The following is a 121,896-nucleotide window of genomic DNA, read 5'->3' on the forward strand; positions in this document are numbered from 1 at the left end:
TGAACATATTTTGGTGTTAAACAGAAATATACTGAAATTGAGTAAGCTATATAATCACATGGTCAGTGAATGAAGTGGTATTCAGTTTAAAATTAATGATAGATAATGGAGCATTACAACATATTATTCTAAGAGTATACAGGTAGACTTTGAGAGCTCTATTTGACCTGTTTTGAAGTTATCTGAGAATTCACCTCCCACAAATAAGAGCACTGAAGCACAGACACACCTAATGGCCTTTTGATGATTCACGCATGGGCCTGTGAGATGGCTCAGAGGCTAAAGACACCTGCCACCAAGCTTGGTGACCATCTGACCTTAACCTTAAATCACAGGGCAAAAGGAAATAACTAACCTCACAGATGCAGGAGATCAGATTCCAGAGCCTAAGCTTTAGGCCTCCACCCCTGACTAAGTGGGGAACTGTGGATGCAGTCTTCAACTTCCTCTTTTCAGAAATGCTTCCTCAGAACAACAACCAACTGATGTGCTGCCTTGAATAAATCTTAATCTCTCTGAAAAGGTCTAGTCCTTTACCTTTAATTTCAAATTACTGTACATAACTACTTAGTTATTTTTTAACCATATAGAAGTATTGATGTTCTGAGGACATTGATACTAAATGAGTTTCTTTTTAGAGAAATCTAGTCAGTCCTCTCTGTAACCAAATTTTACCCACCTATTGTACAGACTACTGAAATGACATCCTTTTTTCTCTGAAAGTTATTCATTTCTTCACATAAAACGCATCAGCTGACCACAGTAATATTTTCCATACAACTCCACATTTTCAAGTTTAATATTCTATACTATGCAAAGATGTGGCATGCTCATTAGGGTAACATAATCATTGAACTCTGTAAGGAGAATTTTTTTCTCCCACTGCTGGTCTTGTCCCGCCTCCGCGGCAGCCCCAAATAATGTACAGAGACTCTGTATTTGATATCATGCTGTTGGCCAGGTACTAGTTTCTTATCAGCTAGCTCTGTCTTAAGTATTAACCCATTTCTGTTAATCTACATATTTCCACGTGCTTTCATCTTACTGGGGAATGGGCTGGCGTTGTGCTCTCCCAGGTCTCTCCATCTTGACTCCTCCTTACTACTTCCTCTTTCTTCCTTGTCTCGTAGTCCCGCCTATCTTGCTTTCCCATTGGCCAACAGTGCTTTATTCATTAAGCAGTATAAGAAACATATTTACAGAATGACATCTCCCATCATCTCCTCTTTTTTGTCTAAAATAAAAAGAAGGGTTTTAATCTTAACCTAGCAAACTATATAACACAACAGTTATCAAGTAAGAATCACAGTTAACAATATTTAGTTCATTAACATTTAGTAAGATTTAAGAAAACATTCCATCATCTATCCTATCTTTGTGTGTCTAAAGTCTATGTAACTTATCTTTAATCCTAACTAAGGAAAACTAGAACCATAACTATTTGTCTTCAACTCCCTCAAAGACCACAGAAGGATAAAATATAAACTCTAGAAATGACAGAGACAACTTGCCTGGTCAGTCACCTGAAGTTCTTCTGTAATCTTCCATCTTCAGCCCATAGGCCATAGTGTGTCTGGCAGACTCCTCAGCAAAGCAGGAAACTTTAAACTGTCTTCTTGTATTAGCAGTTTGTCAGTTACTTTTCTCTATGTCCTGTAGACTGTCTGGCAGGCTCTTCCATGAAGTAGGAAATCTGTAGCATTGTCCATCTTGAATCAGCAGTCACTTTTTTGTGGGTCCTGCATGTCCAGTTTATACAGCATAAAGTCAAACAGTCCAAACAAGAGCAGTATCTTGTCCAAATGGCTAGTCTTGCCATATTGGAAGTAAATTCCATAATGAGTTTCTTCAATGTCCATCTTCCTTTCTGACGCAGGTGGTGTTGCCAGGAGCATTTATGTTTCACTGTCAAGAAAAACCCTAAACCATTTTCAATGCCATATTCTGTAGGTCTTTGAAAGGTTTGAAGAATGTCTATCAATCTCAAAAAAAAATCTCTATATATCTAGAAAACCTAACTAACATTATAAATTTTGAATATTATGGGTAACTATCTATAATCTGTACTAAATTATACATTTCTAAATGAGCTATATAAACACAAAACGTAAACAAAAGGATAAATTTACATATCACAAAACTGACCTTAAATTGTATCAATGAATGAAATTCCATTCCAAAACAAAGTATTCATATCTATACCATAATCCCCTTTTTACCTTTAAAAAGAGATTGGTTGTGGTCATTAACCATTTATAACCAACCCCATTTAAATGAAAACAAACATTTATGAACAATATCTGGGAATTTGGGCGTCGTTCTTTCCAAACTACTTCCTGCTGGTAGGGGGCGCTGTCGTGGGGGAATCCTAAGAAGATGAAATCCTGACTGTAGTCTGTAAGGCTGCCTTGTTCAAGCTGTTTTGAATGTTGGATCACCAGGAACTCTGTTTCAGGGGATCTGGCTTGAGCAAACCACATTAGTCTGGAAGGAATCCACAGCTTTTCATTTTCTATAGAAACAAAAATAGAAATCCTTTTCCCCAGTAACTTGTCCTTAGACTTAAATTTTGAAGTCAAATCATTTTTAAAATATATAAATTGAATTAATCCAGTAGCATTTCTTTTATCAGTTGTTGTTATTTCCTCAGCAGTCAAACAATTTAAAGACAACAGAATAGCGTATAGTATCCACAGTTTTTCTGTGCTTTTCCATCTTTACGTGGCTTTTTTATTACTGTTTTTTTTTTAACTTTCTATTTTTTCATTTTTTGAGACAGGTTTTCTCTGTGTAACTCTTATCTGTCCTGGAATTTACTGTGCATACCAGGTTTACTTTGAAATCATAGAGATCTGCTTGCCTCTGTCTCCCAAGTGCTGTAATTAAAGGTGTGTGCCACCACACCCAGTTGTTCTTTGTCTTTTTATTATTTTTTAAACCATTTTATCTTTTTCTTTTTCTCTTCCAAGCCTACGTATATTTTAGAACACACTGTAAACCTTTAGTGGTTTTTGTTAATGTGGATCTGTCTTTACTGTAAATCTTTATCTTTGTCTGGCCACAAGTCTTTATCTGTTAAACAACAACATTGCCAAAATGAAAGTCATAGCTGTGTTAGCGGAGATCTATCCAAGCTGGCGGCAGCTATTTGACTGCCAGCACTGAGAGATTTGGTCACCGCCTTGGTCTACGTTGCACCCAGCAGCATGTTGCCGGCTTGGAGATGTGGTCACTGCCATTGCCAGCTCTGATACACACCAATGAATTGTTAGCAGAGTTTCTTAAAAGCCTTGCAGTTTTTTGCCGCTTATGCTGATTCAGGAAACCTCCCTTAAAGGAGATGTGCAAATATCTGCTTGTCTCTCGCAAAGCAGAGTCCAACCAAGAAAAAAAATGCTTCTACCAAGAAACCTTGCTTGTCTCTGTTCTTTTGTTTATAAAACCCTTTCTTAAGCTTTTGTTAAATTTTAAGTGGAAGTTGTTATTAGCCACGTGGGCACCATATGTAAGGACTAAGGTTTTTGCCCACCACCGGTCTTGTCCCACCACTGCGCCAGCCCCAAATAATGCACAGAGACTCTGTATTTGATATAATGCTGTTGGCCAGGTACTAGTTTCTTATCAGCTAGCTCTGTCTTAAGTATTAACCCATTTCTGTTAATCTATGTATTTCCATGTGCTTTCATCTTACTGGGGAATGGGCTGGCATTGTGTTCTCCCTGGTCTCTCCATCTTGACTCCTCCTTACTACTTCCTCTTTCCTCCTTGTCTCCTAGCCCCACCTATCTTGCTTTCCCATTGGCCAACAGTGCTTTATTCATTAAGCAGTATGAGAAACATATTTACAGAATGACATCTCTACATTTTAGGGGTTTTTCATGTGTTATGAGTGTTTTGCCTGAATATATGTGCACTGTGTGCATGCCTAGTGCACTGAGAGGTCAGCAGAGGGTGATTGTTGCCCAAGAACTGGGACTGGAGTTACAGATGATTATGAGACACCATTTGAATGCTGGGAACAGAACCCCCTGAAAGAGTAGCCAGTGCTCTTAGCTGATGAGCCTTATCTCCAGCCTCAGGTCATCTGATTTTTGAGCTATTAGTTTCAGTCGAGAGCCCACTGACAGGACTTTCCTATATTTATGACCATTGCGTCTTTGTCAGAAAACAAAACTATGCTTTCTGTTCTATACACACATATTTTTATGGCATCTGCTTGCTATGCTTGTGTGCCAATTTTAGGAATCAAAAGTATACTTCATATCTGTGGTGTGATAAAATCAATGTATATAAAATCTTCCATTCTCAGATTTATTTAGAGATCAATATTCTCTTTAGCCAGATATGTGAAAGTTTTTATCTATTTAAGTTCAATACAGATGATAAAGAGAATTTCCATAGAACTAAAGCAGGATTTACTCAAATTTAAATTGAAGGTGGTAGACTAAGATAATGGAGCATTTGAAAAGGAGCATTGCACATTGCAGACAATGCACATTGCAGACAAGCCACAATGAACTCAGTTGGGGCATTCTCTCCACATTATTTAAAAAATACAGATGAAAGGAGATTTTAGTGAATTGAGAAATATGTTCCCTTATAAGATGAAATATCCCATTAGTGCAAATGTGATCCTGGATTCTCACATGAAGGCAGACCTGGGGTCAAAAGGAATGGTTTTTTTGGGGCAGAATTAACCCACAATTGAGCTAATATTGGACAGTTAAAAGTTCCCATGGGTTCAACAGTATCTTGCCATCCCATCTAGGTACTGAAGACCAGTTTTGACATAATTTCAGTTAAAAAATAATACAAGGGAAGTCCAGCAACAACAGGTATTTGGTTGCTGTCTTGAGGCTCTCTTTCAGTTGCATGAATATTCCACAGAGAAAGTACCGTTCCTTTGATGTAATGAGCAGTCTCCTCACTTCCCTTCCAGATCACTTTCCATCTGTGTTATGTCTCGGGAGGTTAACAGATCACAGGACAGGCTCTCCTGATCCCCTGGAGTTTGCTCTTGGTCAGTGGGAGACAGGGGAGTACAGTAAAGTTGCCTCAAGATTGTTATGCTCTTCCATGTTGAGTGATCGTCTTCAAAGCATTTTTTTGCTTCCCAGTTTCCAACACCTTATCTCCACTCTTCTCGGTGGCTCTGCTATGATCACGCTCTCTCTATTATCACCTGCCTCCCTGCTACCCTTCCTCTTCTCTCCCACAATGGATGTCTATATTCCTTGGCAGCTTTCATATGGCCTCTATGAAACACTCTAACTGGCACATGGGTTAATGTGCCACCAGAATTGTTGTAAGGCTGAAAGATACTCAGTCCTGTCATAATTTAGACAGACAAAGTAAATTCCTAGAAGAGATGATAGTGTACAAAGTAAAACCAACATAAGGGTGCCAGAAAGACAATGTTACTGATCACACCTCTAATCTCAAAACTGGCAAGATGAGGCAGGGGGATTGGGAGTTCAGAGCCAGTCTACACTGCATGTTGAGTCTGCCTCCTAAAAATTAAAGTGTCACAAATTAATTGTGTGCATGTGTGTGTGTGTAATTTTTCTTATTTTATAGATTGATCCCAGTTCCCTTTCCTCCCTCCCATGCCCCCAGAACTCCTCCCATCCCACTTCCTCCCCCACTCCACAAGGAGGGTGATGCCTTCCAGGAAAGATCATCAAAATCTGTCAAGTCATTTGGAGTAGGGTCTAGGCCCTCCCTCCTTCCTCTAGGCTAAGGGAGTATCCCTCCATGGGGAATGTGCTCCCAAAGTCCTTTAGTGTACCAGGAATACATCCTGGTTCCACTGTCAGAGGTCCCTTAAACTACCCATGTTCAGGGGGTCTGAGTTGGTCCTATGGTGGTTTCCCAGCTATCAGTCTGGGGTCCATGAGCTCCCACTTGTTCAGGTCAGCTGTCTCTGTGGGTTTCTGTAGCCTGGTCTTGACCCCTTTTCTCATCACTTCTCCCTCTGCAATTGGATTCCAGTTCGGCTCAGTATTTAGCTGTGGTTGTCTGCTTCTGTTTCCATCAGCTACTAGATGACATATAAGTTAGTTATCAATCTCATTATCAGGGGGCATTTATGGTAGCCTCTCCACTGTTGCTATATTGTTAGTTGGGGTCATCCTTGTATGTCACTGGACATTTCTCTAGAGTCAATTTTCTCTTCAAACCTATAATGGCTCCCTATTTTCCCTATAATGGTATCTCTTTTCTTGCTCTCATCTATTTTTCCCCTGACTCAATCTTCCTAGTTCCACATGTTTTCCTCTCCTCTCCTTCTCTTCCTCCTAACTCCCTCTCCACTCACGGTCTCCACACTCCCACTATAATCAGGAGATCTTATTCCTTTCTCCTTCTTGAGGGACCTTATATGAATTAGATTCTGCCTTGTATCCTGGTTTCTCTGGCGGTGTGAATTATAGACTGGTGATCTTTTGCTCTATGTCTAAAATCCATTTATGAGTGAGTACATACCATGTCCCTCATTTTGTGACTGGGTTCAGGATGGTTTCTTCAATTTCCATCCATTTGCCTGTTTTATCCATTATTTTATCTGCTGAGTAGTATTCCATTCTGTAAATGTACCATATCTTCTTTATCCATTCTTCAGTTGAGGGGCATCTAGGTTGCTTCCAGGTTCTGGCTATTAAAAATCATGCTGCTATGAACATAGTAAAACAGATGTCTTTGTTGCATGGATGTGGATCATTTAGGTTTATGCCTAAGAATGGAATTGCCGGGTCCTGTGATAGACTGATTCCCATTTTCCTGGGGAACCACCATACTGATCTCCAAAATGGCTGTACAAGTTTGCACTCCACCAGCAGTGGAGGAGTGTTCCACATCCTCTCCAGCATAATCTGTCATTGGTGTTTCTAATTTTAACCATCCTAACAGGAGTATGATGGTATCTCAGAGTTGTTTGATTTGCTTTTCCCTTATGGCTAAGGATGTTGAGCACTTTCTTAAGTGTCTTTCTGTTATGAGTAAGGTCCCCCCTCCCCGCCGGCCTGGACCCACTGCGGCGCCAGCCCCAATTAACACACTGAGACTCTGTATTTGATATAATGCTGTTGGCTAGTTATTTGTTTCTTATCGGCTAGCTCTGTCTTAATTATTAACCCATTTCTATTAATCTAAGTATTTCTGTGTGGTCTCATCTTACTGGAGAGTGTGGCCAGTATCTGCTCTCCCCAATCTCTACATGCTGACTCCTCCTTACTGCTTCCTCTTTCCTCCTTGTCTCCTAGTCCCTCCTATCTTGCTTTCCTATTGGCCAACAGTGCTTTATTCATTAACCAGTATGATAAACATATTTACAGAATGACATCTCCCCATCATCTTTTAGAAACTTTGGATTCCTCTATTGACAATTCTCTATTCAGTTCTGTACCCCACTTTTTAATAGGGTTATTTGGTGTTCTGGTGACTAGTTTCTTTAGTTCTTTGTATATTTTGGAGATGAGCCCTCTGTCAGATGTGGGGTTGGTGAAGACCTTTTCCCAGTATGTGGGCTGCCGTTTGTTCTTTGCCTTACAGAAGCTTCTCAGTTTCAGGAGGTCCCATTTATTAATTGTCAATCTCAGTGTCTGTGCTACTGGTGTTATGTTCAGAAAGCAGTCTCCTATACCAATTTGTTCAAGGATACCTCCCACTTTCTCTTCTAAGAGGTTCAGTGTGGCTGGCTTTATGTTGAGGTCTTTGATCCATTTGGACTTAAGTTTTGTGCATGGTAATAGACATGGGCCTATCTGCAGTCTTCTACACACCATTATCCCGTTGGACCAGCACCATTTATTGAAGATGCTTTCCTCCTTCCATTGTATACCTTTAGCTGTTTTGTTAAAAATCAGGTGTTTATCTTATACAAAAAGTAAGAAATACCTTTTGTTTAGTTGGATGATGCATATAGAGTACTTTAAATTATTAAAATCAGTTCAGGTGCTGCAAGCCAGAAGGGCTCCATCTCCACCTGAGAATTTATTATCACCCAGCCATCTGTGACCAATAATCCCTACAGAATTGTTCCAAATTTATTCTTACAAGTTAAATCTACAAAAGAAGAAACCTGGCACATTTCCAACAGGTGAACATCTGGGTTCATTCTGAACAGGTAAAAACCAGATACCTGATATTTTAAATATTTAATGACCACAAGGAATAATGTTGAAATACATTATCCTATTGTAATAAAGTACAACGAATTAGTTTCATAAATTGAAAGAACATGGAAAGTGGTTGGAAGGCCCAAAGGTCTACAAAACCACACGTTTAAGAAAAATGTAGCAGCCTTGGTGGAAGAATTTTGGATCACAGTTCTTAATTTTTGTTTACATTGAAATTTAATTCATTTAAAATTACTTTCTTAAAAGTGCACATTTAACTATCTTTCAATTAGATAATTAATATACACAAGATACAGTTAAGAAATGGGTAGGATGGACCTTATTCTCTGAGAGCAGAATATATCTATTTCAAAAACTGGTAAATCAGATGGTGGTGGTGCATGCCTTTAATCCCAGCACTCAGGAGGCAGAGGCTGGCAAGCTCTGTCAGTCTGAGGCCAGCCCAATCTACAGAGGGAGCTTCAGGACAGCCAGGGCTGTTACACAGAGAAACCCTGTCTCAACAAACAAAGAAACAACAACACCACCTGAGGCGATTAACCTCCTCAGCCCATCAAAGTAGGAGGAGAAGATGATCAGAAGGACTATGTTGACTATTGTTTGTAGCATCACTGAAGCCGGGAGGCCCACTTTATCATGGGCCTTTTGTTCTTTCACGGGACCCACCACAGAGGTCGAAATAGACAGACTCTACTAGTAACCTCATCTACCTCAGCTCTTACTTGAAAAACAAGGTGGAGGATAGGAGTCTGTCTTGCCAGGCCATACAGTAAGTACAAGTTTTCTCCACAGAGAACTATGGGCCTATGAGACCATTTGCAGAGGAGGGAAGGGTATGGTGAAAGAGACAGGTTTCAACCAGCTAAAACTGTCACTGAAGTATTTTCTAGAAAGGATGTGCCAGTTGTCAGTGAAGAAACACCAACATCAAATAAATACCTTACAGTTTCAAAATTCTTACCTAATGGGGGGGCACCCTACATATTGGTGCAAATTGTATTTCTTTGTCAACAGTAAGATCAAATGGTCTTTCAATTAGAGTCATTTACAATTTTATGTGTCTGTTGCCCACTGTAGGCTGTTGTTCTTCCATTTGTATTTATTTGTTTTAATTTAAAAAATAGTATGGGGGGGGAGGCACGTATGAGTATAGGTCCTACAGAGGCAAGAAGAGAGCATGAAATTCCCCAGATCTGGAGTTACATGCAGTTTTGAACCATGTCAAGTGGCCTGAGAACCAGACATAGGTACTTTGGAACAGCAAGTCATTCTTAACCACCGAGCCATCTCTGAAGCCCCATTATTTAAATTCAACTGTATTGGTATATTTTCATCTCTCTCAATACCAACATCATGTCAGGCTGATGCCAAAGGGAAGTTTTGGAGATGGTGTAGAGTTCACATATTGTTATGGGAAAATTATGAATTGTAGCTGAATATTTTTTCCTAGATAAATAAATTAAGAAGCTTAAAGAATTTGTGCAAACAGCTAAAGACATAGCTTAGTGACTTTGATGGCTTAGGTGAGAATGTCCCCCATACGTATGTTTGCATGTTTCGTTCCTGTTGATGAGCTGTTTGGGAAGAATAAAGAGCTGTGGTCTTGGAGTAAAGCTGTGCCCTTATTGGCGGTGTGTCTCTGGGAGTAGACTGAGGTTTCAACAGCCCACCGAGGGTCCAGTCTCTCTCTCTTTCTCGCCCTTTCTCTGTTTCTGTGTCTCTGTTTCTGTCTTTCTCTCCTCCAATAACCCCCACCCCCACCTACTATCTCCAGATCAGGATATAATACTCTTAGTTACTTCTTCAGCACCAGGCCTGACTGCATGCTGATCACTCCCATGGTAACAGACTAACCCTCTGAAACTATAAACAAGCCCCCAATTAAATGCTTTCTCTCATTTTCTTTTTTAAGAGCTGCTTTGGCCATGTCTCCTCATAGCAATAAAAGAGTAGCTAAGACAGTGATACAGCACTTGCCTTGCTATCTCGGGATCCTGGGCTCATTCCCTAGTCCTGCAAATAAAAATCAAGAACTCTGGCATTGTCTTACAGTAACTGGACTAACAGATATTTAAAATTAAGTATATGGGATGTGTTTATTCAAACAAGGCAGTACTTTGGCAATAATTTTCTACTTGTGGCAAAGTAAAAGAAAAAAACTGATTCTTAATCAGATGGTAGCATTTTATAATTTTTAACATTTCATACATGACATATTTTTGTAAAACATACATTTTTTCTTGTAGAGGATTTATAATCATTTTGTAAGAGAATTTTTTTAACCTGCATAATGTTTCTTAACAAGTCAAAGAGATATTTTAAGGCACTTAAATTATCTTTTGATGTTCCCTCCTTTTTATATTTAAAACCTTAAATTTCTAGTTAGTACACAGTGCTTTCTTTCTTACAACAATTTTCTCTTTTAGAATGAATAAAATTCACTATCAACATATTAATGCAATAATAATGTCAATGATTCAAAAGAAGATATTGCATTCAAAAGTAACTTAGTCCCATGTCACAGTTTGACCCTTTGACTTATTGAACAACCACAATGAACTGATAAATCAGGCAATGATAATGAATATGAACAAGACAAGACTCTGCAGTCACTGTGCTTATAATCCGTTATCAGGTTTACCCCAGATGCAAATGTCTAGTTAAACTTGAATTCTAAGTAAACAAATGTTCACTTAAACATGTCTCGAAGATTTCAAGGTATATACCTGTACTAAGAAAAGAATAGCTCATTTGGAATTTCTGTATTTCATCTGGAAGTTCCAGATGAAATATCTAATAAAGTATTGAAATCCATTTTTTTTTCTTTCTAATCTATATAAGATAGCAGTAGCATTGAGCAGTGAAGTTAAGCATGCTGTGTAGAAAGTGAGATGACCATAGGGTATCAAGCAAACAAGGAGGATAACATTCAGACAGATGGTAGTCACGGGTGGTGGCAGAGAAGTGGACAGGACAAGCAAAGGCAGAGGACAGGAAAGGGCCATACATAACCTGTAATGCAATCTATTGAACTAGCAAAGTAACTCTAACTCACATGAGGAAGTTTCGAACAAAGCATAGCATAGACCGTTTATTAATCCTCAAGTTTAAATTATGAAAGAAAAATATACAACAGTACATTCCCTGGGTATTAATTACACGTTCAAGGGTATGATGGTGTTAGATGTGACTATATTTCTCTTGGAAGAGCTATTTTATAATAAGAGTTATTGCTCCCTCTACTGGTAATAAGTAGGAAATGCCTCCATTGGTAAGAAAGATGGTAATAAAAACATTTCATTATTTAAAAATCCCTTATTATTCAAAAATTTCTTGGAATACATTATCTTAATCTGTATAAGCATTCATATTTTTAGAGATTACAATTCAGAAATTAATTAGTGAACACAAATATACAATCACTTGGAGGATACAGTTAAAGCCATCACATGTTACCTGTCAAGTTGCCTAAATGAAGCTCATTAGAGCCCTGAATTTCCTCACCAAGGCTGGATTTCCACCCCGCATCATCCAGCTGAAACTCCCCAGAGAGAAACTGCAAAATCTGTTATTGTGTACATTTTCTAACTATCTGGAATAGAGCTATGTGTACATAAATAAGACCCATTCTGTGAGCTTGGAAAAAAAAAAATGTTTCTGATCTCAAACCAAGAAAACATGAGCACCACAAGAAGGGCGTAGTGCTCTTCCCTTTTAGTAGTTGCCCCCTAGTGACTGTTATCAAGCCCACTGGCAAGCACTTCTCCAATTTAAGTGCTGCTTAATAAATTAAAACTTAGCTGCAGACTTGTTACTGAGCAGTTGATTGACTCCTAAGTACCTGCAATTCATTAACACCACCTGTTTGACAAATGGAAACTGTTCCCTGTTGCCTATTAGATCAACTCTAAAACCTCTCTCGGTTGGAATTTTATTCTCTCCACCAGCTGGGCTTTTCTCACATCCCTACACAGGGTTCTGATTTCAGAGATGCAACCCTCTCATTGGCCCTCTCTCTGTCACGAGTCGCCTTGCAGAAGGGTGATTTCATCTTTTCCAAGGCGTGCCTTGTGTTTCAACATCTACCATACTAACTTCTCTGACTGACCATGGCCTTAACTTGCTATATCCTGCGTGTTCTTTGTGGTTTGGGCGTGTTCCTATAATCTTACTTGGTTCTTGTGAGTTTATAAACTGATGTGTTCACATACATGGAGGGCTTTCCCTTCTAATCATACTGGTTTACTCTTACTTCAACACATATGGATAAGACAGATTGACAAAGTGCAAAGGAAACAGAAGGACCCCAGAGCTCAGTCACTAGTTCACAAGTCCCAAAACTTTCCTACTTCATTCCCAGGATGCCATTCCTACAATGTGGCATGTCCTGTAAAGAGTCCTTTTTCCTTTTGGGACCAAGAAACTACATAAAATGATTCATTGTAGCCATACAACATGCACACCCTTAGGAATGTTGTAGTAAAAGTTTCTTCTTGGTCTTGCCTTTTGATTGATGTTTAACTCAACCTATACCTGATGACAGCACAGTTGTCCATCTAGCCTACTCCATTGTCACCTCTCCACGTATTAGGACATCATAGTTGTCACATAGAATCCATATGTAGTCTAACCTTCAATATATCCCTGACTCTCACAAGTGGCTGTTCAACAAGGCTCTTGATGAGCACTTACTGCGTTCATCATCATCACAAACAGCCACTGTCACAGCTTACCTGTAAACCTAGTTTGTGGAATATTAGTTAAAGATGTGTTACATTGTTTATACTGTGGAACATTTGTTTAATGATGCAAAGATGTGTTGCATTCTTTTATGCATTTGTTTAACTCTGTGAAACTGTGTTACTTTGCCTGTCTAAAACATCAGACTGGTCTTAAAAAGAGTGGAACATCCAGTACCAAGGCAGGAGAAAAGATAGGCACGTCTGGCTGGCAGAGAGAATAAATAGGAGAAATCTGGGAGGGAGATCGAGGCACAAGAAAAGGGGCCAGGCACATAGCCATACAGCCAGACACGGAATAAGAAGGAAAGAAAAGATAAGAAAGAGCTTTAAAGAAACAAGCCAAGCTAAGGATGGGCATTCGCAAGTAATAATAACCCTCCATGTATTTATTTGAGAGATGGATGGCAAAAGGGTAAGAAAACAATCAACACTAGTTCAGAGGTTTTAGAAGTACTATAGGCTCAGCATTTTAATTACACTGTATTTCAGTCATCTAGATACTGGTATTTAATCTCTTTTAAAACATATCAATACTTCAATAAAAACATGCCTTATTAATATTTTCTTAAAAGTTCAGATGCTACAGAATTCATATTAGTTACAATTCTAATCTTATGATTAGCTAGTTAACCTAATAACAGCAGCATATGAACATTATAAAAGATAAATAAAAGTTAACCATGTAAAAAATTCCTTTGAATATAAAAATAGAATTTGTATGCACAGAAAGAAACATTCCAAAAGTTTTAAAAATTTGAAATGTGAGACATACTTAACAAAGAATGAAACAGAATATTAATTTAGAATGCACAGATTTTTCCCCTACAACTTTGGGCATTTCAACTTTAAGGCTATCGTGTTCACCTTTATCATCTCTGTCTCTATGACCCTGTTATTATAAGACACACTGAGGACTGAGAGTCAGCTTGGGGCCCAGCAAAGAGCCTGAGACATGGACTATAAACAGTAACAACTTATGGTTTGATCTGAAATGACTAAATGCATTAATCTGGATAGCAAGCATCAATGTGACTTAGCAACAATTATAAACTAAATAGACAAGTAAATCATCAAAAGGAGAGCAAGCCATGTTCACGGAATTTGTTTAATGCAATTGCAGAACAACTGTAGAAATTGTCCATTGTTGTAAAGCAAGTTACTACAAATTTAGCAGCTTTAAACACTTTAAATGCTCATTTGTTTTGTCACAGATTGCTGGATCCAAAGTCTGGGGTGACAAAGCTGAGGTGTTTCGCATCTCCGAAAAACTGAAATCAAGGTGTCAGCAGCTCTGCTTAGTACTTGGAGGATCCATGCCCAAACTATACAGGTGAGTGAAAACCCCACTCAAGAAGTTAGCAAGTTTTCCCTGATTGTCAGGAACAGTCTTGACTCTGACAGCATCCTTACCATGCAGAAAAACATCAGAGGAGCATCTACTCCCAGCTCTTCAACTTTTCTTCTCTCTTTCTTATCAGCTAAACTTAGCTTGCACAATGCTCCTATACAAGATCATGCCCACCTAGGCAATTTTCCCAGCTAATATAAAATAATCTATGGTTATTTGTTTACCCATAAAATGGGGGTGACATTGAATCCCATGTAGAGACTTCCCTGTACTCAAAGATAAGCAGGTGGCATAAAGGTAAAAGGCAATGTAATCTTTCATAGAATTTTGTATGTTGCACATGTCAAGCAGATTATTTAGTTGGCATTTATGGTTTATTTTAAAGGCAGAGCATATATTTATTAATTTAACAACTCCAACTAAGTACCCATACTGCTTTTGGAAACAGTGGCACAACATAGTCACTCAGGTGGTGAATGGTGTAATACTGATGTATAAACACAATAATGGCATAAGATATGTGTTTGAGTCAACACAGGAGCAAGGTGAGCAGAAACAAGAGAAAGTGGGAGTCAAATGGTAGCGGCCTTGCATGCCATGCTGAGTTTTTACTTTATTCTGTAATTGATCACACAGTGATTTTCATTATTCAGCAAGAAAAAACACACAAGATTTCTGCAAACATCAAAAAGCTAGATTTAGCATCATCAGAACCAACAAACAGTGCAATGCCACCTATAGCATCTTCAGACTGTTAGTGGTCCTGTCTGGGGAGGTGAGAATTTGATAAACCTAGTGGCCAAACATGTTAATACAATTTTACCATCCCATAGGCACTAGAAAATCTGACTCAGCCTGGCAACTCTTCCATCAGCCGTCTGTGACAAATTTCTAATTTATCATAATCTACTGTGTCACACTTCCAAAAGTTTGAGCTTCCCACCCACCCTCTGCCAGACTTTTCAACTACTCACAAAGAATTTCCTTTATAGAGCAGAGTTGAAGCTTGGCACACATAAAAAAATAAAAAATAAAAACCCTGCACCTTTTATGCCTGCTGTTGCTTCCTGAGAAAAGGTTACAGGAATCGCAAGTAAATTTTAATGAGTGAGTTTCTAAGGTCTCAGAACTGATTTATGTGGAGAAGTGTTTGAGATTTTGTAGTAAGTGCATGGTCGACATGAATTACCATGTAGATATACACCAGTCCACATACATAGGCCGCTTGCTTTAAAGAGTAGCTCAGAATAATTTTTAAATGTCAGTACTGGATCTCTGATAACTACAAAGTGCTAAACATTTAGAAAATCAAGTCTGTGTCTCCTAGAAGTGACTTGTCATGAAGCCACCTCTTATCAGGGGCATACATTGTTTTAAAGTGTGAATATGTGCAGGAAGAACTGTTTCCCAATAAAGGTGAGAAGAAGATGAAGTGACACCCCAGTCCTTTCCCTACTTTGTCTATCCATCCTGCTCCTTCTGCTCCCAGACACATGCGTGACTCATGAGATTCCATTTGAAGTTTTACCTCAACTAATCTCCTGTCAAAATCCATGAGAGAGTAAAAGAAGTCCGACTGCTGAGAAGACAAGCCAATTTTTATATATAGGACGGAACTGTGATCAAAATATGGTTAATAACTTAAAGGTACAGTTTCACCTCTCTACATGACATTACAAGATAGTGGAAAATTTTAGACCTATCAATTAATTCACAGAACATCTGAGTTTCTCAAAAAAAAATTTTGTTTTGAGTGGCTACTATGTGCATAAACTGTAGTGGACCTGGGTGGTAAGATGGCAAGAAAGGTACCTTCGTAGACTCCACTTCAACCACTGAGAATCCAAACCTTTAATCTTGAAATACAAGGCCAGTCACCAGATGAGAACTTCAGTAATTTTCCCTACCAGATATTATGATGTCTTATGGAGAATAATCAATTTTTTTTGTCTCTTTTGAACCCACTTGATCATTGTTCTTTACATTCAAATTACTTAAGGCAGTTGTCCTTTTCTGTCACCACTGTTGTCCTGACACTCTTTGCTATACCCTAACATTCCAACTTTATGAACTCTAAAGCCTTCAAGATAAAGACTGTTCCTGCAGCCAGATTTTAGTGCACACATGTTTCCACATTTGTAAAAGGGTGCTTCTTAATACAAAATGTTCCTGTCAATTGCATTTGACAGTTTGTACATAGTAAGATACAGTGAAGACCCCAAGTGCATTATGTGGAGGAAGAGGCAAGCTACCTAGGCACTATGCTCTCACACTCATATTCTTGTGGTCTTGTAGAGTCATGTGTGAATCTACTACTTCTCCATTTCCAAAATTGCCCAAAAACATAAAGCCCATTTAATTGTGTAAAAACAAAATGCTGTTTTTCTGATTTAATATTATAAAATGGATTTTCTGCAATTTAAGGTCTGGCTTACTTGTTCCAAGAATTCCTCTCAGTCAGTTGGCATTCACAAATGCCAAGCCAATTTCTTTGCAATAAAACCCCGTGTGAAATTTTGCAAGTTGAAAATCTGAGTCCTTCTTATCTTAAAAATACAGTTGTGGACAGAATAAGGACGTCCATGAATGTCAGAATAAAAGAATATCAAATATTTATTTGGGGAATACTCACACAATTAAGGTAAAGAGCCGCCACTGTCTTCTGCCAGGAGGCACAGGATGCTATGACCAGATCCATGACCACCCAAGAAAAAGAATGAGAGAGACCCTTCCTCTTCCTTATAAGGGATCACATCTGCACACAGAAGCCACACACTAAAACTGGTACCTCAAAATAATTGGCAGAACAAATTCCCACTACACTTCCCCTAATGTCTAAATAAGAGGGTTCTAAATCTGATATCAAGCATTGTCCAGGAGAAAAAAAAGGTAAAAACACACACAATTTTAGAGCTATAACCAGAAAGAGCAACATCAAGCAAGAGACACATACTAAATGTCCAGGCTATAGGTAATTGGAAAAAATATAGAGATTATACTAACAGCTGCCCTACCCTGAGGAGTCTGAATCTTGAAACTAAAATGTCTTAGCTAAGATATGAGGGGATATAACTGTGACTATCTAGTCTTCAACCTCATTAAAGACATGAGAAGGAAAATACTATTACCTGGGTAATCAGGAAGTGCAAGCAGGAGATTTCCTAAAGGTATACGAAATGATGGAACAACTGGCTACCACCCAAGGTCTCACAGTAACTTTGGGACAACCAATTTTAGGTAAGGCCTAGAATATCCAGTAGAGCATTTTCAGAAGCAGGAAAAATTGAAAGATTGTCCTACCTTGTCTTGGCAAGTTTCAGCTGTCACTTATCTTTGTAACTTGCTTGTCCAATTTGGACAGCTGCTTACGGTCAGTAGTTGAGGCAAGGGCAGTCTTTTGCCCAATAGGCCAGTTTTGCCAAGAAGAAAACAAACTCCAAATGGAATGCCTCTAGTTTCAACATTCCCTGGGAAATAGCTTGGTGCTACCAGGAGTGGTCGTGTTTCATGTCAACAAAGTATATTTAAAAATTTAAATACCATATTCTGTAGGTCTTTGAAGTGTTTGAAGATCAATTATCTATGTTAGTATATCTCTGTGCATCTAGAGAACCTTACTAACATAGTAGGTTTGAAAATCATTCACTTAGTCCCCCAGAGCACAGGGGAAGTGAGGGGGGCAGCAAATGGAGAGAGAAATAGGAATAAACGAGGGGGAGGAAAGGAAAACACATGCGACTAGGAAGATTGAGCCCAGTTAGGAATAGAAGACAGGAGACACACACACACAGAGAGAGACAGAGAGAGAGAGAGAGAGAGAGAGAGAGAGAACATAAAACAGGGAGCCAATATTGGTTTGAAGATAAAATTGAACACAAGAAAGGTCTAGAGAACTATAAGACTGCCGCCAACTAACAATTTGAGCATCCATAGAAAGGCTACCATAAATGCCCTTCCCGGATAGTGAGATCAACAACTAACTTATCACGGAGCCCTCATCTAATTCCTGTTGGAAACAGGAGCAAACACCCATACATAAACACTGAGTCGAACTAGAACCCAGATGCAGATGGAGAGGACAAGACCATGCTGCAGAAACACATCGGGACAGCTTACCTGAACAAGGAGGAGCTAACGCCCCCCCCCCAGACTGATAGCTGGGAAGCCAGCATGGGACTGACTCAGGCCCCCCTGAATATGGGTCTCAGCCAGAAGGACTGAGCAGTCCAAGGAACTTCAGACAATTGGAGCCAGGATGTATCCCTGGTGCACAAAAGGACTTTGCAAACACATCCCCCTGGAGGGATAACTGCCTTAACCTAGAGACAGGAGAGAAGCCCTAGTCCCTACATGACACCAACTGGATGGCATTCCCCTACATATGGAATTGGGATCGGGGGATGGGAGGGGAGGGTGGTTAGAGTGCATGTGAGAGGGTAGAGAGGGTAAAAGGGAGGGAGGGAGGGAGGGTGGGAGGGAGGGAGGGAGGGAGAGGGAACTGGGATCAACATGTAAAATAATGAATTAAATTTAAAAAAAAAATGCTTTGACTCCAAAATTTAAGTTCAAGGACAAGTTACTGGGGAAAAGGATTTCTATTTTTGTTTCCACAGAAAATGAAAAGATGTGGATTCCTTCTAGACTAATGGGGTTTGATCAAGCCAGACCACCTGAAACAGAGTACCAGGTGATCCTACATTCAAAACAACTGGACAAAGCAGCCTTGCAGACTACAGCCAGGATTTCTGCATCTTCTTTGAATCCCCCATGACAGCGCCCCTTACCAGCAGGAAGTAGTTTGGAAAGAACGACGCCCAAATTCCCAAATATTGTCTATAAATGTTTGTTTTCATTTAAATGGACTTGGTTATAAAAAAGAAAAGAAAAGCATTCACTTACTGAATGAAGCTTCACATATAAAAATAAACAATCTTAAAACAGATGTACAGCATGAGGATAAGGACCTCAAAATTGTACTGTATACATACATATAAATATCTTGATCAAGGGTACAACTGTATAGTGCAATATGATAAAATATCCTTAATTTGTAACAACATATGAAATATCTTAAACTTATGTAGAAACATACATACATACAATATGACAAAAATAATTTTACATTACTGTGTAAAACATTTTAAACAGAAAGAGGAACATACACAATATGGCAAATATAAATTCAAGTTTGCAACAATATACAAATTATCTAAGGAATACAAAATAATGTTACATAAATATCAACATATAGGATTTTATATTAATATAAATGGTCTATAGCTAATAGTTGTTAGAATAGTTCATAAGTAGATACACTAATCTACCTATTATCTCATCCCATCCATTGGGCCAGTTATGAAAACTCTACCTCCATCCCAACAGCACCAAGCTAAGATCTAAGTCTTTGACAAATGTGCTTTTGGGGGTGATTTCAAGTACAATATAACAACAAGCAAGAATTCACTAAAGCTTTTATTTCAAAACTTTTGTCACTCTAGATTTGTGTATCCTATACGCACATATGTACTGTTTATATATGTATGTGTGTTTATATGTACATGTATTCACAGGCATGGATATATACACTTAAATAAGCTCAAATATGTGTGTGTGTGTGTGTGTGTGTGTGTGTGTGTGTGTGTGTGTGGTGCAAAATATACCATAGTTCATTATATAATAACATAGTAAATTTTGTTAAACTCTTATTCAACTCATATTGACTGCTAGAATTCTATGTAATGATGGAATTACTTCCTGGATGAAATTTCATGGACTAGAAACAGATCAGTGATTAAGAGTACATAGTACTCTTATAGAGGACCTGGGTTCAGTTACCAGCACCCACATTGGGTGGCTCACCAACACCTATCACTTCAGCTACAGAGGAAAATTAGATGCCTCTGACTTCCATGGGCACCTGCACTCATGTGCATATACCTGTCCCTCCCACCAACACACACACACACACACACACACACACACACACACACACACACACCTGATATTTTTAATTAATGATAAAAGGAACCGATTTCCTTTATTGGCTACACTAGGCTTTTTTATAATAGAAAGAAATATTTAGCCTTGGTTATATGATCATTGCAGGCCTTTCTGGCTTAGTTTTCAAGTAAACCACAGTGTTGACTTTTGTTTTATGTATTCATATGTTTTTCTTGTTCTTTTAAACATAATTATTTATAAACCACTACTGTATGTATGTAAAGTGCTTCAAGGCATCATTGAAAAGGAAGTTGTATTTTAGAGGTTTTAATGTACTTAGGATGAAATAATATGTTATCAATATTAATAAGAATGATTTTTCACAGGAAAAGTATGTTTGTTCCCTATATCGCATGTACTTTTTATTTAATAATACATACATACTTATTTAAATATAGAATAAATAATCTCTAGTGAGGAATTTTACAGTAGTGTGCCAATAGATAATCCTTCAAAAACTGGAAGAAATTATTCTGAGTAATTTTTTTCCATAAATATTTTTTAACACGAGCAGATAGACATACTACCCTCACATTGAAATATCACACAGGCTGAAAAAAAAAAAACAAAAACCAAAGTGGCGTGATATGTATGTATGAAGTATTACAACACAATCCACTTTATTTTATCCAAACAAATAATGTTAATAATGAAAAGAAAAAACATGGTACCTAGAAATGTGTACAATTTTATGTCACTTAAGAAATAAGTAATTAATATGAAATTTTCAAAAAGATTGATGAGAAAACAAAAACTAGGAAAAACAAATGAGAAAATATAGCCAGTTTTAAAATGCCCCATAAGGGCTGGAGAGATGGCTCAGCCATTAAAGGTTAGATTCACAATCAAAAATATAAAATGCCTCATAATTTCACCTCCTTTGATAAGCAACATTAAAGTTTTGTTTTATATCTTTTCACCATTTTTCCACATAGGTGTATGTGAATCATACCTGGTTTGAACAAATACAACAAATGTAACTCTGTGTCTGTCTGCAGAATGTCTTGGTGCTTACTGTACTGTTATTTTAAAACATGGAGGTCAAGGACAAAAATAGCTTGAATGATTTTCATGGGAAGGGACAATAAAAATAATAAAATAGATCTGGGATATAAAGTAAAAACAGAAAACTGTGAAGTATAGATTATCTAGAGCAGTGGTTCTCAACCTATGGATCTATGGGTCATGATCCCACTGGGCATTATGTATCAGATGCCCTGGATAGCAGATATTTTCATTATGATCCATAGCCGTAGCAAAATGACAGTTATGAAGTAGCAACAAATTAATTTTATGTTTGTGGGTCACCACAATATGAGGAGATATATAAAAAGTTCACAGCATTAAGAAGGTTGAGAACCACTGATGATATGAGGGACTATGGCCTGTGGCCATGTCTGTGAGAGACTGTCTTAATGAGGTTTGTTATGGGAGATCCCAGTCCACTGTGGCTGGCACCATTTCTAAACAGTTGAGCCTGGGCTGTATAAAATAGCTAGCTGAGCATGAGCCTAAGAGTGAGCCAGCATGCAGCCCTTTTCTCTTCTTTCTATATCCAGATTCTGACCTTTGTTTCCTTCTTCTACTTGTCTTCCTGATGGACTGTGAGCAGGAAGTGGAAACCAAACAAACCCTTTCAGCCACAAGTTGCTCTTGGTCAATGTTTTATCACAGTAAGGAATGAAACTAGGAGAGAGGGAGAGAGGGAGAGAGAGAGAGAGAGAGAGAGAGAGAGAGAGAGAGAGAGAGAGAGAGAGAGAGAGAGAGAAAGAGGAGACAGAACACTTTCTATAAGTTTTCAGCATGTTGACATATGACTTCAGTCCCAGCAGTTGAAGTCTAAGACAGGAGGATTGCAAGGACAGTTATGTGAATAGTCTTTATTCAACCTGATACAAGCTTACATCATCTAGGAAGAGGTGACCTCAATTGGCCTGTATGCAAGTGTGGGTCATTTTCTTGATTAATGATTGATGTGGCAGGGCCAGCACCAGGTAGTCCTGGACTGTATAAGAAAGGAGCCTGAGTGAGCCCATGAACAGCAAGACAGTAAGCAGCTTTCATCTATGGTCTGTTTCAGTTCCTGATACCACGTTTCTGCCTGGATTTCTTGCTTTGGTTTCTATTGAGGATGGACTACATCCTGTAAACCAAATGAACTCTTTCCTTCCAAACTGCTTAGGTCTTAGAGTTTATCACAGTCTTTGAAAATGAACTGGGACTCCAGGTAATTTACAAAGTGTGTTCCCTGACCATCCTGAACTACTAACCCCAGGAAATAAAATGTTAAGGAAACATGTCAAATACACCAAATAAAGATTTCAATGTCATGCTTCATGAATGAAGACTAGCAGCCAGTGTGACTGTACATTAATATGTTTACATGTGGGAGTTGTGTCTCACCATGCTCATTCTCCTTTTGATTAGTAACAGGATGAATTTCCCAAATCTAGTGGTTATCTAACAGTCACGTTTGCAATGGCAGAACACTATTCCTGAAGCTCTCACTTGAGACCTTAAGGACAGGCATATATTTGTGTGTCCTCAGCCCAAGTCTCTCCAGGAATTTAAGACTATAATTTATAGAATGCCAAGTGTTTTCTAGATATAGCTCACTGTAATATATGAAGCTGGAGTTCGGGTGTCAGCATAATCTACCACATGGATCATGGAATTAAACAGAGAAAGCAATGAAAGGTGAATAATGATAATTCTTTAATATCATGGTTTAGTCTTAAAATAAAAAAAAACATTTTTATGTAGTGTTGGAATCCTTGAGGTATCTCTTGATTTTTATAACAAATACCTGTTTGTTTGGTTGGTTGGTTTACTGGCTGGCTTTTGTTTTTGTTTTTCTTGGTTTACCTCATCATTTACAAACCTATACAAACATATACGCAGTCTTTGTCTCTGCCTCTGTCTCTGTCTCTCTTTCTCTCTCACACACACGCACACATACACACTCAAGCATGCACGCACACAAGCATTCATGGGAGGCAAGCATTCACATGTTTAGTAAACTGCATTTTTCTTATTCTGCAATATATCAGAAATATTTTATAGTAATAAATATATCCATATCACATACATTAATTATTCTAATAATTTGTTCTACATTGATAAAAGTTCCATAATTTACTTAAAGAATCATTCTTTTGAGTACTTTCTACTCTCATAAACAATTTTTGCATATATATCTGCATACATATTTGTAATTTTTATTCAGGATAAATTTATAGCATCCCATATGCTGAACCAAAGAGTATTCACATTTTTAAGACTATTGAGATATATTGCAAATTTATCCCAAAGTATGCAGCAATTTATCAAAAATAACCACATATATTTAATAGCCCGATATAAGTACAGATAAAAGCTGTGGATTCCTTCCAGACTAATATGGTTTGATCAAGCCAGACCGCCTGAAACAGAGTACCAGGTGATCCTACATTCAAAACAGCTGGACAAAGCAGCCTTACAGACTACAGTCAGGATTTCTGCATCTTTTTAGAATCCCCCATGACAGCGCCCCTTAACAGCAGGAAGTAGGAAAGAATGACACCCAAATTCCCAAATATTGTCTATAAATGTTTGTTTTCATTTAAATGGACTTGGTTATATAAAATAAATAAATTTAAAAAAAGATTCAGTATTTTAGTCACTAAAGCAGGACAATATTTATTCACACATGAGTTACTTCATTTCTTTCATAGTTGTAATTGAACATTTATATTCTGAACTTATTTTTTATGAAGATACAGTTTTCATCATTATTGTAAATGTTATCCTAAATATAAAAATGTCACTTGCTTGCTTAGCTTAGGTGTTGCACATCACATATAATTCCTAGTATGTCATTTGATGTTCAGTTTTTAATTGGTTAATTTAGTGATATTTGTTTTAAATTTTGTGTTGGTGTAAAGGGACAATCTTTCCTTCTACATATCTCTATCTGTTCATAGAATTAGAAATTCATCTTGGCTAGAGAAATAGCTCAGTCCATAAAGGATTTTCCATGTAAATTCGAGGACACAAGATTATCCACAGAATCCATTTTAAAAGCTAGATACCAATACCATAGCCTACTCTATAATCCCAATCCTGAGGATGCAGAAATGGAAGGTACCCATGATTTGCTGGCCAGCCAGAGTAGCCAAATCAGCAAGTACTTGGTCCTACTGAGAGATTCTGTCTCCAAGAACAAAGTGAACTCTTCCTGAGGAATGATACCTGTTTGACCTCTGGCCTCAACACACATTCACACATGCATGTGCATGCATCTACACACACACACACACACACACACACACACATTCTCTCTCCTTTTTCTCTCTCCTCCCTCCTTCCCTCCTCTCCCTCTCTCTCTGTTGTGGCACGCCCAGCCCAACCCGCAGGACAGACGGCAACCACACGAGGATTCTTCTCAGATCACACTTTATTGGAGTACTTCTTGGTTGAAGGGAGAGCTGAAGGTGAGGGGCCCCGGGGAGGAAAAAGCAGCTGCTTATATATGCTACTAGGCAACGGGTCGCAATCTCATAGGCTCAGAGGACCTCGCCACAGCATTGGAGCCACGGGATTGACTAGGGAACGAGCAAACGCACCGGAGTACTACCATCAGGCAGGCATATGCCCAAATAAGGTAAGGCACCCAGGGTGCAAGAAGGAAGAAGTTCGCCATCTTGTAATGGCGTTCTGCTGGCGGCTGCCCACACTCAGTCTCTCAAATTCCTCTTGAGTCACAACAGTATACCACAATTCAGTAAATTCTCTTAGTCTGCTTAGGAAGATATTGTCTGACAGTTGGACCATACTGTTTATAACAACAAAGAGACTATTCTGCCTACAGTAATTTAATGTAGAGTGGAAGACTGAACTTTTCTTTAGTATCCCCAATACACAATGTCCACATTGTGTCTCTACCCAGAGATGGTAGAAGCTTCAAGATGAGGGCCCTAGTAGTTAACTTTGGGTTAGGGTTAGCCCTCCAAGTGGAGAGTGGGAACCCATCACCATCTCTCTGTTTTCTTCTCATCTCTGAGTTGAGTGGGTTTGATCTAGCTAAAGGCCTCTGATGTGCTGTCTCACTATGGGCCCCAAAGCAGCAGGGCCATTCTACTATAGACCCAAGAACTGCAAGCCCAACTCTATCTTTGCCTTTTTCAAGTACACCCTTACTCAACTGCCTCTCGGCATCTCTAGAGTACTGTTTTGTTTTGCTTTTCTTCTGGGACCTACTGATGATGTAAATGTTATTAATTGATTTTCTGGCACTGCATCATTGTCAAAATACAGTGTTAAGTCTAATATTTATCATTTTAAAAATCATTAAGATCTGTATTATAAATGATTTTGTGCTACAATTTATAGTTTGCTATGACTGTTTTTCAGGCTTATGGACCTGCTAGCTACATGGAAAGAAGTCACACATATAATTTTCTATATCTAATAACATGAGTGGAAATCTGTTCTACTAGTCATCCAATCTCTAGTAACAGGAAATGCCTCTCATGTATTCTTAACATTGTCATTTTTTCTTTATAGTGGGTAGGGTTCTTTTCACTTAAAAATCTGAGTTTTACTTTTCCAAACTGAAAATTTTCAAATACACAGAAAAGTTGAGTGAATTCTAAATACCTGGAACCTCTAATTTAGTTGAAACTTCAAAAATGATCACCCCCTTTATTGAAAATAGATTCTCTTTTCATACAGTATATTCTGATTACAATAACCTCCTCCTGCTCTCAGATCCTCCTCTCCTCCCCACCCATGCAGACTCACTCCTTTTCTGTCTCTCATTAGAAAGAACAGTCTTCTAACAAAACATAACAAAATAAAATATAATAAAAATAAAACCCCTCACATCCAAGTTGGGCAAGACAAACCAACAAAAGGAAAAGAACCCCAAGAGCAGGCACAAGAGTCAGAAACCCACTCATTCTCACACTCTGGAATCCCATAGAAAAGCTGTAATTATATATGCAGAGGATCTGGTGTAGAGCCTACACACCCTGTGCTTGCTGCTTCAGTCTCTGTGGGCTCATATGTGCCTTGCTCAGTTGTTAGAGGGCCTTGTTTTCCTAGTGCCCTCCAATCCCTCTGGCTCCTACTCCTCTTCTATGGGGTTCCCTGAGATCTGGGACGAGGGATTTGATGGAGACATCCAACTTCTAGCTGAGTGTTCCAAGTTAGTGTGTGTGTGTGTGTGTGTGTGTGTGTGTGTCTGTCTGTCTGTCTGTCTGTCTGTCTGTCTGTCTGTCACTGCCCCCTGGGGTGTGTGTGGGGGTGGTCTGGCTGTGGGTTTCTTCATTTGTTCCCATATGCTGTGAGTGGAAGCTTCTTTGATGATAGTTGAATAAGGAACTGATCTGTGAGCATAGGAAATATCATTAAGAGTCATTTTTCAATACTGTTTTTCAAATCCAGTGATGTTTGGTTTTACTCTAGTTCTATGAGTTATTTAGTCTCTGGTTCTTGGTCACTAAGGCAGTATCTGGTCCGTCTTACCTAGTGTGCCTTAAATCAGATGTTGGTTGGTTACTACCACAAGCATGGGGCTTACAACATTGTAGATCCAAGGTTTTGTAGTTCTTTATACAATCTAATTTTCAATGTATCACCTCTCTTTTTGCTGATTTATTTTAGAGAAAATTAAATGCCATGTATGTCATTTAATTGTGACTTTATTTTAGGAAACACCTCTAAATAATTCAATAAGATGTAGGTATGATATTTGTGCTTATAAAGTTCCTTCAAGAAGAGTGCACACCACCACCCTGAATGCACACAATTGTATTGTGTTGATGAGCATGGGCCTGTCTGTGCTTAGAACACTTGGAAGAACTTGTTCATACATTGTTTAGTAAAATGCATCTGAGAAGACTACTCCAACAGTCTTTCTCTATTTTCCTTTTGGTCACCAATCTGTTAGAGTTCTTACCACATGTTTGATAGTTCCTTCAAAACAAATCAACTTTTCTACTCAGAATATGGGCCACATGACTGGCCCCCTTTCTTTAAATGGATATAAGAATATGTACTCAGTTGAGGGCTCCATGGATAAGTTAGTTGTTGATCTCACTCTCCGGGAAGGGCATTTATGATAGCCTTTCCACAGAAGCTCAAATTGTTAGTTGGCAGCAGTCTTGTAATTCTCTAGACCTTTCTTTGTGTTCAATTTTATCTTCAAACCAATATTGGCTCCCTCTTTTATGTTCTCTCTCTCTCTCTCTCCCTCTCCCTCTCCCCCCCCCCTCTCTCTTTCCTGTCTTCTATTCCTAACCAGATTCAATCTTCCTGGTCACACATGTTTTCCTTTCCTCCCCCTCATTTTCTCCTACTTCTCTCTCCATTCGCCCCCCACCCACTTCCCCTGAGCTCTGGGGGACTTGTCCCTTCCTAGTTCTGTGAGGGACTTTATATGAATCTCTTAGAATTGTGAGGGACTTTATATGAATCTCTTAGAACACCCATACATAAACACTGAGTCGAAGTAGAACCCAGATGCAGATGGAGAGGACAAGACCAGGCGGCAGAAACACATAGAGACAGCTGACCTGAACAAAGAGGAGCTAATGGGCCACCAGACTGATAGCTGGGAAGCCAGCATGGGACTGACTCAGGCCCCCCTGAATATGGGTCTCAGCCAGAAGGACTGAGCAGTCTAAGGGACCTCAGACAGTGGAGCCAGGATGTATCCCTGGTGCACAAAGGACTTTGCGAACACATCCCCCATGGAGGGATAACTGCCTTAATCTAGAGACAGGAGAGAAGCCCTAGTCCCTACTTCACATGACCTGTCAGATCTACATGACCCCAACTGGATGGCATTGCCCTACATATGGAATTGGGGTGGGGGGATGGGAGGGGAGGGTGGTTAGAGTGCATGTGAGAGGGTAGAGAGGGTAAAAGGGAGGGAGGGAGGGAGGGAGGGAGGGAGGGAGGGAGGGAGGGAGGGAGGGAGGGAGAGGGAACTGGGATCAACATGTAAAATAATGAATTAAATTTAAAAAAAAAATGCTTTGACTCCAAAATTTAAGTTGAAGGACAAGTTACTGGGGAAAAGGATTTCTATTTTTGTTTCCACAGAAAATGAAAAGATGTGGATTCCTTACAGACTAATGGGGTTTGATCAAGCCAGATCAGCTGAAACAAGAGTAGGAGGTGATCCTACATTCAAAACAGCTGGACAAAGCAGCCTTACAGACTACAGCCAGGATTTCTGCATCTTCTTCGAATCCCCCATGACAGCGCCCCTTACCAGCAGGAAGTATTTTGGAAAGAACGACACCCAAATTCCCAAATATTGTCTATAAATGTTTGTTTTCATTTAAATGGACTTGGTTATATAAAATAAATAAAAAAAATGAAAATGCCAAAAAAAATGAGGCAATGGCATAAAAAGAAGCTTAAAAAAAAAAAAAAAGAATATGTACTCAGGCTCTCATGTTTCCACACCAAACACCCATCTTTCCAGACAATACAGGACGTATTTTTTTTTTTTATTGTTCAATTTTATTTATTTATTTATTTATTTATTTTTATTTAATTTTATATAACTAGGACCTCTCTCCTATCTCTAGAATAAGGCAGTTATCCCTCCATGGGGGATATGTTTGCAAAGTTACAGGACGTATTTTTAATTAAGGCACAAAGTAGAGATTAATAACAATCTGTTAATATAAACTAACTACTTAAAATACTTTTTCTATAACTTCTAAGTTCATTGCTTTCCACTTTTATATCTATCCTTTTCCCCCATAGCTCTTGGGTATATTTAATTATGTGATTTTATTAGGACTTCTTCTTGAATGTTGTTTTTAGTTGGCTTCTGCTTGTACCTTTTCATTTAATAATAAACACCAAAGTCAATATTCTAAGTAGTGGCCCATATTCTGAGTGCTGGGGAGGCAGAGACAGGGGACCCCCAGAGCAAACTGGCTATACCACAAAGACACATGCAAAAAAAGTAAGAGAGAGAAAGGAATGAATGAAGAAAGAAAGAAAACAGAAAGAAAGGAAGAAACAAAGAGAAAGGAAAGAAGGAATGAAGGAAGGGAAGAAGGAAGGAAAAGAAGAAGAAAGGAAAGGAGGAAGGGGGAAGGAAGGAAGGAAGGAAGGAAGGAAGGAAGGAAAGAAAGAAAGAAGAAAGAAGGAAAGAAAAGAAAAGAAAGCCCTACATTCTAAACTTGGTATCAAAATCTGCTTCCCAGATAACAACTCAAAACATGATATCAGAACTGGTGTCTGAAATAAGCAGGTAAGGATTGAGGAGCAGGTACTTGCCTTTGACTAGCATTAAGGACCTCCTCACCAGTGGCAAGAACACAGGAAATTTCACTAATGGAAAGGATAGATGGCTTATCCACATTGTGGCTTACAGCCACCTCTAACTCCAGTAATGTATACATACACACACACACACACACACACACACACACACACACACACACAGAGAGAGAGAGAGAGAGAGTTAGTGAATCAATTAGTTAATTTTAAAATTGAAGCTGGGGTCTGAGAGAGTTGCTGTGTGTCACACAGTCTCACAGACAATCAGATAAGCAGTTGTGGAGGTTGGTGGGAAAAGTGTATAATTGGTATCACCTTTCTCTTGAGTGTATACAAATCTTCAGAAGAGTATCTAAAATTCTGTCCTTGTAAAGTAAAAGTCTGCTCGTTATAAAAGTTCTGGAAAAAAATGAATACACCTCAACATAAGACTATTTATTATAGACTTATGCCAACTTTTAAAAATACCAAGTCCTTAGAATATTAGTTGCCTGAAAACTGTACTTCATGACCTGTGTCAGAACAGTGATTGTCTTCTCAAAACCCTGTCATTCTGTAGTAGCACCATGTTTGAATCAACTTTCCTGGGCTTCCAGGTAGTTCTCATTTATACACCTCAGTTGTCACAATCACAGATCTCTTTTTACATAATGGTCTTAGCCTCAAGCCTACACCGATCACAGCATAGTTAAGGCTGGATTTATAAACTAAATTATCCAAATTAAAAGGAAGAATATTTGTTCCCAAGCTGAGGGGGTGGTGTTCTCTTCACCACACTGGGTATGAAGGAGGAAATGTCCATCATTCTAGATAAATAGCTATGGAAGCATATGCTGTGTACACCAGATCACAGAGTAGTAGAATAGAGCTCAAAGCATGGGAGCTCATGTCTGAAATCTCAGCACTCAGGAGTCCTGAAGAAGGAGGGTTGCCAGGAGAGTGGGGCCTTGGCTACATTGTGCATTTCCAGCCGTTCTCAGATTCAGTATCTGAAAATGCCTTAGATTCAGTGTCTGAAAATGCTTACCTCTGGGGCTGGAGGGATTGCCCCGATGGTTAAGAACACTTGCTGCTTTTATGCTTGATTCAGGTTTGATTACCAACACCAACACAGCATCGCATAATCACTGATGACTACAGTTCTAGGGGGAGCTAATGGTCACCATTGGCCGTCTCTCCAGTCCTAGATGGATGATTATCTAGTCTATCACTCCATGCAGAATGGACTAGATAATGCAAATTAAGAATGCAGTGAGACATTAAAAACTGAATGTTAAGTTTTCTGGAATTTTCTTTCATTCTCTTTATGTCAAGCAAAAGTGTATTTCCCACCACTTACAAACCAATTCAATTTGAAAAAAATTCCTGATCTGCTCCTGTATTACACTCCAGTGAAGACAGAAAATTACTGTGGCATGTGGCATGGTTCATAGAAAGCAAAATATAATCTATTGTCACTGTCATAATCAAAATGACATTTGAATCCAGGCAGGTATGGTAGTACACACCTTTAATCCCAGCACTTGGGAGTCAGAGGTAGGCATATCTGTGAGTTTGAAGCCAGTCTGGTCTACAAAGCAAGTTCCAGGACAGCCAGGGCTGTTACACAGAGAATCCCCGTCTCAAAAAAGAAAAAAAGAAAAAGAAAAAGAAAAGAAAAGAAAAGAAAAGAAAAAACAAACAAAAAACTTACTATGTCAGAAACTAAGCATAGTGAGTAGTTAAAATTTAATCTTCCAATGCTCATTGTGTAACAAGAAGTACTGGATACTGCAATGTTTTCTTTGAGGGTAACAGGGTAACATCTGAAAGCTCAATTGTGAAATGATTATTTTCCAAGATTTCGGTAATAAGAAAATTTGAAAATAAATTCTAACATAGCAAAGTTGAAGACAGTGATTTTAAGAATACCACACATTTTATTAATAAAATATGTCCAGTGTGTTCATAAATGTATTATTGAATGTATGGCTCATAACTTGGATTTCTGATCCTAAATATATTTTTCATCTGTTGGATACTGAACTTTTCATATGCTTACCTGTTCATCTAATTGATCCAAATGCTTCTAAGGTCATTTGGGTCCCTGTCTTGGCATTTGTACTGTTGACAGTTCTGGACTCATTAATGAACTGTATTGTTTTCAGTGACTGTTTTTCAGATAATCAAAATCAACAACACAGTACTAATTAGTTTGGAAAAGCTAGTGGTTTCTGGAATTCCCAAGAATAATAATCACAAGAAGCTTTAAGATAATCTTCCTTCTGGTGACTTGTACCAACTCCTTACAACCTTCTGTGATGACACTGTGGCTTTGAAAACCATCCTTAAACAAACATCATCTCCAATTTGCATAGGGGTAGAGCACAGAGCTCTGAGCAGGATAGAGCTGGTGTGCTTTTCTCTGTGTTTTCTTTGTGACAGGGCAATGAGGTCAGCAGTCCCAAGATGTTCCTGTGTGACTTACAGCAACATGAAAGCCATCTCCACAGTGTTATTCTGGGAACACGTGGCTGCAAAGAATTGTCTGGCAAACCTAAGATCAATATTATACTTGGTAACATTTGTAAAAGAAGAAATGTAAATATTCATTGGATAGATCTTTGTTTCCTTAGAATGGAAAAAAAACACAGACTTTTTTTTTCTAACACACAGCAATATTTTAAAAATCATAAGAAAAATGAGAATTATCATGACCTAAAATATTAAAATAAATATCATATGATTTAGTAGCTTACTAAAATATGTTTGGAGCCCATTAATTTCCTTTAGACAAAATAACATGCATGTGTCCTATGGTTTCTAGAATTATGTATTGGAAGAATACAATTGTTTCATGATAGAATTTAACCACATACATTTTCAAAACTCTAAAATCAAATCCTGTCACACACCAAAGGCAGTAACTGAATCCTCTTTAAAAGGTGATGGGCTTACAGAGCCAACTGCTCCATTCTTTTCCCCTTTCACAAAATTCTAATTATAATCCAATGGCACCACCTGTTGTTGGGATGGCAGAATTGACCTAAATGACAAAATCACATGTTACTGAAATTAAAAGTCTAAAGACAGAGCATAGGCCTTTGACAGCTGGGCAGATGACATTCTGAGGCAGGTACACTGTGATGAATTTACTCAGATGTCACTCTGACACTGGCCTTCTGTAGAACTGCACGAGATGTGTTGATGACTCATCATCATATGAGCATAAGAGGATATGTAATTAAGATTAGTCACTCCTCCTGTTTTTTTTTAATGTAAGCCATAGAAGAAATTTATTGGTGACATTAATTTGTGTTTGTATGTGTGTATTCAAGTGTGTGTGTGTGTGTGTGTGTGTGTGTTGGCGTGTGTGTGTGTGTGTGTGTGTGTGTGTGTGTGTGTGTGTGTGTGTGTGTAGAAGCCAGGGGTCAATATCAGGAGTTATCCTCTATTACTCTCCACCTTATCTTTTGAGACAAAGTCCAGCAGCAAACTCTGGAATCCCTGTTTCCTCCCCTCACGCACTGTGCTGGGGTTACAGAAATCTGTTTCCTCTCCCTATGCACTGTGCAATGGTTATAGCCCCCCCCCCCCCACTGCACTGTACTGGGTGCTGTTCTGGAGAGCTGGCTCAGGTTCTCATAGTTTTATGACAAGCACTTTAATGACTATTTCCTCAACATCAATATTGATTTGTTTTTAGAACAACATACAATAAGATTGCATTGAACATTAAAGTTCTGCAGACCACATTTTTGGAAGCATATATTTGTTTGTTTATTGGAAACATGATGGACTGAATAAATAACCAGTAAACATTTTTAAATATTTTTTATAAAATAATGAATATACTCTTGTACACTTATACTTTAAAAACACCGATGATAGCTTATACTGGAGAGGATGTGCTCCTTCATTGATGGTGAGAGTGCAAACTTGAACAGCCACTTTGGAAATCAGTACGGTGGTTTCTCAGAAAAGTGGAAATCAATCTATCTCATGACCCACTTTTAGGCACATATCCAAAGAATGCACACTCATACCAAAAGGACATTTGTCCAACTGTGTTCATATAGACATTATTCATAATAGCTAGAACCTGGAAACAACTTAGATGCCTCTCAACTGAAGAATTGATAAAGAAAATGTGGTACATTTACACAATGAACTATTACTCAGAAGTAAAAATAAACAATGACATCTTGAAATTTGCAGGCAAATGCATGGAACTAGAAAAAAAAATCCTGAGTGAGGTAACCCAGACACTCATAAATGGATATTAGACGTAAAACAAAGGATAGCCAACCTATAGTCCATGACCCCAGAAAAGCTAGGTAACAAGGAGAACCCTAAGTAAAAATATACAAGGATTCCCCTCAGAAGGGGAGACAAGATCTCCTGAGAAAATTGGGAGCTTCGGGGTGGGGGAGGATGAAGGAAGGGGGAAGGAAAACACGAGGAACAGGATGGTAGAGATGGGGAAGAGGAACAGGATGGTAGAGATGGGGAAGAACAGATATAATTAATAAAAAAAATGTATAAAAGTTAAAAACATACCTAAAGAGCATCCTCATAGGCAAAGTTGCTGAAGGACTTCAGATGCAGAACAATACGGCTGGAGAGGTAAATCAGTCCTGGCAGTGCTTGGCACTCCAGTCTGAGGACCCAAGTTTGACCCAAGCTGGGGATTGTGACACAGTCTTGTGACCCAGCACCGAGTAGACACAAACAGGATGATTTCTATCTTGGCCAGATAACCTTGTTGAATTGGTGACCCTAGGTTCCAGGTTGGTGTTTCAGAAAACAAGGGTGATTGGTCTCACAGAGAAAAAACTGTCCTGGGAACTTACAGGATGTTTCCACTTGAAACTGAACTATTGTAGGCCAAACAGTAATGACAGAATCCTGAAGAAAGTTCCACTGAAGAGGAGGTTCTATCTAAAAATATTGTTCATCACAAGTAAGTGAGGAAACCTAAATTCTCAGGCACAGTCAGAAAACAATTATATAAAACTTGTATCATCTAAAAATGTATAGAGATTTGCAATCCTGTGCATTAGTTGAAAGTGTGAATAAAAGAACTAAGCAGAAACTTAAAGACCATACAAAAACAAAAATAAAGAAATATAAAATATGAATGAAATTAACACTCGAAAGATGAAATAAACACAATAAATAATCTTATTTCTAAAATAAAAGTTAATAGTATTATTGAGGGAAAATATTAACATTGGAATGGATTATTTTCCCCCTGAATTGATAAAAATCAATGAAAATGTAAAAATGTCCCCCTCTCCTTCCTCACCTCTCCCTCTTCCTCTCCTCCCTCCCTTCTTTCTCCTCCCTTTCCTCTCCTCCCTCCTCCCGTTACAGCCTCCTCCCTCTTTCTTTGTTTGCTTTCTGCTTCTATGAGGTAAGCAGCTCTGCCCTACTGTGTGTTCCCACTATGGCATTCTGCCTCACTACAGGCCTCAAACAATGCAGCTAAGTGATCCTGGATGGATGCTTCAAAACTGGGAAATGTAAATCTTCCCCATTTTTAACTTGTTTACTTCACAGATTTCATCAGGGTGGTATACCTGATGAAGATCTAGCAAAAATAACATATTTCCAACATAAAAACTTGGAAGGACAGCAGAAGCCTTTGTGCCTTAATATTGCTGGCTTAAGATGACACTAATATGAGCCAGGCTTAAGTCCATCTGTCCAGGCTCCAAACTCAACTAAAGGTTTTTCATAATACTGCAGAATGTATGACAGAGAAAGTCCAAGTACAGAGGGCATTCATCCTTTGGAAAACATGACATTCTTTGAACAATGATCATGGTGTTGACCATGACCTCCACTGAACCAGGGAGTTAATGATCACATACCTCTTCCTCTAGTGAATATTGTATTTTAGAAGTCAAAGACCTAGTTTCTCAGTCTTGTTTCCACACAGGGAACTTCCATCCCCATTTATGTTCCAAGTACACTTCTGTCAACAGAGGTGCTGATCATATGTTTAGTCAGAGTTATGTCTCAACTTGTCAATTAATACAGTTCTAACTCAAAGATTTTTCTCTTGGCCCACTACAGCTACTTCCTAACTGGTTTGGCAATTTCCAGACTCCCTTCTCTTGATTGAGTGTCCACTCTCCTCCATGCAAGGTAAATATGATCTTGCCTGTTGCTCTTCTCAAGCTCCTGTTACTTTTTAAATAAAGTTTGCATTAAGAACTAAGCAGTATTAAGCAAGAAGATTAAGAGGATAGGCTCTGAGATCAAACATCTGTCTTAAAATGTTTCATAGTAGGTCCTGGGTTTATATTCTGATTTTTTTTTTCATTTGTTGCATGACCCAGGACAAAGTACTTATCCTTGTGAGAAATCTAGTAACCTACATCACAGGGTGTGATAGTTATGTATTGTAATATACATAAGGGCTTAGTACTGACCTGCATCACCCTAAGGCAATAAATATTAGCTACTGCTATTCTTATTTAAGACAGTGTCCTATATTTTTTAAGATTCTAACCCTTGTAGTGATCTGCTAGTGATGCCCTAATGAAATATTTCAGACTAGATGGCTTAGGCAGACATTATTTTCTTTTTACACTTCTGGAAGCCAGATTTCTAACATTAAACAGCTCTAAGAATTGGGTTTGTAGCAGTGGTTCTCAACCTATCTGATGCTGAAACCCTTTAATACAGTTATTACTCATGTTGTGGCAACCCCCAACCATAAAATTACTTTTGTTACTACTTTATAACTGCAATTTTTCTACTTTTATGAAACATAATGTAAATATCTATATTTTCTGGTGATCTCAGGTGACCCCCATAAATGGGTCATTTGACCCCCCCCCAAAGAAGACACAACTCAAAGGTTGAGGACCACAGGCTGACAGTGAAACTTCCCTTTGGGATCATTGGTGGCTGACTGTACCATGCACTTACATGGCTTTCTCTCTGAATGGAGAAAGTGGAGAGGGAAATAAAGAGGAAGGAGAGAGAAAGAATAAGTAAAAGAATATATGTATCCTGGTGTTTACATACAACAAATAGGATGCTTGTCCTATTGAATAAACACCCAACCCTATGACCTCATTGATCATGAATTATCTACTAAACTGTCTTATCTCCCAGTGCCTTTGTGGTTAGGCTTTAGACATGTAGAATTCACAGTTACTGGCTTGTATCTTTCTAGTTACAAAAAAAAAAAACATAATTTTTCCCATAATAATATCTCAAACCTAAAAACCATATATACTCTCCTTATAGATATATGTGTATGTATATGCATATATATATAGCTTTGCCTGTAAAATATTATTGTACACATACATGATGTGTATAGAGTAGAGGTGTGCATGCTACAATGTATACGTCGAGTCAGTTTTCTCCTTTATATGAGGCCCAGGGTTGATCATGGTTGGAGGCAAGCATCTTTCTTGCAGGGTCATCTTGGGAGATTCTCTCCAGCTTGAATTTTTCGGGTTTTCCTCTGATTTAAATAAAGGGATAATTCTTATTTCAACTTTGCTCCTTTATGTTGTTTTTTTCTAAATCAATAGGTTGTATAAGAAGGGTATTTTCACTGTTTCTATTTTTACACCCAATGTTCACTACTACATATCACAACAATTTACCCCACATTATTTCTCAACAGTATTTTTTCATATTCTTTCAATTGAAGATGAACAATTTTTAGAATAATGTAAGTTATAAGATCTTTTTATTTTATTTTATTCATATTTTACATATCTTGATTGAGTGGATGAGAACTTGAAAAATTATCTAAGTGAAATACTGAATTTACAGAGGAAGAAAGCAAGGGACAGTGAATTGACATAACCAGGACCACAGCTGGTAGATTTAGATTTTCTACTTCTAATCTAAAGTTTAGTCTGTTATTTCACTCATTCCCTGACAGTCTTTTTCAGAACACAAACTGTTGGAGAAAGACAGTGACTCAAATATGTCATACAAGTAATGACAAGTTATGCTGAGCATACTTGCCATTCCTGAAACATTGCAATTAAACAATGTTCTTAAATTCATTGGTTAGCAGCTAATAGCAACATTCTTTTCCTATTATATAGTCATGTCTGTAGGAAGTGCAGGCATAATAATGCCACACTTAAATGCGACCATGGAGGATTTGAAAGAAGTCTCTTGTACTCATTATAAACATCAAGGTGAGCAGAAGTTGATAATGCAAAGTAGAATTCATTCACTTTGTTAAGATTTCTGGTTTTACTGGAAGTCAGAGAATATATCAGTAAGCTTCATTAACGACATGTGGATGATACCTGTATAGGATTTATTATTTTATTGCATGGTAGGGTTTTGAAATTTTTTATTTTATTTTAGTGTAATGAAATGCACTAACTTAGGAGATAAGAACTCCCATTGGAAAGTTGTTCTTCTCATGGTCATTAGGAACAGACAGCGAAACTGTGCTTCTTACATTTGAAAGAAACTTGGGAGAAAAAGACAAGGAAAGCAATTAAACAGGGTTAGGGAATTATGATGAGCAATTCCCTTGCCATGAGATAGTACATATTTATTATTATAAAATTATTGAATAAGAAAATTTTGAAGAAATAAAAACTTGTATTTCTATTGAAAAGGAAGTACACAATTAAATGTTGTAGTTAAAGAATAAGTAAGCCAATAAATAATTTAACATTAATTCAATATCATTTGCTAAAATATGCACCGATAATTAAAATATAAAACACAAGAAATAATAGATACAGTGTAAAAGAAGTGACAAGGATATTAGTTGGTATCTTCTTTAGATCTGCTTCCTTCAGTATAGATGAAAATTCAAAAAAGTCACAGTTCAAGATATTTGCCTTTTCTCAAAACACACCTTTTACACTAAAACTGCCAGAGGAAAAACTAGGCAGTGCTTTACAAGATATAGGAGTGCATGTATGTGTCTGCATGTGTGTGCCACTCAGAGTGATCATGCTCATCTCGAGAGCCATAGATTACCTAATAAAACCCCCAATGCCACAATACTGGGTTTACCTCCTGAAAGACTCTACTGCTGAAAACACCACAAACTTCAGATGCTGAACTGAGAAGAACCAAACTGGAACTGACCTGGAAGCCTCCTCCCTGAAGACTAGCTCTCATAGTAGCAGAAGGTGCTATGCAAGTTTCCAAGGAAGAGAAGCAACCAATAGTCCTATAAATAATCCTGTACATCCTACAAATCATAACGATGACTAAACAGCCAGACAAGATATCGCTAATGGCGCAATAGCAGCACTTTCATCTTGAGGTTAAGCAACAGATGAAGAATTAGATTTAAGGACATCTAAATAGGAGGGAATTCATGCCTGGGACTGTAACCATATCTAACTAACTGTGGTTGGAGAGGTCTTAGACTTGAGAAGGGAATCTGTTACTGCCATTTTACTAAAATAATTTCTATATTTTAAATACTCATCCTTATACCCATAGGTAGGTGTAGCTCTTGCCTCTCATCAAAGAAGTCTTTTTGTTAGTTTGCAACAGATGGAAATTATTACACAGACCCTCATTAGTCAAAACACAGGCTAAATGACCATACAGTGCTCAACTACAATAGATACAATAGTACAGGCAACCAGGCCTGTACTCCTCACAGGGAAAATCACAGAAGGAGGGGCACAAGATTGTAAGAGTCAGAAGATAAGGCTGCCTGGTGCTGGGTGGGATTTTATAGACAATGGGGAAGCTGCAGCCATGACATCACAGCAATATGGTTGCCTGCATCATGAACTGCTGACACGCTAATGGGGACCAAGAACATTTCACATGGTCCCACTCCTACATGGAGTGCTATAGACAAATCAATGACTCTTGAGAGAGGTAGAATCGGTTTTCTCTGAGGACAACTTATTCAATCCCAAGAAATCAATTCTAAACATATGTATATAAGTACAACACTAAATAGACTCATTAGGGTGTAGTATATAGTAAAGACGTCATGACTTTGAGAGGTCAAGAGGCCATGGGAGGAGCTTGAAGGGTAGACAGAGTGGTGGGAATTATTTAAATGTAGTGTTTGGTTCATATGAGAATGCCTCCCATAGAGTGGGAGTTTAAGTACTTAGTACTCATTAGTGAAAATATTTGGGAAGGATTAGGAAGTATGGCCTTGTTGGAAGAAGTGTATTATAGGGGGAGGCCTTCAAAGTTTCAAAACACAAATGTCCTACCAGGTGTGCCCTCTGCTTCCTGCTTGCAGTGTGAGATGTGATCATTCAGCTGTCTCTGTTCCCATTCCTTCATTCCACCACCATAGACTCTAACCCTCTGGATGTGCAAGTCCAATTAAACACATTAATTTATAAGCTGCCTTGGTCATGATGTTTTATCGCAGTAATAGAAAAGCAAAAGCAACTAAAATATCCAATATTCATGTATGAAATTAAATATATATATATTTAAATTTAAAAACGTGTTTTTAAAATATAGCCTTTTCTCTCTGTATTGGTACATAAGTGACCAACTCTATAATAACCATATCTATGTTATTGGAAAACACAAATATGGTATTGAATTATATATTATATATTAAAACATATGGTTTTAAAGAGAAATTTGGATTTAATTCCCTTTGAGATATGTATGTGTTTAGATTTGGTAAATTTAGAATGTTAGGAAATAAATTTAAGACCTAACTTCCAGTATAAAAATGTTTCATTTTGATTAATACATATTATAAGACTTCATACATCTATATTTTAAGAAAAAATAAATAATCCTCTTTGATTGTAAGGATAATAATAGTGGTCATAGGGAATCACAGATGAAGTACTTAAAAATTTCACAAGTTATTGTTGGCTTAGATTGTGATGACCAAAGAAATCTTTATACAAAATAATGAACATATTTTACTTTACAAAATAGCTAAGATTCAATATATAAAAATAGGGTAAAGAAAGCTCTACAGCCAACAAGAGAGCACAGAGGACTAATGAGTTTGCTGTCAAGCCTGACCTGAAACCTTTAAATGGCTTTTTTAAACTTCTCATGGCTGAATGAGAGAACCTACTACTACACATTTTCCTCTTATATGTCATGATGTGCACCAACCCATGCATTCAAGTGTGTGTTCATGAACACACACAAGTAAATGAATGTAATTTTTAAAGAAGAGTATAAAAGGAATTCAAAGACTATTTTCAACAAATCATGAAGAAGGTCATGGCCATGACAGGCATTTTAGCAATCCCCTGGCACTACAGAGAAGAATGTAAGGAAACAAGGATATATAGTTTTCAAACTGGGTGATTTTTAAATATGAATTTTTTTAATCTTAACTAGCTAACTACATTATTTTGAAATTAATGAACTATGCATCTTGACTTTATCATTAAGGAGCAAATTGCCTAAAATTTGAGTCAGAAAGTACGAAAACATTAGTGTTGGATCAATTCTCACAAAAAGTTTTGAGTAATAAAACATCCCTTGTTTTCTGGCATATTCCATGTGCCAGTTGTAACTCAATTCTTTGCACACATGTTTCTTTCATACCTTATAGTATATGAAGTGTGGTAATTCCTAGTTTAGGAACAATAAGCTAAAGTGTAGTGGAGCTAATTTGATAATCATCACAGAAGAGTCTCGGGTTTTCATGACTCCAAATCCCACCTCAAAATAACTGTGAAATACTTCATCCCAGAAACAAGGAGACAAAATAGAACCCAAACCCTACAAACTTTGAAAATTAACCATTTACCCTTTCCATTTAAATGTCAAAGTCAACCAATGAAAATTCTCTTTTTTAAACGTCACAAGTAATTAATACTAAATTTAACTGAATGCTAATCATTTAATAAAACCCTGGTCTTTAATCTCAAGGGCTGCCAACATAATGTGTCTTGTGCCCAGATTTCAGGGATCTCCCCCTTCCCCAAACACCACTACGGAGACAGAGTCTGTATGCAAAAGCAAAGAGCATGGGTTGAAAGAAGAGAGTGCCCAGCACAGGCAGGGTAGGTTTGGTTTTTTGTTTTTGTTTTTTCATAGTAGAGGTTGGGGGTGAGGGGATTTTTCAGCGTTCAACCCTGTTTGGCTAACATCTGTCTATGGGTGTCTTGGCAAGAGGGGAGTAAGTGCAAGGTGAGCTCAAGATATCTGGTGATCTCAGCTAATAGCTGGGATGTTTGGAATATCAGGTACTCCCTCTTAGATGCTGGCCCTCCTTGGGTGGTGTCAATTTATGGCTTTTCCTGGAACCTGGTACTGCCTGCAAGTAAACTGAAACTCAGGCCTTTTTCAGCTTGTTTTTATTAAGCCTGCCATAGCAGCCAGCAGGCAGCAGTGAGCCCAAGCTGTTCTGGGTCCCACATGTCTCAAAACATGAAAGGTGAAATCTGTGCCATTTACAAACAGGTTGCTTTAGGTTAGTGTAGCTCCAGTTTAGCTCTGTAATGTGTTGCACCTTTAGTTACTTTTAATACAGATGTAACCAGGTAATGCATTGGTTGGATTTTACATAGTTTATCAAGGGAGAGTGGAAGGCAACTTCCAACTCAAGGGCATAGCTATCATCTTATAATTCTAGTTTTGTGTATTATTCTAGATTTTAGGACCAGGTGTGTGAGGGTCTCAAAGCCTGCAACGAAAAATAGAGCAGAGTCCAGGAAAGGAGGGGCTGTCTCAGTCCCATGTCAGGGGAGGGCAAAAGCCAAGAGTCCAACCACCACAATCAGTACTGTGGCCAGACACTCCCAGCTCTCCCGAAGCTCTACCCACTTCTGCTTCCGGGGAAGAGATTCGTCGGTGCTCCGCGGGGGCGGGGCTAAAGGAAGTCGGAAGTCCGGCCACTTCCGGCACGGGAAACTCCAGCTGGGGCTTCGCCGGGCTTGACAGGCGCGGACTCTGCCGGCTGCGTGTTCCCCTCACCTCGCTCGGCCTCCGGGTAGCGCCGGCCGCCGCCGTTCCGCCCTCCCTTTCTCGAACCTCCCGTTCCCTATGTTCCGGGGCCGGAGTCCGGGAAGCAGAGACCCTTTTGCTCAGTCCCCATCATGTCCGAAGTGACCAAAGAGCTGTTGGAGCTGGTGTGGGGCACCAAGAGCAGCCCGGAGCTGTCGGACACCATCTTCTGCCGCTGGACGCAAGGTACCGGGACAGGGCTCGCCGTTCCAGCCGCTCGCAGGGCTCTTGGTGGCGGCCGGGACGCCCCGCTCGGTTCCAGGACCCCCGCTGCACCACCACCGCCTCGGGCGCTTGGTCCCAGTGTCCTTCTCTACCAGTCCCTGCGCTTGGTCCCAGTAGCCCCGCTTTAGGCACCTGGGCACCCGAGTTCTGTCCCAGCAGCCCCGCTTGGTCTCAGCTCCAGCCTCTGGTACTGTTCCCTGTGCTCGGGCTTGGTACCAGCTGCAGTCCCTCTAGCGTCCTCGCTCTTGCCCATTGCCAGCCCTTGCTCCCAGTACTCCAGCTCTGGCCCCCAGCTTCTCGCACTTTCCCTGTACCGGCGTTTGGTCCTAGTAACACTGCCCCAGTCCCTGGGGCACGCGCACTCTCCCTGCGTCAGGGTTTGATCCTTGTACCCCTGCTCTGGCCCCCTCGGGACTCCGCACTCTGCGCTCGGTTCTAGTACCCGGACTTGGACTTGGTTACGGTAATGCCGCTCCTGCACCTCTGCTTCTTCGCGGTAGGCTCCGTAGCCTAAGCTCTGGCCGGTCGGATACCCCGAGCTCGGTTCTGGTACCCATGGTTCTCAACCTTCCTAATGAGCAACCCTTTATGATTTTGGTGGTCCCCAATCATAAAATTATTTCGTTGCTAATTCATAACTAGTTTTGCTACTGTTATGAATCGAATGTAAATAAGTGCTATGTGGAATATATGATGTGAGACCCCCCCTCCCTTCTGGGGGTCAAGAACCGCTGCTGTAAATGGATTTAAGAGGAAGAACTTGGATAGGAGAGTATTTACCAAAGAATCTAAGCGCCTCTGTCAATCAGGGCTGATTTGCTGCAGGGGTGAAGGGGTGAGGGGCCCTGATGGACTGCAATGTATGATGCCTAAAGAGTGCCACCTGTCAGGATCTTTACACCTCCAGTCTCCAAGTGAGTTGTCAGTGGGTTTTTGTTTTGTTTAGTTTTTGCGGAAGAGGGGTGGAATGGAGTGAGGTGAAGTAGTGATCCAAGTGACTAATGCCAGAAAGCAGTTTTATGTTGTAATTTTGTGGTTAGGTGTGGTGTTCCGAAAGGAAACACGGTATTGGTCACTACAGCTTGTTCACTTTGGCTTCAAGTATCCCTGGTTGTGAGATGTTGTCTGCTATTGTTTGTTGTATTTTAAAAAGGATGTGGATCACAGCACTTCCTCTGCCAGTCTAATGGTGCTCAGAATTACTTACTCTTAGAGGCCATTGCTAAATGTTGCTGTGGTGGTCACTGGGGATTATGGGAGTAGGCACAGGGCACTGACTTGCTGCATTAGTAAGGTGGCTTGATTTTTGTGGTCGATAACTGCATTGAATTGCAACCTCAGTCTTCTGAAAATAAGATGCAAATGTAAAATGGTTACTGTAAAACAAAGTTACACCTAGAGAGATTCCATTTATGATGTTATGTCATTAGTCAAGTTACTTTTCTTTGCTTGTTAAAATAAGGCAGTAGAGTAGCACAAAATTCATTTTTCATTCATATGACAGTTAATTCTTTGGAAATCCCTTTCACTTAACGTTTTGGGTTATTTTTTAACAATCCTTATATAACAGTTTATTTGATTTTCTTTTTTACTTAAAAAATATGTGTGTGTGAATGCCTTGCTTCCATGTATGCAAGTGCACCACATGCATGCCTTGTGCCCACAGAGGCCAGAAGAGAGCATTGGATTCTCCAGAACTGAAGATGAGCCTGCATATGGATGCTGGGAATTGAACCCAGGTCTACTTCACAAGCAATCAATGGTTTTAGCTACTGTGCCATCTTTTCAGTTTTGTTTAAAAGAAATAGCCTTTTAATAAAAAGTAATTTAATTTTGTTTTTTAAACAAGGTCTCACCATGTAGCTTGATTTAGCTTCGATCTCACTGAGATCCACCTGCCTTGCCTTCTGGGTGCTGGGATAAAAGACATGCCATATCTTGCCAGTCCAAGCTGGCTGTTTTTAGTTTGACAGTTTGCTTTCCATTTTGGTTTTCTCCTGTTTATTTGCTCACCTTTTAAAATCATTTTTTTCCTCACATTTTTAGTTCATTAGCACCACTTACTTTTTTCTTTCTATGAACCACACTGGTGTCCCTGGCTCTTGCAGCTGAAGCCTGGGATAGGAGAGCAAGCATCAAGAGCCTGCTATGGTTATTAGGTGAGGGGACAGAGAGTTCTGGAAATACTTGGGAGTCCTTGGAGCCAGTCGTGCAGGCATCTGAATAAAGTGTTCCAAGCTGAGAGCACTATAGCTGTAAAAGTCTCAGTGCCAACTGTTCTCAGACAGTTAATCGAGGAACAGGAAGGAGCTCATTGTGGCTGGAGAGGGGGAGTTCGAAGGGGAGGGGAGTACAAGGCTTCCTAGTCATTACAAGGACATAGGCCCTCATTCTGAATGAAGCAGGAGTCACTGGAAGTTTTTGGAGCAAAGAGACACAAGTTCTGTTTTTAGAAGGTGGATTTGATTGCTGTGGCTGAGGATAGACAATGGGGAGACAGTGACTAAGATCAGATGGTCCCTGTAGACCAGAAGGAGAGGTGGTGCTGACCAGGATAGTAGCATTGAGAGAGCAGGAAGCCGGCAGATAGACCATGTCCCAGCAGAACCCAAATTGGCACCTTCTGTGCCTTACAGAAGTAATATTGATTATGGCAACTTCTGACAAACTAGTAGTTCGATTTTCAGTGTGGATTTTGTAACCCAGTGTTTGGCAGACTACCTGCAAAGGGCCAGTGCCTCTTCTCCTCCTCAGTGTTCCTCATGGATAGTGTAGGCACAGCTTCCAAAGCATCTCCTGTGAAGCATCTGGGGACTGTGTTTTCCCTGACCTCAGTTTAGATTTCAGGAGCGTAGGAACCACTCTGTCCCTTCCTCCACACTTCACTTTATTTTATTGTTTCCCCTGAAAGTGTGTTTGAAAAAGAGGTACTCACTATGTGGATTTTATCTTTTTGTGATGTGGCAGGGCTGTATTTGATTAAAATTAGATTTTGGGGGTTTTCAGGAATAAGGGACAGTCTTTATTAAATGATAAGGAAAAATGAGACTTTTAACTTATGAAAAGTAAGAGATCATTTAAAAAAATATAATGGGCCAACAAGATAGCTCAGTGAGAAAAGGTACATGCCACCAAGCGTGACTACCTGAATTTGATCCTCAGAACCTATATGCTTGAAGGAGAAAGTCAACTTCTGCAAGTTGTCCTCTCACAGCTACACACACACACACACAGAGAGAGAGAGAGAGAGAGAGAGAGAGAGAGAGAGAGAGAGAGAGAGAGAGAGAAATAATTCATTACCAGATCATTTGGGTCAAAGTTTGAACTTAGGTTTTCCTGGGCTGGAGACATGACACAACCAAAAATATAAGGTGTTCCTTTGTGTACATAACTATTCACCTTATAGGCAATTTAAAAATCACAACTTGCAAACACATGAGGTTAATTACTTGGCATCTAAGTATAATGTAGTTTCTTTAATTCAAAGACTTGAAATATCTATGCTGTGGTGTTATGTTTTTCAGGTTTTTGAAATCTTATTTAAGATAGCAGAGGATAAACATCTCTCTTCCAACATTCAGAAAATAGGTTCCATTCAGATATTTAACTTAGCCTAGACCATCCTGGCTTATAGAAATCTAACCAAGTCTATACCCTTGATTTTACACTGGTTAATTAGACTTTAGAGAACTTGCTTATCCAGTTGGGTGGAAGGATGTGTATATGTACAGACGAGACTTGAGGATAAAATTATGCAAATTTTCAAAAATGTTCATGGCTCACATTATATTAGGTGCTATAAAACATGAAACTGAGTATGTTTTTATTGTGAAATAAACTGTATATATCTAATCAATTATTAGATGAGTACTTTTTTATTTTATTATTTTATTTTATATAACAAAGTCCAATTAAATGAAAACAAACATTTATACACAATATTTGGGTAGATGAGTACTTTTAGGTTTAATCAGAAAAATTGTCCTTTTGTGATGAACAGATTTCCTTTAAATTTAGAAAATAATTTGAATGAAAACACTCGACTATAAAAGTAGCTGTATATTAACAAACTGATATTCAAGGAAGGAAGTAAAATCAGTTCACTGTGGTGAGATTGTAACTGTAAGCATTGCCCATGGGTCTTGATAGGATTTTTAATAATGTTTTTACTTTGAATATTGGTGGAATTTTAAGGGAGGCTAGAATCCATTCCCAATTCATTATTAATTACATGATCTGGAAGATTGGTAGAACCTTATTGCTTCTCTGCACTCACATGCTGTATAAAGAGCTCCTTCCTTCCTTATTCTCCTTGGAAGAACAGTGAAGGTCTCTTGTCACCTCTCTTATCCAAGTACTGACAAGGCCTGACCCTGCTTAGCAGAAGAGAAGGTGTGTGAACTGGTGGGTTCTGGATGGTATGGCCACTGACTCTTGGCACAGACTCTTGGCTTCACGTTTGATCCAGAAATTTGGTTGTCTTAATGTGATAATCTACACTCTAGTTTCCAGTTTTCTTGCTAAGTTTTTTTTTTTTTTTCCATCCATCTTAACTACTTCCAGATCTTCATTTATTGTTATCAGGAACTCCGGTGTGTTGTGTGTGGGATAAACCTGTGTCTGGCATCGGCACAGACATAATCACACTGTAGCTGAGTCCTCACAGCTTCTACTCTTCATGCCCATCAGCTGTCTTTGTGCTTTTCAGTTAGCATCCAGAGAGCTACTCGGTTCTCACCTTTCTTCACTCCCTTGACTCCAGTTAGTGGCTTCACTTCTGTTTGCTTTTGTTTAGAAATCTCTTGTGAGCTCAGGATCCTATTATACTCTTAAAATTAAGGAACTCAGCATGAAAGCATACAACATTAGCAGGGCTATTATATCAGGAAGGACTGGGAAAACTATTGTAACTTCAGGCGGGTGTCTTGCCCCAGTCTCTAGTACTGTAAAAAGAGCCTGAGAACCTCTGTCTGGTTGGCAGTCACTATTGCCATGCTGTACTTTCTCAATTCTCTTATAAGACTTACAGGTCTTAGATTTCTTTTTTCCCATACCAGTCATTGACTCAGCCCATTTATTTATTTAGTTAGTAAGTTATTAGTCAGTCAGTTAGTTAGTTAGTTGTTTGCTTGTTTGTTTTGAGACAAACTATGTATCCCTGGCTGCCTGGAACTCACTGAGTAGACCCAGGTTAGGCTCAAACTTAGAGTTCACCTGTCTCTGCCTCCTAAGTACTGGGACTAAAGCATGTGCTATCTTTTAGTTCATGCCATTTATTCTTTTAGATAACATTGTGTCAAAGTAATTCTTCATGCCACCATCTTTTTTTCCTTCTGTGGTACTTTGTGCAACAAACAGTTTGCTTTTGCTGTTTCTCCTTCTGTCATTTAAAGTCTGGCTCTCTTGCTAGCTCCGTCTTCTTTTTGTAGTACTTGCAGTGGCATGCTTGATCCAGCATTTTATGTTTAGCATTTGTCACAGCTGACTACTCTTGTATCTAATTGTTCTTTTCTAGAACCTCAGCTACTATATTTCTGTCTTGCCTGTTTTTCTAAGCTGTTATCCTGCATTGCTGACACAGCCTCTACCCATTTTTTTTTTTTAATGTTCTCAGATTTATTATCTTTGCAGTGCTGTTGGGATTCACTTTTCCTGACCTGTTTCAGATGATTGCAGTTGCTATCTAGAGTCCCAAATCTTGCCCTGAGGTTCAGTATCTCCCACTTCTAGTTGGTAGTAATGGCTGTTTTACATTTGAAACTGAACTGTTTTGCATCTTTACAGACACCCCTTATTGTCTTCCCTTTCAGAAATTTAACAAGCATTAATAAGCAGTGACTATACAGCATATGATGAAAAACAGCTATCAATGAAAGGCATGATACCTGTATAATAAATTAACATAAAAGTAGATTATGATAAATGTCAGTTCTGCTGAGGGATGGTAGACAATTTAGGTTTGCCAGGAAGTCTCTTAAGAGTTAACATCTAAATTGAATTCTGAAAAATATGAAGGGCAGAATAGAAGGAAGCATTTCCTTTGGAGAGAAGAGAAAGCATTAATAAGGATTTAGTAGCTAAGCAAAGTAAAAGTAAAATGGAATTGGTCAGTTCTCCCATATCTTTAGACCAGAAAAAGGAGTTGAGGTTTTATTTTTCTTGCAGTGAGAGATCATAGAAAAAATTTTAACCAGGTTGTGACCAAGCCTTGTTTCTATTTCAGACACACTTTCCAGGCAATGCTGATGAATAGGAGGAGTTAAAGAGACTAGAGCTGGAAGATGTGGTTGAAACTTTCATCAGTATGCTAAGTGAAGGGGTAGCAGTTTGAACTATAAGGCAGACCAGATATGGTATATAAATGGTCACAATGAAGATGTTTTGGAACCTTGAGCCAAAAGGAAAGGAAAGGAAAGGAAAGGAAAGGAAAGGAAAGGAAAGGAAAGAAAAAGAAAAAGGAAAGGAAAGGAAAGGAAAGGAAAGGAAAGGAAAGGAAAGGAAAGGAAAGGAAAGGAAAGGAAAGGAAAGGAAAGGAAAGGAAAGGCATGTGTTTCAGACAGAAGGAGCATTATGCACAAAGGCATGGTGGGAGAGGTGGAGGCAGGGATGTTTGAAGAACTGGAAGAATCTCAACAGTGAGACAGAAATCCACTGTGCAGGACCACATAAGGACTTCAGATTCTGTGTGTCTGGTTCATATTTGGGGTCTACTTGGTTATAATCAGTAATGGAAATTGAGAGAGTAGATGAAATTGTTAGAGGTAGATAAAATCTTGCATATTACCAGAGGAGAATACATGGAAAGAAAAATGCATGGTCCCAAGGCCAGGCCTTTGGAGATGTCAGCATTTAAGAGGTGCTGCAGTGAGACTGGGAATAAACCGGTGAAAATGTACAAAAGAGGGACCGAATTTCTTCAGCATTTATGCTCATGATTTTAGGCGAGTCTGTGCACCATCAGATGAGTCTCTTAAGAGCAAGAGTGAGCTAGGTGCAGCCAGGGATTGAAAGTGAACACACTGTGAGCTGAGGACACTGAGGTGAAAAAGGTAGGCTGTTGCACAATGATGTCTGGGTGGGGCTGAGAGCTCAAGAACCAGAGGGCATGGGATGGATTTCTTGGTGGAATCACTTAATTTTTAATAAAATATGTGAAATACACATTAATTGCTGTTTGGTAGAGAGGCTAAAGGAGAGGTTGGTGAAGAAGCTCCAGATCCTCAGCTTTTATTTTTAGTTATTCATTTACCTGTAGAAACTTCAGAGATGACTCATTTCTCTGTATCTATATCTATTCTTTGTATCAAGCATGCTCCATTAAAGTAATCAAACTTTAATGTCATTTGAGAAATACCATTTGAAAATAGCTCTTCTCCATAGGTAGCTTTTATTAGGTCAGATCTATCTCTGCTGGGCTCTTGAAATAACTTTTCTTTTTTAATCCATTAAAAATGAAGAAAACTGTATAGTCCTGCAAGGGCCAGAGCTTCCTCCGGCTCCTGCAGGTCTTTGTACTGTGCTCCCCCTCTGCCTGTTTGTCACTTCTTTCTGCCTGTAACCCGCCCCTCAGCTGCATTAAATTTCCCCTTGAACTGTCAACTTTTCCTGCCCTTACAGCCCTTTTTCCTTTTAATACTGATATTTGCTTTGCCTGCACATCGTTTGCCTATCCTTGCTCCTAGGCAAATCCCTGCCATGATCAACCTCAAATTCATCTGTTAAGGTGTGACTCAGGCAAAGTTGTTCCATTTGCACCCAGGACACCCAGAGTGTCCTTCATTCTTCTGATACAGTCACATCATCTTTTAGTATTACCCATTTACATGTCTCTTTAGCTGGATTATCAGCTCCTTTTAGACCAGAGGTCATAGCAGTCTTGCATGTACTCTGAATCGTAGGTATAAAATATGGTGTTTGCTGGGTTGCTGAATTTAGCCATTAGTAAAATTCACTAGATCCCTAGCACACTGAAGTTGAAAGTGAATATTTTCAAAATAAGACCACTGAGGCTCAAGGAGATAAAATGATCTTTCCAGAGTTTCTAGTGGATTCTCCTGACTTCTGTCCCAGGGCCCTCTGCATAATTTTAGCTGCTATCAGTTAATGCTGATTAGAAATATTTGAAGTAAGGTAGAGCTAGTGTATGAACACTTACTACCTATCATGACATTTAGTTTTTAAATTACAGACTGTGACTCAAAGATGGAAACGAAGTAGGCAAATAGGCAAATAATCTGGCTACTGCCTAGCCCACTGCCCCTTACAGTGTTTCACTAAGTTATTTTTAACAAAAATAAGAAAGATTGAAATGAACAACAACAAAAGTACTGTCTGGAAAAGAGTGGATTTCTACTCTTCCGTCAAGCAAATTTAATTATCTAAAAGTAAGATTTGGGGGTTGGAGGTGTAGCTTAGTGATGAGTATGTGCTTGGCATGCATGAGCTAATTTCAGTAATCAGACCAAGATTTAATGTCCTTCCATTCCAGTCTACTTTGCCTTTGTAGAGTGGTCCTGGGTGTGTGTGTGTGTGTGTGTGTGTGTGTGTGTGTGAGAGAGAGAGAGAGAGAGAGAGAGAGAGAGAGAGAGAGAGAGAGAGAGAGAGACTCTCCTCCTGGTCTCCTAAAAGAAGAGTTGTTCTCTCCAATAACTACATATTTTACTGTTGTAAAACATAATGCTTGCAAAGTACTTGAACAATTCTTTTATAGATGTTACTGGAATTATTTTTAATCCTTACTACTTGCTTTCATTTTTAGGGTTTGTGTTTAGTGAATCAGAGGGATCTGCATTAGAACAGTTTGAAGGTGGCCCCTGTGCTGTTATTGCACCTGTTCAGGTAACATAGACTGCTTTACCAACTCCTTAGATAAGGGACTTGTTTTCTTATGTCTGTATTCCACAGAATAACCAGATATGGCCGTCTAACAACTCTTACACATGGAGTTATAACTATCCAAAATAAAAATTAATTCGGAGCATGAACTTTTACAGCAGTAGCATTTTGACTGTTTTCAAGGGAAAGTAAGAGGTATACCCATTTTCAGAAGACTAAGATGGAGGCCCATTTTGTAATATTAAATCTTAATGTTTTTGAATTTCACAACAAACTAGTGCTGTAATCTGTTAAATTTGTGGGATTAACAGCTCTAGTTTACTGTTATATGTATGACTGTCAGTGTTTATATTGCTATTCATACTTTAAAATGTTTATTGAATAAAAAAATGATGCAGGTTGCCCACTGGACATGAAGGAGACATTTCTAAACTCTTGGTTACATAATACATTAGTCTCCAACTTTATCCTCCATATGCTAATATCACTCAATTCAAAATGTGTTTCTCTAAAAGAAAAGCCATTTTAGGAATGAAGAGATAGTTCAGCAGTTTAGAACACTGGTTGCTCTTGCTGAGGACCCAAGCACACACATGGTACACATACAAAACTGCAGGCATAACATTCATATACATAAAATAAAATCAAGCTAAAACTATTTAAAAAGTAAAAAGCAGTCTCCTCTGAGTTATTCCAACATACATCTTTATAGACCATCTTGTTTTTATTTCTTCAAAGAATGAAGCTCCTTTTTTCATATTGGTAAAATTATTAAGGGAAGTTTGAGTATCTGAATCTCGTTTCAGAATTGTTGAGTATATATAGCGGAAAATTAAGTACAAAATAACCATAGTATGTTTATCTATTCTGTGTGGTTACATATCCTATTTATATAATATACTACTAGTAGTTATTATATTTATTTTCCTAAGTAGCTGAGGCAAATTTTCAGGTAGCAATTTGAATCTTGCCCTTCATGTATGTTAGAGTTAGAGATCTAGAGACTCAGTAATAGTACTGTAAGATTGAAGATCTGTGAATATATTTAAACAGAAAGTAGACTATAGACATTTAAAACTCAGTGTGTATAAATAATAAACAAGGGATAGCTTTAACAGTAAAACCCTGACCACCTTATTACAGACCCTTGAGGCATTGGTTTAATTTGAGAAACATACCGATATTTTTCAATCAGTACAATTATTTATATTAATGTTTTGGTTTAAACATCAAAATTAAATCATTTAGAGTAGTGAGAGAACCAAATAAGCCAAAATATTAACAGTAACCTTTTTAAATTATTAAATTTAGAACATGGCACTTCAGAAAACGTACATAGGAATATAACTAAAAGATAAGTCATTTATTAAATGAGAATTTACCAAGACTTTATCACTTACTGTGATAAAGGAACTGTCATAGGTGGTGAAATAAAATGAAATTTCATAAATACCATCAATATGGCAATTTAGGGGACAAATGACTATGTCATCTTCTACCATATGCCAAATATGTCCTTGAACCATAAGAAACCCAAATATTAATGTACTAATGCTCTAAGAAAAAGGATTACATTAAGCTCAGGAAAAAAAAATAGTTCCAGTAAACATTATTAGCAAAGATGTTGTCTGTCTTAAATGAGGGAATTAGTACAAATTGGGTAAGAAAAGCACTGTCTCCCAGGGGTAAGATGGGCATCACAGAGTAGTTGTTAACAGATAGAGTGATGCTAAACTATAAAATACTTGCTGAGTGTGGGCTAGTAAAAATTAACTAGAGCTTGATTCTATTTCTTTTTTTAAAAACTCTGTAGATATAAAATTGTCAAGCCATATGCGGGTGAGATGTATTGGCACTCTTGAATATTGCTGTCTAGTACAGATTTAACTAAGTTCTGTGAAGGTGTTTAGACTATATCCAGAGCAATGATAATATAGAAGCTCAACGCAATAATGTAGTTCTGTGAGTCTCTCTTTAAAAATAATCTTTCTTATGGGAAAAAAGTTTTCCTCATGAAGAAACTGATTTATAGTAGCAAAAGTTGCAACCAACCTAATATATTGTAATAAAAATTAAATGAGGAAATAACAGGTAAATCTTGGGATTCTTATAGAACTAGTGATTATGGCTATTGATTTCTGTGAAAACCAGAATGTGCACATCTTAATATAAACATATTTCTTTTTCTAAAACCAGTCATGAGAAACAAATGAAGGAAATATTATATGCCAACAGCAGTAATATACCTGCAAAGTTTGTGCTGTAGATAATTACACAAGATAATTAATTTATGTTGATTTTTGGATGATAGTATATACTTTATGATAGTGTTCACTTTATTTCTATATGAGTACCATAGAACTTTACTGTTGGGGGCGGTAAAATTCTTTGAATAATAGCTTGTTAGGTGCCAGGTAGTATGCTGAGTGCATTGCATACATTTTCTTCTATACTCCTTACTGAAATCTTCCACAGTTTGTCCTAGCATTTTTGATTAATATGGTAGTTAATAAAGACTTAAGCTTAGGTCCTTCTGACTAAAAGCAATCTCCATCCTACTTTCTTATAGCATGTGAAAAGTGCTGTAATACCCTGCCTTAGACCTGCCCTGAGCAGATTCATAATCAACAGGATGAGGCCAAGAACCTGCATTTAAACAAGTCAACTGCACTGTACCTGAAGGAGGCACTGCCCTGTAGCCCATAGCTTTTTATGACATAGCCAATAAAAGATTAGGGATCAATTTGCTTTTCTTTTGAATCATATAACTTGATGCCTCAAATTATGAAGCTATGAGTTCTTGTGAAAAGTGATTGCTCTAATAGTTGGATTATTCCTTTCCTCCCACACTCTTTCTTTCCATAGTCCTGGGCATCCAACCCATAATCTTACCATGATACACGAGTGTTCTACTACTGAGCCTCATCCACAGTGCTTTTTTATTTTCGCCTGAGGCAGGTCTTGCTAATTTCCCAAGATGACCAGTAGTGGTATTCTTTGTATAACAGATCACAGCTAACAAAGAAGAACCATTGTTGTATTTAAATGTCTCCTTCCCCAGAAATCCAAGAGAAATGTAGACATGTTCCTGTAAACCTTCCCTACATGAACAGTACACTAACTTGCTGTAATTTCTAGTTACCTCTTTATAATGTGTATTCTCTACTTATTAGAAAGTATGTATCTGAGGTGGGTATTCTGACTCTGGGATAAAGTTTATATTAGTATATTCTAAATAAATAACCATATACACTGACTTTTGAATATGGGGGGAAACTATTTGAGATTTTAATAATAGAATAGAAAAGTGGTATTAATTTCTTCCATTTTTAAAAGTAAGCGAGCTACATGAGATGTGATTACAATGTATTCTAACCATTGCTTTAATTGTGTAAAGGCATTTCTTTTGAAGAAGCTTCTGTTTTCCTCTGAGAAGTCGTCCTGGCGGGATTGCTCAGGTATGATAGATGGCTTTCAAGTTTTTACTTCATATTCTCTTTTAAACCTGGTCTACATAGCATTTGTTGTTAGTAATTCAATTAAAAGAAAGAAAGAAAAAAAGGAAGAAAGTCTGTGTTCAGTAGGAAACAATTGGTGGGATAGTATTTCTGAATGTTTCAAGAAGTTTAAGTTTCATAAACAGTTACTTTGTTTTAAATTGTGCACTTTCAGATTTATAATAGAAGAAGACAGAGTGTTGTAAGGGAAAACACTTGGCCTCTTGCTAAAACAGCTGTTTCTCTTTTAGGTGATAATATGCTCTGTTTGTGCGACAGGATCTTGCTATATAATAAGTCTAGCCCGGAACTTGCTGTGTAGGCCAGGCTTTCTTCAGACTCAAGATCCTTCTATTTTAACTCTTATTGCTAGGATTACTCTTGCTCTACCATGCCTGTGTGTTGTTATTAGTCTCCCTCTCTGTCTCTACTATTTATTTTTTTTATTTTATTTTTTGCCTTATTGAGCTCTGATCAGGAACTCTGCGTTCTCTTTTTACTCCTTTATCTTTCATTATAGTAGAAACACTGAAAATAATTATATTGTAATGGAGCTGTCAGAGTGTCAGAGTTAGACACTCTAGTTAGACAGATACAGGATACTGCCTGATAAAAACCGTTTTCATTCTTCTTGGCAATTTACAAAGATCTTTCCTTAGTTACAGAATTTCATGTGAGCCTCATAGTCACTTCTAGAAGAAGGCAGAATATTACAGTGCCAATATTGTTTATAAGAACATATAGCTTTCATCCTGATCCATGATCAGAGAATCTCCTCATGATTTTGAACTGAAGAGTTAAAGGTGTCCTAGTCATGTATATTTAGTGTTAATATGAAATGGAAATGCACAAGTTCAGTAAAGAAACTTTCAGAGAGAGTCATTTATTAACTTGATTTTAATTGCAGAAAACATTTCATCCTCAAAAGTACAGTCACTTTGACAGATTTGGAAAGCACTGCCATAATGTCATGAAGGCTGTGATACAAAGTGCATGGATGCGTTACTGACTGTAAAGAACTTTCCATTAGAAAAGACAGAATCCTCCTTTATCATAACATGTGATATAGGATGATAATAGGATTTTGTTATAGAGTCTACATTTGGAAGTTTGAGTGTGATAGTGCATCTGGAGAGGGGCACCACTAGAGAGAAAGGGAAGGTTCTGGAGGAAATGGCCTTGCTTGTGCTATCCACAAAACATCAATGCTCAGTTTACTGAGAATGGTATAGTGGCTTCTGGTTTATTCATCATAACAGTGGTCGCTTCTGGCTATCATAATGGATTGTGGTTTTGTGTGTTGATGGTGGTGTATCGCCTTGCTCTTATTCCTGTAATTTGGTCAGACATTAGGATTCAGAAGATGAGAACAGAGGTCTCCAGGGGCCCTGATATTCGTTATGCTTGATTCTGCAGTAAAGGAACTTGAGTGCTCAGGTGCTCGAGACAGATGACTGGCACACTGTTTCTCATCATGTTAAATTCTGCATTTTTCAGGCTGCTGCTCCTTGTAACTGACACCAGTATTTAAAGTGATAATATTTTAATCCTTAGACACATTGTTTTTCTGAAGAGTAATTTACAGTTTCCCGGTTATATGCGGACTTTCCTTATTCTTATAGAACACTTGAGTTTTATTATTAAGCCAAGGCATTTGTGCTATTTTTCATGACGATTTTCTTTTTCAGACAAACCATATAACTTATACTTTGGTTATTTTTAGAGGACGAGCAGAAGGAGCTCCTTTGTCATACCTTGTGTGATATTTTAGAAAGTGCTTGTGACAGCTCTGGATCATACTGCTTGGTTTCATGGTTGAGAGGAAGGACAGCTGAGGAAGCCACTAGTATTGCTGGGAGTCCTGCACAGTCTAGTTGCCAAGTGGAACATTCTTGTAAGATACATTTTTATTTCATGAAGTACTTTCTTGTCCTTGTGCTTTAGTAAAACTTGAAAATTTTGAAATGAAAATATTTTGTTTTTATACCTCTTTTTCTGTACTACTTTTAATTAGTAATCGTTAATACTTTGCTTCCTTTTACATTTTAATTAGTATAAGACAATGTGTTTTTGCAAAAGGAGTTACATTTATCATTTAAGCAATTTAAAAATAATTCTAGTTAACTTCTACTTGATGAAATCTCCTTTTAGCATTAAAACTTTGGATTTTAAAAATCTAAAGAATATATATCTGTATGCCATAGATTCAGGTGTACATTATTCTTCTTTAGAAGAAAGGGACTTTTTAACACTATTAAATGCTTTGATAGCCTTAGTTTCTTTCTAGAACAAAGTTGGAGACATTTTCTCAATTATATACTCTTATTTTGTACCTGGTGATTTTGGACATTGTTATATATCTGGACCAAGGTAATTTTGGTTTTGTTTTATTTATGTCTTCTAAGTTTTTTTGACTGTAGTTTCTTTCTTTAAAATAATCTAAATAATGTCTGTTCTTGTTCATAAAATTGTAGTGGCACACACCTTTAGTCCTAGCACTTGGGAGGCAGAGGCAGATGAATCTCTGTGAACTTGAGGCCAGGCTGGTCTATAGAGCTAGTTCCAGGACAGCCAGGGCTACACTGAGAAACCCTGTCACAAAAAAAAAAAAAAAAAAAAAAAAAAAAAAAAAGAAAAAAAAGAAAAAGAAAATTATACATTTCAATATTCTTAAAGTGTCCTAAAATTGCTAAAATGAGTTAGTAAATTAGGGAGTTCTGGTGGTAGGGAAAATAGAGTTGTTTTTCTGAGTTGCTTTGAAGGAATAATATTGCTAGTAGATAGTTCTAGATAATTGGTAGTCTCACCTGCATTGACCACAGTGTACTCACTGCCTTCTATATAAGATGGTTTTCCAAAAATTAGATACCTGATGTTAGGAAGTTAAATACTTGATTGTGTGTGAAATGTCCCGCTATTCATGTAGAATTGTCTGTGAGGCAGTGTTGCCTTCCTTGAGCTGAAATGTCCCAATATCGTTTTCCCCCTACTTCTGCAATTAGAATGGCTTGTGGTTGCCAAATTTTAATAGCATGTTTGCAAGAAATAATTTTAAAAATTTAAAGTTGTGTAATGTTTCTTTTTAAGCCTTTAAAACATGGCCTTTCAAAAAAAATTTTTTTGGAGTTCATTGTGACATTTAAAGAGAAAGGAAACTGCTCAAAAGGATGACAATAAAACTTTGTTTAAGACTAATTTTTAAATGTTTTGTAAATTTTACTGTGTGGCATGTAAGCATGTTTAATTGCATTTGGGATCCTAAATTTTGAGAGAGAGAGATACTTAAACTTTTTGAAGAATTTATAGCCTTTTCCTTTGGATTTTAATGCATACCTTGCACTTACTATGGAGGAAGTGGTGTATTTCTGTGCTAATGGGTTAGAAAGCTCTAGAGTGAAGAGCCTCAGTGCACAATTAGTTATCTAAGTAACTAGTTTAGATGGTTTTGTTATATTGAATACCCCCCTCCACAAAAGACATGCTGTAGAATTTTCTACTTTACTTAATGCTACATTTTAAAATAAACATGACATAAAGACATATTTGAAATATCTTTAATTTCATATAGATTTAAAATAAAACATTTGAGCTGAAAATTTGAGACTGTATCTTAGATACTGACAGTTAAACTGAAGTTACATTGAATTATTTATTCCATATAACAATCTGTTTTACCTGTTTTTCTTTATTCCCAGCTGTTTCTTCCATGTCTTATTTGCCATTATTTTTGCCTGCTAAGCTTTAGTTAGTTATTTATTTTTTGCTTGCCTCTTTAAAGTACTCTCTTTATCAACTTTCCAGTGCAGCATAAGCAGGCATTATACAACAGTATACTTTGGAAGAGGTTAAATGGAATTATTTCATTTTTATAATTTAAAAGTGAAGTATTTCTTCCTCTCATTGATTTTACATTGTGTACAAGCATTAATTCCATTGGCTTTTTGTGGTGTGTATATTTTTTGCTTTTTGATAATGCACACTTGTTTGTAGTAGTATATTTGTGGGTTCAATTTCAGTTTGTTTCCCACATAAACCAAAAGATAAATTAATCCATTTGGGTTCCTAAAGGTTTTAGAAAGTCCTTTGAAACATTGAAAAAGTAAAAGTAGGCTATATAAAGCTAGTATAATGTGCAATTTTGGATTGTAAATAAAAATTTTAATTCTGATTGCATAATCAGTTTCCTTAAACAGTAGTAAAATTTTATGTAAGACATACTACTTCTACTTTCATGAAATTGCTCATTGCAAGAAAGTAGACGTTTTGATTGGCTTTTAAAGACTATCTTCTGGAAGCCAAGACTAAGTCTACCTTCCAGTGCCGGTTAGAACTTGGTGCTCTTAGAGTTTCTGTGTGGACCTCAGTTCCCTCTTCTATAACCGGTCATGGTTACTAAGTGAGGTCAAGCCTGTGCTCACAAGAGTGGCCAGCATCTAGTGAAGTCTTAGTAAATGTCATCTTTGGTTTAAAGGCTTTGGTTTTCTTTAAAAATTTTAAGACTTGTACTTTATTAATACAGTCTTAACAGTTATTGTAAATGATTGCATGAATAAATGAGGAAACAAACTTTAATCTGTCCTTGAACCCGTGTTTCAATGCTATGCCTTTCACATGCATTTGTTTAATAAGTGAGCAGTAAGCCTAAGGATTTTGTATTGAAAACGGTCAGCTCTGATAGTTACTTCAATTGTAAACTGGGAGATTATTTTAAAGTTCAGGACACATGACAATGTGTGACAAATAGGCAGTGGTTCCTGTTTTGCATGTTCTCCTAGCTATAACTGAATTGTACAGAGATGTTTGTTACTTAGTAACCCTTCTACATTCTCAGTACTGTATCTAGTTTAAACTAGTAACTAAGATGATGAACTATAAATTCACCTTACTATAAAGTTCAGAGTGAACTGAGACTTGTAAGGGAATAAGAAATAGGGGATGTTTTGATTGCTTGAAGTATTTACAGCCTGCTGTGTGTATCTTGTGTCATTTATTTGCCATGTGTAGTGCTGAAAAGTGTCTTTTATGTATAGCTGCCTTGGCTGTCGAAGAGCTTGGCTTTGAGCGATTTCATGCATTAATTCAGTAAGTAACATTGAAACATTTAAAATACTTACCTTGTGGACACATTGTCATTTTAAGTTTATTCATACTGTAGAAGCATCCTTAGCCTTACATAGTACATCTCTACTTAAACAGGAGCTTAAAATACCTTGTTTGACCATTAATTTGCTTTCAAAATTAAAAATAATTTATACATGCATGTGATTCTAAGTCCTAAAGTAACTAACTATCCAAATATATTTTTAAAAACACTAAGTTAAATACCTCTTTATTATCACTTGTAAAAAAAAAAAATCATTTTACCATGTTTTTCTGTTCTGAATGGATATAAAGCCATTTGTAATGAGACAAATACCAGGGTTATTTATCTGCCAAAATATGCTTCCTGTAATTTTCATTAAAAGTGCCTATATTTCATAGAACATTTAAAGATTTTATCATAAAATCAAAGGAAGGTTTCTATATTGTCAGAATTATAGGTGGCATTTTGAAATTTAACATTAATTTCTTTTAAAAGAAGCCATAAATGTATACTGTAGTTTTAGCCCTCAGATGTTTGTTGAAGAGCTTTCATTCTCTAATAGTTGACTGTTATTGAACACCTCTTTGAAAAGGGCCAGTCTGTTGTCTAAATAATTGCAAGGACTGAGGAACTGGTGCCAGGTACTACATCTAAAAGCGGCAGAGGCTGCTTGCCAGGACTTGGACTGTCTTAGTGGACTGGGTTATAAATGGTAGGAGTTGTCAGCAATAGTTTTTGCTTTCCTTAGCTAAATTTGTCTTTAGAACTTGAAGATACTTCATAAATATCTCCTGTGTGTATGTTACAATGAATACGAGTTTAAAATTTTTTCCATTTATTAATGGAGTAGTCAAGATACTAATACTTGATTCTTCTTCCCCCCCCAGAAAAAGATCATTCAGAACTGTATCAGAATTAAAAGATGCTGTCTTGGACCAGTATTCAATGTGGGGAAACAAATTTGGAGTCTTGCTTTTTCTCTATTCTGTATTACTGACAAAGGTTTGTTTAAAAACAATCTACTGTCTTAGCTTAGTTCTGCTTTTCCTGCTGTTAAATGCTGTGTGGCCACTGTTTGTACATCCATGGTGAAAAGTCTTGCTGCTGATAAGGTGTTTGCTTCTGCCTCCATTCATTCTTTAACCATGTTCACACTTTTCCTCCCTTCTGTCCTTATGGACCACAGAGGTGATTGACATTGTTCTATCACGACATGCTGTCAGTTCTTAGTTTGGTTTCTTTTGATCTTGGCAATATCTAGCACTTAACCTTTAGCCCATGTAGGAACTCTTTCTAACCCCTCTTTTCTGGATTTAGTTGACAATCCTTGTCCTAGTTTTTTTGTTTTGTTTTGTTTTGTTTTTTCATATATCTTATACAAAACTTTCTGTAGTAGCTTTATTTTCTTGTTTCTGTGTTCTGCTCTTGAATCTTAGAATTCGAGATTTTAGAATTTTAGAAGAGTCATTTCCTGGGTCCTGTGTGATTTTTTTTTTTTTTTCTTTTATGAGTAGTTATTTCTGTTAGCTCATCTCTCTGCAACTAACTATAGCATGCATATTTCTGGTCCTGTCTTCATTTTGCAAATACCAATCTCAAATTGCTTTCAGTTTCACTGGGAATATCTCATGATTATACTTTATCTGTAATCAGGTTGTTTGTTTTCCTTTTACTAATTTTTTTTATCATTAACTCTCTGATAGATATGTGACATCCTTTTTTAAAGTTTTCGATTTTTTTATTATAAAATGATATACTGATATAATAATTCTACTATGGTCATGTTTTAGGGTGATAGTTTTTATATTTATTCATTACATGCAGAAATTATTTTTGGAAAATACAAGATATGACTTAAGTTTGTTAAAGGGACTCATGGACAGACTCTGAAGTAAGGACCATTTGGTGGATGTATCAAGGAAAGGTCTATTGGGGTATAACACAGCTTGGGAGATCATAAATACTTCAGTCTACCACAGTGTCATATACCTAGGGACAACTGTGAAATGTGATATTTGCACCTTTTTTATGTAAGAGGTTTTGTGTGAAATTACAAAAAAAAAAAAAACAACAACAACAAAACTTTAGGTTTCATATCAGAATTGGAACACAATACAATTTTTTAATATGAAAATGACGTGTGTGTGTGTGTGTGTGTGTGTGTGTGTGTGTGTGTGTGTAAAAGATTACAAAATCGGAATGAGAATTTGTGATTAAGACATCACAAATGGAATACTAGAGTCAAGGAAACTAGGAAAATAGTATTGTAGTGGAAACCTAAAGCTGGATGGTGATAGAATGGAAGAGAAAGGGAACAAACAGAATTAACAATAACAGAAGTCAACCAAATATTAAACAAGTTAGTACATTAAGTAATGGAAGGTACCAGAAGTGCTTGGAGATCAGATGATGGGGTAGCTAGTGAGTGGTAGAGGTAGTAGTGGCTAAGGTGTTGCACCCTCATGAACTTTTCTTGACTGTTCACTCTCACCCAGTGTTTTTTGCCTCAAATTCTGATACTATCTGTAACCTTGACTGTTTTAGCCATTACCAATTGTTCCCTTTGAACTGTTGCTCTCTGAAATAATTCCCTTTCTGCCCACTGACTGCACAGTCATACATTTTAACTTTGTTGTAGCCTGCTTTGTTTTGTTGTTCCCTGGGATGACAAGTCAAAATCACATAACTCGTTTTTTTCTCCTATGGTATTTAGACACTCTTTTAATACTTTGATTGTTGGTTGTCTATTGTGTCCTTAGAAGTGGCCTACAGTATAACAGAATCAGTGATTCCGATTAGGTTATAGTGGTGTGGTTGTCACTGTGCTTTTTGGAGTTGATGAGGTTACTATGGCTCTCCAGCTTCCTGGTTGTAAGATTGAACAAGTGTCTGGAGGTTGTTTTTAAGAAATGAGAAACTTACTGTTCTCAGAACTGCTATTTTATTTTGTTACTGTGTATTTGAATTATCAATTTCGGGGAGAAATTATGATCACATGTAAACTTTACATTTTCTTTTTTACCTATTATATCTTTTGTGTATTTAACTTTATATATTTCTCTAAATTCAAAAGTCTGACTTTACGATAGTAAGTTTTTTAAAATGACCTAAAGTAAAATAGTTTTCTTAGTAGGTATATTAAGTTTTAGTTTAACCTGAAGTTAAATAAATGTGAACTTTTATATTAAATAATTTTCTCTCCTCTTTTGAAAATTGTTATCTCTGTCTAACCAACATTAGACTTATTAACTATGAGTCCCTAAGTGTCTTTTATAGAGCCCATGAAAGAAATGTAATCTTTGGGAAGCTACTTCTTAGCATACCAAATGCAGCCCCACTTCAAGTCTGGGTAATTCAAATAGTATTTAATAACATATGGTCCAAACTGATAATACTTTGTACTTTAGTTTTAAAATGAGGTTAATGAAATCTTGGTTTCTTTAGGGCATTGAAAACATAAAGAATTCAATTGAAGATGCAAATGAGCCTTTGATAGACCCTGTGTACGGGCATGGCAGGTAAAGGCTGCAGTCTGCTATCTCTTACTGAACTGTAGGCTTTAGGAATTTCTGTTAAGTGTATTGGCAGCAGAAGTTGTGCTCGAGTAGCCCTGTGTTACATGTACTGCAGTGCTTTGCTGTGTGTGACCAGTGTTAACATCCAGTTTCGAGTTGTTTATCCATGACTTATTATGACAAGTGTCTTGTCAAGGTATTTTAATGAAGCCTCCTTTATATCCATTTATGTATTTTATAAAAAGGGTAAATGTACTCACATTAACAATAAATAAGTATTTTCTTACTTATCTGTGCTAGTTTCTTTTGGAGATAAAATAACCCTTTTCTAGTTTTTTTTTTTTTTTTAGTTTAGTTTACCAAAATCAATAGAATGGTGAAAATTAAACTATTCTCCCACGAGTCTTTCTTTTTAGATATGTCTGCTTACATTAACCTATCTTCTATCAAAGACTGCATATTAAATACAGTTATAATGTTTTCCATTTATTACAAAGCCAAGATTTTTTGGTTGGGAGTAGGCAAGAATTGTATGTATAAGGATAAATATTTTAAATGTAGTTAAGAAGAATTATGCTGATATTTGTAGGTTCTTCTCCAAGACCCATGACTTCATAGCCAGGTAGTAATGTTTCTAGTCCCAGTTGGTTCTCCCGTACCAAGTAGTCAGCCCTAAAGTTATGCATATGCAAGGAATACTATATAGACCAAGTAGTCTATATTTATTTAGGAGATTGTGTGTGTATGTGTATAAATATATGTAACAACAACTCAAAGAAAAGAGGCAATTAATTTGAGAGCAAAGGGGTACATGGGAGAGATTGGAGGAAGGAACGGGGAAAATGATACAATTCCAAAAATTATAATTTATAAAAATAAATACTAAGTTAACAGACTAATTTTTATCCATTTAAATATTCCCTCAAAGTTGCCAGGCTTCTGTGATTATGGTAACAGATGCCATTGTGGTGCAACAATAAGGCCCTCACCTCTGCCAGACAGAAAAAGGAAGTAAGGTTTCCTCTCATTTCATATTTTAACATAATGAATATAAGCAGTCATTAAAATCTTCATTGCAGGAGTTACTTAATTTGAAGAACTAGTTTTACGCTTGTTTTAACTGATATTTAATTTTTATTGATAGCCAAAGCTTAATTAACCTCCTACTGACGGGACACGCGGTTTCTAACGTATGGGATGGTGATAGAGAGTGCTCAGGAATGCGTAAGTATGTTCTTCGCTATGGCCTCAAATGATTAATATTTTAGTGAAATATCGGAGATTGAAATTCACCTATTTAACGGCTCTCCATTATATGGATATTAAGGTAAGTGCTTTCTATTAGAAGAACCCTTTATGGTTTCCAAGACACCATAACATTAAAGTGTAGATTTTTGGAAGAAGACGGTCTTGTGTACCAAATTTATGAGCTTGGTCAGGCTTGAATTCTCAAGGCTTTGGTTTTTCTCTAATTTGTTATTGGGACTGTGGCACTAACTTTAGAAATAGTATCTCTTAGTAGATGTAATATATGAGTACTCATCCAGGGACAGTACTGCATTCAATGCTGGGAGTTATGAGAAATCATAAAGTAATTAAATTACTTGTTTTGACAGTATCCTGGGTTTTTCCATATTACTTTTAATATGCACTATAATATGCTGGGCAGACCTTGTTTTCTAATGCTTTCCATCTACTAACCCTCCCAACCACATTCCCATTTCTGGGTTCAGTTATTTTGTTTCGGTAGCTTCTTACATTGTCACGAACATCACTTGAAGTACAATAGCTAGTCCATTCACTTAAGCAGAGCTGATGCAAAATAATGAATTACATCTCCTTCTGTAGTCATTTAACTTTTATGGAATAATTGCAGTAAACCTTTTATTGAAATGTCTATTGTAGGACATGAAGCTTCATAGTTCCTGTTCATATGCAAATTTAAGTTTTACCCCAGTTTGGTGTTCAACAGAATGGTTACCAAACAACAGAGAGTATATTACATTTGAGAAAATGTTACTACTTTTCACTTATATGAATGATTTTTAACTTTTAATTTGCATTTTCCTCAAATTTTAGAAATTTATGTAGCTATTTCATAGAAAAATTTGAGTAAAAATTATAAAACACCAGAATTTAGAGAATATACCCTTCCACTGTGCTGTTTGGAAATTCAGAGTCTGACTTCCTGTGTGCAGCATAGCTCCCTTATCTTGTGAAGGTAGAATTTAAGAGCCCAGCCTTGCTAACTGCATGGATACACAACCTCACAAGTGCTCTGTCTTGTTCTGCTCTCTTTTCAAGCACATCTTGCCATTCTGATTTAGATCTAAAAGCATGTGATCCTGCTAACTAATGTGCCAATCTCTCTTGGGTAATGTGCATTTTCTTTGGTTTCTCCTCTTCCCAAAGGTTCCTGGTCTATGAGGTATCTGCTGTAATTTCAGATACCTAGAGAAGAAACTGTGGTTTAAGTGTCTCTTCCCATCAGGCCTCTACCACTGCTACTTCCTACTGCTTGCTGCTTGCTAGTCTTTTGTTCATTACTAAGTTATCCTGGTCCAATTTCCTGTGCATTCTCACTCCCCTCCTTCTCCCTCCCCCACTCCTTCCTTTATGTGGAACTAATACATTCTTCAAATGGCTATTGTAGCTACTAAGAGTTCTGTAATGAAGATGGCCTCATAGGAAAAACTCAATTCTCTGTCAGATACTTAACCTCCACATGGGAACCTGTACATAGATGATTCGATGCATGGTGAAAGGAGTTGTGTTGAAGTAAGAACTGTATAGATGCTAAGGAGCTTTTTCACTGTGGGAGCTTTTTTCACTGTGTCTATATTGGCAAGCATAAATAGACACAGGGATTTTAATGGGGATCAAGAGCATGAACAACAAGGTATTTGGGGAAACATACACATTATATGTTTAGACAGGTAGACAGACAAATTGAGTAGAGCCATGTGCATCATTTAAAGATCTTAAAACGATGAACAATCAGATCCCAGCTGAGAATATTTAAGGGTAGAACTTTTAGGTGTTGGGACATGAATATAGAACTTGTAGGTGGTTCTGCTGTGCCAGGTTTGAGAACCAGTGGGTCTGTGATGAACACTGATAAAAGGAAAGACTGTATCAGTATAGGCTTGAGTGACAACACAGAGCATACTGAATACTGTATTTACTCCTAGTTAAGTGTTAGAAAAAGAGTCATTGTAAGCATTGAGCAGAGAAATAACACAATAAAAGCCAGAGTAAAAAGATGTCAGTTTGTTGAATTAATTATTGGAGTGGAATCACTAGTTGAAAACTCTGGCACACAGCCTCCACAGTGGGAAAGGTACAGGACAGTGATAGACAGTAGCACAGGAAGGAAAAGAGAACACAGTATTTATTCCCCCCCTACAAGCAGTATGTTTGGGGTGTATTTTTAACCTCAATGTAGCTGAGGTTTGGCTGATTTTTAATTTGTCCAAAGTGAAACACCAGAGATTAAACCAGCAGAACTTTTTACTATGCTAAGGCCCCTGCTTGTTTAGAACATCCTCCTAAATCAGCCCACCTTGTGCTCATTTCGGCAGCGCTTACACTAAAAATTGGAACGTAAATAAGTCCACCTTTGTTGTAGAGTCTACAGGAGATAGAACTTCTAGAACTCCTCATATTAGAGGTGAGGGTGAAGTGCAAGTAATTCTCAATTTTAGATCAGACATACTGCATTAATTAGCACGTAAAATGTGGGAAAGCCCTCAACGGTATGTGAATTTTGACAATATGCTTAACCCTTGTCATATACTGCCGTTATGTATTACATTTCTGTGCTAGTCACCCTAAAAGATACATGTTTGCCCACATAGAAGTTAATTCCAAGGGCCTTGTCCACAGTATAAAGTTGGAAAATAAGCTGTGCAGTATATCTCATTCCAGGAGAATGAGGGCTAAAAGTAAGGTTATTGAAATACAAATCACTTGATAATAGGGTTGTTCTTCAGGAGTGTGGGCAAGGACTTTGCTGTTGAGCTGATAGAAGTGTGGCCTTCAATGGGCTACATGGTTTTTATTTTAATCATTAAAGATTGCCTCTGCTGTATCCAAGGGAAAAGAGCCAGTTTTAATAGGAGCAGCAGGAAACAGGTGCATGAGTGTTAAGTAGTCTTAGGAGATGCATGTTCTTTTAAAGAAATGACGTGCAGTAGAAAAACAGAAACAGGAAATTCAAGATATGGAAGTTACTGAGGGAGTGAGTGAGCATAGGAAAATGTACAAAAATAAAATAGGTATGAATTAACTGTTGGAAGGAGTAAAGAGCTGTTATCAGTTCAGATCTACTTAAAGTAGATCTCACTGATAAGGCTATTAGGTTTTTGGGTTATTTGTAGTGGTTTGGTTTTGTTTTGTTTACCCAGCAGTAATCACTCCTGATAGTAGAAGAGAATGTGGATATTAGGTGTGACCTGGGAATATTCAGTGAAGGATGAACAAGGCATTTCTCACCTTTATTTACTAAGGTTATTAGTGTTTAAATTGCTATGTATCTTTTGCCTTGAGCAGTTTACCTTGGGTGAGCATGTAGATAGATAGTTTGCATTTTGACTACTACAGAACATTGGTAAGAAACACTGTGTGTAAGTCAGTCCTATTCAGTATTCTTGCAGGATTGATTTCTTTAATCAGATGTGTATTAAAAACTTAGTCAACTGTTGACTTTTTCTTAGTAATAACTTTATTAAAATCTATGTCAAAATGTAGAATAAATCAAATCTGAAATGCCTTTCTTGCTTTATAAAGAAATCCTGGTTCCTTCAGCAGTAGCTTCTCATACTTCCATTCACTCCAGGCTGAAAACTACTCATCTGCTTTCTGTTTCTATACATGTTCACGTCCTGGACATTGAACAGAAATAGCGTTAAACGATGTCTGATATTTGTGATGATAAAGTTCTTTTACTTTGAACAGTGTTTCCTGTACTGGTGCTTTCCTTTTATCAGTGAGCAAGCAATACTGCAGTGTGTGAACCGTGCATATTTATCCATCATCAATTGTTGGACATTTGAAATGGCCACCTTTCTGTTATGAATGGCGAATGGTGTTACGGGCATCTGTGTGCAAGATTTTGTGAGAACATGTGTTTTTATCTTTCTTTGCCATATACCTAGAAATGGAAATCATGAATAATACATTAACTCAGAAGATTTACTCTTTGGAGGAGTATCTGTTATACTGTTAATTAATAGCAACTTTGTCTCTACAATGTGCCTCATAAAGGAACAACATATCTTCCTGATGTAGAGTTTTTTTTTTTTTTTTTTTTTTTTTTTTTTTTTCCTGTATCCTGGCTGATAAGCGAACATTGTCCACCTTTAATATTTGGTCAGTTTTTGAAAAATAATTATTTATTTTATCTGACATTTGTTCTACTTCCTAATGAACCTGTGCTCAGTTGTTATTCATATGTAAGAGTTGAACTATCTTGCCCTCTGGAATTATCTCTTCTCATCTTCTGCCATTTTATGGAGAGGGGTTGCTCCATCACAATTTATGGGGCTCTCTAAGTTCCTTTTCAGGTCTTTATAGAGCAGGGAGTTTCTCCCAGCCTTTTCTTATGTAATTTTTCTTAGTGGTGTCTTTTGTTCCCAAAGTTTTCACTTCATAATGTAGAGTCATTTGATATTTTCTTTTTCAGTTAGGCTTGGGTGGCTCTTTCCCCTTGTATCAATTTTGTATTTCTATTATTTTTCTAGATTAAAATAATAATCTCTAGTATTTTCTTCAAATGTTTACATTAGTATGCCTTATCCATTTATCATTTTTATACATTTATTTAATGGCTAATTGTAAGGAATAATTGATGCCCATGAACTTAATAATACATGGAAATATAGAAATGTAAACTCTAAGGAATATGGTCATTTCAGAACTCTACAATTAAAAATATGATTTACAATTATGATTTATCAGGATTAATAGATCAGAGTGCTGCTATCTTGAAATTGTGTTACTTTCAACAACATGTTTTATTAGCTAGAGCCAGTTTAGATCTCCTAGTTTAACTAAATTTGACATCATCAGTCATTTTATAGTGTAAATATATATGTATATGTATGTGTGTATTTTTAATGTGAATAAGAGAGTATATTTCAAACAGTATTTGGAATACAAATATAAATGGTATGCTGGTTAGTTTTTTGTTGTCAGCCTAACACAATGTAGAGTTATCTAGAAAGGAAGAACTTCAAGTAATTAAGGAATGATACAAATCAGGTTGGCTTCTGTGAGAGTTTGAAAGAGAATGATCCCATAGGCTCATACATTTGCATGCTTAGCCACCAGTTGGGGAACTGTTTGCAAAGGTCTAGAAGGATTGGTTGGTGTGGCCTTGTTGAAGTAGGTGTGGCCGTAGAGGATGTGAGTCACTGGGGGGTAGATTTTGAGAACTCAAAAGCCCACACTAGAATAAACGTTTATCAGTTTCCCCTGCCCCTCACCCCCCCCCCAGGATGTAAAGCTCTCAGCCATTGCCAAGTACCATGCCTGTTTGATGCCATGAAGTTTTATTTACCCTCTAAAACTATAGGCAAGCTTCCAACTAAATGTTTTCTTTTATAGGAGTTGCCTTGGTTGTTATGTCTCTTCATAGCAATAGAACAATGCCTAAGTCAGCCTGTGACTGTGTCTGTGAGTGACTCTCCTGATTGGTCAATGTAGGAGGGCCCAGCCTACTGTGGACTGCACCCTCTGTAGACAAGAGGGCTTTGGCTGTATGTCTAAGAAAGCCTGCTGGTTATGACCCTGGGAGTGTTAAGGGAGTGAGGAGCTTTCCTCTGGTTTGCATTCCTGTCCTGACTTGCCACAATAATGAAATGTAACCTGGGAGTATAAACCAAAGAACCCTTTTTTCCTCCTCTAATTTGCCTTTTGGCAGAATGCTTTAGCACATCAACAGAAATGCAAACTGGAACAAATGGGCATCCTAGTTTGTTTTCGGTAAGTGTAGCCGCTCTTATTATATAATAGTATCAGTCCAGCTTCTTAGGAATCCAGCAGTAGCCATCAGTAGATTTAAAAAGAGCTTCACTTTTTTCTCTCATATAATTTAAATTGAGGCATAGTTATTCATTTTCTTTTTTCAAGACAAGATTTTTTGTGTGTAGTCCTGGAACTCAGTCCATAGAACAGGCTGTCCTTGAACTCAGAGAGATCCGCCCGCTTCTGCCTCCCAAGTGCTGGGATTAAAGGCATTTGTCATCACTGCCAGCTAGTTATTCAATCTCAACTCTCTATTATAAGTCAAAATTTAACACTTAAGTGTATTTTTAAGAGCCACCATTAAGATCTTTAAACAAATAGATTTTTAAATTGAAATCATTAGTATGTTTCCTGTAAGTGAAATAAATAGACTTTTGAAGTGCTTTATTGCATTTTATTTTAACTGTTGATTGCTTTTGTTTTTTAAAAAGTCATCTTCCTTTTCTATATTTAAATATGGATTTTTAAAACCTTTCTCAAGACCCTGTATTATCTCCCAGTTCCACCTATCACAAACCTGTACTTGAACAAAATACTGCTGCCCTCTGTGACTTTGTTCTTGTACCTAAGGACCTATGTGTCTTCCAACCTCTGCCTGTCTAGTACTTCTATGCTCTTTTCATGTGTCACCTGTTCGAGGAGGCCTACTGAAAGTGACTGTGACTTCATCTCTGAGCATTTTACTTTCCTGGTACTTTCCACTTCCTACTTGTCATTTTCTGTCCAGATTAAATTGCTCTTAAGGTAGTCAGTCAACTTCACCTGTGGCATTCTTTTTACAGTGCTTGATGCCTAGGTTATGTTTGCTACATGTAGGGTGATTATCTGGTTTCCAAAATATCGTCAAATTTGAAAAATCTAACAGGACTCCTATAAATTCCCCAACAGTTGTAAAAGATGGTACAGTTGGTAGTGCAGAAAATAAAACCTAAGTACTAGGAGACCCAGTCAGTAATCCCCAAAGGTAAGCTTATAAAAATAGAGTATAAAATAAAGGTATTTTATAGGGAAGGGGGCAGAATGTGAGAGAATATAAAATATAAAATATTCAGATAAAGAAATATGTTTAAGAAATCTATTGTAAAACATGGTGACTGTAAGTAATGACTAGTGTTTCTGCTTGAAAATTGCCAAGTAGACTTTAAATATTGTTATCCTCAAAATACATACATGAGACATAGGTGTATATATTATGTATGTGTTTTCAAATATCTACAGTGGTACATTTAAAATATCATGCTACTAAATATAGAAAATTAGGCCTTCACATATTCCTGGTGATGATGTATTTGGATCTGGTCAAGAATCACATGCTGTATGATGTAGCTGTACTGTATTCATCTCCTCTCATTTTGCCTCCCACCCCCACTTCCTTACACAACCCTAATAATCCTCTATGGCTTTCCTGTCAATTCCATATATGAAAGAAAACATACTATTTCTTGTTTGGAGTCTGTCTCGTTTCAGTTAACATTGATCCTCCATCCCACCCATTCTCTTTCAAACAACATAATTTTGTTCTTCTTTATGGATGAACAAAATCCCATTGTGTGTAAAGGTCATTTTCTTCATTTACCTATTGATGGATACTCACGATAATTTTACACTTGGCTGAACAGTATTGTAACAAATATGTAAAGAAGTAAAAAAAAAAATCACATGCTGATATCTGGTTTAGATGATTTTTTTTTTCGAGACAGTCATATGTGGGTGTTAATTAACTTGATTTAGCCAATCTACCATGAATACATATTGCACATATTTCAGGACTTGTTATATAGTCCAGTTAAACTGTATCCAGATAAACTATATCCAGATAAAATTAAATATTACCTTTTGGCCAAAGAATAGTTATTTCTTTGCCATCAAACTAAATAACAGTTTTGAAAACTCAATCAGCAATTTAGGTGAGATATTAGTAGCAAAGAAAAATAGTCATAAAATTACCAATTTCTTGCAAGTAAAGGGTAAAGACTTTGAGACTTTTAAAGAAAATCTAGTGCAAATAAGTTCTATAAATGTTATGAAAAGTATGTGTTCACTGTCTTACTGCATGGCGTAAATATAAATGTTGGTATATTTTGATTGTTATACTTATTCTAAGGAGGTAATATTAAGTATATATCTTGTTTGGGGGAGTGAGAATACACATTTTGAAATATTATTGTCCAGTGGTAATTGTAGTAGTGTACTCCTATATCCCAGAACTTGGAAGGTGGAGGCATGATGATCAGGAGTTCATGGCTATCCTCAGCTACAAAGTATATTCAGGCAGCTTGGGTATGTGAAACCTTTTCTCAAAAACAATCAGGAGGAGAAGAAGAAAGCAGTAGCATTAAATCAGGCACCTGAGTATGTGATTTTTGACCAGATCTGAGTATTTCATCACCAAAATTTATGAAGGCCTAATTTGCTGTGTTTAGTAGCATGGTATTTTAAATGTACCACTGTAGACATTTGGCTAACCCCAAGGAAATAGATGATGTAATATCTAGTTGTGACACTAGGTGGTGGTAATTGATTTTAGAAATAAAAATGTAGAACCTGGTTTGTCCTTGAATAGGAAGATTTTGTTACTGCTTATATTTCAGAGGAAAGGAGATGGGATGTCTGCTAACTGTAGAGTATCATTTCTACTCATCTCAGCATTTGCTGTACCCCCCATAGTCGCTGCAACCCAAAGATGAAAATATTTTTATTTTATACTCTTAATAATCCTAAAATTCGTTAAAGATTCCAAAGAGATTTTACTTGTAGATAGTAATACTTTTCATATTAGAAAGTATACCTGAGAAAAAGTTTTTTAGTCTATGTTTATGGTTCTAATGTATTATACTTGTACTTAGTGTATATTAGCTATGAAAAGACTTCGTTAGCACCTCAGGTCCATCGGTATGTGAGTACTGTCTTATACAGCATCTGCTCTGTGCCTTGACTGCTGTGGCTCACCACTTCTTGACTTGACTTGACATCTGTGTGTTTGTGCTGGTGATCAGGTGTTCAGCCTGACTTGTCTAGCCTGTGTTGCCGAGCTCTCCTGACAGTTGCTTATCTCCATTTAGAAGTCCTGAAGGGACTTCAAGCCCAGTTTGTATAAAAGCAAAGTTCTGTTCAATCTTCACAAAATTCAGAACATGTTTCTTGAATTCTTTCTTTCATTTCATCACTGTTTATCAGGTTTGACATGTTTTATGTGTTTAAGGAATTGGGCCTGATGTCACACACCTGTAGTTCTAAGTACAAAGGAGGCTAAGGTAGAAGGACCCTTGAGGCCAACGGTTTGGGTCCATCCTGTACAACATTGTAAGAACCCATATTGAAACATCATGAAGTTCTGACAACTTTTTATTCCTTACCTCATTACATTGATTTTCATTCTTCATATTTCTTAGTTTTAAATGTTCTGGCCTTGAAAATTTTCTACACATGCCACAGGATTCAATTCAAATGTTGACATTCTTCTAAGACTTCCCTACCCCCAAACAGGTTTTGCCACACTTGATCCACTCTTCATGAGTGTGTGTATGCATATGTCAGGTCCTGCCACTTGTCCAGTCCATACCTGAAAGGGGGAGTGTGGATTGAGGAAAGAAACAGCCTAGAGACAGAAGATCAGGAGGGAGTCTGATGAATACCAGGATCTGCCTTAAGTTTATTGCTCAAAATTCTTTTGTACACCAACCAAAAGGGGGGATAAGGCAAAAGACTTCTTTACCATGATACAAGGAAAAAACAAAAGTAATTACTTACTTAATTCTCTAGATATCTAGTAACCACACCTTAGAGCAAACCCTTATTATCTGGCCTTGAGGATTAAGATGTCTAATAACCTTAGATCAAGTATTCTACTATCTAGGAAAGACATCCACACCTTAGGCCAAACATCCTTCAGTACCCACATCTTAGACCTTTATGTCTTAAGCCTTTAATCTTGAACTCTCTGACCTTAACTCAGTATGGGATGGAGCCAATTTCTATGGGCCCTGACATATATGTATGCACATATGTAGGAAGCACCATTGTTCTCATTTGACCCTTAGACTATTTCTTAGTCATCACTGTTTCCCTGGCCTTAAGCATACTTCCTGGTTTCATTTTAGAGTCGAAAGAGACAACTTGAAATGTCCATGTTTCAAACACACCTTTAATCCCAGTACTCAGGAGGCAAAGATAGGCATATCTCAAGACAGGGTTTCTCTGAGTAGCCCTGACTGTCCTGGAACTCACTGTGTAACCCAGGCTAACCTTGAACAGAGATCTACCTGCCTCTGCTTTCCAAGTGCTGGGATTAAAGGTGTGAGCCACCATGTCCAGCTTGACTTTTGATGTATCAATAAATACGTACAAAGGTTTAAAGATAGCTTTAGATGAAAGAAAACATTTTAGCATGATTTGAATATAAATATGTTTATGCACTCTTGTGCATGCACACACACACATGCACACACACGTGTGTGTGTGTATATACACATACATACATATATGCACATATATATGTATACACACTACTCAGACTTACATATACAGTAGTGTTAAATTTGGTTTTGTTTATTTTTTGCAGAACTTCTCGGTATCCATGAACAAGCAGCTGTAGGATTCTTAACGTTAATGGAAGCTTTACGATATTGTAAGGTAAATGTCTTGAAGGATTTGAGTATGTTCATCCTATGGACAGTATTTTCATTCTTTGGTAACTAACTTCAACTCTGGCTGTTACCACTCATCGCTGTCTTACTTCCTTGCTGAACTCCCATCCTAAACAAGTGTTAAGAAATTAAGGTAGCTAATCATTCTTATTTTCCTGTGAAGGGAATGGTTATCAGAGCACAGAACAAAATAATATAAAAAATAAAAGTATATATGGTTAACCGTAAATATATTTTTAAGGTATTTTAATGTGTGTGTGCTAGGGTTGTGAACTACCTTGAACCTTCATTTTTGATTTGATATACCTTCCTGTACAGTCCACAGTAAGCATTAAATATTACCAGTAATTTTAAATGAGACTTACTTAGTATTCTCACAAGACATCACAGTCTTAGACAAAGAATAATGTAGATTTGAGATTTGTGTTTTTTTAATTTTAAATGTTTATTTCATACAGTGGTTATGATTATGATGATTTTTAGTAATGTTAACGAGTATCTTGTCCTCTCTGTGTGTGTGTGTGTGTGTGTGTGCGTGTGTATGTGTGCAAGTGTGGGACTGTGTACAAGTGAGCTCGTTATTGTTCCTGTGTCTGTTTGTCAAGATGTAACTCCTCCTTCATAGCAGCACATAAACAGAGATGGTATAGATGTAAGAACTATACAGGATCTATTCTGACCTTACTTGTAAGATAAGTAGTGACTATAAACAATAGTAACACCTTCATTTTCAGTCATTTTAATTATACAAATTAATACTATTCTAAGATAGCCTGGCAATCAGAGATTCGAACTGAATTCCCTATCCTCAGTCCACATACTTATCATTTACTCATTTATCCTGGAAGAAAGTATTCACCTACGATTACCTACACACACACACACACACACACACACACTCTCTCTCTCTCTCTCTCTCTCTCTCTCTCTCTCTCTTATTTATTTTACATGTGACCAAATTATGGTGATTTTATATTCTGAAATATTTAAGTTTTCTTTTGAAAGTGTTAGTAATATCATTTTATTAATATGACAGCATAAAATATCCACATTGGTTTCAATTTCAGTACCTTATGCTAACCACATGGAAGGATAAACAGGCTAATAGATAAAAGACAAAAATATTTTTTTGAATTACATTTCAGAAGTCTTGCTCATAAATGTTTGTCACAGTTTATTCACAATGTCAAATGAAGTACAAATTGATCATGTTATGTCAATGAATTATAATATAGCAACATGTCTACAACATATTACAGCAGACGTGTTTGTGATTAAAGGAGTAAAATCAAAACTGTTTGAATTACATATTCAATGCAATATTGATGACAATTAGTGCTTCCATTTTTCTTTTTAAGTTTCTTTGTATAGTTTTTTGTTGTTGTCATTGTTGCTTTGATAAAATTCCATGACCAAAAGAATCTAAGGAAGAAAGGATTTATTTTGACTTACAGTTCCAGAAGGAATCCATCCTGATAAGGAGACATGCCATGGTGGGAGAAACTAGAAGCACAGAGATCATTACCCACAGGAAGCAGAGAGAGAGAGAGACAGAGAGACAGACAGACAGAGAGAGAGAGAGAGAAAGAGAAGGAGAGCAAGAGAGCAAGGAGTGGGCCAAAGCTATACACTCTAAAACTGGCTTCCAGTGGTATACATCCTTTAGCAAGGATCTACCTCCTAAATGTTTGTCAAACTCCCAAACAGCACCACCAATTGAGGGCAAAGTGTTCAAATGCATGCACTTAAGGAGGACACCCCTTAGTTAAACCCATAACTGTGTAGCCTATAAAGTTTTCATCTGGATCCTGTCATTAGGTCAGGGTTGCTCCCTCCATTGCTATCTATGTTCCAGCCACACTGGTGGCCTGTCATTTGCTGGACACATTTAGTCCTTTCCCGCCTGATAGACCTTAATACTCGCTATTTGTGTGGAGAGCGCCCCAGCTCTTCAAATGAATGGCTGATTCTTCCCTTAGGTTGGTGTTAAGTTGTATCAGAAAATGTATTCCCTCCATTACTCTCATAGCGCCGGTTGTGAGCCTAGCCTTTAACAGCAGAGCCATCTTTCTAGCCTGACCTCAATTACTATTTCACATTATTTGCTAAGAATGACTGACTACTCCATGGTGACTTTCTACATTTTTTTTTTTTTTTTAATCTTGAACTTTTTTTCTCTTCTCTTCCCTGATGGTGTTAGACTCTTACAGGATTCTTCTAATGCCCCAATGCACTGTTGCTTATAAATGATAGGTAAAGAGAGCTGACAACTGAGCCACCAATGGCTTCCACCCTGGGACAGGGTAGCAGCAAGCTGGAGCTGCAGGCGCAGATTTCATGGCAAGTGGGATTTTTATGATGTGCTAATTTGAATAGTTCCAGTGAGCTCTGTACTATAAAGCTGTAAGTGTCTGGCACCTGACATATGGGCAAAAGGCTGATCCTGCAGTGTGAGGACTATGAAAAGAATGGTGCAGTATGAATTTAATCAGCTGATCTTAAAGCATACTGACCAGCTTATAACTAGGGCATCAAAACTAAGCTGTCAGTTTCTAAAATGTTGTAGATAAGTTCATCAGTAAGTTCTCTGTCATATCACCAGATAGGGAAATGACATAAAGGAAATGAACTATGCTTGTATAAAATGTCACAAATCTAAACATTTCTCCATTTGGTAGTGTAGCAGTTTGCTTTCTAGTAATTAAATTACCATTTTACTTATTTTGAATACATAGAAACAAATGAAGTGGTACATATTTATAAGTCTCCCATACACACACACACACACACACACAAAGAATGGTGCTTTTAACTGTATTTAAAGATAAGAGCTGGCGGTGGTGGCATACATCTTTGATCCCAGCACTGGGGAGGCAGAGGCAGGCAGATCTCTGAGTTCAGGGCCAACCTGGTCTACAAAGTGAGTCCCAGGAAATAAATAACATATTATCATAAATATCACCGTTTTGATGTATGATTTTGCTGTATTTGTAAGGCTGGGTAGGCATCATCCTTACCTAATTCTGAAAGGTTTTCCTCATCCCCGAAAGAATCTCTAACACTTCCTTCTTCCTAGCTCTAGATATCAAAGCTCTGCTCTCTGGCTCTGTGGGTTCCTCTACCCATGTAATAATGCTTCATTCTTTTTTATCTTGAAATCACTCTGTTTTATAATGTATCAGTTTTGTTTCCATCCACCAACTGATGGATGTTTAAAATTATACATTTTAAAGGGCCTGTTAATTTTGTAAAACATTACATTTAGCTTCTGTCATGAAGAATTGAGTAACACAAGTCTTCTATTTCTTAATGGTTCAAATTTAATAGAGAAGTAATTTCCAGTTTTAGCTGTTATAAATATGGCTACTGTGAACATTTGTCTGCACATTTTTATAGGCATGTTTTTACATTACTGTATACTCAGTAGTGAAATTACATGACCACACTGTAATTCTTTATTCAACTATTGGAGGGCCATCCAAAATAAGGAAAATATGTTCTCTAGTGATTGATATTTTTTTTGTTTTTTGTTATAAAATAACATAGCATTTGTTTATCCTTTTTGTTTCTATTGTAAATTTTTACCCTCCTTTTTCTTCTTTTTAAGCCTCTACCTCAGGTGTTTTTTTTCTAAGGGAAATTGAGTAGTATCTAGACTGTCCACTATGTGACAAAGGCTCAGTCTAGGAGTCAGAACACCATTTGTGATTTTAGTTCTGTATAAGTCCAGGTGAGGCCCTGCCACTGTGCACATCTCTGCACTTTTAAGAGTGAGCTCTCTTGTTGCTCATCTCTGCAGCTCATTGGGCAATAATTGAGCACTGTGCCTTTCTTCACTCATTTCCTTCTCTGCTGTCCTCAGAGGATCCTTCCTACTTGACCAGTTTTCATTTAGCACATCAAACTCATCCCTGCTTTCATAGGACAAAGGAACTGTGTCTTCTGTCCATCAATACAAGAGTTCCTGTTTTCCACCTCCCTTGTGATGATAGGGCTGTGGTGGTGCTGAAGCAAAGGCTGAATAGGAAAGCCTCTTAGAGTTTCCAGTTATAGTCAGTCTGAATTGGAAAGGACCGCAAACTAGATGGTTAAGATTAGTTAGTTGTTTTTTAAGGGAAGTGTCCTCATGGAAGTGTAGAATTGATTAGTATAAACATGATGAATTGTGTGAATCTATTTTATTTGTTCAAAATGGACTTTCTATCCCAGTTACAAATAAAATGCAAGTTTTTCGGCACAGTCTTACATACAGACGTAAAACCTTTTGGAGGAGTACAATCGTATATGTATATGACCTTGCAGGTAAACTGTAAGTATAGCTTTTTAGCAGTGGTGGTGCACACCTTTAATCCCAGGACTTGGGAGGGAGGCAGAGACAGGTGGATCTCTGTGAGTTCCAGAATAAGCGCCAAAGCTACAGAAAAACCTGTTTCAAAAAAAACAAACACACAACAAAAGATACTATGTATGTTGTAGAACTTTGACCTTTTCATCAAGCATCAAGTAGCAGGAGTCCTTTATATTCTTGAATGTTTTATAACTTTTTCTTAGGGGAGGTTATTGTATTAGCCTAAACTCTTTAAGGAAAAGGGTGCCTTTATTTTTTCCCCTTATCTTGGTTATAGGTTTACAATGATTACCTTATAAAATAATTATAAATTTATGGCTCTAATTTTGTTTCAAGTTGAAATTCTTGAGGTGACTGTTCTATCTGGGAAATGTAGCAAAATCTGAGAATGAATTCTTGAGCTAAAGTACTCATGACAAGTATATATGCACTAAGATGTACATTGCTATGTTCTGGTTTAAAGATGCAGTGTAAGTTCAGGAATATTTCCTTTCTGTACTCAGCATTTAACCTCTGTGGGTAAGAAATGTTAGACATGTTTGTTATGTTTCACATAATTCTGAACAAATATTTAAGGGCAGCATAAATTTTTCATTTATTTGTTTTACTTTGCTGAATTTATTCTAGGTTGGTTCTTACTTGAAATCTCCAAAATTCCCTATTTGGATTGTTGGCAGCGAAACTCACCTCACCGTGTTTTTTGCCAAGGTAGGCTTGTAGGGACTTTGTTTTCTTCAGAATGATATTAGGCAACTCGTAATACTGTAAGTCCATATTTAGTTTAATCTTTGTTCAGATGATAGTCCAACCAGTAATAAATGCAATGTTTCCAAGAAAATCTTATCAATTCACACTAAGAAAACACTGTTACTTTTCTCTAAATTTGGAGTAAATCTTAGTAAACTCCTTCATGACTTAGTTGCCATATATTTATCTCTGCTAACTTCTGAGCTCTGGTTTTGTTTGTTTGTTTGTTTGTTGTTTTGTTTTATTTTGTTCAGAAATCACTGAGATGTGGAAGAAACAACTTTGGTTTTTGGATTCTTATGTAGAACTACTTCTAAATCTTGTTAAGATGTAGTATTTTCCACAGTGGGATGATCGGAGCTTTGATGTCAGATACCTTCATTTAGACCTTAGCTGTGCTACTTCCCAACAACCCTGGCCTCCTTTCCTCTATGCTCAAGGAAAACTTAAACTTTATAAATAAAGTACCTAGTTCTTAGAAGTGTTGTCAGCCTCAAACCTAAAATACTTAGCAGTGCCTAGCACAAGGCGAGCACTCAGAAATCTGAGCACTTGTTAGCACTGTGGGCACATGCATATTCAGCAAGCAGTTAACAGACATCTCTGATACTATTAAGAACAAACTATCAGATGCTGGACTAATGAGGGGTTGTATAAAAGTGCAATTTCAAGGTCCCTTACTCCAAGTGCACTTTTCAAATTATTTCCACGGGACATTGGCAGCATGCATTTTCTATTGTAAGGTTGCTTCTATTAGAATTTTATAAATTTCACTGAACTGATAATCTTGTTTTATTTATTTTCTTCCTGCATTCATTGTGCTAGCAAAAGTCCAGCTTATAGATATAGATTAAGGTGAATGTTACTTTAACACGGACAAGTCATAAGTGCACTGTGTGAAAGTGCAGGCATCCTGAATTATTTTGAGTCTGAAACTTGGTGTTCCTTTCCCTCAAATTAGGAAGGATGAAGTCAAACTCAGAAACAGAAAACTTGTAATTATGAACACAAATTTCATCAGGATATATTCCTAGAAAATAAAAGCAGTTTAAATTTATATGAAATATGTCTTTAAAACAATTATTTTACGTCTAACTCTATTCTTTAACATTAGGAAAACTGACATAAACCTATACAAGTGGGTTTGTGGAGATGGGGGAGGGGCACTTGAGCTCTCATATACCCAAGGCTAATGCTATATAGACTGAGGCTTCCTGTCTCAGTGAAAATTACATAAGTAGTAAATGAAACTATTAATATTTATTTGGTTTTATTTTAGATATTTTAAAATATAAAATACTTGCATATTCTTTGCTCCATAAAAAAATGCTAGAAGGTTTGTTGTCCTTGGAATTATAAAAGGAACCATTCACTATTTGGTTTGATCTTTTTAAAATACTTATGCATTTTGAGCTGCCATTTTTGGCCATATTTTGGCTATTGTTTTGTTTTGTTTTGGATTTTTGTCTGTTCTTTTGTGGCTAATTTATTCACTCTGTATATCCTATGGCCCCAAAGAAACATAAGATCATAAGTTTTTTCCCCCAAGAGTTTATTTTTGCAAAAGCTATAAAGTTATATAAAATCGTCCTATGACACTATTTCTGTAGCCTGGCTCCGGTGTCTGATGTGGATTTTCCTGGTTAGAGTTAGACCTATGTGCTCTTTGCTCACAGATGTCAGCAGCCTCTATGGAAACTTTGTTTCTTGTCTCAAATGGTTATATTCCTCATGCACTGTGAATAGGCTGTAACTGTGTTCATTTCTTCCTGTGCTCAGTTATCAGATGTTTTCTAGGGATAGTTATGTCTTAGAATTGTGCCAGCTGCTGTGACTACAGGGCTAAACAGACAGACACTGTTCTTGCTTTTGTGGAGGTATGTATCCTAATGGAAAAGAGGCTATGGCTGAAGTTTTTACACTCAGAAATTTTCAGGAGTGATGAGTCTTGACAAAGCTCAGGTCTGTAATACAATGGGAATTTATCCAAATTTTGAAAAGCTGAAATGTTTCGTGGAAGAATTGATACCAACAGTGAGCACGGAGGTGGCAGTGAGATTAAACTAGGGAAGGGAGCAAGAACTTATAAAATAGTTGGATAAATGAGTGTCTGCAGAAGAAAGGCTGATGCTGCAAACACACTAAAAGAGCTGAAGTGCTCAAAACCTGGGGGGCAAGGATGAGGTAATTCTGGGAGCGTAAGTACACTGTATTACTACTTAGCCTAAAAGTACTAAAATTTGACTGCAATCATTTTAGGGATGGTAAGAAGAGGAACAAGCTTAAATTTGCATTTTGAAGAGATTACCATAGGTAAATTGCAAAAATAACATGTGTTGAAAATAACCCAAGTGATAGGTAAAACAGATTTTTATCATATTTTTGGTAAGTGGTATAATTGATATAACTTGGTCCTGGGTAATTTTTATTATCATTTGATAATTCATATATGCATATAATGTATTTTTATCATCATCACACACTTATTCCTTCCTCTTCTCCTGAATCTATCCCCTTCCTTTCCAGCTTACTCTACCCCCCTCCTTTTTTTTTTTTTTTTTGGTTAATAATCCACTCAGACTAGTTTCTGCTGCCCGTATGTGAATGTGTATGGGGCATCCACCGTATCATGTTCTATCTACTAGGAACCATACTCCTAAGGAACCTGGCCCTTTCCCCCAGCAGTCAAGCTTCTCAGCTAAGGGTGGGAGGTCATGAACCCCTTTCCTGCATGCTAGAGTATTATTTACTGGCTTGATCTTGTGCTGGTCTTGTGTAGGTAACCACGGCTATGTAGTTGTTGTTGTTTACTAATTACTGTTTAGGCTCTTTTGGGGGGCTTGCCACCCAACTCACAAATACATACACACAGAGGCTTATTTCTTATGAATGCCTAACTTAGCTTGGCTTGTTTCTAGCCAGCTTTTCTTTACTTAATTCATCCCATCTACCTTTTGCTTCTGGGTTTGGCCTTTCTCTATTTCTGTGTATCTTCTCTTTCCTTCTTATTCTGTGTTTGGCTGTATGGCTGAGGGACTAACTCCTTCTTTTCTCACTCCTTGATATTTTCTTCCCAGATTTCTCCTTCTATTTATTCTCTCTGCCTGCCAGTCCCACCTATCTTTCTCCCACCTCACTATAAGCTGTTGTTCAGTTCTTTATTAGACCAAGCAGGTATTTTAGACAGGCAAAGTTACACAGCTGCACAGAGTTAAACAGATGCAACATAAAAGAACACAATACATCTTTGCATCATTAAACAAATGTTCCTCAGCATAAACAAATCTTCAGCTAATATTCCACAACATAGCTCATTGGCCCTGTCATATCCAGAAGACAACTGTTTGGTATACTCTTTTGCCAACTTCTGGTTCTTATAGTCCCATTTATGGCTAAGCACTTCATAGACACTCCCTACTCTGCCGAGGACTCAGAACTGCCCAAATCTATATACATATTTAGGAGGCAGTTTGATACTGTGAACATTTAGCAAAATAATAGGATTAAGTTCATCCCTGGTTTGTGGGAAGGCATGAACAAACATCTATTTGTCACAGATGGTACTAAAGTAAGAATACCAGCAAACTCCAACGTGGTAAACCAGTACTTTTTTTTTTTTGGGGGGGGGGGGTTACTTACTGGAGTAAGGGTAGGAGAGTTTCTTATAGGAGTAAAAATGACCCAAAAATGGCTGCATCACCAAAAGCTTACCCCAACATGGGTGACACCCCAACCTGAGTGACACCCCAACCTGAGTGACAACTCATGAGTGCTAGAAACCTGGAGTTCACTGCACAACTTTTAGGCAACTTAATAGAGTCTCTTTTCCAGGAAGGTTTCCGGGGCTCTGCCTCTTACAGGCAGCTTGTCTCATCCATTCTGTCCAGGCAGCCCAGCTGGTCTTGGAGGTCTTTTGGCAGTCATTGCTGCTTGTATAATTTGGGAGAGCAAAGGACCTAATGCAATTATTTGGTCAATTTTAGGGACTTTCTGAGACTTCCTTGTAGTTTATTTACAGATTCTTAAAAAATTCTCCCTTTAGACCCTCCTGGGTCTTAAGGAGCTTCCCTCTAAGATGGAAATTTGTATTTCAGAAAATTGCTGCAGGACACCTGAGGCCTCTAATCTTCCCAGCCATGCATTCTTGGTCAGATTTATATTATCAGGCATCCATTTCCTCTCATGGAGCAGGCTTTAAATCTAATCAGAAAACAATTGGTTACCCCTATAACATTTGTATCACAATTGCACTTATGGGCATATCTTCCCAAGCTGGTCATCATTGTACCTCACAATATTTATAGCCGTATAAGACCGTTTAATGGCTTTTCTTTCCAGAAGGCTACTTCTCCCAGTAAATAGTGTGAAAGCTATCCATTGGGGGGAAAACTTTATTCTCAGTACCAGCTTGATTTCTCCATGCACTGTGACCAAAGTATGTAGTATGTTCAACAACGGGCCATCACCATCAAGTTCTGGTGAGCATCCTAGAACAGTGCCAGTAGTTTATATTCTTTGGAGGGACTGTCTGTGGGAATCTTCTGACCAACAACTTGAGGGAAGGCACCCCTCATTTGGCATTAGACTTTTTATTTAGCAATCTAGAGCTAAGATCATTATCTTTTGTGTAGGATAACGTGAATTTAATCCTTTGTGCATGTTTGTGTGTATGTGTTTAGGAAGTTTATAAAATGGGTTCTCATATGACTTCTAATTGTCCCTCTCTATACTCTCTTCTGCCCCACCTTTGCATCCCATCCTCTATTTAAACTCTTTCCTTCATCATTCTACCTTCATAGGCCCTGCTTTCTATACCCTACTTTTAAAATATGTCTGTCCTCTATTCTTCCACCCTTAACATATTTGCTTTCCCCAAAGTGGGTCTTTTCTGATTTGTGTCAGGGTAATATTATGAATGGAGTAAAGTACATAAATGAGAAATTTTCTTCCTGAGGTAAAATGACAGGGCTTTGTGATGATTTGGGGTTTTGTAGACAAGATATAGAAATGTCAAGTGATATGTGTATGTCTAAATTTGACCTCAGAAACTTTAAAGATGTGTACTTGACAGCTATGCTGTATTCTTTTTCAAAATGTTTTATTATTTACAATTTTTTAATTTATACATTTTGATCATATTCTTTCCCTCAAGTCATTCCAGATCCTTTTCGCCTCTGTACATCCACCCAACTCTTAAGTTCCTTTTCAAAAAGCAATCAAAACCCAATACAACAAAACCCCCAAGAAACAAGAAAACAAAACACCAAACTCTAACCAAATAAAACCATACCAAAAAATAAACAAAACTATGGGGTCCATTATAAGTTGGTTAGCTCCTCCTAAAGATGAAGCCCACCCTGGAGTGGTTGATAAACCCAATTTTCACTCCATTAGAAAAAACTGATTTTTCTCTCTCCCAAAGGGTATGAATGACAGTTTAGTTGGTAACCTTTACCCTAGTGGCTATGACTAGATTGTCTTTCATTTATTCATTTGGGTTTTTTTTTAATATAATAAAATAAAACATGAGAAAACATTGGATTTGGACAGGACAGACCAACAGAAGGAAGAGAGTCCAACAGAAGGCACAAGATATGCACACAGAAAGCCTGGTGCAAGACCTTGAATGCTGCTTGATTATCTGAGTTCATATACTTTTTGCCTGTATTGATTCAGAAGATCTTGTTTCCTTGGTGTTCTCCAGCCCCTCTGACTTTTAACTCTTTCTGCCTCTTCCATGGGGTCTGTGAGCTCTGAGGGAAGGAATTTGATGGAGACATCCCATTTAAGACTGAGTGTCCCAAGGCCTCTCACTCTCTGTGTCATGTCTAACTTTGAGTCTCTATTTGTTCCTATCTGCTGCAAGAGGAAGCTTCTTTCATAATGGCCGAATAAGGCACTGATCTATGTAAAACTGAACTCTGTAAAACTAAACTTTTGCTTTGCTAAAAGTAATTGCCATTGCAGATATAGTTTGAAAGCTTTGTTTAAGCATCTAATTAGAGACTTATTTTACTTTATAGATTGTCTTATATGCTCTGCATACGTGTCACTAAATTATTGCAGAAGTGTAAGCTTTATGTATTAGACTTTTTGTAAACCAAAATGTCAGCTATGATGTGTTTCATTCTGAAAATGAAGACAGAAGTTGTAACTACATGCTAGAAGTAAGCTAAAGGGATTTCACCCAGTAATAAGACTAGTTTCTATGTGTTTTGTGATTTCAGGTATCTTAATGATATTCCTGTGTGTTTATTGAATTTTTATAGTTTATATTTTTTAAAAATCACAAAATTTTCACAAATAACAGTTTCGTGGATGGCACTGAAAATATACCAGTGTCAAGGAGTTGACAACTTTGGCTGATGTTTTTTACATATTTTTTAAATAAGCATTTTACATGTTTGCATTTAAATAAACAAAGTTAAAAAGAAATAGGATAAGCAGAGGTCTTGACCCATACATTTAATGAGTCATAAATTAGCCAAATTTTTCATCACTTTCTTTTCTAGGAAAAGAGAAAAACCTCCTTTATATTGAAATTTCAGTTTTATTGCAAATTATAATTTGTGTTTATTCATTTTATGTTCTCGGCTCCTACTTCTAACCTAATTTAGATACATTTTGATATGTGTTATCAAAATAATGGGCTTAGTTTGAAATTAATAGCTTAGTATTTTGTTTTTAATAGTAGTCCATCTTTATTTTCTGATTCCAAAACAACTGTATTTAGACTGATAAATTTCACAGTGCAGAGAAATGTGGCGCAGACTGCGGAGTCCAGCCTAATCTCACCATGTAAACAATAATAACTTTGCTGAGCAAACCTGAAAGTGGTTTTTGTAACTTTTTATCCAAAACAAGAATCCAGCTAAGCTTTCTACACTGTAGTTCATATCTGTTTATATGTTTTAGATTATAACTCTGGTTTCTTGATTCTGGTTTTTAAAATTGAGTTTATTGTATTTTATATTTATAGAAAACCTATTGCACAAATGGTAATTGTCACATACTTTAAACTAGTATTCAAGAATCATCCAAATATTCTTGGCTTCATGTAATACTTTGCTGTGCATAGTGGAAAAACTATAAATGTTAAGTAAATGAGATGACAGAATATGATAATATTGAATCTAATAAATAGCTAGCAGTTTTAAGAGGTCTGGAAAGATGGCTCAGCAGCTTAGAGCCCATGCTGGTCTTGGAGAGGGCTGTTGGACTCCCAGCACACACAACTGGCACCTCACAGCTATCCAACTTCAGTTCCTGGGGCTCCAGCATCATCTTCTGACATCAGCAGGCACACACGAGATACACTAACATACATGCAGACACTAATGTACATAAAATTACACGGGTTACCTTACAACACTTTTTACTTGGGTAAGATCATTATTCAGTTTTAACTGCAGCACAGACCACATGAGAGGTGTAGACAGCCTCCAACTGGAGACTGGCAGTGCTGTGAGCTACACAGCCTTGTTTTAAAGCTTGGCCCATTTTAAAACAAGTGCTGTTTGTTAAATGTTTATGGTTTCCTTAAATTTGTTATAGTATCTGTTGAATATCAATTCTGATACTTGTAAATAACAGTTATTTCAGCTTAGATTCTAATATTACTGAATAAAAAATTTGAAGAGTAGTTATGAATTAGCAGCATCAAGATGTATGTCATAATTAAGATTGCTGTTGTGATTTGAGAGTAGATAGAAAAGTTTCTCTCTTTGGTGAACTAACCTGTCATCTGACTGTTCTGAGATCCTTATATAAGAATGTCTGAAACTTTTAACAAAAAGTACCAGTGGAAGCCGGTGATTTCAATTTGGTTGCTTAACTCAGTAGTTATATATGAGATGCCCAGTGACCTAGAACTTACCTTTTCAATGCTGTTACTGTAGATTAGAATATTGGTTTTATTGAAAATAAGTAGTAAAACGAATTTAATCTTTTTATGAACACACTTGATAACATTGAAAATGTATTACATATTTTATGGAAATTTTTTCTGAATTTAAAATTGAACTTTCCACTGCTTTTTATAAATCTTCCTTTCTTACATACTAGTGATCTTTTTAAAGGTCTAACTAAACATGAGCCTGTGTTAAAAGCAAAGTTGGTAGATACTGCCTTCACTGACATAATATCTTAGGGAGTCTGCTAGAGAAACTCATGAAAGCCAAGCTGCCCTATGGGGATTGGAGATTGATCCTTGCCTTAGGGGAATGTCACAGAATCTGCCAGTAGGAGCCTTATGGAACTGCAGAGTAGTCAGCTGGTGAAGTTCCCACAGGGCCTTCTCATACAGACATAGGCAGGCAAGATGCAGTAAGTAAATAGGCCCTTTCAAGAAGGGAACTTAACTCCTATTAAGTTGAATGGAGACTTTCCCATGCTAGCTATCTGAGCTTTGGCAGAATGAAACCCTTAGATCTGACAAAGGGAATGTGCCCTGTGGGCATGGGTCTCCAGACATCACTCTGTATTGCCTCCACTGGTGATGAGAACTTGCAAACTCAGTGCACAAGAGGAAGTCCTATGAAACCATGCTTAAACTTACTACTTTGTCATTTTGAATTGTTATTATTATCAGAAGATCAAGCTAGTTCTTCCTAAACATGGCTACGTAATGAATGATAATGTATGTTCAGTATTTTCTTTGTGGAAATAACTGCACCAAGCTTCCTCAATCGGTGCATTTTTCTCAAAATTACAAGTGTCTGTAGTCAAGAGTTGAGTCTCCGCATGAAACATGTTTGCATACTAAAGGCTACAGTGTCACCACACTGAGCATTTGGGCATTTGCCACCTTAGCTTATTCTTTTTTAACCATCATTTCCACTTGTGATTCATGATTGTCTCTTCTTCATAATTGGGTTTGAGAATTAATTACTTGGAGCATTTCTTAATTCCTTAAGAACTAATTATGAAGTGAATTTGCATTGTCAATGGAACTTTACATTTTAAAAGAATACTTTAGAAATTTTTAGATGATCTTTTTATTGTTCATTTTAACCTAAATGTGGGCTAACCATTGCTAATCCAGTATATAAAACAAATGGTAGGAATCTATGTACTCAGGAAGTTTTATCTTCAAAAGTACAGAGACTAATTTTTTTTAAAGTCATTTCAAATTTCTTTTCAAGCTTGGGGTGATTTTTATATCTTTGATTTTTGTTCTGGTTTAGGGTTATAAAACTTCTGTGTGTGCGTGCATGTGTGTATGTGAATATGTAGTCTCATCTTTGATTTTTCTTATAATAAAGTTATACACATTACCATTTAGACAGAAAATGCATAAAAGATGCTTAATTTAATGCAAAGGGGAAACCCAGCATACAACTGTTCCTTCCCCATTCTGTTACTTATTTCTGGGGTTAGTGCAGAGCAGGCTGGTTTCTGTGTGCGCTCTATGTAGCATTAGGAAGACCACTTTACTTAACTGGGAGGGAGAACTCCTTTTGAAGTGTTTTAAAATTGCCTGGTTCTGTATTAACAGAAAATTAGTAAAATACTTTATAGTGTTAATGTTTAGTGTTACGTGGAAAATTCACTTTTAAGTATCTTTAATTATTAGATAAAACTCACGAGGATTAATACATGGGCATTTTGTAACAGTTTACTTTTGCATTTTAACCAAGTTTAGTCATCCCATCCATTTGTCTTAGATTTTACTATTTCTGCTAATATTTATATTTCATAACTTACCTACTACAGAAAAGGAATTGACTTAAGACATGTATTTAGTTTTTAGATTAAATCATAATTTGTGTGTCCTAATATCTGTCTTTCAAAACAAATTTAACAAATAATTTTGAAAATATTGGAACTATGATGAGAAGTCTATCCAAATTTACCATTATCAATTATTTTGGTATTAAAAACAAGAAGTATTAACTATAAGCCTCCCTAACTGCTTGCATATTTTTAGGCCAATTCCCATTAACACTTAAAGATTCTGCTGGTGGATTGTATCTCCTCACAAGGAAACTTGGTTTTGATGACTTTGAATAGGAATCTGGAGCACAGTATCAGGGTTCTTGCCTGAGAAACAGCCTTACTTATACTATTCTACTGTCTCCTCTACTTGTGGGGGAGAAGCAGGGCTGGTGTTTGTTGTAGATGACTACAGCACTTCTCAATCTCAGTCTACCTCCTTACTAGGACCAGTGTGTGCCTCCCTTATCTGTTGTCATAAGAGAGTCCAAATGATTGGCTAAAATAAATCATGAAGCATCCTGGGTAGAAGGGCCTTAAAGCTGTCTGTCCTGATCAGTCTAAGTTTCTCTTGTCAGCAGTTGAGTCCACAGCTCAGGCTGTTTGAGAGAAAAGAGTGTAGTCAATAGATTTTATTACAGGAAATAGATTTTATTTTATGTATCTATAAGATATATAAGGAAAAATCTCACATATCTAATGTATGACCATTCGTAAATGTGCTTATTAGTAAAATCTTGAGCAACATTTTTGGTCTAACCTTGACATCTTTGGCAATGTGACAGCCTATTTTTGTTTTGTTTTGTCCTTTAATTCTTCACTGTATTATTCATGTTCAGTGGTATATGGAATAGTAACCTCTAAATGCTTTTTCTATCCCGATGACTTTGACTTCGCTGATACAACAAGATGAGGTATGTGCCACACAGCAACGGGCTGCTATAGAGACAGCCTAGGGATTATTTTATATTATTAGGAAAATTTGAGAATATTTAATGATTTAATGATTAATTGATAGTTTCCAAATCATTTAAGTATACTTAACAAGACAAAGTCAGTATAAAACAGATTATAAACTTTAAATTTTACTTCAAATTGAATGGTCTGTTATATATTTGTATTTTATTATTTAGAGGAATCTAAATGGCAACATAAAATGTCTGCAAGCTAAAACATTTTTATAGTTGTAATCATTGCACTGGGTAACCTTTTGGAGGTCCTTGATTACAACAACAGATTCTTCTTGATAATGAAAAGAGGTGTGATGAGTAAATTGTTATTCTACTGGTATCTAGCCAACACATGCCTTATAGTTCAGCACATGTCTAGAAGAAGAGGTAGTAACATTTTAAAAAGACAGTATACTCAAATAGTTATGCTGATTGTACATAAAGTGCTAAATGAAACAGAGATACATGATTCAGATTCCTAACTGTGGGATATTAGGTATTCCTTTTACATCTTAGTCCCTGCTTCTCTGATCTTAAAGGCTGTGTTCTTCAGTAATTCCTCTTGACTAGTAAGTGGACTGAAAACAAATGATTCACCATAACATTGCTGTGGCCAAAGCATCTAATTATGTCATGCTAATATAGAGATTTCATTTTAGAACAAAAAGTAATTTTGATGGTAACTGTAACCGTGAATGCATTCAACTCTTGTGTTTGTGATGCTTTCCTCCTGAGAAAATTCAGAGTTTTAGATGCTTCTCCAATTGAACCATTTTTCTAAATGGTTAAACTAGAGATGAAGAAAATACAAGTAGCTGATAACTTGAGTGACATTGACTTTCATCATTACAATTCCTTTAATTAGAACCCAGTGGTGGAATGGGAGATTTGAAGGTTCGTGCAGTATATTTGACCCTCTTTTTAGAAGGTAATTTTGTTAAGATAGGTATCTATGAAACTGTTTTAGGTAACATACTTTTCTCTTTCATCTATTAGACTGACCTGAAGTGCAAAGACTAAGTCTTTCTTTACCAACTAATAGATGAGCCAAAGCAAGAAAGAGGGAGTAGAGAAGAAACTATGGGTGTATGAATTGATAGATTGGGAATATGCTAAATGGGAAATCCAAGCGCTCTTACTATAATAAAATATAAGACATAGAAAATCTGAGGGGTAGAGTCCTCTTCATAGTTACAGAATTATTCATGAAAGTTTGATTTAGTTCCTTGATGTAAAATATGAAACTTGAGAATTATGATAGTCTCACTGAAGTATGCTCCTTTAGGATTCTAAAACACTAAATTATGTAAGACTCTATATTTCTGTTCAAATTTGGTGTACAGTACATTGAATGTTAATTTAATATGCAGCCCAATTTTCTGTGTGGATACCTCAGTCATGGGTCTTTGTACTAGGACTTTGCTTTTCCACATATACTTAAAAAACAAGATTGCCAGCAGGACTAAGAAAACACAGCATGCTCTTTTGTTTACTGTCTTCTAGTTTAACTTGGAATATACTTTCATTTATTGATGCTTGGAATTTAGAAGTAATGCATCAGGTAATTTTCTTTAAGTTCTTCCTTATAATGTTGGGAAGTTAATGTACCAGTAAAAACTTCAGTGTTCCTTCTGTCAACTTTACAAACAATAATAATATATTTCTCAGATTTCTCTTAAGAGGAGTATTGATATATGCTTTGTTTATATTATCTACCAGCACATTCCCCTAAATGGAGCATTCTGCCTGTGTTTTTCTTCAAAATACTATTTTACTTCTTTATTATAAATGTTTAATTTATAGGCATATACATTTATGGAGTATAATGTTATAATTTATAAACACACTGAAATAATCTAGATCAAGTTAGTTAGTGCCCATGGTCTCCAGTCTTTATCACATGTGGAGGAGAATATTTAATATTTACCATCTTAACAGTTTAGTAAAGTACTGCTGTCTGCTATCTGTACTCATCATAGTATGTACTAGAACTGAAAGGGAAACCTTCCCTCAGTCTCATTCTTCCTCCTTGGATCTCCGGTCTCCCCAATCCTTCTAACCCCCAACTTCTGTAATCACCATTCTGCTCTGTGCTTCTGAACTCAGTTGTATTAATGAGAAGAAGAAATATTTTCCCTTCTATGCCTGGCTTATGTAGTGTAATAGTTTCCAATTCAGTGTGTAGTCATGGAAGATCATATTTCTCTTTTTAAGACTGAGTAGTATTCCATTGTGTGCTACATTTCTTTGAGTCATTCATCTGTAGTGAGACATTTGGCCCGTTCCTATGACTTGACAGTGCACAGGACATAAATAACTCTTTGACCTTGAATCCTTAGGGTTATTCCAGAATGGGATTGCTTCTTTCAAGAAACTTCTGTACAGTTTTTCATAATGACTGGGATGTTTTGCATTAATTCCTAAGTGCCATGGCAAGAGGTCATTTTTACGTTCTTGCTGACACTTGCCTTTTTTTTTTTTACAATGTAGAGATGATTTCCCTTTCTGCTCATTAACTACATTACCCTGAGTTATAATACTGAGCCTTTTTTTTTTTTCTTATGGATTCCCTGGCCTTTTGTGTGTCTTAAGAAATGTCTATTCATGTACTTTTCTACTTTCTAAGTTGAACTTTTGTTTTCTTACTATTACGTTTTGAATCCTTAAATATTTAGAATAGTAATACTTTATGTGATGCCTAGCTTGCAAACATATCTTCATTCATGGGTTTTAAATTTGGTATGATCCAATTTGGCTATTGTTGCTTTTGGTTCCTGGGGATTTTGAGTGAGATTATAGAATCATTCCATGGCCACTGTCATTTAGTTTTCCATCTATTGTTTTCTTCTAGTAGGTTTAGAGTTCTTGTTTTTATGTCCTAATCCATTTTGAAGTAATGTTCATAAGTGATGTGAGCTAAGTCAGAAAAAAACTTTCAGGAGTTAATATGGTTCACAGAATTGAATTTGGGTTGTCAGCCTTGGCAGCAAGTGCCTTACTCACTGAGCGCAATATTGATGGTGTTATTTAAAATCAGTTGGCATGTCAGGATTAATTTCTGGGCTCTCTGTTGGTATAACTGTCTTATACCACACTATTTACCAGCACCATACTGTTGTTCCCATTTGTTCTTTGTACTCATAATTGCTTGGCTATTTAGGATCTTTTGTGGAAATTTTTATATTATTTTTTCTAGTTCCATTTAAAATGATGTTAGAGTTTTAATAGATAGGCATTGAATCTACAAATCACCCTGGGCAGTATGAACATTTTAACACTGTTAATTCTTCATGGTTTTAAGGGATTATAATGAATAATTACATACCAGAAATTAAGTAACCTAAAAAAAATTAATGTCCATGACAAGGCCATAATCTATGAATCCAGCACTGCCTGCCATCAAAAGTAGACAATGGCAGTTCAAGAAAAGTCAGGCAAGGTTGGTACTTAACTGTGATCCCAGCACACAGGAGGCTGGGGGAGGAGGAGCCTGGGTTCCAGACCAGAAAAACAAATGGAAGGAAAGGAGGGAAGGCGGGAAACCAGTGCTCTTGATGAACATAGATGCAAAATTTCCTCAACAACTATGAGCACCTGGAATTCAGCAGCACAAAAAAAACAGCGTACACTGTGACCAAGTGCGTTGTATTGTTGGCATGCAAGAATTTTCCAGAGTGTACTAATAAATAAAAACTATATGATTATCTTATTTGATGTGGGGGGGGAGGTGAAATATATGACAGAATTTAGTATTCTTAGATGATTAAAAACTCACCTCAGTACCGTGAAACCCTGAAAGCTTCTCCTCTGAGTTGTGGAGGGAAAAAAAGTCTTCTACACTTATTCCTTACGTTTACCGTAGTGTTGAATGTCCTTGCCAGAGCAATCAGGCAAGAGAAAAGGCACCCAGAAAGGAGTAGAGAAAGCAAAGTCATTGTGTTGATGGTATGATCTTACATAGAAAACAGTACAGACTTCATGGAACACTGTTGAAGCTAGCAAACAGACGTAGTGAAGTTCAAAAATGAGTGTTTCTATATGTCAACAAGGAGCTGCCTGAAAAATCAAGGGAATGGCCTCAATTTATAATAGCTACCAGAAGCTACTCAGGAATAATTAAAACAAGGAATTGAAAAATCTGGACACTAAAATGTGAAGCCTCAATGACAGAAATTAAAGGAACAAATACATGACAATACATCCCTTAATCGTGAATTGGCAATTTAAAACTTTGTTTTTTAGACAAGAAAAGCCTGATTGCATTTAGAATGTAGCTTTAAGTGATACTTAGAAATTCTATGGAATAGTTTAAAGTTCATCAAACTCATCTTTTCATCACTGATTGATACTACAGAAGGTTAAATGGAATGGGTGAATAGAAAAAGTGAGCATCCATTTGCACAGTTGGTCCCACGGATGTTGAGCCACTTCTGTTGGGGACTGCTCTTGTACTCATTCTCTGGCTCACACAGACCTCCTAAAGGAGGGAAGGTAGGAAGGTTATGAGTAGTTAAAGGAGCTACTGATTATACTAGGATAAATGTAGAATATAGGTAGCATGGTTGATCCCTGAATCTTGAGAGCTGGGAGACAATCCTAATCCTAGCCTTAGCCCAGAGCAAAGGCTGTACTGGTGATGTGAGTTTTTTAACAAATATTGTTCCAGGGGCTGGCGATGTAACTCGTTAATAGAATGCTTACCTAGCATGCAGGAAGCTCTGGATTGAATCCCAGCATGTTAAAACCAAGAGGGAGGTGCATACCTGTTATTCCAGCACTTGGAGGAAGGTGTCAAAGGACCAGAAGCTCCAGCTTCATAATGAGTATGTGACTCTGTCCAAAAATAAAACTCTGTTTGAAATAAGTTTAAGTTAGCAAACATAATCCATAGGTCTTTACTCTCTACCAAAAGTACAAATGCATTCTTCTTGGGACCCAGTAACCCACTGTAGCTCTCTCCTAAACTATAATTAAGACCACATAAAATTATACCTTCACATTTGCTTGGCACATTGTTTTTGATAGCAAAAGCCCACATATCCAGCAAGTAAAACACTAAATCATGAATTCAGGACAGCATTGAAAGTTAAACCAAAGAGGACATTGCTTGCTGTGTGCACATGTTCAGAATAGCAGAAATTGTAGAAAAGTAGGAAAGATCTCCCCCTGGGATGGAAAACAGGAAACATCATACTACTGAATCATACAAAATACCTAGTCCTCTTTCTCATTCATCGTTTTTTTTTTGGAATACAAAACAAAACAAAAAAAGAAAAACAAAACCTTAAGTTCTATGTGGTTGCTTCATTTTGATTCCTATTCCTGATTTTTCATAAAAAGAACATGCAGTCCAATCCTGAGGAAGTTAGACCTCAGGGTCAGGTAAGAATTCCACTTACTGGTTCTTTTAGTTATTCCATAAATGAGTTAAAGATGGGTGAGGATAGAAATTAAGAGCGCTCTCTTTACAAATTTGTCCATAAAACATTTCACATTATAATATTTATGCCTTGTGGCTATTGTGTTTTATTGTCTGGTTTGATTTGGCTTGAGATGGTCTTGCTCACTCTGAGATTTGAGATGGTACCAAGAAATGCCTGTTCTCTGATGAGGTGACTCACTGAACACAAATAGGTAAAAGCTTGTAGAGAAGCTATGACCAGACATCAGCAACAGGACCCCTCAATCAGAATAGGATCACAAGCGCTTAGATATGTACAATGAAGCTGTATGGAGAAATGACAGCTGTAGAGCACTGGGCTTCTGTGCTACAGTTTTGATGAGCAGTGATGAAGAAACTTAAGGAAAAGGATAACTCTGCCATAGGATGTCTCCTTGGAAGCTAAATTAGACATGCATTACCTGATGCATGTGTTACATTCCACTTATAAAGTGGTATCTGCCAATACAATACTGTGTGATTATCCACATTAGTCTTTGCTATTAGAACAACCTCATAGTTTTAAACTCAGTTTTGATGCTTTGAAAACTAGAGTGTAGTTCTTAGTTTTGATTTGTTGAAAATTAGAATCTGATATCTGAAGTTATGTATACTGTATCTGAAGTTACATATACAGTAATAAAATACACTTACAAATCATGGAATCTTTACACACTCTGTTTCATATCAATTGCTTTTATAATGTTGGTATCAAATCCTCTCAATATTATGTGGCTTAACTGTCATTTCCATCCTCCAGAAGTAAAATTAAGTACTAGAGAGAGTTGGTGATCTCTCTGGCCACTCACCTCTGCTACATTTGTTGTTCAAAGAGTTCTGATTCCAGTTGCCATCATTTCTTCACCTCAGCCTAATTGTTAATATCATTGCAGCTGATTGACAGTATTCATTTTATTTTTTAGGATATGGCTTTAGTTGCCCCTGAGGCACCTTCTGAACAAGCCAGAAGAGTTTTTCAAACCTATGATCCAGAAGGTAAAACATCGTATATTGATGATATTCAGGTTTTATTCAAAAGATAAGTTGGATTATTAAGTGGAAGATGAGTGTCAGAAGTTCTTAAAATGGAAAACAGAACAGTAAAAACAGCCAACTGTGGCTCCCATCAAATCCTGCTACTGAGCAATTGTGTTTCTTGGAATCCTTAGTTAAAGGTGATTTTCTCTTTGATACAGGATGTCAAAAGCCAGGACTCATTTAAATAATATTCTTCATTATTTAACTGATCCAAAAGAAGACTGAATACACAGATCAGGGGCTAGAGAGTAGCTCAGCTGTTAGAGCAGTGGCTGCTCTTGCAGAAGATCCTAGTGTGGTTCCCAGTACCCCTGTAACTCCAGCTCCAGGGGATCTTGACATTAGATTGCTACTAATAATTTGGTTTTTACTTTTGCTTGAATAATTTCAGTAATCTGTATTTTAGATTCTTCAGGATTCTAGAAGCCTGCGACTTACTTTGATATCAAACAAAATTATAAAATCAAAAGTATATTTTTTAATTTTCTTATTTGGAATGCTATCAAAATTTTAATCTTAGCAATGCTTTGTTATACCACTCTAATTACTTGGCAGAATTTCATGATTAAATCATAGATTATGAAATGACAGTAATAAAATCTGCTCAGGACATAGTGAAAACAATTTATTAGACAGCAAACCCCTATGCATGAACTTTTAAGGAAGTCTGCAGTTTTATCTGTTGATCATTTTGGAGATCATATGGAGAAAAATATGTAAATCTGTACTTTTCTCTCAGGTATATGTTATAATGGGATTCTAAAATAACAATAAAAGTAAAAGAATGGAGTTATACTGACAAAAGTGTCCAGACAGGGACAGCAGAGAATTTTACATTGACCTTCCTAAGATAGCCAACAAGCACAGGGACTTTTCTGTATTATTATTCCTATTTGGTGATGGCCAAATAAAATCTGTTTCACATTTAGAGATTCTGGGCTTGTAGTTCTGACTTAACTAAACAAAATATTTTTTTTTCTCCATCTTTCTGATTTATCAAAGCAAGCTTACAGGCTTGAATGCTTTTGAAAGTGATTTCAAGCAAGTTATTTTACTCTTTAGACCTCATATATTTGTAGCTGGACAAGTTGTAGTTACACTAGCCCTTCACATTAAAATCTGTGCATTTTTAATGATCACAAATGATCTGGAGCATTTTAGTCAAGGTCAGTCTGTCTTGAAAAGGGTGAACTACTTCTCAAGATGATCACAAATATAAAAAGGCTTTTGTATACTCCTAAACTCTTTCCTGTCTAATAGACTATAAAATTGGGCATCCAGAGTGAGCAGCTATTCACTTTACCTGTAGTTTGTTACAGGAATAGGACTTTTAGACAAGTTTTCTTAGAACATTGTCTAATTGCTGAAAAAGACATTATGCTGGCTGCTAATTTAAAGTAGAGGGAATCTTTGGGAATGAGAACACGCACACTGTGCATTGAAGGGAGTAAGCAACTGACTTGTTTCAGAACTGCTATCATTTGTAACTCCTCTACAAGTGTTTGTTTGTGTCATTAATTTTAGCATCAATAGAGTTTGGGTCACTTTCTATACTATTTGGTGTATATACACACTAACATTTTAGTTGTTGACATTTAACTTCACTTAGTAGAAATGTATATTCTTTGGTGCTTGGTGAAATATCTGTAGGTATCTGTTAAGAGCATTTGATGTTTAACTCTGATGTTTCTGTTTATTTTTTTGTCCAGATGGCTTGCCTCTTGGAGATAGTGGAGTAGTGAAACCACATAATAGATTGATGATGATCTCTGTCTTTAATTCTAGAACTGTGCTTTATGAAACTGGCTGCTCCAGAGTTTGGTATATTTATGTTTAGGATAGTAATACCTCTTGATTAATGTTCCCTTTGTTATAATCAAGTATCTATCTTTATCCTGTCTGATTAGATTTAATGTGGTCTGTTTTGTCAGATATGAGAATAGCACCGTCTACTTGCTGCTCCAATTGGGTGGGGTACTTTTGTCCAACCTGTCACTCTAAGGTAGTACATATTTTAACACTTAGTCTTCTTGTAGACATGGGTTTTTGTCTCTTGATCCATTTAACCAGCTTGTGTCTTTTGATTGGAGCTTTGAGGACATTAATGTTTTAAATTATTAATGAGACTATTAGTATTTAAGGTTATTAATGAAAGCTGTATGTGGAATACAGGCATTGTGTTGTTATGGTTTGTATTGTTGTTGGTTGTGTTCTCAGTAGTAACTTGTGTTTTAGTAATTATTTGTTAGTTTTCTTTTTACAGTATCTTAGCTATGCTTATTCCTCTCTTTAGTCCAGAATATTTCTTGTATTAGGCTTGGTCTGTTGGATATAAGATTTTTAGGGCATTGGTGTCATAGAAATTTTATTTCTCCTTCAACTCTGGCAGATAGTTTTGCTGGGCACAGTATTTTAGGTTGATAGTCCTGTTAGAACTTGGATTGCATTGTGCCAGGCTCTTCTGGCTTTCCAAGTCTCCTCTGAAACACCAGCTGTTCTTCTAATAGTGTTCTTCTAATAGGTTTTCCTTTTTATGTGATTGGCAATTTTAATCTACTCTTTAAGCATGATATACCCTGGGGATTTTATTTTCTCACCTTGTCTATTTGGTGTTCTGTGGGCCTCTTATGTCTGTTGTATGGGTTTGTCTTTCCTTAGTTTAGAGACATTTTCTTGTATAATTTTATTGAAGATCCTGTCTATGTGATTGACCTGGGATTCATCGCCCTGTTCTATTCCTGTGATTCAAAGGTTTTGTCTTTCTGTGGTATCTATCCTGCCTTTCCTGTATGTTACATATGTGTTTTCTTTAATTCTTCATAACCTTTACTGGTTTGGGTCTGGTTTCTCTATCTCTGACTCCTGATGTTCAGTCTTCCTCTGGATTCGTTCAATTTATAAGACTCTCCCCTGGGGTTTCTAGGTCTCTATGCATTGAACTTTTCAATGATATCCTCACCCCAGCTTTTCTTCAACTCCCTGGACCCCTATAATCTGATCCTCTTCTCCACAAAACCTGATCAGAAATGTTCTTACGCCAACTTCTCATTTATGTTTTTCCAGATAATGGATTCATAGCTGACTCCCTTCTAGAAGATGTGATGAAAGCCTTGGACCTTGTTTCGGATCCTGAGTAGTGAGTGGAATTGGAAGTGTTACTTTGATCACTCAAAAAAGATTCCAGCAAGTTGAAACATTACATGCATTTTTACCCTTTTTCCAAAAATAAATAAATAAATAAATTAAACCTATATAACAAAACAATAAAAATTTAGGGGAGAAAGGCCTTATCCAATCTGAGAACAGATAAATATCTATCACAGTCTTGCTTTCATTGTTTGTCTCACTTTTTTAAAGTAAGGCTTTCAGGGTTATTTTGAAATTTTCTCTCTCCAAAGACTTTACGTTTTTGAGATTTTATATATACAGTTTCATTGAAAATAATGATTTTTCTTTGTTTCATATCACAATCTAATGGCCTTCTTCAGACCCACTAAAACTGAGCCTTTGTATAGAGCACCTAGATGACACCAGGGCTGGAGAGACTATAATAGTCATGCTCCAACAGTGTCATTGAACCTGGCTAGAGGCTTCCCACAGTTGTAACTTTCAGAAAACCTTTAAAAAAAAGTTTTACCTCATCCAATAAAACAATAATTCTGGAACTGACCACGTATAAACACAGGCCAAGGAAAGGGAAAGACAAACACCCACCAAACTCTGAGAATGGTCTCCTGTCAGAGGCCTTTCCAGGAAGGGAGTTCTTGTGCCTGGCCCCTGCTCCAGCTGTCTATCCTTAAAGAGCTTGAGCCAGAGACTCCTCTGTGAACTGGGGAAGTCGATCAGTCAAAGTGCCCTTTAACTCCCAAACATGGTGTTTTGCTTGTTACATAATAGGATAGTTTAACTTGGTATTTGAGATAGCATTAGGAAAAAAATTCTCTTAAAAAAAAAAGAGAGCAAGAGGGAGACAGAGAGAGAGAGAAACCACAGGGTTTTTAAACCCTTTAAACTGCACTCCCCTTTCCTCTGCTTTGTTGATCTACTCAAACCTGACACTTCCCACCAGCCCCCATTGTACCTAAATGGCAAGGGCTGTACAGGGCTTGTCACTTCAGATTGCTGCTGGGCCAGCAATGGCCATGCCACTCTCTGTAACTCCCTAGATTAAAGCTTTGATGTCTGTGGCCTTCAAGTTAGATTTCCAAGAATGTTGTCTATCTCATTTAGTTCATAAAAGTAACATTTTGACATTTTTTATTATCTGATGTCCCAGTGCCTCTTGGCACTGTTTCTTTTTAACTCTTAGGGTCTAAAATAGTTTTTAGAAAAGTAAATGCTCCATTTGATTGTTGAATTCGTGCATACCTAGGGCAGAGAGAATCTGCCTTTGGGAGGTTACAGCCTGAGTTTATAAGCTTTGGTTTTTAAATTACTTTACCTAATAAGGAACAATATTCTAAAGTCATCATCATAATTAAATTTTAAATAGTAACAGATTACTCTGATTTAAAAATAGCCAAGTTTTGGCAAATTGAATGTCATTCCTGTGTATTTGTCATTAAAGTTCTAAAAAGAACAGCTCTTAGGATTTTGGCATCCAAATGTGTTATAGTACCAGAAATTTAATCATGAAAGAATGGAATAGTTTTGTGGTGGTTTGTCTTCTTCAGTATTCACTGTTTTTCTTTTTCTTCTTCTTTCCCCCACCCCCACTATAGTATAAATCTCGTGAAGAATAAATTAGATCCAGAAGGATTAGGAATCATATTGTTGGGTCCATTTCTTCAAGAATTTTTTCCTGATCAGGTAACCTAGCCAAGAGAATATATGTATTCATTTGTTCTGTTGAGATGCTTGTGTTTTGTCTTGTTTTGTTTCCTAAAGTACATATGCAAAACTGAGAAGACACTATAGGTCAGAAGGACATGTATGAGCCTTTATGGCAGGATAGTGATGCATGGATCAGTACAGTGATACAGTCCCCCCAGAGGGGGTGTGTGTGTGTGTGTGTGTGTGTGTGTGTGTGTGTGTGTGTGTTTGGGTGTGTGTCCCGCTCGTTGGGTGTGTGCTGTGCAGTAGGTCTGTCCGTGTCCTAGTACAACAATGTAGTTCTCAGAGTATGCGTGTCAGTACAGTGATATATGTGTGTGGTACATGTGCTGGCATAGCCATGCACTCCTGTGGTTTGGAGGCTTTATAATAGTACAGTGGTGCAGTTCTCTAAAGGGTGTCAAATGTACCAGTACACTAATGCACTACTAAAAGGAAGGATAAAATTAGAAGTACATGAAATGTAAACACTATCTTCCATGCCTGAATTCATTCTCTCAGGAAACTTGATTAGTGTGTGTCTTAGGACAGTGCCACAAAGGAAAGGGTAGGAGCTCCTAGTAAAGAGCCTGAGTTCCAGAAGCGAAGTGTGAACAGGATGGTTTTGTCTTCAGCAGAGTGACACGTGTCTTCTATTGGGCTTTGCCTCAGTTAGCAGGCTCTGTTCGTTCTCACACTCTTGAGTTATGCCTGCATTGGTGGCAAGCCATTTCTATATCCTGCACCTGTCCTTTTCTTTCCTCTAAGTGAAATATTTAACCACTGAACTGAATTATTCTTAATAGTCATGGTCATGTCATCAAATATCAGAAGTATAAATTGTTCCAATAGAAATGCCAATTTTGTTCAACTATTGTATATAAAAATGTAGTCATTTCATTTTGATATGCTTGTTAATTTGGTATGCTGGGCACAAATCTGACTTGGACAGAGTAGTCAGTATTCCTGGAATTCAATCTTGGTAGTTAATGCAGGGTTAGAAAACAAGGATCCTTTTGGTTATTATAAATAAAGGAGGCAAGTGGTAATATTTTGGAAGCAGCCAGTGCTATCACAATATAGTAAACTGAACTTTTTAAGCTTTGGCAAATAAATTATGAAAACAACAACAAAAAGAAAAACAAACTTCTCTTTCTGACATTGGAAAGGCACTATTTGTCTTTTCTGAAAGTTCTTTTAGATATGTCAGAGGATAATTATAGCACCATGAGGTTTTGAAGCAGTACTTGAGGCCATGTTTCAAGAAGGTGCTGCCAGGACATTACTAGAAATACTGCTTGTTAGTTTTGAAACACTCATATTAGGGTGGGAATTAAAAACTGCTGTGCAGTGTAAGACAGTTCCCAGTTAATTGCAAGATGATGCTTAATAGCTTGAGGAATTAATATTGTTTCCATATTTTCTTAATTCTTTGAGGATTTCATATAGTGTTTTAATCATATTCACCCCAACTCCTCTCATTAGCCCCTCCCAGATCACCCAATTGTGTGTCTTCTTTTTGTTATTTTATTTAATAAGTCATTGACTCCAGTAAGAGTTACTGTGTTTGTGGTAGTATTCCTCTAGGTGATAGAAGAATGTTCTAGTTCCCTTCTATTCTACAGGAAACAGACCTGTCTCTCTAATTGGTTGTACTGTGCTGAGTCCTTGTTACTACTTGCTTACTGCCCTGTTACTCTAAGAAAAGTCTCCATCTGAGCCTGGTTTTTCTCATTGCCTCTATGGAATTCATAATCTTTCCTTACTTAACATGTGTGGCCCTGCTGTCATTTCTGTTATAGCAGAAGGTTCTCAAAAATGTAGTGTATAAGAGCTAGTTAGAACTACAAACTCTAAAGTCTCTCCTTAGTGCTGGTGGATCGGGAGCCTTGGGAACAACACAGCAATGTTAAAGCGCCTCTAGGTGCTTCATTTGGTGACTAATGGAGGTCTGACTTAGAACAGCTGCCTCACCTTTGCCCCTCCACACCATGTAGGAACTGAGACCCCCATGCCACATTTGCCTTCCTTCTGACCTGTGTCACTGGTGCTCTCTCCTCAGTGAATACCAGCACTTGCTGCTCACTTTGCCACCACCCCTAGTCAGCCATGTACCTAATAGACAGATACGAGGGCAGTTCAGTAAACATGTGTCCACTTAAGAGTAAATGAAGTGAGTTACAAAAACAAGTTAGAAGGACAATCTCTGTGCTGACTTAGCATAGCTACAGTGCAAGGACACTGCATTGTTAGGAAGTAGTAGCTGAGCAGGGCAGCAGCTGTCTTCAAGAAGTATATCCTGTATGCCTTGTAATTGAGTGCAGTTACCCCCCCCCCCAAAATTGGAAGTGAAGACTAGAAAATTTAAGAGACATGCTTAGTGTCATTCACTGTTACATGACTGACCCAAGAGCTCAAATCCGTCCTGCTTTGCACTGCCTTAGTGGTGTTTCTGTATGCCAATTAGTTATTCAATCTTGAGAATACAAATAGGATTCAAATAAAGACAATGTTTGTTAAAATAAACTGTGAAAATCCAGAACAAATTCTCCCCTAAATTCAGTTTGTGAGAGCTTAGGTTTTAGTTGGGAAATGCTAAAAAGCAAATGTAAAGTCTTCAGAGTAACAACCTAATGGTATACACTCAACATGAAGTTTATTCTCAAATTAATTCCAACAGCTTTCTAAAGCTCCTAGAGTAGTAAGAAACCTAGTGGTGTGCTTGGAGGAAACTTTACAGGAAAGTAAGATTTTGGTCAGGTCTTAGAAAATGAGAAAGGGACATTTTAGAAAGAAATGTGTCATGAGTGTCAGAAGCAGAACTTAGGGGTCAGAGTAAAGGGTGGATTGGGTCCCCTGCTGTTTTGGATATCCTTGCTTGCTCTTGGCATAAGTGAAAAGACCCTCAAAGGGGAAGGGTTAGTTCACAGGAACCGAAAAAGTGAGCCTGGGAAGGGAAGCTGCACCCAGCCTCAAGCCTGGAGCATAGCCCCAAACTCTTCCCAGAGTTCCCCCACTATAAATGGAGTTAGCTAGTGGCACACTACATCCTCTGACCTTCAGACCGGCATTATTTCTACAAGCAAAATATCACCACTATCACCACACTCACCTTCCCTCCTTTCAGTACAGCTGCATTCTCTCAGCCCATCTCTTATGTGGAGCTGAAGCAAGAATTGCCAGCAGCTCATCTCTTACCAAGTAGAAAAGATCCAGTGGAGAGACTCTGATCTAGGCTGGTTCACATTCATGCTTATGTCAGGAAAGGCCAAGAAGACAAGCTGTAGGGACAGAAAATTGCCTGCTGAGAATCAGCTAGGAGCCCAGGCACTTTGGGTGAGAATAACGTCTTATTAGGCATGATATATTTTGATTTCTATGAAATGATATTTTGTAATGTAAACTTCTGAGTCATTATTGTGGACCAAATTGAAGATACTGGTATCTGTGTATTTGTGGTTTAAGTAAAGTTAGTGTTGCTATGTTCCATACTGAGAAGCAAATGTTTTGCAGTGATGTAGTTTAGGAGATATTTGTTAGGAGCTTATCCTTTTTAGTGTAATACACACATCTACTTAGAGACATAAACAAGTGCTAAAGAGCAGGGCAGGGCTTCCCTGCTTCCAGAAGCAGCTGTTTCCTTTCTCAGCTTTCTTGGCAGTTAGCTCTATACAATTTGCTTTTATCAAGTGATCCCCCAGTAACAATAAGAGATTGGCATTTTTACATTCATTGCTCATTAGAAATTGCTAGATAAAAAGATATAACTTAAAGTTTTAATAGTCCTTTATTTATAATAGGGCTCCAGTGGTCCAGAATCTTTTACTGTCTACCACTACAATGGATTGAAGCAGTCAAATTATAATGAAAAGGTATGAGAATTCACATAGTAAATTGTCTTCAGCTGGGTTGAATAAACTATATGAGTTCATGACTATGTGTTAGTCCTCTGCAGTTGTTACTTGAGAGTGTCCTAGAAGTCTTTCTACTGCCACACATGCGTCAAAATTAGGTGTATTCAATTTGACTAAGCTGTACATTGAACTATGGGGCAATAATTTTACTGTGACAAAATTACTATGTCTACCATGTCCACAATGTTACTCTAGACTGTGGAGGTATTTCTGAATCAGCAGTTCTGGTTAATCTACAGTATTAATCCATTTAAACACAGAAGTAGATAACACTGTAACACGAGGGTTTTTTGTTTTATTGTGTTTTGTTTTTTTTTTTTTTTTGAGAATTCTGTTTTAATTTACCAAAATGGCTTTATTGACCATTTACCTAGTGTACTTAGTCTTTAGTTTCACACAACCTTCTGAAGTCAGTATTGTCTATACGTCTGACTTGCAGAGGGGCCTAAGCACAGGTAAGAGGCTTATCCAGAGCCAGAAAATAGCAGGGCTGAGACCGAAACACGTCAAGTGTAGCCCAAGCCCAGAGCTTGTACAGTTAGCCACTTTGCTTTGCACCTCTCTTTTCTAAGCCATGAACAAAGGCACACACATGCCTTGTAAGTATACTAGCCTCATTCAAGGCAAAGGTTTTGTCTGAGCACTTTACTCCTTTGAGTGAAATGCCAGTTTGTGTGTTCTTGTGGCAACTCTTTACATTTATTCAGTAGGTATAGCCAATATTAGGAGGAATAACACCTTTTCAGATTTATCTCATGCTGCTCTTATAAGCTTCATTGGAGGATGGCTACAGAAAGTAGATAATAATATAAACTAGATAAATTATTTTAGTGAAACCAAACTAAGAGGCTGAAATTTACTTTTTTATTTTCATAACAAAATATAAATCAAAACCTTTCATATATCCAAAAATCTTTTCACCAATGTATTGCTATCTGTAACAGAGTTGAATCAGTAAGAAACCACAGATGCTGTCTTATTGTGTGTTAATGAGTACTTCATCTAGTTGTTGAAGTTTTGCCTAGCTTCGTCATCACTAAATATTAATTCACTGCCACAATCCCTGCAAGGTAGTCAAATATTATCCATATTTTACAGATGAGGCTTCTGAGACAGGGAGATTAAGTGACTCAGCCAGAGTCACACAGCAAGTCATTGACAGAGCAGGGATTGGAACTGAGTTCCTGATTCCCAATCCTGTCCTTGGTCTGCTTGGCCACGCTACCTGTTTATAGTAAGTTTTCAAATCATGCTTGTGACAAGCATCTGACTACTAACTCAAGATCAGAAATCAAGATATATGGAGTATTAACATGACATACTAGGTAACAACCATAAAGCAATGCATGCATATCATTTATACAGAAATGTAAAGTCCTGAAGTTATGCAGGGGCTGGAAACAGAGCTGAGTGATCTGTCAGATACCACTCAAGATACCAGGAAAAACAGCACAGCACTAGCTGCACGCAGCAGGGAAGGCACCAGACACTGGTGAAGAAAGAGCACAGAAGAGATCACATTGCCCCTGCTCTGATGCTGTGGGCAGCTGGAGAAATAGGTCCTATCTTGTGTTACATTCCTTTCAGACAACTTTTTACAAAGTGGCACTTTTGCTTTGAAGTTGGAAAATGAGTTGTAATTTTAATATGAAAAATGTATTTCACCTTTGGACTTCCCTAAAGAGTAAAGTTTATAAACCAAATTATGTGACCTAGTAATAGAACATCCTATTTCTACATCAGTTGTGTTTTTGAGGGAACTCATGTTGAAGGCTGATCAGCTTGTTTCTTTTGGCTCCTTGCTCACATAAAGCTTATGGCTTTTATGTTACAAGAACATAATTGCAATCATGTGTATAATCCATTGAATGGGTAAAAATAACTATACATACTCTGGAAGAGAGTAGACCATAGCCATTCCTTTAAATAACATAGTGTGTAATGTACACATTGAACCCTTCCTTGATAGTTAGTTAGGGTTCTGTCATCCTTCCATGATTTGTGTCTGTCCTCACATCTTTTGTGATTTTTTTTTTCTCCATGATTGTCATGAATGTAAAATATACTGAAGAGCTACATTTCAAAAACATTCAATCCAAAGACAGTAGATTCCATTAGCAAGCATGCTGATACCTTCAGATCTGAACGTGCGGTACTTACATCCAAAGTAGAATGTGAGGTCTTCTCAGAGTGCATAGCTGTGTTCTGTTAAAAAACAAAAGCAACTGACTGTCTCATTAGCCAGCTAGAGGAAACACGGTCACTAGGGGAAGAAACATACTCTGTTTACCCATCATTTGAAAAGCAATGTTTTTCTTTATCTAAAAGTATACAGCTTGTGATTCACCTATGCTTTTTTTTTTTGATCTTGACAATTAAAATTTATATCACCATCTCACAAATTTATTTTGCAGATGCTATAGTTGAGTATAATTCCTATCAAAACAGTTAGATGTAAAACTCCACATAACAAAGTCTCAGAAACATACTTGCCTGTGAAGTTGTCTGTATCCACATGAGAATTTGCTATGACTATTAACTGACCTTGCTGACTTTTTCCTCTTAACAGGTAATGTATGTGGAAGGGACTGCCGTGGTTATGGGTTTTGAAGACCCCATGCTACAGACAGATGACACTCCTATTAAACGCTGTCTCCAAACCAAATGGCCATACATTGAGTTACTGTGGACCACAGAGCGCTCCCCTTCACTCAATTGAGTTGCCTGAGTATTTATAAGAAGATTGTAAAAACAGGTGTTTAAATGGGAATTCATGACTGGCTACACTAAGCTAAACACTGGTATTGTTGATTAACTGTAAATAACAAATTAAAAACACATTTTCAGTGTTTAAGGTATGTTTAAATTATTTGTTCTAAAGCTTTATGTTAAAGGTTATCCTATTTTAATCCTTTCTGTGAAATATACTAGCAAAATGAAGCTTTAATTGAAGTTCATCACTTCTGCGGTCAGGTAATTGTTATTTACCAGATTATAAACACAATATTACAGCATTTTTATAAAACTCAGATACAAAAACCTGCCTGCGATCTCATTCCATTCAGGTTCATTTTATTGTATTATTCTTAGCAGCCTGTACACCAAAAATGCAGAAGTTAATTTTTGTTATTTTTGTTTTTCATCACTAAAATCTGTTTACTAATAAATAACATTATCAGTCCTGGTCCTTTGATAACTAATGTAACTCTGGCATGTTTACAAAAAGTGGAAAATATGTGGGAACTTGCCTTTGTTCACAGGTGCATAGGGCTGTATTTTTTACAATGATAGGGAAGAGAATCTGTTTGCTAGGAGGTTTTAACACTGTACCTTTCACTGTATTGCTAAGTACACTTCTCCACCTTTGTTCCTGCAAGCCAGCTTTCTTGTATATTTCTAAGCGTGGTAAATGCATGAGAACATCTGTTGTTACATTAGCATATGGCATTATTTATTATGGTCCCAGCTGATACCATAAATAAAGAATTTTTTTTCTATCTTTAACTACATCCTTGTACTTTTACATTAGTGGCTCATGATCAACAAGTGCTTGTACGCATTTGTGCCTTCAAACTTGCAAACAAAATGTTCCTCATAGAGTCAGAGAGGAATGTGAATAGAAGCACAAGGCCGGCTTACCCAAGAGCCCTGTGAACTCAGCCAGCAACACAAGGACTGGATGACAGCCATCTGGGCCAGTAGCAAAACTACAGCAGCCCCAGCCTGTCTACTACAGACTATTTGCTTCCTTCCCTCGTGAGTGAGTCCATGACTGTGTCCTCGTTCATTTCAGAAGTGATTTTAGCATAGGAAAAACTTGGCCCAAGATTTTATATATAACTTTAGTGGCATTCTCTTCCAGGAATAAAACACTACTAGGATTTCAGAACACAGCATGGAAAACATCTAACCCCCACCCCACCCCACCCCCAGCAATCTCTTACTGCTGCTTCCTAAAATGGCAAGGCATAATACTGTGTATGAATTTTACAAATTGCCACTAAAAACATTAAGTGAGAGATGAGGATGTAGCTTAGTTCATAGGGTACCTATCATGCATGAAGCCCTGTGTTCAGTCTCCATCATAGTATAAAAGTGGGCATGGCTCTACACACCTGTCATCTCAGCACTTCAGAGTTGGAAGTAAAAATCAAAAGTTCAGGATGAGATGGAGGCCAACCTGTCTTTAGAAAGAAGCATTGCACAGTACAGCAATAGCTTGCATGCTGCTATAGAGGCTGAGCTGAGGTACCCAGAAGCCATGCTGCAATCATCTCTAGATGTGGTGACGCGGTGACTGGTGTTAACTGGGCCCATAGCTCAGTTACATCGCTGGAAGTATCTGCAGTAAATTTTTTTTGTGTAGTGTCTATGTGCATGTCATCAAAATAAATGCAGGATGGGAGATAAAGCTAACCTAGATAATCCCAAAAAAAAATTAGAAATTAGGCCAGGTACTTTTAAGCAATCCAAAAGCCAAAGAAATTAAAATGAATATTATAGTATAGCATTTCCTAATGATACTGGAAGTATGGCAGAGCAAAAGTCACATAACTAATGTGATGCTTGGAAAGAAATAACAGTTTTCAATAAATACAGAAAAGAAGAAAGTTTGTAATTGGAAACGGAAAGGAAATATCAGGAGGTAAAAAGATAGGCAAAAGATTGAATTTGGATCCTACTTTACTCCTGGTATGAAAATTAACTTTATGTGATCATATGTCCACTTCTCAAAGCTAAAGATATAAAAGAAAATAGTTAAGACATAGAGATATGTTTTATTGATCCTGGAAAAAAAATGTTTGATATTCATTGAAATTTAAAATGCCCAGACATTACCATGAAGATAGTGAAAGGGTGATCAATAGAATGAGAGAGTATTTGTAAATCACAGCTCAAAAGAAAATTTTCATAGCACACATAACTCAGGTGTTTTCAAATGGGTGGATGAATTGATGAGAGATTTCTTCAAAGGTTGATGTTCAAATGGCCAGTAAACATTACGATTCTCAGCCAAGGTAGGTATTGGAGAAGTGCATATCAAAACCAAGATACACTCACCACTCCTTAAGCAAGCTATATCAGAAACCCAGACAATAGCACACTTGACACAAATGCAGAGGCAGGAACCCTCATGTGTCCCTGGGTATATAAATGATAAAGCCACCTTAGAGAACAGTTTTTGTCATCCCTCAGAATACCAAATACAGAGATAGCATATGACCCAGGAATCCCCTTGGCATGTTCTCAAAAGAAATGATGAAAATGTACATAGAAAAGTTTTATAAGACTCTATAAATCAGCATTATTACTATAACAGAAAATGCAGTCAGCCTAAAGCCCAACAGATGAGGCGTAAACAGATGCAGTATAAACATACAGTAGAATTTTATCTATAAGTGAAAGGTGGTACATGCCCAGGCATTGGTGAATCTTGACACTATGCTGATTGAAGCCCATCGTAAGAGACATTTATAACTCCATTTGTTTGAAGTGTTCGGAACAAGAGAGCCACAAACAGAAGGTGGGTCTGCAGGCCCTAGGAACTGGCGTGGGGATGAACAGGGTAGCCAGATTGGGGAGTGACTGACTGCTAGTGGGTTTAGGGTTTATTCAACAGGTGATAAAATGCCCTAAAATTAGATTGTGGTCAGTTATAAAACTACTGAACTGTGAAGCTAAGCAGAAAAGGCAATGAAGTCGGATATGCAAAAGAGGGTAAATCCATTCTCTTTTGAAAAGACAGAATTATAAAAGCTAAGAGTGATTTTTAAAAATGAGAAAAAATAAGAGAACATGAGTATCGTACATATTAAAATAATTCAAAGGAAATTACAAGTTATCGTCTGCAAAAAAAATGCCTATTTGAGAAATGTAATTTAACAGAATTGATACACACACACACAAATCAAAAATCCTATGTTGGCTAAAGAAGGTTAAGCAGAAAGCAAGTACATTCCCAACAAGGAAACACCTAACCTGGATGGTATCACTGGCAAATACTCCTGAACACATGTTTGTTAAATGTCCTGTGTGTGTGTGTGTGTGTGTGTATGTATGTATGTATGTATGTATTTCATACAAATCCTTGTTATATGTCCTATATATGTATATTTGTATACATATATACACCCATGTGTGTTTATTTTTTTATTTTTTATTTTACATGTCAATCCCAGTTCCCCCTCCCTCCCTCTCTCTAACCTCTCCCCCCTCACATACACCCTAACACCCTCCCCACCCCAATTCCACATAGAGGGCAATGCCATCCAGGTGGGGTCATGTAAATCTGTCAAGTCATTTGAAGTAGGGACTAGGACTTCTTTCCTGTCTCCAGGTTAAGGGAGTATCCCTCCATGGGGGATGTGTCCACAAGGTCCTTTTGTGCACCAGGAATACATCCTGGTTCCACTGTCTGAGGTCCCTTAGGCTGCTCAGTTCTTCTAGCTGAGACCCATATTTAGGGGGTCTGATTCAATCCCATGCTGGATTCCCAGCTATCAGTCTAGAGGCACATTAGCTCCTCCTTGTTCAGGTCAGCTGTCTCTGTTTCTGCAACCTGGTCTTGTGTTCTCCCTCTGCATCTGGATTCTAGTTGGATTCAGTGTTTAGTTATGGGTGTTTGCTTCTGTTTCCAACAGGTACTAGATGAGGGCTCCATGATGGGGTATAAGTTAGTTGTTGATCTCTATCCAGGAAGGGCATTTTATGGTAGCCTTTCCACAGTTGCTCAAATTGTTAGTTGGCATCAGTCTTGTACGTTTCTAGACATTTCTTTAGGTTCAGTTTTCTCTTCAAACCAATAATGGCTCCCTCTTTTATGTTCTCCCTCCCTCCCTCTGTCTCCCTCTCTCTCTCTCTCTCTCTCTCTCTCTCTCTCTCTCTCTCTCTCTCTCTCTCTCTGCAAGATTTGTCAGAACACAAAATATCACAACACCTGTGCCCTCTGCTTGTCTTCCCTGGGGGAATACGGGTCTCCTTATGCACACATCCAACCAAGCACCAGTTACACTTGCTCAGAGTCCAGTAAGAACTCATTTGCTTATTTTTTCTTAACTGTTTCATCCATGTCAACATTCATAATGGAAAGTCAGATTTGAATATGATTTGCAGGCACTTATGTATGCCCTGGCCTATATCTACATAAAACATAGTGTATGTTAAATATAATTGAAGAAATCTACATATAGCCCATTGCAATGTGATGCTTCACCCTATCAGCAAATGTAACTTACAAAAATTATCTAAGCAGGATAAGTCTCCACCAGAAATTCATCTCAGTATAAGATAAATTAGTTTTCTACCATACCCAAATCAGAACTAATACTTAAAATCCCAACTACTCATTCTGTCAATGCAATTTTTACATTATGCAGTAGTATTTTCTTCCCTGCTGATGCCCTTGTCTTGTTTGCACTAAACTGATGTTACAAATTAAAACTATCGACTAATTATAAACATATTTTGAGTGACAGAGCAAATGTGAGCAATTTCTAGTTGCCTCATGAAATTAAAACATTTTTCCTATAAATACACATACTGTTTTAATGACAGAAATATACTGTGTCAAAACCACTGTGCTCTGGGGAAAGAAAATACTGTGTATTTATTCTGCTTCTTGTCTGGTCTCACTCACTGCCTACACTGTGTCTTCCCACATAGCTTCCCCAGATCCTCACCACTGCACATTCCTTGGGCAATCACTGCTAGGAATCAGGCTTGTGGAGCTCTAAGTGGTCTAGGACCCTAAGGGGCCACCGTTCCTCAGCTGCATATATCCATGTACTATGTTTTCTGTCCTGTTGTCTCCACCCACAAAAAGTTATTCTAGCTCAAAGTAGATAAGTTGAAGTATCACCTTTTATGGAAACAAGTAACAATATCCCATCCAATCAAACAACAGTTCTCATCAAAACTGATATGTGTGTGGGTCGTGTCTCTAAAGGAGACCATGAAGTTGATGACAACTAACCGTCACTTGTGGAAGAATTTAGGGGAGTGCTTTATGGGATCTTGGTGACTTGTCATAGGTGTTGTAATACAGTAAGTCTGCCCCTCTACTCCTGGACTTCCTGTCTTGCCATTTTGGCACTTTAATGCCTGATGCCATACTGTCTGCACCATGTACCAACTCTTGATCATGCCATGCCTTCAGACTCCCAGAACTGTGAATTATTTCATTCAGATTTAATTTAAAAGGTGCTTCCGAAAGTTCCAGATAGCCTTGTTTGTACACATGGTGGTGGGTCCTGGCTGCTGCCTGAGAGTTCAGCTGAAGTACAATTACTCTCTCTACCATGAAAATTCTTTCCATATAGTACAGAAGCTGGATTCTAGAAAGCAGTGTTCTGGTGAGACAAGGCCCAAAGTAGAGTGAGAAAGCCTCTACCTGGATGTCACGTTGGTATGGGCCCATTTGGGTGATGCTGACCAAGCTCTGAGTCCACACCAGAACTCAAGCACCAAAGAAAGCAGACCATTGGGTCAGCCAAGGTCACAGCCACCTCAGCACCTGTACCAAGTACAGACTTGACATCTCAAATCTCAAACACATCTATTTGTCCAAGTACAAATTAGCCCACTTCAATAAACTGTACAAAATGACTCATAATTGGAAATGACAATTTCTTAATTTTTTGTAGAAAACACAGTACATCAGAAGTTGCAGCATGTATGTGCACTCTATATCACCAAAGCTGGAGGGGACACAGGAAACCAAACGCAGGCTGCTCCATCAGCAAACAGAAAACAGGGAGACTCCTCGGGACATTTACAGCAAGCTAACAAGACCTGGTGTCATCACTCCCCATGTCAGAGAACATCTCCCTCTCAGCCACTGGAATAGTCCATTGCAATTTAATGAACCTTGCACAATACTAGACAGCTAAGACTAGATGACATCTGAGCTCTTCATGTGTGTGATGTTCATGTGGGTGTGTACACATCAAGGGTCCTCCTTTATTGCTGTCTACCTTTATTATTTTATTTTTGAGATAAACTCTCTCACAAAACATGAAGTTCAACCAATTCATCTACACTGGCTGGCCAGGGAGCTCCCAAGGATCTGCCTTTCTCTGCCTCCCAGCATTGGGGTTACAGATGCACACTGCCATGCCTGACTGGAGTACTGGGGATCTGAACCTGGGTCCTCCTGCTTGAAGAGTAAGCACTTTACTAAGTCTTGTTCCTGGCCTCCTAAATCTCTTCCTAAAAATCCTTTATATGAACTGGGTGAGTTGCTGCATACCTGCAATCTCAGCACTTAAGAAACTGAGCCAGGTAGACTGCTATGAGTTCAAAGCCACCCTCCCCGGGGACCGTTCACAAAGGCCTGTGTAATTATTCTTTCAGAATTAAATACCACCAAGTTACCAAGGACATAATTTCCACTAGTTTAAAATTTGTGGTTTCTGGATGAAATTCAAGGATACCAGTTTTAACAGCAAAATATTTACAAAATATTAATTACCCAAATAACTAATCACATGCTCTTCTTGATGCCTCCTGGAATAAGCTTTAGAGAGTGATTCTCTTCTGCATGTCTCTAAGTCTTAGAAGGAGTGTACCCTAAGTAGGGAAAGTGCAAATCAATGGCTAATACCATGCCATAATGTTAAGAAAATGTACAAAGATGAAAACTCATTAAGGAGGCCATGACTAGGTAAGAGGGAAGAGAAAGGCTAACACATAGGAAGGGGAGGTTATAAGGACCTGGCTGAAGGCAATGTTGTATATACACAAAAGAAATAAAGATAGTTCCAAAGTTTTACTTCAGAGTGCTGAAAAATATGGAGTTCAAGAAAGAAAGCCATCTAGAATGAAATGGAAGAAATGGGTTATTGAAAGAACATGCTCAGTTTCAAGATTTTTATTCAATGGATGCAGGTAAGCTTACTATGTGGAAGGCACTGTACTGAGCTCAAGGAGTTAGATGCAAATAAGACCTCAAGGATGTTATACTCTGTTCAAAAGAGAAAGCTGCAACCTTGGAAACAACAACATGTCAATACTATTTAAGGAGAAAAATAAGACATTGGATACAGAATTAACAGAACCAACAGGGAGGCTGGTCAACACAGTACCTTAATGTGGGTGGGTATCAGGGAAGCTGCTAAGACCTGAACAATAAGAATAAGCTAGCTTGGGGCTAGCAAAATGACTCAGTGAATAAAGTTGCTTGCTGCTAAGCACAAATACCTGATCAAGCCCCAGATCCCACAAGGTAGACAACTGACTCCCACAAGTTTTGCTATGACCTTCACACACTCACTGTGGCATGTAAATGGCCCCCGTGTGAACCCAAGTGTAAATAAATACATGAAAGTTTACAAAGGATGGCATGCCATTGGAAAATGTACAAGAATGCATTAGGGTCTGATGAAGAACCACAGAAACTTCTCCATGGGATCTGTAACATAAAGGAGCAGAAAGGTAGTGACAGAGAACCAGGGGCCTCTCTTGGGACTCCAGGCAAGGAGATGTGGGTGTGGGCTGGGTGCCAGAAGGAGTGGCATACTTCAATGGAAGGGAACATAGCACCAGTGTATGGGTTCAAGCAGTAGTTAAAGTAGAGAGTAAGCATAAACACTAGAGCCTGGCAACTCCAGACAGAAAGTTAGGAGATACAAAAGGAGGTCCAGACATGCAGAGAATCTGGCAGACCCCAAGAAACAACAGCAAGCCTTTCAAGATGGGGGAGGTCTCTCCCTAGATACCTGGAAACCAGTTCTACTTCCAGTTCATGCTCCCCTTTTCCTGTTCGTGACTGAATGTGATCTCTAGGCTTCCTGTCCAGCAGCCCGCTGTCATGCCTCCTCTACCATCACAGACTTTCCTTCTGGAACTTTAATGAATATCATCAAGAGAAGAAAAGCCAGACTCTATAATTCCAACTATGTGACATTCTTGAAAAGACAAAACTATGGAGACAGGAAATAGATCAGTGGTTGTCAGGGTTGGGAGGTAGGAGCTCTAAATGTGTTCACTGAAGACATTGTAGGCACAGTGAAATTGTTCTATATGACTGTGCCATGGTAGACACCACCATGAGTGTGAGTCCTAACATAACATGGTCTCCGGGTGATGAGGATGCACCACATGATTTCATCAGTCATAAAATGCATGTGCTGTGCTGTCAAGGAGTGTCTTAAGCTTCTTGTTGCTCATCCAGTGTGCCAGCAAATATTGTATCAGAAACTGATCACTGGCTCCAACTTCACAGTTGAACCCCCCTCCTCAGGTCATCACTTTAGCTTTTGGAAACCACTTTAGTCACCATTGAGTCTCTGAGGTTTATTGGTTAATAATTCTATTAAAACACAAGTTAAGTTTCACTCACAATCCTCCAAAGTCTTACAGTTTCATTTAGGGGGAAAAAACACTGATGGGTGGTCAAAATCACCCTACTCTGTGTCACCCACTCCCTGGCTCCTCTTGTTTATATCAGTCTACATCCTAACCCTGCCTGGGGGTCAGCCATGGCCTTCCTGGCTCCAAAAAAGAGTAGTTTACTGAGCTTCTAGCTCTTTCTGGGTAGAACATTCTGGATACCCATATAGAGGGATCATGTCTTCATTTGTCCTCCAGATCTAGACAATAAAATAAGGGTGATGGTTCATCTTGATTGATAATGTGAAATGAGATTATTATTTCATACTTCTGTGGATATCTATGAAGGGGTTCCCAAGAGATAGTTTGGTCAGGGAAAGAAGCTGCATGGATGGCCTATCCAATAGGCTGTGGGCCTAGTGCAATAGCAAGGTAAAGAGAAGGAGGCCTGAAAGCACATTCATATGCACTCTTTTGGCTGCCTGGCTGCCATGATGTGAGCAGCCTCATCTTCCCACTCCTGCTGCCATGACACTATGCCTCACTCAGGCCTGAAGCAATGGGCTCAGGCATACGGGGCCTGGAATTTCTGCAACTTGAGTCATAGAAAACCCTTCCCCTCTCTGGAACAGCATCTCTCGGGAACTTGTCATATCAACAAAAGCTTGACTAACATAACTGTCAAGTTAGCATTTGCAAAGTCCTTCATGTACCTCATTTCTTCCATAGTACTTTATAGCATTTGCTATCATTGTCCATGCTGATTTATTGTTTTATTGACCATCTCAGTGTTCTAGAAGGCAAACCTCTTGAGGCAAGATCTGTTACTTGCTAGTGCTATGAGTTCTCAATACCTGTTATCTGCCATAGTCAAGACATTTGAAATTTAGCCAACAAATTACAAATGCACTCACAGGAGAAATCTCCAAACTTGTAAAGGTGAGCTTGGGAAAGAAACTGGAACGTGAGACATGGGGGTTGCTGGCATCTTTCCTAGTCTATTTTGGTCACAAACCTTGGGAATGAGTGGCACATTCCACCATTTAACTGATTGCGGACATTTCTGCCTCTTCTGATTACTGTGCACTGCGTGACCAACCTGATGTGCACCCTGTATCTTTGATTTATATTTGACTTTTAAAGCTCACTTGCTTAATGCAATCTTCATGAATCAAATCAAGTTGTTAGCATGCATGGAGCTGATTACAAAGCCCAGCAAAGCCTGAATCACACAAGTGCTTTGTGCTTTCAGTGGGCTATTTTGAGTGCCTTTGCCTATTCACTAAAACACAGCATCTGGAAGGAGAAACACAAACTCTGCTCTCTCAAGGACTTGATGGTGAAACTATAGCCGTGCCTCTCAAAGCTCAATAAATTCTTCAAACTACTATCACCAGTTTCCGGCCACAGCCAACGGCAAATAGGCCAAGCATGCTTTTAGTAAAACATCAATTTGCTACCACTAAGACATGATCAGCAAAATGAGAGACTAACCACTTGAAGGCTTTTTTCAGTGTCTCTAAACAAGAAAAAAAAAAGTACTTTGCAGGAAAGCACCTCTGATAGGTTTTCATTTCATTTCTGTCTCCAACCACTAGACATATTTTTTAAAAATCATGGAATATTCCACTAGGTGGTGTCAGCAGAATTCCAGATTTTATGATACCTTTCAAATGGCAGCCATCTCTTTCTACAATTTCATTATTGCTGTCACAGTCTTCCTTCAAGCTTCAGAGTTTTTCCAGACAGCAGAGAGAATCCCCTCCTACCCTCCCTCCATACACACAAAATGCTCATAACTTTCAACCTAAAAGAACAATGAAAGTTTGGCTTCTGTGATGTGCTGTGTAGCAACAGACAGAAGGGTGAAGGCTGAAGCTGTCTGTTATTGCTATTAAAAACTTCTCAAGGCTGAATCTCATTGTAGTTTCATTCATGGCTTGTTTCTATGGGAGCTGGAAAACACTAACACAGACATCTCTCTCCACACTGGAGCTAACAGGCATGTGGAAGAAGTCACTCCTGCCCACATTAGTATCTATAGGACATCTTTGCTTTCTCATGACCTAAATCAGTGTTAAAACTAATCAGCACTCTATCTGCCCATCCTGTCCACATCCGAAAGCTCTATAATTAATATAGTACAGTACAGTTCCAGAATAGAGAGACCAATAGGACAAAATGGAGTCTAGAAATAGGACCACACACAGGTTATGCATGTGTATCCACTTGTGTTTCATTCATATGACTTCCACATCAAAGGTGGAAAGATGGCTTGTTTTCCCATTACATCCATAGGAGAAAAATGTACCATCAGATCCCTACCTAATACCCTGTACTATAAGGGTAACACTAAAAGTTCTAAGTTACTTTGTGTATGGCTTCAGGAGGAAGAATGAATTTCTAAGCATTGCATAATTATGGAAACAATGGGATTGTTAAATAAAACCTTTCATAATTGGTGCACAGAGAAAAATCATACTCATTTAAAAAGAAACAACAAACTAGGAAAAAGAAAATATGTAACAGTGGCTAACAAAGATTTCACATCACTATTCAGGCAGGAAAATGGACTTATGCATAACATGGCATTTGTTTTTGAAAGACCCACTCAAAGTCTTGGCTTTCCTCTTGAAAAGATGGAACAATGGTAGTGCATCCCCTCTTTTTAATGATTGTATTGACCATGGCTGGGGAAGTAAGGACTCAGTGGGTAAGGCAGCTTGTTCTCTAAGCATGAAGAACCTGATGAGTTCAGGTCTCACCCAAATATGACTGTTTGAGCCTGTATAGGCCTATACCTGCAGTACTAAGAGACCGACAGGCAGATCCTAAGAACTTTCTGGTCAAACAGCCAGCCCAACCAAAAAGGTGATGTCATCAGTGTCACTGAGAGACCCTGTCTCAAGGCAATAAGGTGCAGAGTGACAGAGAAAGACAGCTGTCTTGCTCTAGACTCCTTGTGTGTGTGCATGGCATGCACATATGTATGAGCCACACATACAAAAACATAAAAAAAGGGGGTTAAGGATTGCTATGCAAATGTATATGAATACATTTATGCAAGTCAACTCAGTTTGCTCAGGACTCTCCAGTGTGGAACGAAAGCTCAATATCCCAGGAAATGCCCTGACCTGAGCAAGCTGGGACATTTGGTCAGTTTAATATGCACACACCTATAGTAAAGGACTTGAAGGCTATCAATTTCTTACCAGTAATGGATTCTGGAAAAGAAGGGCCTAGATTCCCTTATTGTCTTCCTCTATAAGTTGTATGTTCTAAGTATTCCATCAATAAATGTGTTTCTTTTATGAGAACACATTTATTTATTCCACTTTGACTTTCTTCAATAAGACTTGGATATTATTCTATTTGTAAGATTTTCCAAAATATAGGTTGAGTTAAATATTTAGAAATCCATATAATATATGTGACATGGTGGTAGAAGTTGCCAAATTTTTTAAAATGTTGCCTGGGCCTATTTTCTATGATTTGATAACCAGTCTGGGAAATACAAGTAGTTTGTTGAACGCTACATCATACAAAGCTACATCATACTGTCTGTGTATCTGGTTCACTTAATCATATTCATGATTTCATGCTATCAAGCTGTGACTTAAGCATACCGACCTTGACCATTGGTTGTCAAGACTGTGTGCTGAAACTGGGACAAAATGTTAACTATTGTGAGTTTATTAAGTCAAGACTTTCTTTTTACATTTATTAAGAAAACATTCAATTTCCTTTACCTCTATTCCATCATCCACAGATTGTGCTTTTTTCTAATACATTTTTTTAAGTTTTAATTTTTTAACAGTTTCAAACATCTGATTAATGAATTTTGGTCATATTCACTCTTCATCAAAATTTAACTTTATTTAATATTTGAAGTGATCCTAATTTAAACATATATATAGGAGTATGTGGGTTGGGGATGGGGTACGTATGTGTCTAAAAAATTTGGTGAGAACAAAATGAATTATTTTATGGTTCTTTCAATACCCAAGTCTCATGGGGGTTGCCAGCTGCATGGATCACAGATGTGACAGAAGAGGACAAATGGCTGCAGGCAGCCTTGCCTTGTGACTAGGAAAAACTTTTCCATCCATCAGTACCAGCTGGATCCTCCTGCCTCGGTATTCTTTGCTGGCAAGCTGTGGGTGGATTCACTAAGGTCTTTCCAGTTATTGTATTTTTTAATGTTTCCACATGGAGAAAAACATGTTTTTTTTCCAAACACCAAAAGACTATGACAGTGTCTCCAATGCTGCTTCTTAGGTTCCCCCATCGCGCCCCCCTCCACACACACACACACACCAGAGCCGCTGCCCAAGGCCTCATGAGAACTCAGATGCTCAG

At 37.5% G+C, this 121,896-nt stretch overlaps 1 protein-coding gene across 5 annotated transcripts; it reads left to right on the forward strand.

The window, feature by feature from the left end:
* The first annotated feature begins 42,396 nt into the window (after nucleotides 1-42,396).
* Nucleotides 42,397-109,063, forward strand: Mindy3 (MINDY lysine 48 deubiquitinase 3). Of its 5 annotated transcripts, XR_007835854.1 has the most exons (16): nucleotides 42,397-42,605; nucleotides 51,403-51,482; nucleotides 54,877-54,937; nucleotides 56,700-56,870; nucleotides 60,007-60,058; nucleotides 60,947-61,061; nucleotides 63,504-63,577; nucleotides 64,719-64,798; nucleotides 75,162-75,232; nucleotides 80,222-80,302; nucleotides 97,369-97,441; nucleotides 100,547-100,619; nucleotides 102,205-102,292; nucleotides 106,096-106,167; nucleotides 107,308-107,443; nucleotides 108,779-108,918. XR_007835854.1 is itself a non-coding variant. In XM_051205804.1 (15 exons), exons 1-15 carry the CDS (start codon nucleotides 42,512-42,514, stop codon nucleotides 108,926-108,928), a joined length of 1,335 nt encoding a protein of 444 aa, XP_051061761.1. In that variant the 5' UTR covers nucleotides 42,398-42,511; the 3' UTR covers nucleotides 108,929-109,063. The 5 variants fall into 5 exon arrangements, 4 of the variants coding, with proteins under 4 accessions (XP_051061761.1, XP_051061762.1, XP_051061763.1 ...); XM_051205804.1 differs by lacking the exon at nucleotides 107,308-107,443 and having other exon boundaries at nucleotides 42,398-42,605; nucleotides 108,779-109,063; XM_051205805.1 differs by lacking the exons at nucleotides 106,096-106,167; nucleotides 107,308-107,443 and having other exon boundaries at nucleotides 42,398-42,605; nucleotides 108,779-109,063.
* The last annotated feature ends 12,833 nt before the right edge of the window (nucleotides 109,064-121,896 follow it).

The sequence above is a fragment of the Phodopus roborovskii genome, unplaced genomic scaffold (assembly GCF_943737965.1).
Source record: "Phodopus roborovskii unplaced genomic scaffold, PHOROB, whole genome shotgun sequence".
Lineage (NCBI taxonomy): Eukaryota > Metazoa > Chordata > Mammalia > Rodentia > Cricetidae > Phodopus > Phodopus roborovskii.

Excerpts from the sequence above, each read along its gene's own strand:
- Mindy3 (XM_051205804.1), top strand. The coding sequence starts at position 42,512 with ATGTCCGAAGTGACCAAAGAGCTGTTGGAGCTGGTGTGGGGCACCAAG. Across the intron at positions 42,606-51,402 it reads CTTCTGCCGCTGGACGCAAG|GGTTTGTGTTTAGTGAATCA; the intron begins GTACCGGGACAG and ends TTTCATTTTTAG. Across the intron at positions 97,442-100,546 it reads TCAAACCTATGATCCAGAAG|ATAATGGATTCATAGCTGAC; the intron begins GTAAAACATCGT and ends ATGTTTTTCCAG.